The sequence below is a fragment of the Meles meles genome, chromosome 2 (genome assembly GCF_922984935.1).
Source record: "Meles meles chromosome 2, mMelMel3.1 paternal haplotype, whole genome shotgun sequence".
NCBI classification, from domain to species: domain Eukaryota; kingdom Metazoa; phylum Chordata; class Mammalia; order Carnivora; family Mustelidae; genus Meles; species Meles meles.
Window position 1 is genome coordinate 58,313,148 of NC_060067.1, and position 144,179 is coordinate 58,457,326.

The 144,179-nt window shown below is 40.7% G+C and overlaps 1 protein-coding gene across 2 annotated transcripts; it reads right to left on the reverse strand.

The window, feature by feature from the left end:
• Positions 1-15,593: 15,593 nt before the first annotated feature.
• Positions 15,594-91,234, reverse strand: C1QTNF7 (C1q and TNF related 7). 2 transcript variants are annotated; one of them, XM_045986962.1, is made up of 3 exons: positions 91,104-91,234; positions 24,710-24,955; positions 15,594-19,189 (listed from the first exon to the last, which is right to left on the reverse strand). In XM_045986962.1, the coding sequence occupies exons 2-3, from the start codon at positions 24,945-24,947 to the stop codon at positions 18,558-18,560; spliced, it is 870 nt and encodes a 289-aa protein (XP_045842918.1). In that variant the 5' UTR covers positions 24,948-24,955; positions 91,104-91,234; the 3' UTR covers positions 15,594-18,557. The 2 variants fall into 2 exon arrangements, with proteins under 2 accessions (XP_045842918.1, XP_045842910.1); XM_045986954.1 differs by lacking the exon at positions 91,104-91,234 and adding an exon at positions 43,804-43,865.
• Positions 91,235-144,179: the final 52,945 nt, after the last annotated feature.

A 144,179-nucleotide genomic window follows, 5' to 3' on the forward strand; every position in this document is an offset into this window, starting at 1 on the left:
GATTGTCTTAAATAAAAATGCAAAAATCTCATTCTTTAAGGTTAAGTGTTCCGAGCTGGTTAGAGTTTTTAATCAAGAACAAGTGTTGAATCATATCATAAGCTTTTATTCTTGTATCTTTTGAGATAATCAAATATGATTTTTCTTCTTTCATCTTTTAATGTGGTGAATTACATTAACAGGCTTTTGAATGCCAAATTTTCTTGCATTTCTGGGATATACTAAACTTGGTCAAGATAATTAAAAAATTAAGTCTTGGATTTAGTTACCAATATTTGGGTTGTTGTTTTGCCTTTGTGTTCACCAGTGAAATTGTACAGTTGTTTCTCCTTTCTTGTATTGTCCTTGTTTTATTTTAGTATAAAGGATATTTGAATCTCAAAAAAACAGACTAATCTCTCTGTCCTTCTGTCTTTCTCTCCCTCTGCCTTTCTGTGTTTGTCTTTGTATCTATTTTTCTCTGTCACACACACACACATGATTTGTTCTGTAAACTTGTCTATAAAACCATTTGGATCTGGAGAGTTTTTTATTGTATTAAAATACACATAACATAAGATTTGTTGCTTTAGTATTTTCCCAGTTTTATACTCGGACATATTTCACATATAAAGTTGCATTAGCTATAGGTGTGCAACATAATGATTTGGTATTTGTATATATTGCAAAGTGATTGCCACAGTAAGTCCAATTAACACCCACCACCTCACATAGTTACATTTTTTTCTTGCAATGAGAACTTTTAAGATCTACTTTCTTAGTAATTTTCAAGGGTACTTTAGCCCTTTTTAAGTGTATAATTCAGAGGCATTAGTTATATTCACAACATTGAGCAACTGTCACTACTATCTCTTTCCAAAACTTTTTCTCCACCCTAAAATAGAAACTCTGTACCCATTAAACAATAACTCTGTATTTCTCCCTCTGGTAATCTAATCCAGCCCCTGGCAACCTCTAATCTCTACTCTCTGTCTTTGTAAATTTGCCTATGGTAGTTATTTCATATAGATGGAATCCTACAACAACTGTCCTTTCGTGTTTGGCTTAAGTCACTTACCATAATGTTTTCAAGGTTTATCCATGTTGTAGCAGGTGTCAACACATCATTTCTTTTGGAAGCTGAATAATAATCCATTGTATAGGTATACAACATTTAACTTATGCATTTATCTGCTGATGGACACTTGGCTTGTTTCTACCATCCATTTAGTGTGCATAGTGTTGCACAGAACAGTCACATACAAGTGTCTTTCCGAGTCTGTTTTCAATTCATTCGAGTGGACCCTAATGAGTAGAATTGTTGAGTCATATGGTAATTCTTTGTTTACCTTTTTAAAGAACTGCCACTGTCTTCCACAGTGGCTGAGCTGTTTTATGGTCTATCAGTCATGTGCAATTTCTTCACATCCTTGCCAACACTTGTCATTTTCCACTTTTCTGATGACAGTCATTCTAGTAGGTATGAAGTGGTATCATACTGTGGTTTTAATTCACATTTCCTTATGAGTAGTGATGCTGAGCTCTGTAATTCATTGAGTTGATTGGTTAGTCAATATCCTCTTTGGAGAATAAAGGATTTGTGGACAGTAGGGGGTGATTGTAGCTCAATTTGTGACCCATGATTCTATTTCTTTGATGCGTATAAGCCCATTCAAGTTTCAAATTTCTTCTTCTTTCAGTTTTAGTATTGTACATTTTTAGGGGATTGTTCTTTTCTTTGTTTTTAAATTAATCAGCATGAGGATTTTCAAAATATTCTTTATTATTTTTAAGCTCTACCATATAGAGTAGTATATATAACTACATATAGTATATATAACGACATAAAAGATGTAGTTACATCTTTTTTTATAACTTCAAGTAATAAAATCTCATGCTCTATGTTGGTTATGCCTTTGTGGTTGTTTTAAAACAAAACCTCCAAGTTTTTTGATGTTTCTCTCATTGAGAATTGGAGTTTATTTTCCTTCCCTTTGTATCTGAGTAGACTTATAACCTCACTGACAATCAGATATTGTGCAAATGATGCTGACTTGCTGGCTGATATCTGGGGCTGAGTCACAAAAGATGCTGTGGTTTCTATGTTGTTTGCTAGAACTTTAATGCTCAGAGTCTTGAGTTGCTGTATAAGTTTGACTACTGTGAAGCCAGCACACCATGAGGGAGCCAGGCAACATGGAAAGGCCAGGTGCACACACTCTGTTTGGCATTTCTGGTCATTGAGTCATCCTGGCCAAGGTCCAGACATGTGTATTAGAAGCCTTTGGATATTTCCAGCCCCTAGATGTTGAGTCACCTCTAGGGGGGCTTTGACTTTTCTCAACTGAGGCATCAGATATTGTGGAGTAGAGATTAGTGAATAAACTGTGCTCTGTTCAGATTGCTGACTTTCAGAATCCATGTACATAATAAAATGATCTTTTTAAGTCACTGCATTTTGGGGTCATTTGTTACACAGCAATAGTAACTTAGCAGTCACATCTTTAGATGGATGAAGAAATGAGTGAATGAACAAATGAAATATTGTCATTATTTATTTACTTTTTTACATAGGACCCTGAAGCATATAAGTTTTACCTGTATACCTACGAAAAAATAGGCAAATATATACAATGCCTTAAAGGATATACCACCAAAGCATGGTGCATTGGAATCCTCTTTGGGAGATTAGAACATTAGAATAAACATGGAAAAATCATAGAACTGAGATGAGACTATCATGCTATATTCTTTTTGGAAGAAAGCTGCCATGGCCCATTATTTAGGTCAGTAAATAGTTAAAATATGGTTTTCACACCTGAATGGGTGAAACACAAGTTCAGTTTTAGACAAATGTGTCATTCACACTCAGGTCTTGGAATTTTATAATATTTTTGATCGTAGATGATAGTTTCTCCATGAAAGAAAAATATGTCACAAGGGAATACACATCACTAACATGAAGCTCACCCTGGAAGGTAAAGAATCACCTCTGAATCATAAATGATATAAAACCATGCTCTTCAACACTTGATCCATATTTTCCAATTGACTCAATTATATACATCTCCCCTGAAATACAACTTGAACTCCAGCAAATTTGAACGTCTTGTTTCTACAGTTAGTGGAGAGAAACCCTTATTGATTCAGATATATTGGTTTGTAGTCTATTTTTATTTTATAGATATTAAAGCATTTAATTTTCTTCCTCCAAGGCTATGATTTTCAACTTGTTTTGAATTGCAATGACTTTCTCCTCATTTCGTCTTTTCAAAATATTCTCTCTCCTAAGAGAGTTGTCTGAGCTATTGAGAATAAAATGCTATAAGATTCATTTTATTTAGAGTTTCATGTCATAACTTGAAATAATTGGATACGCTCTTACATATCAGAGAAAACTGCTGCTCTTAATACGAATTGTGAATTCTTCTAGTTTTTCTTGTCAAAAAGGTTATTTTCCCCCACTTTTTATATATCTTTTTTTTCTCTCTCTCTCCAGCTACTTCCCTTAAAAGTGTCTCACTGCTATGACCTGCTTCATCAGCTTAGGATATAAATATCATCACAAAGCTTCCGTTTTCTAATTAGTTGCTTGAAAATGTTCTTGCCTTTATCATCAGGACATGCAGTGTGTCCCCCTTGAAGTCTCAATTTCACTTAGAATTGTTCATAAATCTTGAAGGGCTTACTCCATTCAAGGGGCAGTCCTGCATCCAAATGCCAGTGGAGGGAGAACAGAGGAGGCTGGTTCATTACAGCAGTAAATGACCCCAAGAAGGCAGAACATTTTTGCTTTCAGATGCATTGATGTATCTGATGGTCCAAATATTCATACCAGATTTCTCACATTTAAGATTTCATGTTTGTACTTTTTAGTTTCTACCACTGCTTTTCAACCAGTGGTGATTTTGTCCTTACAGGAGACATTTGGCAAAGTTTGAGGACCCTTTTGGTTGTCACAATTTAGGGAACCTCTTAGTGGCAACTAGTGTGTAGAGGCCAGGGATGCCGCTTAGTATTCTTTCAATGTACAGGATGGCCCTCCACCCCTCACCACAAAAAAACTGGTCCCAAATGTCAATAGCACCCAGATTGAGAAATCCTGGTTTCTGCAGTATGGTTTACACCAGTGTAATTTGCCACTGTTCCCTGCATCTGGAGAGGTTTAAGACCTCAGTCACAAGCTATGCCTATGCCAGCAACTACACTCCTTCCTCCACTCCCCCCAGTCCCCTGAGTTTGTATATGAAATTTGGTCTCCAGTCCACAGTCTCCACACCCCTTTTCCTCATGTTGAGTTGCCCTCCAGGGCTGCAAGTATCTCTTCTGACTGGTCAACACAATTAGGACCATCCAAGTTCACCAGAGAGGTCTTAATATTGTTAAAATTCAGCAGGAAAGAGTCCAGCATCTAAATCCTTTTTGTCCCCAGGAGGTTCCTTGGCCACTTTGCAAATTTGTTCAGTGTTGTCAAGGACGCAAGGGGCATTTAGAAAGGACAGCAACCATCATGTCATAGAAAATCCTCTTGTATCCCCATTTCCTAAGGCAATAAGTGTCCTTTGTCTTAACATTTGTATAATCAAGATTCATTGCTCAGATGACCCTTCATCAAAACAAGATCTTATCCAAGGAGACCTTCTGGGCTCACTAGACAAGAGAAGTTGCTGACAATATCTCAATTAAAAATATGCTCTACTTCATTGGGCACCGATCCATCTATTTTTCTCATGTTCTGTGATGCCATAAATTGTAATGTATTTCCTTCAAATGCACCAAATGCTAATTATACTTGGGAAACATACATTGTTTGCTAGGCTCAATTTAAGAATAACCTTTTTACTGACTCCAGGTTAAGATTTTTTTTTTTTTTCTGTCTGCAGCCATAGCTGCCTGTACAGACATCTGTACTTTGTCCCTTGATACAGAATTCTTGAGAACCTGGTGGGGGAAGGATTTAGGTTCTTATATTGGTACAGATGATACACTGATATAACGAGTACCCAGGAACATCTATACTCACTTCCTCATTTCTGTCAAATTGGGAAGCTATGTTTCTAACATTCTCAAATGGACCAGGGTATAAATAGAATTTTCTTGGACTTGTCTCTGATTTCAATCACTGTTGATGCTTTGAGAAATTCATGGCAGATTCCAAATAACTGTCTAGCAAAAGATTTCTGGAGTAAGAGCCATCTGTAAATTGGTAGCTGCCTGTGTTCTCACTATTTAAGAGATGGAATTTGGATCACAGGGCAAAGGAACACTTGCCACTAAACACCATTCTGCTCTCTTGGGCTTGTACTCTGAGGTGCTTTGATGTACTTGAGGAATTTCCCAGTGCAGTAGGGAGAGATGGACACTGCCCTATGATGTCTAACAGGGCAGGACAGGGAAGCAATCCAAGAGGAGCCTGGCCAACCTCATGAGGGTGGCCAGTGGGCACCAATTGCCATCATATCTGGTTGCAAGCCTTTAGTAACTCTGTTATAATTCCCCTATCTTATGGAGAGTTTTTAAAAATGTCTTATTTGTTCCAACATAATCTTGTAGTGCTGTGGGGAATATGGAAAGGTTTTATATCCGTGCTTGGGACAGAAGGGTAGGGAGAAGAAGAATAATTTTAGGAGCCAGAATGTTGGTATCAGGAGAGATTGCTAAAATCCTCAAAAGGTAAGTAAATTTCAGGAACAATAACTGGGAGAGGGAGACATGAATTTTGTCACTTACTATGTGGAGATTATGACCCTTTTCTATGTACTGGGTTATTTTACCATAGGATCTTGAGGCTTACTCACATGTTCTTTGAGGTACCAATATATGCTAAAATCCTTCAGGACTGTCACCGAACTCCACTCCATCTCCACTAACACTGGAGAAAGATTTGCCATCACTAACAAGTCTTCCATATTTCTTTACCTTCCCAGAGCTTACTGCTAGCGTAGCGGTCGACACATTATTTTGTCTTTCCCACTGGGTTTTTACTACTCAGGGCAATTCCTGGGACATAGTAGACACTCAATATATGTTGAATGTTTGAAGAAACAAACCGACATATGAAAGAAAGTTTTCACTGTGTCATTCTTTGAGGACAAAACCTCATATAACTGAGGGTCTGAAAAATACAATCTTCTCTTGAATCAGCTGTGTGGACTCAAGAACCTGCTTCTGTGAAATTCAGGAAGACCATCATTTGGACTTAAGGGTCCTTGGGGTAAGTGGTTGGGATAGTAGCTTTTAATGGAAGACAGAACTGCTGGCCTCAAATTTTGGATCTGCCACTTGTCAACAGGATAAAAAGGCAAGTAGTTTTTGGTTTTAGTTGATTTACATTTTCAAGTTAAAATGTGTCTGTCCATCTGTCCATCCATCCATCTGACGTTCATTAACCTACTTGCCATGTGGCAGGCCTGGAGAGAAGAACCAGATATTCAAAGATTAGGAAAAAGTCCTTACCTTCTAGCTGTTTTTACCACCTCATAGAAGGGGTGTCTGGAACTACAGTGTTGCCACTGCCACTCTATTTGTCAAGGACAGCACCTGTGGGAGAGTAGCTTTGAAAGTTATGCTAGGCGGGGGAGGAGATGAAACACAATGAAAGACAGACCTTGGCTCCAGTCCCGTCTTAAGAACCACTGACACGTTCTTCATCTTTTACCAATCTCTAATTCCTCTTCTATAACATGAGGTGGGCAGAGAAAGATGATCTTCAAAGCCCCCTCCACGCTCTCACCTGGGTTTGTAAAATCTTAAGAACATTTGTTCTTGAGCAGAGTAGTTATCATTGTTGGCCACTAGAGGTCAGTACCTTAAAAAGCAAACTGGCCACATTCCATTCTGCCTTCAAAGTAAACCTTGGAGCGGAAGCAGTATTATTTTCTTACCTTGTTTTGGGAAGGAAGAAATATTCCCAAAGAAACAGTTTTCCTTTCGACATATCGAGCCTCTGTCTTGAGATCCTTAAACTCCTTTTGCTAAATTCTCACTGCAGAGTTTTCTAGCAATCTCAGTGTGAGAGATGGGATGAACAGAAGATACAGCACTGGTTATTGAAGCATTTGTGGTTTCTGTACAAACCTAAATGCATTGATATCTGTATGATAGGATGAAAGAGTGATTGGAAATGATTCTTCTGTAGAGCAGGCTCCTCAGCTTGGCCAGTGTCCAAAGGGAAATAGGTTTTCAGATCAGCTCTTCTCTTAGATGAAGGATGGGAAGGCATGATTGTTTTCCTCTCTCTGAGTTTCTGGAACCCTGAGAAATAGGAAATTCTATTCACTTACTGGCTTGAAATTGCCAATGACTTATCTGTATCTTTCAATGGCTCCTTCCCATGGAGCGGGGGAGGAGAGGTAGTTTCTCTGACAAGAGATGGCAAGAGTCTAGAATCCACTGACCTTTGCATCACTCTTGGGAGTAGGCTGTGTGCAAATGGCCAGTTGCCGCTGTGGCCCTTGTGGGGATTTATGAACTTGACTTGAGGTGAGGCAGACCTTGGTCCTTGCTGAGGCTGAAAGGGCAAGTTTCTCATCTGCAGGACAAATAGTCCCCAAGGTCTAGACCTAGAGACAACCATTGGGAAGTTTGTTTCATCCTCATTTCCAAATTGTATTCTATGATTTCTATCAGTAGGAAAACCAATATTTTGGTTCATTTGCATCTTCTGAGAGTATCTGTCAGTTGGTTCAGCACTGTCACAGAGGAGTGAGATTGAGCAGCAGCTCAAGTCCTATCAGTGTCCTCACAACACATATTACTGTTGTCTTGTTTGTGACATGGCTGTTGTGGGATTTAAGCAAGAGTAGGGCTCAGGAGGGCACCTGGGTTGCTCCGTGGGTTGAGCCGCTGCCTTTGGCTCAGGTCATGATCTCGGGGTCCTGGGATCGAGTCCTGCATCAGGTTCTCTGCTCAGTGGGAAGCCTGCTTCCCTCTCTCTCTCTCTGCCTGCCTCTCTGCCTACTTGTGATCTCTCTCTCTCTGTGTCAAATATTAAATAAAATCTTAAAAAAAAAAGAGTAGGGCTCAGGGTTGTCCTTGAGGACATAGGACTGGGGAAAGAAGACAAATACAGCCCTCTTCCATTCATCATCATTTTATACATCTGAAAGCAAACTGGCATGAGTATCAGAACAAATAATAGGAGTCATTAAAGTACAGTTGAGGAGCATGTAGGAGAAATATGATTCTACTACATGCCAGGCACTGTTTCCCTGTCCTTGATTGGCATTTATCTGCACTTTGAGAGTTGACAAAGTGTTATAGCAGGGGATGTAAGTACTTCTCTCATATTCCTCTCATATTCTCCCCATATTCCTTGGATCTTAACCAATTCAGGGTGTTCTTGTGGATTTCCGAGTGTCTTACCTGCATCTCTGTGCCTGAGGCCCTTTTCCAGAACCTTAGAAAGCCACTCTTCTGGAAGACCAGTGCATGCCCAAAGTGCTGGGGAGTAGCCCTCAACCAACAGCTCTTGGGAGTTGGTCTTTAAATGCTTCAGCTTCCTCCCTTTTGGAGTGAGCTCATTTTGGGGTGTGTGTTTCATCCCATTTCCCCTAACTTCCCTTGGGGACAAGTCTCAGGCAGCTACTGTAGCAGTTTCTTAGTAATACCTACATTTCTTTTCCCTGCTTCCTCATCTCCCTTCTGGTGTTGCCTGCACCTCTCAAATGAGCTACTTACATTCAGATTTTTACCTCAGGTTCTGTTTTTGGGGGAAACCAGCCAAAACAGTCACTTTTCACATACATGATCATATTTGGTCCTTGAAAATACCCTGTGAAGTTATGGACTAGACATCATAATAGCCATCACACTCTTTTGAAGAGAAAAAACCCACAACCCCCCAGTCCCTCAACATCCCCAGCTGATGAGCTTTGCCCAGGCAACCACATTTTATGCCAGGTATTTACAGTTCTAGCTGACAGAACCAATGGATGCTAACTGAACTAACAGCCAGTACCTAGACTGGCCACTTGGCCAACGGGGACCAGCTAAGACTGGAGACCCTCAATCTGGGGCAAGCAGGAGAGAATCAGGCTGATTGAACTATTGGAGATAAAACAAAAAAGAAGTCATGAACTAGGATGGTACTACAAGAGGCTAGGAGATGTTGGGATTGTGAGAAAGCAGCATTCATGAGGAGAGAATACACACACACACACACACACACACACACACACACACTCTCACACATATATATGTAAACGTATATGTATATATAAGTATATATATACTGAAGGCAGTGAGTCATATGAGAAGCCCATGATGTGCAGAAATAAGTGAAAAGATGAAGAGAAATGGAATCAAAGTCATTGCTGAAGGTGGGAGTCAGGACCTGCCATGTCTTCCACTGAGGTACTTAAGAACAGTTGGAGCCATCCAGCTCCCATATGGTCCGATTAAAGCAGGACTCCTGTGTCTATTACTCCTGCTCTGAATTTGAAAAAAGCTCTACTTCAAAAAAGGTAGTTGCCACGTTTCACGTTTAATCAAGGGTGTGAAACTTGGCATGATCTTGCTTTTCAGAGTTGAGTTGGAATTCCAAAGAATTCCAAACTTCTATTACAGCCAGAAAGGAAACCCAAGGCTCATTTGTTTAATTTTGGGAAGACAAGAAATTTCATCTCAAGGGTAGATTCTTGTCAGTGCATGATGAATGATGGAGATTTGGTTGAGCAAGGTTCTGAGGCTGTCTATGGGCACAGTGGGATGAAATGTAGTGATCAATTGACAATGTGTGCCATGAGCTCAGAGAAAGGCAGCCTCGTATTTTCTACCGCGGATCTAATGTGGAAATAGACTTACTAGATCTAAATGAGTTACACAAGTCTGGTTACTATAATTGCTGGGACTAGACCTTTTATCTTCTGACTTTCCACCTAACTTTTCTTATGTCTTTCTGATTCAGTTTAATTTAGTTCTTTGAAGCTCTTTTGGGAAACTAAGAATTCCTTCTCATAAGAAAAGCTGCCTCTTATTATATGAAAAACTATATGCACAGCCTTTCTGAAGGTCATTGGGTTCACATTATGTCTTTCACCTTGCAGGTGAATTCTAGGGGAGTAGAGTTGCCAGATTCAGCAAATAAAAATACAAGGCTCTCAGTGAAATACTTGGGACATCTTTACACTCAGTAATGATTTGTTGTACTACCTGAAATTCAAATTTGATTGGACATCCTGAATTTAATCAGAATTTTAAGCCCAAGAGAAGTCAAGTGCCTAGGACTATGTGTGTGTGTGTGTGTGTGTGTGTGTGTGTCTTGGTATATTGATGAATATATGTTCTGGAGCCTGACAATCTAACCTACCAACTATATAATTATTTTTTCCAATAGTCTGATCCACTGGACTGGTTCAGGCAGCTGCACTTTAATTTCAGTTGTGAATATAGTCAGACCTGGGTGTTTTCAGTAGAAGATCCTTACAACTCCCTTTCATTATTTCAGAGTAATTTCCAGAACAACAGAGATGTACTGCGGTGCCAAGGATGTTATCTGAAGCTGTGGTAGGGATAGATAATAAAGACTTCGCCTTTTCCTGCTGTTCATTTCAGCCAAGGCAGCATCTCATGGGCAATCTGGTAAAAGATAATGTGCAAATATTTAAGTAACCCTTTAGAGTTTATGATTTTTCTACTTCCAGTGCTTTCAGATAATTTCTTGGAATTCTGACTAGATTGGGCAAGGTTTTATTTCAGTAAATTCTGCCACCTTCATGATTGAAGCCATGGACGTGGTCTTCTTCGTATCGCTGCTCATAAATGTCTTTGCCATCCGACAGATGCATCGATTCGGAATGGCTTCATACTGTGGCTAATCCATTGGGTTTATGGCTCCGGACTAATAAAAACTCAATAAAATGATGTAAATTCAAGACTCATTTCCTTCCCTGTTCAAGTTAGGGTGGGATAATTAAAAAATATATATATAAACTAGGATTCTTCTGGTTTGTTCTTGCTTTAAAGAATCCTCTGGAATAGATATCCAGGTATGTCACCAGAAAACTCAAAGGATGATGTCGTTTCACACGTAACTTACAATTTTAGTTTTTTTTTTTTCTTTCTCTCTCTCTTTCTCTTCTGACTTTTCTCTGCAATCTTTGGGAGCATAATAGTGTACAACTATCCTGACTATCCAAGAGCTTATATAAAAACATTTTATATAAAATAAGTAAAATATGTTTATTATAAAAATGAAAATAAAGATCAAAAGGGTGGAAATTAAAAAGTCCACATGAATCACTTATTTTCATTCAGCTTTTTCTAGGCACATATGCAATCACACCTTAAAAGTGGAATAATTATGGAAGTACTTTTCAGTTATCCGCTTAGTTCTGTTTGTATTCTAAGAAGATCTTATGGTGTCAGTGCATTTCCATTCTCACAACTTTTTTATGACACTCCAGATATCCTGTTGGATGAATGTATCACAGTTCATTTAACCAATATTCTATCATCACTAGGCTATTTCTTAGTTTTCCATATTATAAACTTTTCTGCAAGGCTTTCTCTGTAATTAAATCTTTGCACACATTAGTAATTGCTCTTTGACATACGTTATCAGAAATTGGAGGCTTTGTGATTTTTGTATCTTAGAACACAAAAGAAATATTTTGGCCATAGCAAGAGGCAACTGGGATGAGGGCATAGTTTCTCTCTTCTTTTCATGTACTTTTGAGGATAGGGAACTCTGCAACTATGGGATCCTTTGAAAAGGAAAAAATATCTTTCTTGAAATAGTGACCAGCCAGGTGGTTGATGTCTGTCAAAAGAAAAGATCAGCTAGAAAATGGCTGTTGGCAAACAGGTGGACTGTGAGGACTGAGCAGACTCTGTCGCCAAGACTAGATTGTACAGAAATGGTTCTCAGCTGGGGACAGTTTTGCTCCTCAGGGAGCATCTGGTAGTGTCTGTAGATATCACTGACTGCCATGACCAGAGGGGATGCTATTGCACCTACTGGGCAGAGGCCAGGGATGATACTAGGCCTAGGTGCATAAGATCACCCATGGAACAAAGAAGGATCTGGTTCACGAGGTCAGTATTGTTGAGGCTGAGAAAACTTGTGGTAGAACAAAAAGAAAAGAATGTCATTGTATCCCTGGAAACCCTGGCGCAGCATTTAAACACTCCTCATTGAAAATTTTATGTGTGTTTTAAATATTTTTCTCCAAAGGACTCTTCAGTTACCCAACATATTTGGCTTGTCTTAGACTTGAGTACCAGCCACACTGAGGGACACAGGAAGCCTGTGCACAGTATAGTCCTGTTTGCTCCTGGCTTCTGTTAGGATTAATCTGGGCAGGAGTATGTCTGTGTGTGTGTATGTGTGCATGAGTGTGTGTGTCCTAACTATAGAGACTGTCTTGTGAGGAAGGCGGAGAGGAATTCAGGCTGCCTGATTTGTCTCAGCATGATGATAAACATGGTGATGTAGAAGATTGACTGAGTTCTTGACAGAACTAAACCAGACCCAAAGACTCGATGCCTGTCCCAGGGCTAGTCTTTGTTTTAAGGGAGACAGCTTTATCTCCCTAGAGTTTGCAGAGCTGCCTGGTCAAGCCACACTGCATGTTTCAATCATGCAGCAGCCAGTCCTGATTGTGATGGGCTTAGCTGAAATAGGAGGAAAATGATGTTTATAAGCATCAGAAGAAGAGGATGGAATAATTGGGCACTTTTCCCACAGTGCAATAATTCATCTGTGAAACACATGCAAAAATTGAGGCTAAAACCAACTTGGCACTGATCAATTCATCACGTTTTTTATTGAGCACATATTAAGGCTGGCTTTGTGTACAGCCCTTGAATATAAAGATGTATAGAATAGATAGCCAAATGTAGTAACATATGGGCAGTTCAGGAGCACCTAGGTGACTCAGTCATTTAAGTCTCTGATTTGATTTCAGCTCTGATCATGATCTCAGGGTTGTGGGATCGAGCCCCATGTCAGGCTCTGCACTCAGTGTGGAGTCTGCTTAAGATTCTCTCCCTTCCTATGTTTGTATCTTTAGGGTAAATACCCAGTAGTGCAATTGCTGGGTCATAGGGTAGTTCTATTTTCAACATTTTGAGGAACCTCCATGCTGTTTTCCAGAGTGGTTGCACCAGCTTGCATTCCCACCAACAGTGGAGGAGGGTTCCCCTTTGCATTCCCACCAACAGTGTAGGAGGGTTCCCCTTTCTCCACATCCTTGCCAGCATCTGTCATTTCCTAACATAGTGATCCGAAGGGGCACGTGTACCCAAATGTTTATAGCAGCAATGTCTACAATAGCCAAACTATGGAAAGAACCTAGATGTCCATCAACAGTTGAATGGATAAAGAAGATGTGGTATATATACACAATGGAATACTACGCAGCCATCAAAAGAAATGAAATCTTGCCATTTGTGACGACGTGGATGGAACTAGAGGTATCATGCTTAGTGAAATAAGTCAATCGGAGAAAGACAACTATCATATGATCTCCCTGATATGAGGACATGGAGAAGCAACATGGGGGGTTAGGGGGATAGGAGAAGAATAAATGAAACAAGATGGGATTGGGAGGGAGACAAACCATAAATGACTCTTAATCCCACAAAACAAACTGGGGGTTGCTGGGGGGAGGTGGGGTTGGGAGAGGGGGAGGGGGTTATGGACACTGGGGAGGGTATGTGCTATCGTGAGTGCTGTGAAGTGTGTAAACCTGGCGATTCACAGACCTGTACCCCTGGGGATAAAAATACATTATATGTTTATAAAAAAAAATTGGAAGGGGAGGCTAACCATAAGAGACTATGGACTCTGAAAAACAACCTGAGGGTTTTGAAGGGTTAGGGGTGGGAGGTTGGGTGGTGGGTAATAGGGAGGGCACGTTTTGCATGGAGCACTGGGTGTTGTGCAAAAACAATGAATACTGTTACGCTGAAAAAATAAATAAATTAAAAAAAAAAAAGATTCTCTCCCTTCCTCTCTGCCCTTCTCTTCACTTGTGCTGGTTCTCTGTCTTTGTCTCTCAAATAAATAAATAAATAAATAAATGAAATCTTGGGGAAGAAAACTTTATGGACAGTGCCATTATGTACAACCATGGAATGAGTATGTAATAAGAGACGAACCCAGCATGATGATTAAGAGTGGACTCTGGTGCTCTTTGTGACCCTGGGTCTTTGTGACCCTATTTAGGTAACATTTTTCTTATCTTTTCTGGCTCTCTGTTTCTTCATCTGTAAAACAGAGAGAATAATTGCTGTGAGGACCAAGTGAGCTAATCCACGTGAAGCATTTGAAATAGTGCCAAGTTTTCACTATGGCTATCATAATTCTATACTAGTTCCCAGATCATAAAGAAAATGTGTGAGGTCACCTATGATTCCTCTTGGGCACAGCGAAGAAGGAATTTTTAGAGAAAAGGAAGTAATTCCCTAGCTGAGTCTTAAAAGGTGAGCAAGGCAGGCAGACAAGATAGCAATAGCATGATGAACAAACAAAACAGTGTGTGCAAAGGCTTTGAGGCGCACAGGAACAAGGCATCCTAGAACTGTAGGTATCTTGCATTGGCTTGGATTATAGGGTTCTTGTGGTGGCTTTCGGCAATGTGACTATGAAAGTAAGCAAAGGCTGGATCCCAAAGGGCCTAATATGCCTTGCTAAAGGGTGTGAATATTAGGTAGGATGTCTTTTGCTAGTGGTTGAATACCCACCTCAAAAAGAGTTGGTAAAAATGGCATGAATAGTAACTGTAACTGAGAAGCCTGGCTATAGGCATGTCTAATGTTTGAATGGAGACTCTTTATCGCTGTCCTTACTCCTCCTGTGTGTGGCTCCATTTCAAATGGAATTATGCTCTGTGATGGTAGAATAGCTCATAAAGTCTCACAGGCTCAAGTCCAATGGGAAAGAATGAGATTCTCTCCTAGAGAAGTCCCAATAAAGTCTCAGTCTCTAATTGAGTCACCTGAACCAATTATATTGGTGAGTGGAATGCTATGCTCTGATTGCTCAGGTCAGTGATTTACATAGTATCAGAGTCAATTCCATTTAGAAGCTTAAAGACTTAGCATGTAAGGGAGAGTGGTCCTTCAGAAGGAAATTAGGTATGAATACCAGAAAAAGGATATGGAATGAATACCAGATAGCAAAGTCTCCAAAAATTCCTGACCCCTTTCATACTGCAGGGATTGGAGGGCCATTGTTGGCCTTTAAACTGTGGATTGACACGATCATAACTGTAATTGGAGAGAATGGATTGGAGGGTTGTGGCTGGAGGCAGAGGGTCAGGTCAGTTAGAAAGTTTTTACTCATCTGGGGAAGTAATGATGAGTGTATGAATGAAACCTTGACATTGGGGATGGAAAGATGTGATGACTCAGAACTGTATGTGTAAGAACTGGAAACAGTAAGGAATTTAGACTGAATAAAATTCAGTGGAAAAGGGAAGAACAACATCAACAATGTCCTTTAGCTTTGGCTTTGGTGACAGTTGGGGTATGGATGTTGTTTGTTGGAAGTTAAGGCTACAGAAGGTGAGAGAGAAGAAGGTATCAGACAACACGTTAGTCAATTTCTGAAATATTTTTATGTCCATGATCTATTTTCACAGACTGGAACAGAAGTATATTCAGAATTTATAGAACCTTCTTATCACTGCAAACAACATCATTCACAATGACGAATGACCTGGGAATGCCCTTTTGCATGCACAGGTACAAGGAAACACACATGTCCCGAAAGTGTGCTACACAGTGACACACATGTTTTGTGCTGTTCTCACTTTTTAAAAATTTGTTTTGCCCTTTCATTCTCACCTGATTCTGACTAATGCATTCTTTCTGTGTTTTATCTGTCTTTGCAAGTGACTCTAAATCCTTTCTGGAACAAGATGTTATATGGTTAATAAATCTTTCTTAATACATATTCATTACAAGTCAGCCCTCACAAAGAATGATTGGAATGAGACTTAGAATTCTTTTTTTTAAACCAAAATCAGTCTTCCATTATTTTTTTACACAAATACCCATAAATGTGGATAAATGCTATCTGTCATTTCTTTTTTAAGGAATAAAAGATACCTATGTTTGCTTAAGGAGTTTATCCTTTTATTACCAAAATAGTCTTTCCTTTCCCACTTTAGGTCTCTGGTCCCCATCACCAGCCCACCAGATATTTCAAAATAAAATTCATCTTTGGGCCTAGAACCAGCTGAAGAAGCAAGAGTTTAAAAAAGCTACTCAAAATAGGCTTTGCAATGAAAGAAACATTTAAAAGGTAAGTAAACAATGTCCACAAAATGAATGCATGAATGGATCGCGATCAGAAAGAAAAATTAAATTACACAATAGTTTTGTGAGTCATGATTTTCTACAATAAATCCTTCTTTTCCAGTTTCTCCAGCAAATCCCATGGTCTTCAAAGGGCCCATATTTTCATGTTCCTCATGTTCCTCAGAGCTTCTGCTGTTGGCTGTTTTTTACACTCTGTAGCCTGGCCTTCCAGGTCCAGCTATTATGTCATAGCAAGTGACTATTCCAAACCACCTTTGCTTTCTCTTCTTCTCCACTTTCATTGCTCTTGGCCTTCCAGACCTGTGTCCTGACTCTGGAGGAGAGCAACCAACGGGCAAAGCATGGCATGCAGGAGAAGATGTTGGGAAGTAGGTCTGCCGATGGGAGAAGCAGGCATTGCCCTTACACATCGCTGCTTGATCACTTCCAGTGTCATCTCTGATCACAGCAGCCCCCAGCTCTGGGACACACAGGGACTCCAAGGTTCCTCATAATTGAGGTCCACATTTGTCAGGTTGACATTTGAGGCTCTTCTGGGTCTGTGCTTTCACTTTCATGCTTTGTCCCCATTCTTACCTCTCTCCCTACCTTGGCCCTTCTATGTCCCAGCCACCTCAGAAAGTGCAAGGGGCGGAGGAGATTTCCCAAGCCCTCTTCTCTCACTCCCCAATTTGAGAGTAAACCTGTTCCCCTCAGCATTTCTTCCAGAGCATTTGTCTTTATGTCCAGTTTAGCACTTAGCATGTTTTAGCCTGCTCATTTCCAGAATTCTTGGTATTTTGTGTATGTGTGTATGTGTGTGCATGTCATTTCCTTTCTCATGTCCTTGGAAATTGGGTGGCAGGGGCTGGGCCGTATTCACCTTGGTGTTCCTCCACCATCATAGAATCCTGTGGTGACTCACACAGAGGAGGCATAAAAAAAAAACCTTATCAAATAAATGAGCCAAGAGAGAACACATGGAAGGAGGAGTAGAAGCCACCAAAAAGGAAGAGCGTAAGGGGGCGGCAGATGGGAGAGAATCCTGACTGGGATGGAATGGTGAAGAACTGTGCTGCAGTAGGGAACCAGACGCTCACGCCGAGAGACTGCGGGACTGTGGGAGCTGTGAGGCTTGGAAGGGACAGTTACTTGTACAGACGTCTGGCTTCTCTTCATCTTCCTCCCGTTCACCCCCATCAACACATGATAAATCAGTGAACATATACTTCACTTTACTTGAATTCAATACCTTGGAGATCTATGAGAAATAATGCTTCCTGACAATGTAGAGTAGTGCCCTCATTCTTGCACAAGCTAAGAGGAATAGTAATTGTCTTGGGAAACTGTCAGGCTAAAGGATTTAGGAGAATGCTCTCCAGGCTGATCTCAGTAACTTGTGTCTCTTCATTTACATTACTCCTCTTGGGTCCACTCTATCTCTCAGATTTTTACCCTTTTCCAATGGCAAATACCAGTGGTGTTTTGAGGGTGAGTTGGGGTGAATGCAGCTGCTGAATTCATGTTTTCTTTGTATTCCTCCCACCTCCCTAAACACACACAACTTAGAATGCTTAACGTTTTTCCATGTGTAAAAGTTTCTCTGGCTCCCTTCTCTAGGATAGAGCAGCTCCCATGTGCAGCCACTTTGAGTCAGTCTGTCAGGTGCTCATCTCACTGAATTGTGACAGTATGCTCATCACAACCAGCCTGTATGAAGGTAGAAATTTTGTTTTAACTCACTATTAAATCTGACCCACCACTACTGTGTCTGGGTTACACAGGCCTACTAAAGAGTTGTTGAGTGAATACATACACGAGCGTGAAGGAACAAATAACAAAACAAAGGAAGTTATTGCTTCACTTTAGCTTGCCAGATATTACTCAGTATCTCTTACCTTTAGTTTTTGACTTTTGAGAATCGTTAAAGACTTCGTCTCGGGTGTTATGATTCTCTTAAACAGCAAGCAAAAATGCAATTTTATGAAGATTGAATGAGACAGTATCATTGCCAGCTGATTTTATCACTCAGGGAGTTTAATAGAAAATTTGTTAACATTGTCTTTAATTTGTTTAAATATTTATGAACATTGCTTTCGAGAGGATTCTTATCTGGGGTTATTGTTTTATAGAATTCATTTTGGTGTGCTTTCAACCATTTGGTGGTTCATCTTGCTTTAATAGATGCTGCTAGAATTCTCTGTAAGTGCTTTGGAATCTGAGTGGGAGTCTCTTTGGATTTCATTTCTGCTTGCTCCACCTTCCAAGGCCCCAGATTAATTCAAAGTGTCTGCCATAAGGATCTTGGAACATTCAGGATATGAGTCCAATCACAGCTCATCATCTTCAGATATGGAATCTAGATAATCTGTGTCAACATATAGGAGAAATCCAGAGAACAAGCTGTCTGCCCAACCTGGGTCTGAGAAGAGGCCATTCTGGTCAGTGAAGAAGATCTCCAACCACACTTCATCTTCTGGCTGTAGATAGATGACCGTGGACCCAGAAGCGACATCATGGTTCCCTGTGTTGGCGTCGAATGTCTTTATCTTGTACTGCCCGTTGTGAACTAGCCCGATTGCCAGATGCTTATTTGCCAATGTGATATCATAAGAAAAGTAATAGATCCCTGGAAAGGCACAGATGAACTTCCCTGTGGCAGGGTTGTAGTGCTCTCCCTCATTGAAGAGGACCTTGTTAAATATAATTGGTAGCCTTTCTTCTGGGTAGCTGGTCGTGATGCCAACAGAAAAGGCAGATTTGAGCACAATGCTTCCGCATCTACAAACTCCAGGCAGCCCTGGGTCCCCTTGCTCTCCTCTGTCCCCCTTTGCTCCAGGAGGCCCAACTGGACCTACTTCTCCTTTTTCTCCCTCTGGTCCCATGGGTCCTTTCTTCCCAGTCTCTCCTTGGTCCCCTTTCTCTCCAACAAGGCCCAGTGGTCCAGTCTTACCTCTCAAACCTTTAAAAAGAGTTTACAGTTTAATTAATAGTTCCTCCATATATACAGTCACAAACCGCATGCCCCACAAAGTGCCAGGACACCCTAGATGTGTCTCTCCAATCAACTTTCAAGAGTACACTACTAAATACTAATGCATCTTTAAAAAAAATCACTGATGCATTAAAACGGAAGTAGAAAATTTTCATCAGAATTTCAGGTTAGTTTTCCTGAGTACATGAGAAATCATTTAAATGCCATTTTGATGATGAATCATCTGCAATGAAATCAGTCACATACAGTATTTGTCACTACAGGAAAATTCAGTGAGCATAATGATATTATTCCCCAGAGTGGGGTCATGGGGGCAGACAGAACCAGATGAATCCTTCAAGGCTATTTTGTCTTATGCCCCATTCCACTTCTATCGGTATTAATAATACAAGAATTAATGAAGATTAGATTAGCTCATATTTATTCAACATTTACTGTGTACCAGGGACAGCACTTTATTCACAGACATTGTCTTCTTTATGTCTTGCAAAAACTTTATGGATTAGGAAATTATTATTGCTTCCCTTGCAGGAGGGGAGACTGAGCCATAGAGAAGTTAGTTTGCTCAAGGGAACGGGCAGTAAGTGATGGAGCTGTGACCTGAACTCACGCCTGCCTGACTCTGGAGCTTGAGCATCCCCCCGAGGCAGGTGCTGGAGTATACATTGTAGAATGCACCAGCACGTAGTGAGGGCTCAATATGCTACAATAACCAAACAACAGTGCGGTTCACCCCGATGCTGTAGTCCTTTTTTGGAGGAGAAAACTGAATCCCAGAGAGGAGAAGAAACTTGCTTCTGTAGCAAGGTTAAGACTGGAATCCAAGTCCTAGTGTAATGATGCTTCCCCTTCGTCAAAGTGCCTCTTACCTTTGGGGCTGGAATCAAGAATCCTAAAGTCTGTTTGGCTTTGCAGCTAAATGGTTGTATCATTTTAGGCAAGTCCCTTAATTTCTCTGGGTCTCCTTATATATAGAAAAGACATAATATCTGTGAAAGGATTTCAACAAATTCAAAATCACCACAGTGAAATATTTTCTGTTGTCTAAATCTTTATACCTACAGATCAACCACAGGCTAAATGCAGAGAAATTATGATCATTGGTTGAAAGGGATAAGCAACATCTATTCAATTTTTAAACCATATATATAATATATGTAATGTATATTATATATTATTTATATATTATATAAAATATATGTTATACATATATAATATATGTATTATGTTATATAAAATATATATTTAATTATATATATAATAACAAAACATGAAATGTCATTTAATTTTTATGCTCAAATCCATTCCATAAATAATGCTTGTATAATTATATACCTTCAAAAATATCCAAATTATTGGTAAGTTATCATGGCTTTTGTAGTCAAAGAAAATATATTACTGGTATACTGTGTAGCTAACTACATACTCTTAACTATGTATTTGTTCTCAGGAACTTTTATTAAGCTAAATCTTTTTATCTTGATAGTGCTCTGGTATCATTTTATTGAATATTACATGTATATCAGTGCTTCAGCTTAATAATTTTTCAGTTATTTGGGAAATGTAGGAAAGAAATATTCTGGATAACGTAAATTTGGGGAAAATTAATGCTATACCCTTAAAACGTATAGTACTTTGTTTTAGTAATTTTGGAAAGAGGTTTTTTAACAATTTATGGTGCACAGAAGATTCTAACCATGAATGAAATCCTTTTTTGGTGACTGGGATCAGTGTTATTACTGATCATAGAACTGTCCTCAAGTTCTAGGTGGCTTTTGTTGTGAAGTTGAAATTCCACTGGTCCCAGCCAGAGTATTGTCTGTGTTTATTTCTTGAAATAGTCTGACCTTTTGCTTCTTTTTGGTAGAAATAAAATATGAATACTATCTTACTGTTGAGTTTATTTGTGAATCGAGGACCACAACTTCTAAATTGTTATTTTTATTTTCAATAGGAGCTTAACTTCTGCTCTCTCCCTGAGTAACCTTTGATATATTAATAATAAAACTTTTTGGCATCAACAACAATTTCAACTATTATGTACTCCAATCCTCCTGCTTCTGTGACTTTGGGCTAGTAACTTCTTGTCTGTGTTCCCAATGTTCCATTTGTAATATGAAGAATTGGATTTAAGTCCAATCTCAGTGTGTGGATTTTCTATGGTTATTGAATTAGATAATCAGGGATTAGCTATAATAAATTGAAGTAATTCTTCCTGTTTGCATGAAGGATTTGCACCGGTGCTAAGGACCAATTAATGAATAATGGAAAGAAGGGATACATCACTCTCCCTCTTCCTATTCAGGCATATGCTTGGGTAGAGAGGAGAATTAATGGCGTAGTGGTTAGTCTACGCTTAGGTACTGACACTTGGAGAAAGGAATTCTTAGTTCTCTAGGAAATGGGCTTACAAAGATTTCTTCTTCAGTACTATTTCTTTCTCCCATCCATCCATCCATCCATCCATCCATCCATCCATCCATCCATCCATTCATGGATTTACATGTGCATGTATACATACATCTAAACCATGTAATATTTTTTGACTATCCACTACATGCTAGGCACTATGCAAGGGGCTGAGTGGGACCTGGACATGAATGACACCTGTCCCACCCTCAAGTTAGCTGTTACTATGTATTATTCTGTGATCTGCAAATATGTTCATGAATATCTAAAGCCATTTAATAAAGTAGAATGATCTGTTTCATGAGCTGGTTCTAGTGTTATTTGAAGATATCTATAGGGATGTGCATTCAGATTAACTTGCAATATTAGGCTACAAGAGTAATTGCCATAGACCAATGAGGGAGGCAGATATTTTTAAAAGGACATTTCTAATTTGGTATAATAAGTTCTGTGCTTGTAATTTAAGGTAAAGAAGTTGGACAAAACTATGCTTGATTCTGCTTGCACTTGATTGGATGCATGTGATGGGGATGTTTACAACGACTATATGAATGAGAAGACATATGTGGTATCATTTGAGGGGACAGAAGAACCAAAGGCCACATTGTGTCCAGTTTCAGCTGCATTAAAAGCTTGTCCCCAAAGCCCCAGAGCTCCATCTCTATTGTTCGTAAATGGGGTGTGTTTTACTTCATTGAACACACAGACATTCCTAACTTTCTTGGCTGTTACATATCCTTATATGTGTATTTGTGTACATTGGATTTAAGCCATCTCAGGTTGGGGAAGTCATTTTATTTGTGAATCTAAATGTTTTCACTGTAACATTGTAATTGTTGATGGTAATGATTTCTAACAGGGTTATGGTAGATGTAAAGTACTAAATGTAAAATTCCTGACACAGTAAGTTCTTAATAAATGGATATGATAATGAAGATGAATATTGTAATTATATGTTTCTATACTGGCCTCCCACATCCCCATGTGTGTTCATCAAGGCAAGGACAATGTCTTATTCATGTTTGTGTTCTCATTGTCTATAACAGTAATAGGGGACAAATTTATACTGCCCACCAAGGGATGTTTGGCAATGTCTGGGGACATTTGTGTTGTCATAGGTGGTGAGGTTACCACCGGCATCTAGTGGGATGCTGCTAAGTGTCCTACAATGCTAGGAGAGCCATCCCACAGTACTCATTATTTGGCTCCAAATGTCATTATGGTGGAGGTTGAGAAACACTGGTCTAGAATAATACCAGATAGCAATATGTACACAAGAACCTTGCTGAAGCATAATGCATGGGTGGATAGATGACTATGGGGTGTAGCTGGTCTTGTATATTTAAAATTGTAGCAATTATGAACATTCAGTTTAATCTGAATGCATATCCATATGCCCATTTTTAAATGACATTAGAACTACCTCATGAAACCCATCACTCATTTCTGGTTTGTTATACAACTTTGGATATTCAGGAAATTAGCTATGACTCATGTTTGTGGAGCACTGTGTGATATGTAACAACAGCTAACATTTCCTAAGTGCGTACCACACGACAGCTTTTCTACGAAGTGTTTTATATGTATTACTGCACTTAATCATCACAATCATCCCTACTGCTTCCAGGTTACAAATGAGGGAACTGAGGCTCAAAGTAGCTATTTGCCCAAGGGTACTAAGTTAGTAATTGAAGGAGCCAAGATTTGAGCCTAAATCCAACTGACTCCATTGCCTGCTTGTATAAACACTACATTATTGCTTCCAGACATAGTAAACTAAAAGGGTCGGTCATGTATAACTCTGATCCTGGTGTTCTTACAGGATTTCAAGGCTATTCATGATCATGACACAATAAGTTGTATTCATAAGTGTTACCATAGATAAGATGTTGAACCTTTACCTAAAAGTTTTTTTTATCTAATATTGAACAATACTCATACACATTTGGTAGCAATTGGTTTTCCAAGTATTTTCTGCACCGCAAATACAGAAATGAGTTATTATCTGGTAACTTGCATATATATTATGTTATTGTTTCATGTAACATCAGTAAATCAGCTGCAATAACTAGATAGAGACCTGTTTCTTAGAATGGATTAACTTTTCTTTTCCTATCTTTCATACTAGACTTTACACTCAGAAACTTGTTTTCAAAGATTGATGCCAAATCACCTCCTCTTTGAGTTAACACAGCTTCTCTAGAATTTCAATTTGGTTTACTCTGAAGGATTGCAGAGTCTGGCAATCTTCCTGGGCTAACTTATTTGTGGGGGAAAAAGTAAAAATTACTGAAGTAGTAGAGGGCAATTGTGTTGCCATCAAGAGCTGTAAGAATCTACTTTTTTAGCTGTTACAGGATAGGTGGGGAAGAGATGAACCTGAAAGGGTGGGCTATACACTGCTATTGTCATTTCATCTCTGAAAAGTAAAATCTAGAAGTCCTTCATGTGACTTTGCTCTGGATATTAGCACAGAGCAGGATGGTACCTGTTCTTTTGGTTCCTGATTCCTGCTTCTGCTTCGTCTGTCCATTTCCCTTCCTTGTCCATCTGTCTGCTATCTATCCATGCCCTTGCACACCCAGGCATTGCCTGCTAGCTGTGATCGCCCTGTGGTCTCAGGCATCAGTGTTTGAATCCAGCTCTGCCGGTCACTAGCAGTGAACTTCCGTCTTCAGTAATTAATTTAACCATGCTATTGCTCTGTGTTCTCATCTGTAAAATGGGATAACTGAAAAAGTTGTCATTACAATAAAATAAGGTTGCAGGTAAAGAGTTTCAAGCAGTATCTAAAGCATAGCAAGGGCTCAATATTAATTACGATTAAAGAAGGTGAAGCAGAGAAGGGATTTCAGAAGCAATTCTCATTAGAAAAGGCAATAAAGAAAGGAAACAGTTTAAGGTGGCGTGCTCATTTATTTATTTATTTATTTTAAAAGATTTAGTAATCTATTTTAGAGAGAGAGAGAGCGCGAGCACCAGTCGGAGGAGGGGCAAAGAGAGAAGAGAGAAAAATCCCAAGCAGACTCCCCATGGAGCACAGACCTGGGGAGTTTAGGGAACTTCATTGTTCATTACCTGCAGCTCCCTTTTCACCTTTTTCTCCTTTCCTGCCGTCTCTACCATCTCGTCCTGGAAGGCCGATCCGACCATGGGGCCCTGGGGTACCATTTGCTCCAGGCGGTCCTGGAGGTCCAGGTAAGCCAGGGATGCTACAGATATATCTTGGGGAGTAGCTCTCTCCTTTGAACTGATTACCCCGAGACTGTCCACTGGCACAAATGGCAAAACTTGTAACATAGAGCAAGATAAACATCTTTGGCTCTGGAAAAGAAACACAGGGACATAAATGCACCCACTCAGGTGGAAGTTTTGGCATAAATGAACATGCAAATGGGCATCGGCAACTTCTCACTCCAGTGCTTACCTTTCCATGCATGTATAAAACCCAGTTTACTCTCATAATTCCCTTGGAAACTATTAACACATTACTTATAGAAAGTTCTCAGTGCCCCACAGAAGGGTCGGTGGAGATGAAGGATTGATTTAAACAATTTCAAAACAAAGCCACTTGTATTTTTTTTCCGGTGTGGTCAATGATGGATTTTGAAAAAGAATGCTTTCTTTTTGCAAAAATAATGCATTATTTTTAGAAAATTAGAAATGCCTATGAATAAGAACAAGATTAACGTTGTTCTCACCACTAGAGATGATTATAGTTAACATTTTGATACACACATCCTTCTGGTCTGTGTTGTGGAGAAAAGTGATATTATGCCATTCTTGTATTTTTTTCAACTTTTTTCACTTAACAGTATATCATGAGCATCTTCCTGTCTCAAAAATTATTCATAACATTAAAAAAGTTGCATTTTTCTCTACTCTCCTTTATGTACATGATTCTCTATTGTAGATATTTCCTTCCAGTTTTCTGCCAATATAAACCCTATGCTAGACATTGGTATATCTAGTCTTTGCATGCATCCATGATCATTTCTTTAGAATTTACAGGCTTTTTAAAGCAGGAGAAAAGAAGTGTAATTCTCAGGAAAACCATGTTTTTCACTTGATAATCATGTGTAAAACCAATTAGTGTTAATTGGAGTACTGTGCATGTCCTGCAATGGGGGTTCTCAAACTTTAATTTAAAATCTGCAGGATATAATGCCCTGGTGAACCATTAAGCCATTAACACAAGGCTCAATTAAAGAGCTGAGTGAAATTAAACCATGCATGCATGGTGCCACGTGCTTCTAGGGAAGCAGACAACAGGTCTCTTCAGCTATGATTTAATAGGACTTTGTTTTTCCCTCCACAAATAGGATCCGGAAGTGGGTTAGTATAACATGAAGTTTGTTAGTATAAAATTTGACATATAAGCTGAGGGGTGGGCAGTATAGCCTGGGACGTCTGATTTTCTAGGCTCAATGGTCCTCAAGATTAGTAGCTTCTTGGATGGACAATGCGTACACATGTTTTGGGGGGAGATGTAAATGAATAGTTTTTGGATAGTAGTATCCAATAGTTTTGGATAGTTTTGGGCCTGTGTTTTAATAAGAAATCTCAACAATGCTTGATGTATATGCCTGGCATATACTCGCTCAAAGGAAATAAGCTTAAAATGTGAAAAAAGCAATCGGAAGGAGTTTCCTTGTTTTTTGACAGCCACATCAGAAAATTAACCAGGCACATGGTACCAGTTTTATAATACCACTGGGGAAATTGCAACATCTTGGAATTAGACCTAGAAATTTGCCAGAGCATAGGAATGACAGACTGAGAAAAACACAGTGTGCACATGTGGTTCAAAATAAATCTGTTTCCTAGAAATCTTATTAGTGAAAAACTGAGGCAATTTACCCAAATATAGCCTCTGTATTCTTGACCAAATCTCCATGTTGCCAGTGTCTCTCCCCACGTGTCCCCCCCACCCCCAAATCCAGGAGAAAATTTTTGCTGTGTACTGTCTGCTGTAATATAACACAAACTCAGAAGTACTGATCCCATTGCTCAACTGGGATTAAGGCACTTTCTGAGAAGCCCAGAGGATCTCATAAAGATACAAGCCCTTTCAAGGGTGTTCCAGATGAAAGAAAATGAAAGAACATTCTATGCATACCCCTGCCATAGTTAAAACAAACTATAGTGATTAAATTGCTAGCTTTTTCTTGTAAAAAACTGATTAGAGGAGGTTTTGAGAAGGAATTTGAAAGAGAGGAATATGCTCATAGAAGTTACTCATAAAAAGGTGCTTAAAGAGACATGGAGGGCACCTGGGTGGCTCAGTGGGTTAAATCTTCTGCCTTTGGCTCAGGTCATGATCCCAGGGTCCTGGGATCGAGCCCTGAGTTGGGCTCTCTGCATCCCTTCCTCTCTCTCTACCCGCCTCTTTGCCTCCTTGTGATCTCTGTCTGTAAAATAAATAAATAAAATCTTAAAAAAAAAGAGACATGGAATGAGATGCCGTGGCTGAGGTCAGGATTTGGTTCTATGAGGGATTTGAAATTATGTGGAGAGAAGGCACTTTGGGCAGTGGCATCTCAGACACTGGTGGAGATGCTGAAAACACAAACATACCAATAGTTGGGTATTAGTTTATCAAGAAGCTTGTGGTAAGCTTCCAGGTTATGGTGGGTAGAAGAAGGAGAAATTTTAAAGATGTGCTTGGAAGGATAGAAGTAGTTCCAACAGCCAAGAAAAAACTGCTCTAAGAAGGTAAAAATTAACACAATCTAAACAGATGCATTCATTGAACAAATGGTTTGTCTTTCATTGACAAATGCATTAGGATATAATTAATTTTTTATTTTTTATTATTATGTTCAATTAGCTAGCATATAGTACATCATTAATTTTTGATATAGTGTTCAGTGATTCATTAGTTGCATGTAACACCCAGTGCTCATCACCACGCATGCCCTCATTAATACCCATCACCTGGTTACCCCTTTCCTCGACCCCCTCCCTTCTGTAACCTTCAGTTTGGTTCCTGAGTTCAGAGTCTCTCATGGGTTGTCTCCCTCTTTGATTTCTTCCCATTCAGTTGTCTGTGCTATAGTCTAAATGCTAGAAGCATCCCCAGTTAGAATATAATTTTTTAAAAAATTTATATAAAAAGAGGTGGGGCAGAGGGGCAGGGAAGATAATCTTAAACAGGCTTGATGCTCAGGGCAGGGCTCCATCTCATGACCCTGAGATCATGACCCAAGCTGAAATCAAGAGTCGGACACTTAACTGACTGAGCCACCCAGGCGCTGGCCGACACCCTCTGTCCTAGCCAGTTAGAATTTTTGAAAGGCACTCAAAATGATTATCCATTAACAATCCTCATTGGAATTGAGGAAAAACATGATGTGGTGCCTGATGCACGATGACAGCATGGTGGTAAGTGGCTGCTCAAGTCTTGGGACTCAATTTACTATGATAACAAAGGGGTGTAGTGTATAATGGAAAACTACAGTGGCATCATCTTGCACTAGTTCTTCATTTTACTTAGAAGTCAAAAACCTCATAGTACATGGTCTTCAAGGCTCTACTGGATCGGGCACCCACCTTCCTTACTTCTCTGACTTCATCTTCCTCTACTCTCCTTCCCACTCTCCAGCTCCAGTCACTATGAATTCCTTGGTGTTTCTCAGTGACACCAGGAATGTTCTGCCTTAGGGTGTTCATACTGTTTTTTCTGTCTAGAACTTTCTGCCCCAAGACATCTACATGTCTCACTCTCTCATCTCCCTTTCTTTTTTTTTTTTTTAATTTTTAAAAAGATTTTTATTTATTTGTTTGACAGAGAGAGAGATTACAAGTAGGCAGAGAGGCAGACAGAAAGAGAGGGGGAAGCAGGCTCCCCGTCGAGCAGAGAACCTGATGCAGGGCTCGATTCCAGGACCCCAAGACCATGACCTAAGCCGAAGGCAGGGGCTTAACCCACTGAGCCACCCAGGAACCCCTCTCATCCCCCTTTCTGAGTCTTCTCAAATACCACCCTCTCCCTGAAGCCAATTCTTTTTTTTTAATTTAATTTAATTTTTTCAGTGTTCCAAGATTCATTGTTTATGCACCACACCCAGTGCTCCATGCAATATGCACCACCAGGCTCACCCAACCCCCCGACTCCCCTCCCCTCCAAAACCCTCAGTTTGTTTCTCAGAGTCCACAGTCTCTCATGGTTCGTCTCCCCCTCTGATTTCTCACAATTCACATTTCCTTTCCTTTTCCTAATGTCCTCCGTATTATTCCTTATGCTCCACAAAGTAAGTGAAACCATATGATAATTGACTCTCTTTGCTTGACTTATTTCAGTCAGTATAATCTCTTCCAATCCCATCCATGTTGATACAAAAGTTGGGTATTCATCCTTTCTGATGGAGGCATTATATTCCATTGTAAATCTTACACAAATGTTAAATTGTATTTAACATTGCAATAGCCTTTCATACATCCTGACCCTCCCTCATTCTGCTCTACTGTTTTCTCTTCTCTTCTTTGTACTTACCACCTCTAACTCACTAGATTATTATTACCTTTATTATACTTTAAAAATATTGTTTATCACCAATCTGATAGAATGTAATCTCCATGACGGTCAGGGACTTTGTCTTAGTCATTGACTTCTACAACCATCTAGAATAGAGTTTGGCACAAAAAAACCTCAGGTTGTGGGCAAGGAAGGAGATATTTTGGGGGGCCAGGTGTGAGTTTTATGAAAAACAAAATGAAGCAGAGAGAATGGACTGTGAGAATATTACAAGGGAAAGAGAAAAGAGAGACTTAAAGAAATATTCTGGAGATCTGTGGGTCCCTTTCACCATATTGGAAAAATACAAACAAAAGACTTGAATTGTTTTAACTTTGCATAGTCTAGAGTATTTAGAAATACTTTAAATAATTACTTTTTTCGGTATAGACAGAACATGCGCATTTATAAAAAGTAAATCTTTTCTCCCTCCTCCCAGTCTTACAGACATGTACTTTCCCTCTCTAGAGGCAATCATTGTTGCTAGTTTGTTGTGTGTCCTTCTTCCCCATGTTGGCACCCTATATGCAACTTTTTGTATCTAGCCTTTTCAGGTAGCTAAGAGATTTTCATATATATATATATATACACACACACATATATATATATCTTAAATCTATAAATATATTTATAGATTTAATATGTATATTTAATATTGATATATTTTTGAATGTATTATATATTTAAAATATATAAATAAATATACTCTTTTTATATACTGTTTGCACACTGTTTATCTTTTATTTTTTAAAAGATTTTATTTATTTATTTACCAGAGAAAGAGAATGAGCAAGCACAAAGAGAACAGCAGGCAGAGAGAGAAGCAGGCTCCCTGCTGAACAAGGAGCCTGATGTGGGTCACAATCCCAGGACCCTGGGACCACGACTTGAGCCAAAGGCAGACGCTTAACTGACTAAGTCACCCAGGCATCCCTGTACATAGTTTATGACATTAACAACAAATAGCTTTACCCAGCTTGCCTTTTCATTTTCTTCAATGCATTTAAAAATATTTTATCACAAAAACATTCTTGGGGCACCTTGGGGGCCAGTCAGTTAAGCGTCTGCCTTTGTTTAGGTTATGATCCCAGGGTCTTGGGATTGAGCCCCAATGTGGTTCCCTCTCCCTCTCCCTCTGCCCTTCCCTGGCCAGCTCATCCTCTCTCTTGTGCTCTCTCTCTCTCTCAAATAAATAAATAAAATCTTAAAAAAGCCCCCAACATTCTTGAAGTTCAATTTATTATTTTGAAAAGGTCTTCCTCACTTCAAGATAATAATAAAAAGATTTCTCCCACTTTCAGTTCTTTTGTTGTTTCATTTGTTCACATTTAATATTTGACCCATTAGAATGTTTCTTTCTTTTTCTTTTTCAGTTGAAGGTTTATTTATTTATATTAGAGAGAGAGGGAGAGAAAGAGAGAGAGAAGTGGGGAAGGGGCAGAGGGAGAACGGGAGAGAATCTTAAAGAGACTCTGCACTGAGCTTGGAGCCCAACACAGGGTTCTGTCTCACCACCCTGAGATCATGACGGGAGCTGAAACCAAGAGTTGGGTGCTTAACTGACTGCCACACCAGTGCCTCTAGAATGTTTCTGGTAACAAGTGTGAGATAGGGATCCAACTGTATATTTTCAACACTTTATATTGAATAATCTATCCTTCACCCACTTCCCAACTGGTTTGCAGTGAACTTGGTTATTTTGGCTGGGGCTGAACTCTGCAGGTCATGGCTTTATAAACATTACAATATTTTCTACAGCTTTATTGAGATTTAATTTACACACCATAAATCTGACCAATTTGAAGTATACAACTCAATGTACGCTATAATCCAATTTTAGATCATTTTCAAAACTACAAAAAAAACTTCATACACATTTGCAGTCACACTTCTTATATAAAATATTTTGAAAGATTGCATTGAATATGCAAATTTATGTAGAATATGTGCTAAAATGTATTTTTTTTCAACATCACGCTCCTCTGGAGTGAGAAAATCAAAGCTCTGGAAATATTGTTAATCTTGAACAGATCTGTCCTGGGATGTTAATGTATCCTATTTTTCTGTAGGGATTACGGTAACAGGTTTTTAGTTTTTTAAACTTCTATTTACTTCATGGTAATTTAGATTTCACAGCCTTTATGTTAAGCATATTTTGAATCTGTAAAGCATGAATGTAGTATGTAGTGTTTTGTAAGATTTTTAGTGATAGAACTCTTTGTTCTTGCTAAACTAGCCATAAAAAATACTTGGAGAAATACTGAATAAATCACTGCAAAAACTGAAATTTTAAACAATGTGCCCACAGATGAGATTCTTTCTTTTTTAAAAAATAAATTAAACCCATATATATACAGTCAATTAATATTTGACAAGGAAGCCCAGAATACTTCTTTCATGGGGAAAAATAGTCTCTTCAATAAAATGATGTTGGGACAATGATATTTACGTACAAAAGAATGAAATTGGATCCCTAACTTACACCCCTCAAAAAATCAACTTGAAATGGATTAAAGACTTAAATATAAGACCTGAAACCATAAAACCTCTAGAAGAAAACAGGGGAAAATATCCTGGACATTGGTCTTGGCAACAGTATTTTTGGATATGACACCAAAACACAAGCAACAAAAGCAAAAACAAACAAGTGGGAGTACACCCAACTAAAAACTTCTGCATAGGAAAAGAAACATTCAACAAAATGAAAAAGCAATGTACAGAATGAGAGAAAAAAACTGCAAAGCATGTATCAAGTAGGAGGTTGATATTCAAAATATAAAAGGAACTCATACGACTCAACAGGTAAAAGCAAATAATCTGATTAAAAATGGACAAAGGATCTGAATAGACATTTTCCCAAAGAAAACATACAAATGGCCAACAGGTACATGAAGAGATACTCAATATCATTAGTCATCAGTGGAATAAAATCACAAAAGCTCAATGAGATATCACTTTACATCTGTCAAAATGGCTATCAGCAAAAAGAAGGGATAACAAGTTTTGCTGAGGATAGGGAGAAAAGGGAATCTTTGTGCACTGCTTGAGAGAATGTAAATTGATATAGCCATTATGAAAAACAATAAGGAGATTTCTTAAAAAATTAAAAATAAAACCACCACATGATCCAGGAACCCCACTTCTGCATATATATCCAAAGGAAATGAAAACAGGGTATCAAAAAGCCATCTGTACTCCCACATTCATTGCAGCATTATTCACAATAGCCATGACATGGAAGCAAACTAAATGTCCATTGACAAATGAATAAGGAAAATGTGGCATATATACAATAGAATATTATTCAGCCATAAAAAGAAGGAAACCCTGCCATTTGTGACATCATGGATGAAACTTGAAAGCATTATACTGTGCGAAATAAGTCCGAGAAAGACAAATACTCTATGATCTAACTTATATCTGTAATTCAAAACACTGAACTCACAGAAACAGAGAGTAGAATAGTGGTTGTCAGGGCCTGGAGGGTGGGGGAAATGGGGATATGTTGGTGAAATAATACAAACTTCCACCTATAAACTGAACAAGTTTTGGGGACCTAATGTGCAGCATGGTGTCTATAATTAACAATACTGTCTCCTTGTATACTCAAAAGAGAATAGATTTTATGGCATGTGATTATGACACACAATAAATGCTTTTACTGCACACAAAAAATGATAATTATGAGAGGTGATGGATGGTGCTAACTAATCTTCCTGTAATAATAATAATAAAAATAAATTAATAATAAAAATAATAAAATAATTCCTCAAAAATGTAATCCAGAATTACCATATGATCCAGCAGTTGCACTTCTAAAAGAAGTGAAGATGGGGACTCAGATATTTGTACATCCATGCTCATAGCAACAGTCTTCACAAGAGCCATCAACCGACGAATGGATGAACACAATATTCCATACAATGGAATATCATTCAACCATTAAAAGGAAGGGAATTTTGACCCATTTTACAACGTGGAGGAATCTGAGAACTTTATGCTAAGTGAAATAGACCAGGCACAAAAGGACGAATAGTGTATGATTTTTACCTATAGATGCATCTAGAATAGTCAAGATCATAGAGACAGAAAGTCAAAATGGTGGTTGCCAGGGACTGGGGAGTAGGGTGGGGGCTTCATGTTTAAGGAATACCAAGTTTTGGTTGGTGAGAATGAGAAAGTTTTGGAGATGCCTGGTGGTGCAGTGGTTGTAAAACTGTGAGTATACTTGCTGCCCCAGAACTAAATGCTTCAAAATGGTCAAGTGTATTTGTTGTCTGTTTCCCTACAATACAAAATACTAAGTGAAAAAAACAATATGAGTTGGGATTCAGGGAACCTACTAGTATTTTTATGACTATGCTGGGTATTCTAAAACACCGCTTACTTCATCCCTACACCACTTTTATGCAATAGGTGACATTATCTTCATTTTAAAAATAAGAAAATCGAGACTCCGAGGATTCACGTCCACACAGCCATACAATTGGCACAGGCAGGATTTGAACTGAGCTCTTTTTGTCTCCAAACACTCGAGTTTTCTCCCACGTTGTGTGAGGGAAACTGTAATATTACTTCATGATGAAGGGCTGGACTCAGTTATTAATTCGACTTGAGAATATATTCTGCCTGGAAATCATTAGGAAGAAGATAGGTAAGTAGGGGTGGCCAAAACATGACATATCCTTGGCCTGCAGAGGAAGAGATTTCACAACAGCAAGTTTTGTCTTTCTCTAGCTGCATTAGGAGTGGCTCTAGGCATGAGCAAGACAGGGTGGGGACCCGAGGTGTTCACATTCCAGCTGCTTCTGTTGTGTAGTTCCTCATCCTGTCTTTGGGGTTTCAGTTTCTCTCCTCAGAACTGCCTCTCCTGTTGGCCATGGAACACCTTCCCTTCTGTCGCTATGCAACGAGCAGCACCTCATATCTATGTTGTGTTATGGCTATCTATTTAAATTGTTTTTTCTCCACCAAAATATTAACTCTGTGCCACCAACATTTTTGGGACAACGACTGGTCTGCAGGGGAGGGTCAACAAAGGTTGAAAAAAGAAAATATTTATTCATCACTATTTCCTTAAAGAACAACTTATGATTTACAAAGCTTTGGCTGCTTTATGTAAAGTGCTATGATGGCACAACAGTAAAAAATGCTGACGTTTGACACACATTTTGTAGTCTACGGAGCAATGTTAAGTCCATATCCTCTTTCCAAAAGACTGTTTTGTGGTAGATTGGACAAGGAACAGATGTCTCAAGAAGTCAGATAACTTGTCTATGGCCACATAGCTAGCGTCAGACCAGAGATTGGAACCCAGGCCTTCAGTTTTATGGAATTTTCTAACAGCTGTCTGTTGAATAAACTCAGAAAGCTACCGTTATGAAACAGGCCCTTGCATCTACATTAGCCAAAGTTCTAAAAAAAGAGTAAACACCATACCTTGCTCTGGGTTGGTGGGTTGCTCCAGGATTCTAAATCCACAAGAGACTGCGGATCTTTCATGAGAGCTTCGGCGAAAAACTTGCTTTGGTACCAGACAGAAAAAGAGATCCAAGTTCTCAGAGGTTTCCAAATAGTTGTGCTAAAAATAATTCTTTCCTTTAGTCCCAAAGAGCTAGAGGCCCTGGAAGTCATTCATGGGGTGAGGCTCAATCAGGGGCCAGTCAAAATTACGGTTTTGTTTGAGATAAACCTTAAGCTCCTGCTTTCTTTGACTGGTACTTTTAGAGGTGCCTCCATCTCTCTGTGTCATGGTCTCTTTTTCAGATTTGTTTACTTAAGTTTTTCCCTCTTCATTTGTTTTCCACTGAGTGGAAGTTTCAGGAAAAAAGAAATTACTCACTGACTGGAAATTAGTTGTTAACTTAGAGAAAAGAGTCATTTCCTATTTGAGAATTTCCAAGGTAGAATCTTCAAATTCTAGAGATTGGGTGTTGTCTCATGGAACAAACAAGGAGAGGGTAAATATTCTTGGTAAATATGGCGGGAAAAGGACCCCTCATCCTATGTGCTGTGAAATGGAAGAGGGTTATGAACACTGCACTGATCTTTTCTTTGTTCTCTGCTGAATGGGTAAATGATTGGGTATTTTTAGAAGACTGATATGTCTTTGTTACTACAGAGAACTGATCATAACAACTCAAAAGGCAGAATGATTCTCCAAAGCCTGTGACTACTCATCTTCGATGCAATCAATTTCTTTGTTCCCTTGTGATACGTACTTCTCACATCTCCTTAGCAACAGCAATATATAATTCATGATGTCACTTATGGAAATTCGGTGACTGAAAAATCTTGCTTTTATCTTGCTTTCCCCACCATTCTTCCCAAATATTTGAGAATGCTAATTGGAAGAAGTATTTTCAAAGTTATCAAAGTGGGCACTGATGATAAATTTGGTAAAGAAGATGAATGGGCTCCCCATCCTGATAATCCTCATTTTACCCTAGCTATCCACCTTCCTGTCTGGAGGAAATGGTCTTTTGAATTTTTGGCTGTCCAAAATATGGGTGCTATCATAAGGTAGTAAAAACCATGCCTTGGGCCCTGAAGTGAGACAGATCTTTGCTAAATTAGAGTAGGGTTCTTTTTTTTCAAATAAGTAAATTTGACATGTAGCACTGTGTTAAGGTAATATGTACAGTGTGTTACTTGATATATTTATATATTGTAATATGATTGTTGTTGTCATCATATGACATAGTTTATAGTACAATAGTATTGTCTGTATTCACTATATTGTGCCTTAGATCTCGAGGGCTTATTTACTGCTCATTACAAGTTAGTACCCTTAAACACCTTCAGTTTTATCTCCCTCCTCCCCTGATACCACCATTTTATAGAGCATGATCTTAATCAGATGTCCCTGGGTTTGTCTTCTCATCCTCAAAATGAAATCGTATCTTTCATTATTTCTAAGTTCTCTCACAGTTCTAGTATTCCTCAACAAAGTGCTTGTGTTTGATGAGATGGAATTTGTAAAAATGTCACATCTACACATATGGGTAGAGATAGGAGACACCTTGAAGGAGATATTTATTGAGAGAAGTCACTCAAGTGACTCTTTTAGTGTTGTGCATATAAGTAGGTACTTGGTAGCAGCTGAATGAAGGTTTTTCCTCCCAGGGATTTTTGGCTGGCAAGGTGTTGAGATTATTTGCTTAAAGCACCCACGGTCTTCTAGAAGGAAGGAACCAAGGGTCCAATTCCTCTCCATGATGCAAATTTAAGGAAATCAGTCATGGATTATAGGGTTGGCCTGGTCTAAGGCCTGTCATCAAGAAAGAACACAGTAGATCACAGAATGGAACTGACCAGGAGGTAAGGCCTAAAGAATTTTGGGGTGGTGGCTTTGGTACAGTATATGAATGAGGCTGCAAGTTTGTCTGCTTTCAGTCATTCTGTCAGAGCAGATATCCTTTGGGGGAACAGTGGTTAAACACACAATGGTGAATTAAAAGGATTATTACATTGAAACTTAGTAAGAGGGTAATATTGTGGTCAGCAAGAGCATCCTCTACAAAAGCACCTACTGGAATGTGCATGGCTAGTGTTCAATGGTGTCACCATTTGGTGACAGCTCAATCAATGGGAAAGGTGGACAACCAAAAGTTTTGTTTTGTATGTTTTACCTGGGCTGGAATTAGGAATGACTCCTTTGAACCAAGCAAACCCCTAGAATTCTTAGGTTACTCATGGAAGGGAGGATTAAGGTCTTAAGTAGTCTACATGCTAATAAAAGCAAATGGGATCCTAACAATTCATTGAAAGAAAAGGACCATATTGAACTTAAATAGGCAAAGCAAGTCACTGGGGTAAAATGCTTCCATTAGAAGCATTTTAATAATACCAGTAGAACATCACACAACACCACTTTGTCATGTGTAAAACTTGACTCTCTGACTTCACGGAATCTCCCTACTCTCTATACTGAAGTGTTCTAAGAGGCTGAAGTAGAACACCAGTCCTTTTAAACTTAACGTCAGGTGTTTCAGGCTTTGGATGTGTTCTTTATTATTATAAAGTGATAACTTCTTAATGGGCTTTTCTCATTCACTCTTTGAAATAGCACAATCTCCATCAAAGAACTTAGCAATTGTTTCTTGACCTCCAAAAGAGAAAGATATGTTCCTATGTTACTGCCTTAACTTGGCAGAGTATTGATACAAATTGTGGATATTTATATTCACTTTCCTGTGTCATTCACAACTTCCTTAACTTCCCTTTAATGCTTGCTGATAAAGTATCTTGTGTTATTTAGGTACCACACTGTTTTTTTCTATTCTGCAATATTAGATTTTAAAAGTTATTTTTCATCTCAGATCTAACTCATAATCTGTATCTTCTCAGACATATTCTTTTCCACAAAGAGAACTAGCCTTTGAAATTGTCTCTTAGAGTATTCATAGCTCTGATGGGGCTAAAGCTTGTTAGTAACTATTTCACTCAGCTTTTTTGATGCTTTTTTAGAGACAATGGTGAAAGTGATGGATAAAAGAATATGCTGAAGGGAGTATTAGCTGAGAGTAAAAAATCAGATTCTGTTTTTACCTGACAGTCATGCCAAGGCCAAGGTCGTCCTCTGCCTTTCCAATGCAGAGAAGTTTTTCCTCTCAGCTTGTGCTTTGGTTTTCCTGTAGCCTTAACTCACTTTTCAACTAAAGGCAGTTCTAGTTAGACAATCCTATCAATGTCCACAGGGCATCTAACATGTGTTGTTCAGCTCTCAAAAAAAGCGTTCAGCCTCCTACACTGTTGATGGGAATGTAAGCTAGTGCAGCCACTCTGGAAAACAGTATGGAGGTTCCTCGAAAAGTTGAAAATAGAGCTACCCTATGACCCAGCCATTGCACTACTGGGTATTTACCCTAAAGATACAAATGTAGTGATCCAAAGGAGCATGCACACCCAAATGTTTATAGCAGCAATGTCCACAATAGCCAAACTATGGAAAGAGCCTAGATGTTCATCAACAGAAGAATGGATAAATAAGATGTGGTATAGATATACAACAGAATACTATGCAGTCATCAAAAAAAATGAAATCTTGCTATTTGCTATGATGTGGGTGGAACTAGAGGGTATTATGTTAAGTGAAATAAGTCAGAGAAAGACAATTATCATATGATCTCACTGATATAAAGAGTTTGAGAAACAAGACAGAGGATCATAGGGGAAGGGAGGGAAAAATGAAACAAGGTGAAACCAGAGAGGGAGACAAGCCATAAGAGACTCTTAATCTCAGGAAACAAACTGAGGGTTGCTAGAGGGGAGCGGGGTGGAAGGGATGGGGTAGCTGGGTTATGGACATTGGGGAAGGTATGTGCTATGGTGAGAAAATAAATAATTAAAAAATTTAAAAAAGGGTTCAGGTTCATTTTCAGTTTTGCTAAGTGGGTTTTTTGTTTTGTTTTGTTTTTTGATGTAAATACTCCCATGATAAGGGTGCATGTATTTTTTTGAATTAGCATTTTTGTTTTCTTTGGGTAGATGCCCAGTGGTGGAATTATGGGATCATATGGTATTTTTAATTTGGGGGGAAACCTCTGTAGTATTTTCCACAGTGGCTGCACAAATTTACATTCTCACCAACAGTACACAACAGTTCCTTTTTCTCTACATCTTTATCAACAGTTGTTTTTCCTATTTTTTTTAAATTTAAAAATTTTTTTATTTTAGACATTCTGTTAGGTGTAAGGTAATGTATCATTGTGGTTTTGATTTGTATTTCCTGGATGATGAGTGTTTAAAAACAAAACAAACACTTCCCATCATGGCCAATTTCAAGCCACCAACCTAACCTTGACAAAAATGCAAATTTGGGAAGATATGTGCAGAACTGCCATTTTTATAGGTTCTAGAATTATTAAAAAATGTTCTAACTTATATACAGTGAGCACTTATATGCTATGACATTACATAATTACTTCCCTTACTCTTCATTACAACCTCTTGAAATGAATAATTTTATCATTTTTCTTAGAGATAAAAACAGTGGATAGTCTGATCCACATTGGCCCACCCAGCCACTATACCATATACCTCCCCAGGGTGTTGTTAACTTTACAAGATTAGGTTTCTGCATCCAAAGAGCTTTCAGGCAGGTGGAATGCACACCTGAGTCCTCTTCCTCCCTGGAGCACTAGATTCTGTCTGGAATCTAATCTCTTTCTTGCCTCATTGCCTTACTTATTTCATCTCCTCTGGCTTGAAAATTCCTGCTAAATATGTCTTCCCCATGCCTCTTTCTTCATCTGCTCACATTTTTCATCCTTATCCATTGCTTTGTCTAGAAAATCTCCTTGATGCTTCAAAAAGTCTCCCTGATTCTCCCATCAGGTACAGCCTTGTCTTCCCTTGAGCCCTCATGGCACATTATTGGACCTTTCTTAAACATTTTAGCTCATGGACTCTCAATTAGGTCTATTGATTCAGCATATCAGCAAATTAGAGCAAAGCATTTGTATTTTTCAAACAGTCTATGAGTAATTCTGATGGACAGTCAGGCTTTGGGAATCTTTGTTTGATCTTCTCTTGTTCAAATGATGCCCCGTCTTTTAGTCCTTCTAAACCACAGGGTTCCAGTCATACAAATCTGGTCTTCTCCCTCCCTCCTCTTGTTCTTCTATTCATTACCTCATCACATATTTATTAAGCTGTTACTATACGCTAGCTACTGAATGCTTGGTCTTGGTGTTCAAGGGAGAGTAAACGTAGAGCCCTTTTAGAGGAAAAGCCTAGTGGAGAAGACAGACATTCATCAAATAATCACAGAACTGTGTTTCACAGGATGTGAATTTGGATTTCCATCATCTTGGAGTTTCAGCTGAGGACTCAAAGCAAGGAATAATGGGCAACCAATGCCCACACATTCCTTTAAGACTTGCTAAGAACAGCTGGATCTGACACTGAGCCGAGGTCCACTTTCCATCAACATAAGAGAAAACTAGAAGTTAAAAAGTAAGTAATGGTTGAATAGAGCCTCCAAAGTAAAAAGCTGTTAGCTGATAAGAGAGTGCTAATGAGCTCTCCCCTTCTTTCCTATGAGGGAAGTAAGGGAAGAGCGATAACCCCTCTCCAGCCAGGTAGCAAGGACTTTAAGAGATCACCGATAGTGGGCAAGGTGCCCACAAGAAAGAAGCTGTTTATTTTCCAGCTGGATGTTTAACTAAACTGTGAAGCTAAAAGTTTTGCAGCTTTCATGGGAGCAGAGAAATGCAATAAATAGGTTCTGGAGGAGCTTGACCCACCCTGGAGGTTGACATCTTATGGTATCATAGAAACTAGAGAATTCTAGCTCTATAAAGGCAAAAGGCTGTCAGAGAAGGGAGCCAGCATAGGGATAGCCATCTGAGAGACAAGGGTACCTGAAGTTCTTAAGAGACAGATGGTACCAAGAATGAAGGTGGGGTTGGGCCATCTAGATGAGGACTTGAGCCAGGTCAGAGTCTTCCTAGAACAAGGTAGCCAGTAAGAAGCTGTTGAGTACATCACTGAGTACAGAAGCTGAGGCTGGTGTAGGGCAGTGCAAACTACCAACCAAGGAGTGAATCACCCGTTCAGGGAACTGTGTAGTATGGAGGTCTCTCAGAAAGCTTCTAATGACCCTGGGAATATGTTCAACTAGAGAGAGCTGGCATTTGAAGACAGGGCACATCTGTGTGTGGCAGGAGAGAACCGTGCAAATAGCTACATTTGCAGTGCAAATAGCTACATAGCAACCGAGCAAATAGCTCATATTGAGCAAAAATAATTTGATCATGTTTTTATAATTCTTTTATGTTCTGATCTGACTCTAGACATGTTCAAAGTGGAAGGAGGGAGAAGAGTTGGAGGAAGAGTGAAAAACCATAGTAGATCCTGAGTTGAAGGCATAGAAAGAGAACAGGCTATGTTTTAGATGTGCAATGAAAGTTATTATTTAGATTTGTCTTTTTAATAAGTGAAAATAAGTCACAATTAAATAATGAAACTGGGTCATGTAACCAAAAATGACCAAAAAGTTAAGGAATTTGCCTGAGATGTCATGAAAGGACAGAGAAGAAAGATCCAAAAGAATTTGACTAGAAGAAGTGATGGGAAAAGAAGGAAGTTGTTTCTTACTTATATCAAGGACAGATAAGGCCATTCGAGAAATTCAATAAATTCTAGAGGGTGTTCTAAAGGAAAGGTGAAGGGTGTTTTGGGAGTGTTTAGCAGGGTGACACAGCTGAGAATATAGATCAGGAAGGGCTTGCCTAAAGATATGGTATCTGGCCTAAAATATGAAACAGAAGCTGGCATTAACCAATAAGAGGTTGTGAGAAAACACTTTCAGGCTGAGGGATTGCCATGTGCAAATGTCCTGAGGTAGAAGAGGATAATTTTGAGGAAGGCCATTGAGAAGGAGCAAAGGAGAGCCTGAGCCTGGAGGGAGGATGGCTCTCCTAGCCTTGGAAAGTTCTGGTCTTTTTCCTGGGGTGGTAGGAGCCCCTGAAGGACTGCAAACATGATTTTATGAGTCAAGCCATCAATTCTCCCTCAACCCCGATAGGTTATAACCAGGATAATATACCAGGAGGTGATGCTTGTTTGCCACTTTTCCAGCTTTTCAGTGTGGTTTCTGAACCCAGTCTGCTTTCATTGTAGGAAAGAAGAGAGTTCTTGTGAGAAAACTAGCTTGCATGTTCACTCACTCATTGAATGAAAAAATGTTATAGGCTCTTACTGTGTGCCAGGAAGTGTCCCAGGCCCTGGGGATCAGAGTTGAAAGAGGAAGAGAGGATCCTGATGTGCATGGACTCATATTCCAGCAAGGATTTCACACCATCAGGGAAGGAAGGACCCTCAGAGGACATCAGCCTGATTTTCCCACTTTACAGACCAGAAAACAGATGCAGTAAGAATAAGTGATTTGCCCAAAGGTCACAATTGCATGGGATGTTGGATTTAGTACTCAGGTCCTTATATAATTTCCAAGAGTCACTCCTTTCATAGCGTGGCCACTCATCAATCCCTCATTCCTAAGTTCACATGGAGAAGAAACTGCAGTATTTTTGATATATAGAAATATAATTGAGAATTAACAAATAGCATTATGCATGACCATAATACTCGATACTCATCCTTATGTCCAAAATATCACTTCTCATATTTTAAATCATAAGAAGTGTTTTAAAAATTGCAGAACATTTCAAACATACATGAATGTTATGCCTACTAATGCCCCAGGCATCCAGCAGCCAGCTGCAAGTTACCTAAGGGGAATATTGTTTCCTTGGTGCCCTATTCACTTAGGCTCCCTTCCCCCCTAACACTTGCATTTGGTAGCTTTTGAGACAAATTCCACACATCATATCATTTATTCTGTAGCTATTTCAGAAAATTTAGGAATTTTTATCATCTTGGATAAGAAATAACAGAGAGATTGACACCCTGTAGCTCCATCAGCCCTTGAGACTTCTTAACCAAAAACAAGAATATTTTAGATAAGTAAAAAATGTCTTAAAAGCACTTTACTCACAGGCTGCCATAGTGTGAACTAAAAGTTCTGAAATGTAATTTTATGGGGTTGTCAAGCTTTTTCATGGATATTTTCAGAGTGCAGTGGGAGTTCTCTGATGACCCATTACAGAAATTCCAAGAAGCCAGGCGAGTTCAGTAGGGAAGACCCCGCAGAGCTGGTCTTCCACGCCGCCACATGTCCAGGATGGGCCCTGCTAGTGCCAGGTGCTGCTGTGTTTGGCTTTCACTAACAAAACCTGTCAAACTGACCTGAGATTATTTAGAAAACACTGGAGAACCAGTGCTGTTTTCAAAGTGTCAGGTAATCCTGGAGTCTTGAAGGTGAAGGCTAAGGGGGTGATCTGAGTTGCCTTAGGAGCTGAAGAGTCCATTGGCACAGAATGGAGCTGGTCAGCCCCAGAGCAGGTGTCCACAAGGCTGGGCACTGCCCCTTCCATCCCCATTATGGTGCTGTTCATTGAGAGAGACGAGGGGAGTACTTGGGCAGTGACAACCGGGCTGATAGACCATGAGAGCAAAACCTCTATGTGTCTGCTTCACAACGCCTCTATGCCTCCAGGTTGTGCCAACTTTAATTTGTTCACTTGCCTGAGAAATATGGGGCATATGAGAGATGCTGTATCTTTGTGTGTGTGTGCACGTTCTTTTTATCAGACATTGAACGTTGTATCCATTGCAGGTGCATAGCATAGTGATTCAGTATATGTGTATATTGTAACATGGTCACACAGTCTAATTAATATCCAATACCATACATAGTTACAAATATTTTTTTTCTTGCGAGGAGAACTTTTAAGGTTTACTGCCTTGGCAAATTTTAAATGTACAGTGCAGTATTAACTATAGTCCCCATGCTGTACATGGCACCCCCAGGGCTTGCTTATTTTTTAACTGGAAGTTGTATGCATTGGCCCCATTCACCCATGTCATCCCCCCTCCCCAAACCCAACCTTTGAAACTACCAATCTACATTCTGTAGGATGTGTCTGGGGTTTGGTTTTGTTTTTAGTTTCCACATATAAGTGAGATCATACGACATTTGTCTTTCTCTGCCTGACTTATTTCACTTAGCATAACGCCTGTGCGTGGGTGGCAAATGGCAGGATTTTCTTCCCTTTTTATGGCTGAATAATATTCCATTGTATATACATACCATATTTTCTCTATCCATTCATCCATCCATGGACACTTAAGCTTGTTTCTGAGATGCCGCATCTTTGAATGATGAAAAATAAAAAAATAGTTACCATTTATCAAGTGCTTATTGTGTCAAGGCACTGTCCTAAGCACTTTATATGTATTTCTTGGTTATTCTTTACCATGAGCCCAGGAGGGAGCTTCCAGGACTTCCTCATGATGCACAAGGGGACTGAGATTAGGGGTAGATTGGCAGTGCTGGTGAGGGGCAAAGCAGACTCCAAAACCCAACTCCTCCCCAAACCAACAGCCTTCAGTCAGCCTTCTGGTTTATTCTACTATAAAGCTTTCACACCTCTCTGTCTGTCTTTGAGACTCTGCCAAAATGTATGCGATGATGGTTCACTCTCTTGCTATAGCAAATTCAGAATAAATAACATTTTCTTGTTCTCATCTGGTTTGTCTTCACTTATTTCCACAATATGGATGCCCACAATCCTTTGTTTCACTTCTCAGTTTGTCTGAAGTCCTAGAAGGGAAGAGAGGTACTAGTCATTGGGGCCCCAATAAATGTGGGGAGGCAACCCCTACTTTAGGGGGTTTTCAGTCTCTTTGGGGAATCTAGGGTTCTGTACATGAATAATACTTCATATAGACTCTGGTATGAGAATGCACCCCTTATAACATGCTCCTCTGAGGCAAGAACTCTGTCTCACTCACCTATGCTACCCACATGCAGCCAAGGGCCAGAATCTAGAAGTGCTTGCTAAATAGTGGTGGATTAATTATTTATTCTAGAATAAGAGCAAGAAAGTTAGTTTTCAATGCTGATCGGGTTCTGGAGGCAACCACTGACTAGTATGCTTCAACAGCCACATGAGTAGCTCCCCTACTTCCTTGTCTTTCCCCCAAACTCTTGCAACAGCCTCTGAGCTGCTCTCTGTGGTCTTGCCATCTTCTACTTCAAGTCTGAGCTCTCATGTGTTACTAAAGTGAACCCAAACAATGGGCACTTGATAAATGAATGTTTGCCATGTCAGTGAATAATATCACTTTCCTATTTAAATTCATTCCAATAGTTAAGTCCACTCTGTAATGTTTTTTGACCCAAAATATCCATTAGATAGAACTTTGCTACAGGACAAATGCAAGGGAAAATCACAGAAGGCACATATGGGAAGAGGTATTATTTGTTGGTATGTGGGGTGGCTTTTGTTGGAATGGTGAGATTCACCCTGCTCTTGGATTCTCAGAACACCTTGGAAACCAAAAACAACTGCTTTCCCTTCTAGATGGCTACAAAGGGCTACTCTTTCTCTAATGGTCTCTGGGAGGACCTGCCCTCCCAGGACATTAGTTACGGGGCCAGGGCAAGGGACCTATCTGAAGGGTTGCAGCTGGCAGCCCAGAGGAGGTCCTTTAAGGGGCTAATAATCAACATCATTTATGGGGACTCCTCATTTGAAGGCAACAAATAATAGCACCCATTTATTAAGCACCTACTACAGGCTAACCATAGTAAATCCTGACCACTGAGTGGAGTAGGTATTATTATCTGCTTATTACAGAAGTGGACAGTCAAGATACCAAATGAGAGAATTTGCAAAGGTCATAAAACTATTCAGTAATAGTTCTAGCATTCAAACTCAGATTTTTCTGACCCCCAGATCAAACCTTTAGTTTAATATGAGGACACTAATACTGCTTCTCTCCTATGATTGTTGTAAAGATTAATTGAAATAATCCACAGAAAATGAGTCCCACATGTGTAGAGCATAATAGGCACTTGGTAACTATGAGGTGAGTTAATATTGCTGGCATTATCTTTGCTGCTCTGACTATTGCAGCTTTGGCTCCTGTTTTCTGATGCGTTGTCTGTCCTGTGTTCTCTGTGCCCACCTGGTTTGCACCTGAAAACGACCCAGAGTCCTATGGTTGCAAGGAGGCCAGAGGTAATATGGCCATTTAGTGATGAAAAAAAATTTCAATGTTTTGAGAATGTCTGTGTGACATTATCTAGGCAGAAAAATGGTGATGCTGGTGATGATGATGATGATATTATTATTAATAACAATAATAATAATAGCTTACATTTATTGAAAACCCTTAAATTCACTTCTTTGTGGGCATTTCAGTTCTATTCCAAGTGTCTAGTGTTTCTAAATGTCTTGGATAACAGAAGACCCTTGTTCTCTGATTTGCTTCTTGCTGAAAACATTGGAGGCATTCTGGAAGGAGACCCATGAACGTGAGCCAGTCTCAGAGTTAAGAGTGACAATAGACCCAACAAAGGCAAAGATTTAGCAGCAGGTGGTACCACTTGCACACATATCCCCTGCCAGCCAAAACAACATTCTCACTGACTCCATCCCAGTGGGGAGAGAGCTGGAAATCCAACAGTGACTCATAGTGTGCTTGGGAAGAAAGCTGAGTATAGTGGTTTTGGCAAAAAAGGAAGAAAACAATGGAATGTTACCACAGTCTAAATTAGCAGGACTCTCCACATCTTCTCTCTTCCCACTGACATTTCTTTGTGGCAGCTGGCAGAATAAGACCACCGTCTTTGAAGGCCAAAGTCTTCGTTGCCCAGCCATGAGCCCTTGGGCAATTTGCATGAACTCTCTAAACCTTACTTTTCTCTTCCATAAATTAAAAATCTAGAACTGCTCAGACCAGGTATGATTGTTAAAATTAATGAAGTAATACTTCTCATTGACTGGCATTTGTGCTACTCAAGAAATGTTGGTTTATGTTGGTGGAAGGAGAAGCAATTCTAGGTCAGAGATATTCCTTTTTTTCGTTGTTGTTGGTTTTGTTTTGTTTTTTGTTTTTTCTTTTGTTTGTTTTAGCAGTATTTAAAATTTACCTTCTTGCTGGTACTAGGAAATGCTTGTCTTTGGTGCTTCTGGAGCTCCTTCTGGGCTCCAGATCAGTGTTTTTAGAATAATCTCATCAATGTGGTTTGAGTAACTCTCTGAAGGAATAACTTCGAAGCAATTTATTGGGACTTGAAGGATGATATCAGGTATCTGGTAAAATAGGTGTGAGGTGGGGTAGAGTAGGCTGTCTAGAAAGAGCTAACAGCTTGAGGAAAAGCATGGCACTGAAAGAGGATAAGATACCTTGAAAAAATAGGACAAAGCTGTTGAGGAGCAGAATAGTGTGAGAAGCATGATGAGAAATACAGGTAGAGGCTGAGGCAGAGGCTGATCACAGGAGTGGAAAGGCCATTGTGGATCCTGGACTTTATGTGAACAGCAATACGAAGCAAGGGGAGAGACAGGACCATACATACAGTTTAAAAAGATCTCTTGGACTGCCATGTCAAGAAGGATTGGAGGAAGGCAAGAATAAAGGACATGACAGATAACACCCTTGGGCAAAGACAGATAAGAAAACCAACCAAACACTGGTCATGTTTCTAATGGAACAAGTGACAGGTTTAGCTTTTTCATTTTTTTGTTTGACTGTGTGTGTGTGTGTGTGTGTGTGTGTGATTTCCTTCTAATATGTTTTCTTATTCACAGTTTACAAAGTTTTCATCAAAATACATGTATTCTTTTTTTAACCTCAAAATTTATTGTCTATGCTCTATATGCTCAGTATCATTGCCATACAGAATTATTAATATTTTATTTTAAATATATGCTCATTAAAGAAAAACTGCGCAGAAGAGGAAAAGGTGAAAAAATAAAAGTAACACAAATTATAGTTCTATCTCTCAGATAACCACTGTTACCATTCTGGTTTATTTTTTTCTGTTATTTTTTGTTCTGTATTTGTGTGCATGCATAGATAATCTGTTCAAAGATTTGTGATATTATCTATCACTGTTACTACTCTTTCTTTCTTTCTTTATTCCTTAGTAAAATATATCTGACACACAACATTGCGTAAATTTGAGGAGCAAAACATGTTGATTTGATACATACATGTATTGTAATATGATAGCCATTGTAGTACAATGTCATAGTAAGCTTTTTTAGAATCCATATATAAATGATATCATATGGTATTTGTCTTTCTCAGTTTGACATATCTCCCTTACCATAATGACTTTAAGGACCATCCATATTGTCTCAAATAGTAGTATTTCCTTCTGTCTCATGGATGAATAATACTAAATTGTATATACCACATCTTTATCCATCCAGTGGGTAATGGGCATATATTTGGTTTCCATATCTTGGCTACTGTGAATAATGTTGCAATAAACATGGGAGTACAGATATCTCTTTTATCTCCTGTTTTCTTTTCCTTTGGATATGTACCCAGAACTGGGGTTCCTGTATCATCTGCTTGCTTTTTCTTTAACTTAATATTATATAATAAGCATCTCTCTTCTGTTATACTTTGGAAAGGTTAATGGCCAAATAATATTCATCAAGTAGTTATACTATAATTTATTTAATCTTCTTCCCCCCTCCACAATGATTGGACAATTAAGCTATTTCCATTTTTTTCTATTATAAATAAGATTACATTGAAAACTTTTATGCATAAGCCTTTATCCCTATTTAGGATTATTTCCTTAGGATAGATTCCCAGAAATGGAATTACTGGGTCAAAAGATTTGGATGTTTTATGTCTCTCTTGATACACGCTGCCAAACTGCTTTCTAAAAGGTTGTGTGAATTTACACTGCCCTGTTCCTGTACGAAAACAAAATCCAGAGGAAAGTAAGCTCCCCAATAGTCAGGCCCCCTTAGTCCCTGGAACACAGAGCCACAGAATCTTCAATTTGGAATTAATGCTAAAAGTTGGCAAAGCCAACCTCTGCTGATGCTCGATCATGGCAACATGCTTTGTGGAGAGGACACTGAAGCTTGTTCCACAGTGGTATTAACAATAGTACCATCTCTGGATTGGGTATCCCCAAATTTTCTATATAGCCCCAGCCACGGGTTAAGCCCTGGTCATCTGAATTTCACAGAACTTAAGCCACGCTGGGTGCATAGTGGGTGCTCAGCTGACCCTGCCAGATGGGATACAGGTGATGAAACACACTGTCTGGGTTGAAGTAATCTCATTATCTCCCTGGATTGACAGCTCTGGCAAGACACCAGAGTTTTCCTCTGGTGTTGTCAGGTCTCAAGTGTATCAGAAGCTCTCAGTTCCCAGAAGATTCCTCTTCTATGGAGTCTTTGAAGTATGAGCCTTTCCTAAAAATCTTCCCAGGGGCCCTTGCTCAAAAATCAGTCATGTGGCCAAGGAGGTAGAATCTATTCCTATGTCTTCTGCACCCAAGGTGCCAGCCCTCCTGGCCCACCATACAGGACTCCACAATGACTTTGCCCTACCAGTGGTCTTTGCCTTGCTCATTGCTGGGCTTCTTTTGCTTTTCTATTGCCCTTCAGGCTGTCTAGAACCTACCACTCTTCCAGATCACCTGAAAGCTGGCTCTGCTAACCCCAGACCATTCATTCACGTCACTGAAATTTATTCCACTCCCTGCCAGCTACTGGCCTTTCGCTGAGGCATAGAGTTAGACAAGCCCTTTCTAGTTCTTATATACATCTCATTTTTGTGGAACTCTCTGATATTGCATGCATTTTTCTCTTTCAACCTGCGAGATCTTTCTCTCTGTTTCTTCATATGGTTCAAGCCCACACTTGTTAAAAAAAAAATCTTCATTAACATTCAGCTATGTGCCCAGGCATTGGTCAACACTGTTGAGCAGACTCAAAGAGGCCTCTGAATCTTCAGTGGGTTAGGGGGCTGAGCAGCTCTCAGGAGCTTCACTGAGTGCCATCCCGGGTTCCGCACTGTGCTGAAGGCTTCACACACATCCTCTCACTTCATCTTCTTACAACCAGAGAATGTAGTTACTATTATTACTATTTTCAACTTACACATGGAAAAACTGAGGCAGAAGAAGTATCTATCTTGCCTGACACCATGCAGGCTTGGACTCTTAACCACTATATTTTACTACCTCTTTTCTGCAAGTAATTATACACCAAGCAAAGCAAGTGCTACAAAGGAAAAAAAGGGAGTTGGTGACAGAGGTTAAAAAGGGGGAACTATTTTATTTCTGAGATCATGGAAGACCACTCTAAGAAAGGGACATTTAAGGAGATTCATGAAGATGGCTAAGCTAAAGGCAAAGACAGGAGAGGAGTCCCTCAGGAAAGAAGAGCCTGAAGGTCTACGGCAGGACAGGGCTTTGGGAATTCTAGCAAATGAAAGAATAGTGGGTTGGGACTGACATGGCAAGATGACCTTTAGCAGAGGCAGTCAGAGAAATAGACGAAGTCAAATCACTTCAGGGCTTGAAGGGTTTAGATTGGATCTTAAGAGTAATGGGAGGGCACCTGGGTGGTTCAGCCGGTTGAGGTTGAACATCCTACTCTTGATTTTGGCTCAGGTCATGATTCCAGGGTTGTGAGATTAAACCCTATATTAGCTCTGCACTCAGAAGAGAGTCTGCTTGCCCTCTCTCTCCCCCACTTTTGTTTTCTCTCTCAAATAATAAATAAAAACTAAAAAAAAAAAAAAAAAGAGTAATGGGAGCCACCAAGCAGGGGAAACCATCATCTTTGTTATTCTTAAAATGATGCTCTGGCTACTGTGTGGACAGTGGATTGGAGAGTGCTGGGGAAGGGAGATGAGTGATCAGTTGGGAGGCCGATGCAGCCAGTAGGGGAAGAGATGGTCATGGTGGGCACTGTGGTGGCAGGAGATATAGAGAAATGGAGAGATTTTAAACATGTTTTTGTTTAAGTCTTGATGGATTAGACAGAATGTCCTATGGGAATCTCTCTGACCTCATCAAACCCAGCACCCTCTCTCTGCCCCATAGCACCTTAGCCCATGATCACACTGGTGATGGTCGTCACTTTGTCTTGTCTGCTTTCTCCCTGCACTGGATGCTATCTACTGTTTATTGTTTTGTGTACTATTGCAATCCTACCACTAGAATAGTGCCTGCCACTTGGCAGGTGCTTGATCAATGACTTAAAAATGTGTGAAATTTGTCACTTACTGTGTGCCGGTCCCTGCACAAAGTCACTGTGCATTGTCTTGTGTGCTGCACTCAGCAACCCCAACTGAGGTGGTTAATAGTTCATGCTTATTTTACAGAAGAGGAAACAAAGACATAAAGGGCCAATCACCTTTGTTACAGTTACGTAACTATGAAGAGTTAGAACAATGTTTTGAACCCGGGTTTGTTGGTGGCAAAGACCATGTGCCAGAACACCCAGCTACCTTCCTGTCTGCACCATCCACCAGGCTTGCATATGAGGGAAGCAGAACTCTTGCCTGGATCACCACCAAATAAGAAATCCTGGCACAATATGGTAGGCAGCAAGTGGATGTGCATGGAACTCTATCCAGCTTAGACAGTGCATGCATACAATGGAGTATCGTTCAGCTCTGAAGAAGGAAGGAAGTACTGATACATGTCACAACATGGAAGAACCTTGAAGACATTATTCTGAGTGAAGGAAGCCAGACACAAATGGTCACATATTGTACGTGTCCATTTGTATGAAATATCCAGAATAGGTAAATCTATAGAGATGGAAAGTAGGGTGGTCATTGCCAAGGGTTGGAGGTGGGAGTGAGAAATGAGAGGTGACTGCTTAATGGTTATGGGGGCTTTCTTTTGGCATGAAGAAAATGTTTTGGAGCTTGATAGAGGTGGTGGTGGTACATTGTAATACACTAAATGTCACGGAATTGTTTACTTGAGGATGGTAAATTTTATATCATGTAAGTTTTACTTCCATAAACAGTAATGCATGGAAATGAAATGCACTAGCTCCAGCCTAGTGGTTAACTGAGGAGCAAGGAAAGGATCAAAATGGAGTCTCAGCTTAAGTGGTGATTTTAAATTTTTTTTAGTAGAGAAATAAACTTTAAAGAAAATTTCTTTATGAAACATCTGAAAAAAAAAAAAACCAAACTAGCATTATTTGAGTTATTGCTGGAAATTCTTCCATATAGCGAAGGGGAGCTAAGGCAAAACAGAGTGCCAGAGCTGAATGTGAAGGTAGAGTTGGACAAATTTCAGCCAAATTCTCTATTCACTAAACCCTCTGACTTAAATGTAAAAGAAGGGACTCCAAGGTCATGCAACTCAGACACTGTGTGTGTGTGTGTGTGACCACAATTCCCATCTTTGAATGAATGTAATGTCAATGTGAGTTCTAACTAACTGCAAATATCAGCTTCCCATTAACTGGTCTTTCTTCCCTCTTCAAATGGAGAAGTAGTTGTCTGAGAAGCCAGTGTACCTCAGGGAAGCCCAGGTCTTCCCAACTGAGGCTCAATCAAATGTCGTGGAAAGAGCTGGAGCCTCAACAGAGTAACTGCCCAGGTTTTCAGGGAAGTGGAGTTCAGGTACCAACACTTACTGAGAGGACGTTGCCTGGGCTGCAGCACTGTGCACATATGTCAGTACGCCTAACTTCCACACTTACCTTTTGTGTGGGTTGTGTTTGCTTCCTTGTAGTAGCAGAGGAAATGGAGGCTCAGGTGTGGAACATACCCAAGGTCACAGAGAGAGAAAGACAGAATTGGGAGTCCAACCCAATATGTCTGCTAGATCCTGTGTTTGCTGCAGTGCCCCCAGCATGAGAACAGAGCCTGCACAAAGAGGTGTCTGGATAGGCACTTGTTAAATAAATAAATAAATGGTAGAAAAACAAAATAGTTTTAACGGCCAAGTAGTTTGGTAAAGATTCACAGAATTCAAACCACCTAGGTGGTAGGCATGTCCATAATTGTGCAAATACAAAATGGTACAACTGCTAAGGAACGCAAAATGTATATTGAAAAATATATATGAAGATTTGAAAATTGTGCAATTCTTTGCCTCAGAATTTCTATTTTTATGATTTAATTTGAAGAAAATTTTAAAGAATGTAGACAATGCTATATGTACAATGATGTTGATCACAGCTTAACATACTCTTTTCTGGTTATTACAAATTATTTCTTTTACAGTTGTAGATTGGTTAAGTCAATGACACATCAACAAAAGGACTACTTTGCAGCCACTAGAATCTACATTCTATAAGAACAGTTAATGACAGAGGTAAATGTTTTTTATATATTTATTAAGGGGAAAATAGACTGTCAAATAGTGTCTCTAGTCTCTAGAATGTCTCTGGAACATTCATTTTGGCTTTAAGAAATAATAAATGTATCACAAAGATGAGAAGCCTTAATATCAAAATAATGTGGCTCTATTGCTGTGTGGACGTGTTATGGATGATTTATATTTTCGACTTTCATTTCCATTCTGGTTTCCAAATTTCCATGCGGGGCCATAAGCATATTCCTTTTGGTTTTAAAAAGTCAATAAATGCTACATTAAAACAAAACAAACTCACTCTACCCTCCCAATAGATAGTATCATGTGTAGATAGAAAGAAGGTCCTTTTTTCTCAAAGAAATAAAACATTGATAATATAAGAGATTATTTGTGGATATAAATCTCAGTGTATTTTCTCTTCCTCCCTCTTTTCTTTCCTTCTTTCTTTTCCTTTCTTCCTTCCCTTCCCTCCCTTCCTTTTTCTCTCTTTCTTTCTTTCTTTCTTTCTTTCTTTCTTTCTTTCTTTCTTTCTTTCTTTCTTTCTCCCTTCCTTTCTTCACTTCTTCAATATACAATTTTAGCTCCTTCTCTTCCTGGCGCCAAATTTAAACATTTAGTTAAAGTCTCAAATTCTCTTCTTCTACACTTTCTCATTGAGGAATTTGAGAGCAAAGAGTCTTGGATTTTAGACATCTGGGAATGGCCAAGATTTTGGATCAGTTTTGTGAAAAGATGTATTTGTTCAGTTGAGCAAGTGTGAAGCAAATGCTTTCAGCGTGTCTATTAATCTTAGTGGTCTGAGTGATGTAAGGGTACGTTCACTCATGTTTTATGATGTTTGGTTTCATAAAAATATGTTTGGTTTCAAGGCATTGGCCCCTGTTCTCTGTTGACTGGGAACAAATTTGGAGTATGGAAGGCATCTTGAATTTTTTCCCAAACCTAGTTTGTTTTTTAATCATCAACTGGAACTCTGTGATGGTTATGACTAACACATTCGTGAGTTCATGAAAACATTTACTTTAGCAGAAAAAAACCCAATAGAACAGCACTAGAACCAGAATGCCGTATACCATATTTTGCCAAAAGTCTCCTGCTTGTTGGTTTTAAGGATAGATTCAGATGGCTGTTATCAAGCTGAGAAGACATGGGGCCAGCTCCATTTAGGTCATGGATTGTAAAAGGTAAAAGAGGAAAAACAAAAGGATTTTCTAGGTGAGTTGAGGAAATGGGCCTGATTTATTAGTAGCTAGGTCACAGGCAGCATTCTCTTCACAAAACACCAGAGTTAAAGTTAATAATGTTCCCAATGGTGTCCTCAAGAGCCATGTTAGAACTTTTTATCTTTAATCAATCTTTGGAACTTTGAGATGGCATAGGGGAATGCTTATATTATAAGGTTCAGTGAAAAAGTCCCAATACAGAAGTGTGCACGTAGGATTTTGCAAGGAGAAAAATAAAAATAAAGAAAAAGCACTCTATGTTAAAAAAAGAGAAAAATATAATAAAATCTTTCTTGTTTTTTCACAATCATAGAACTGTTTGTTGCTGTCTACCTTTCTGAAATTTGTAATAATCATGCACTATTTTTATAATAAAAGATTCATTCATTCAACATGCTGTACCAATCACCAAGGTTAAAAGACTCAAAAATGACGTAGCCACTTATCTGCCACGAAGAAGATTACAGCACTCTTAGGGAAGGAGACAGAGAGATAAGAAGTGACCAGTTGCCACAAGGGAGGGATATGTGAGGTCACAGGGTGAATCAAAAAAGCAATGGTATTATATTTTCATGCAGAGTCAAAATATAGCAGCAATGTCTACAATAGCCAAACTATGGAAAGAACCTAGATGTCCATCAACAGATGAATGGATAAAAAAGATGTGGTATATATACACAATGGAATACTATGCAGCCATCAAAAGAAATGAAATGTTGCCACTTGCGACAACGTGGATGGAACTAGAGCGTATCATGCTTAGTGAAATAAGTCAATCGGAGAAAGACAACTATCATATGATCTCCCTGATATGAGGACATGGAGAAGCAACATGGGGGGTTAGGGGGGTAGGAGAAGAATAAATGAAACAAGATGGGATTGGGAGGGAGACAAACCATAAATGACTTTTAATCTCACAAAACAAACTGGGGGTTGCTGGGGGGAGGTGGGTTTGGGAGAAGGGGAGGGGGTTATGGACATTGGGGAGGGTATGTGCTATCATGAGTGCTGTGAAGTGTGTAAACCTGGCGATTCACAGACCTGTACCCCTGGGGATAAAAATACATTATATGTTTATTAAAAAAAATTTGGAAGGGGAGGCGAACCATAAGAGACTATGGACTCTGAAAAACAACCTGAGGGTTTTGAAGGGTCAGGGATGGGAGGTTGGGGGAACAGGTGGTGGGTAATAGGGAGGGCACGTTTTGCATGGAGCACTGGGTGTTGTGCAAAAACAATGAATACTGTTACGCTGAAAAAATAAATAAAATGGAAAAAAAATTAAAAAAAAACCAAAATTTAAAAATAATCAAGTGTGTATGACCATAATGAGAGTGTCCCGTGTGCACGAAAGAATATCATCTCCTCGAGTCCAGGTTGTCCTGTCTAGTTATGTGTGTTTCAGAGGGTGGGATCCTTACACTGAAAGGATCCATTTTGTAGGGGCTGAGGGAGATGCACACAGGTTTTGGGGTTAGGGGTTTGTAACGTGTCAGTTTGAGAAATGTCATGGGTTAGTTTCTTTGAATCCTTGTCTCCACCTACAGAGTAACTTCACTGATGCATCTCTTGAACTCTCCATATTCGTATGCAGTCACCTTGCTCCCTTGGATCGTGTGTTTCAGATGGGTAATCTTCCTCTTTAATTTCAGCCACTGAAGCATATCCCTCTTAGCAGGAAGTAGAGTGATAAAGAGCTCAACAAATTAGTTAGAAATCACTTTCCAGAAAGAGAACACAGGCTCTGGATTGGGTCTCATGGGGTTTTCTGAAGAGATACTGCATTAACTTGGATGTAGAGTTGTTTGTTTTGGCTGTTGAAAAGACTTTTTGGGGTGTTTGTTACTTTTAAACATCTCAGCCATGTTGTATGTGGTGGAGTTTGTTTACATTGGTTATCTCTCAGTCAAAGAAGTGTTATTTATTTGTTACACAAACAGATATTTAGTGTCCACTATGTGCGCGGCCTGTTCTCAGAGTTGGGATGATAGTGGTCAGCAAGGGACAAGATCCTTACCTTCAGGGAGAGATAGGTAACAAACATGTAGACAAACAAGTGGATAGGGAAATTGGTGATAAATGTTGTGCAGGGCGTGGTTGTGGAGGGGCTGTGTGCACACTGCTGGTGTGGTTCATTTTGATCACTTTTGTTAGCTGTTGCCTGGGCAGGATGGTCTACACCTGTGCTTTGGCGTCAGAGACACCTGGGTCCTAATCACAGGCCTGGTGCCCACCAGCGTTGCTAACTGTGTGACCGCAGGAGAGTTATATAACTCATCTGAGCGTCTCTCCTGTTTTGCAGACAAGGATGCTCCCTTTTAGGGTTGTTGTGATCACGAAATGGGTTAAGTGAGGGATGTGGACCATGTTAGCTGCTCAGAAGCAGAGGAGTGGCCATACCTTCTTTGAATGCTATCTCTATCTCTGTGCTGGTTCTGTCGGGATTGCTGGAACTCTAAGTCTGACAGCTTTTCTTTCTTGTGTCATCTCCAAGAAATAGCTCAGCAGGTACAATTGTGCCCATCCGTGTTGTCTTTCAGCTTTATTTACTTCCCAGGTATGGTAAACTGAGTACAGGCCACCCAGAGATGTCCATGTCCTAACTCTTAACACCTGTTACTGTGTAAACTTGCTTGACAAAGGGCCTTTGCAGACGTGATGAAGTTACAAGTCTTGAGAGAGGGAAATTATCCTGGGTTATCCAGGTCAGGCTCCTGATAAAAAAATCAAGGGTCCTTACTAGAGGGAGGCAAGAGGGTTGGTGTTGGAGAGGTAAAATAATGTGATGATGGAAGCAGAGGGAAACAGAATCAGAGAAGAGGTGCTATTTGATGGTTCTGAAGGTGGAGGAATGGCCATAAGGCAAGGAATGTAGGCAGCCTCTAGAAAATAAAAATTGTCTTCCCTAAAGCCACCAAGAGGAACGCAGTCCTATGAACCTGTTTTAGACTTCTCACTTCCCAAGCTGTAGATTAAGAGCCATGGTGATTTAAGCTACCAAGTTGTTGGTAATTTGTAGCAATAGGAAACAAATACAGGTGAAACCAGGGGACCCTGTCTGAGCCCCAGGCAACATGAGAGTAGGGGTTGATCAACATAATGACTTATAAAGCTAGCATGCCTGTGCTTGAAGCCCAGCTCCACCACCTACTAACTGTGATCCTGAGAAAATTCCAGTCTCTGGCCTCAGTGTGCCTTCCATAAAATGGGATGAAAGCTAACCTACATTTAGGATATATGTTAGAACATCGGCATGTGGCAAATGCTCGGGAAAGATAAGTTGTTATTAATATCACAAGTTCTTACTGAATTGAATTACTGTCTTTCTGGAATAATCGAAAAGGAATAAATTGTTGGCATCAAGGTGCTGGGAGAAGCTCACCAGAGAGTTGCTGAATAGTGTGGAAGGATTGTTTTAGTCAGTGTACATGCTCATTTCCAGGGAGGGCTTTTCTCAGAAGGAAGAAGGGCAGTTTCTTTCCCTCCCTGCTCACACGAGGACAATGGGACGTGAGCTGGGTGACCGACACTGATGCTTCTCAAAGATCTGGGTTGTCTCCTGCTTGTAATTCAAAATTAATGTTGAAGATGTAACAGCCAAATAAAATGTTGCCCTGTGAACTTTTTGCAGTCCTGTTTGTCTCTGGTAGATCACAGGCTGCTTATTTCTGCTATGCAAAAAGTTATTCCCCTGATAATTTAGAAAACCAAAGAAAGAGCGCATTCACATGAAACTGTTATTTTTCTAAGTTTATCTAGTAATTTCATATTTGAGAAAGAGGAGACTTGCCATTTCTGTGACCTTAGCCTAAGGAAATAGTTTTTTAATTCAGTGGAACTATCTACATACAAAAATGTTCATTGCAGCATTATTAAAAACAGCAAAAAAAATTGGAATACATGGGAATGGTAGATGATAGGGGGTCGTTAAAGGTACTGTGGTATAGTACTCGGTGGAATATTATGCAGCTCATTCAAAGTATGGTCATAATGACTTTGCTATAATAGGGAGAATATTTGCAATATATTGACAGAAAAATTGAGACAAAACAGTGTTTAGGGTGACTATATAATGCTTATGATGATTATAACTCACAAGTTAACAGCCTTGCAGAAAATATAACAAAATACCAATATCCATTGTGTTCACATCATGGAGTTGTGAATTTTTTTCTCCTCTCTATTTTCCAAATATTTTGTAATATAGTTATTTGCATATTTCAGTAAAAATTAGTTAAAAAAACATAGAATAAGCCAAAACTTCACAATAGTGTGGAAGAAGTCCAAGAAAATTATAAATGCACAGATTTACAAGTTAAGTGGAAATGCGTACAGAGTTCTGATTTCCTAGATTGGTGCTGATTTCAGGAACCCCAGGGTGAGAAATCTTGGCCGTTAGTACCTAGAAGGGCATGTGGAGACCATTCTAACACATAAGCTTTCTTCCTTTAAGACAGCTGATTTGGTTTCACAAAACAAAAAAGTTTTGCCCTCCAAAAATGATTCAGTTCTGATTGTGTCAGTCACCTCCATTCCAACTCAGGGGCTCTGGAGGAAAAAAAAAATCTTTTCTTTACAGAGGGCCTGCTATGTGTCAGGCTCTGTGCTGAGTCCTAAAGTTCATTGTCTCCTCACAGGTCTGTTAGTTTGGTCCTGTTATATGGATTTGACAGACCACATGCTCAGAAAAGTGAATGCTAAGTTGGTTGGGGCAGAGGCAGGTACAGAGCTGAGGCTTTTGGACTCCGCAGCTCATTGCTGCAGCTAGGACTCTAACTTACAAGGCTGCCCTGAGACCCTCCTGCTGATTCTGTATAATTTTCTGTTTGTCAGGGACCCAATAGTGTCTCCCTAGATTCATTGCTCCCTACCATGGCAGTACATGCGGAGTTAAGTCCAGTTCATTTTTATTTATTTATTTTTTGAAGATTTTATTTATTTTAGAGAGAGAGAGAGCGAGAGAGAGAGTGAGAGCGAGAGCACAGAAGGAAAAGCAGACTCCCTGCTGAGCTAGGAGTTTGGCATGGAGCTTGATCCCAGGACCCCGAGATCAGACCTGAGCTGAAGATAGATGCTTAACCAGCTGAACCACCCAGGCACCCCCAAGTGTACTTTAGTTTTAATAGGCAGTACATGGCAGTGTGTTTGAAAAATTCACTGTAACAAAAGTATATACAATGAAAATAATTCTTTCCAGATCCATCTCTCATTCCTCAGTTTGTTTTCCCTGAGAGAAAACCACTATAAATATGGAGAGCTTTTGTAAATACAGGTCTCAGGGACCCATTCTCAAGTTGTAATGATTTAGAATCTTTGAAGTTTACCCAGGAACCTGGACTTTTAAGAAGCCCCCAGCTAATGTGGATGCAGGGTCTGGGGCTGAGGACAATTGCTCCAGTGATATTGTTATAACCAATTCCATAAAAAATAGCAAATCCACCCTGTATACGTCAACAACATTTCAGTTCATACAGCCTCTCAGGAATATAGGTGTTTGATAAAAGGGGTTCAACTTCCCTTGGTTTTATACACATTGCTTTTTCAAGTTTTGGAGGCAGGCACATCCAAGGTCAAGATGCTGGCCAGTTCAGTTCCTGGTGACAACCCTCTTTGTGGCTCACAGATGAACATGTCTTGTCAAAACCGCACACGGTGTAGGGAGAGAGCCCCAGTCCCTCTTCCTCTTCTTATAATGACACTAATCCCACCATGAGGGCCCCATGCTTATGACCTCATTTAAACCTAATTACCTCCTAAAGTCCCCCTATAAATACCATCCCATTGTGGGTAAAGGCTTAACCAGATGAATTTTGGTGGGAACCAACATTCAGTCCATAACCCTGGGCTTCTAGTCCACTCTGCCATGTCCAGCTGAGAGCTCTTTTCAAGCTACTTTGATTATCAGGATTTAGTTTCTTCATCCATAAGGAAAGCAGACTGAATCAGCTCAAGAGGATCCAAAGTGCTCCCCGGGGGAAACTAGAACGCTCTTTGGGGCTGAGATAGAGGGAGGTGTTGAAGAATGTGTAGGGAGGTTTCAATCTCAGCCCTTCTCTCACCCCCAACTCATCATTCAACAAAAGCTGCTCCATCCTCTATCATCTATCTAATATCCATCACCTGTAATCTTTTAAAGAATAAACTCCAGACTGCTCAGATTTTGCCAGCCTTTCCACTAATATTCTTTGTCATTTCCAAGACCCAACCCAGGATATCATGTTGCATTTAATGTCTGATTTGATTTTACCTCTGATTAAGATTTTCCTCAAACTAATGGTTCCAGAATAGCAATGGAAAGAATGCTTGATATCCACTGGACTAACTGCTGGTTAGTTGTCTTCCACTTCTATGTTTGAGGCTGACATTATATATGTGCTGCCAAAGCAAGCACAGAGGCTGACATTATAAATGAAGATTAGCTGTGACGTTCGGAAACAAAGTCTTTGGAGTCAGGCCCAGTTGGTCTAACTTTTGCTCTCTGGAGGATATTGGACAATTCAGTGAGCCTCCCTAGACTTTAGGATTCTCATCTGTAAGATGGGAGAATATTACCTAATTTACATGTTTTGAAGATAAAGTGAATTTGGAACAAGGTACATCTATAAGAGGCATTCTGTCTATGGTGGCTGATCTCCAGGTTCATACGGTGTCACCGGCCTTCAAGTCAAAAGACACCTAGGCCTCCTCATGGCTATACCATTGGGGCTGCCATCCAGGTACTTGTCCCCCATGTCCTCCTGAACCTCAAACATTTTCATGTGTCTGCTATCTCACTCCAAGAAAAAACCCTCTGATATCTAATGTTTTGATCATACTGTCGAGAAGGGATTTAAAACATGATTCTTAATTCAGTTGTTCCAACGTGGAGAAAGATTACATAATTAATACATGTTAATCATAGAATAATTAGGTTATATGGATAAACAAAAGGAAGAAAATAGAAATCAGCTGTAATCATCAGACCACCCAGAAATAACCTTGTTATCATTTTAGGATCTACATCTGGAAAGATACATCTTTTCTTTCTCTCTTCTGTTTTAAATTGCACTATTCTATGCATTAGTTTTTTTTGGAATTCTATTGTCATTTACTCTATATTCACTCCTATTCCCATATAATAAAGTATAATTCGGAATGTAGTTTTTAAACTATACTATATGGATGTATTAAAATTGTCTTAACTCTCTATTGTTGGATGGTTTGGTGGTTTCAATTTTTGCTATTGCCAATAACATTGCAATATGCATCCCTCTAGCAAAATCTTCGTGCACCATTCTCCAGTTTGGAAATTGGAAGCTGGCAGTTGTCATACTGTGCCTTCACTCTTTTCCTCTTACATTCTTGGGGGGACTGTGTGCTCCTTTGAGGGCAGCAAGCACAGGTTGCTGTCTTCATCTTCATGTGACTGTCTGTGCATTTCTACTCTTGGGACCCATTCCCTGGAACTTGCTTCCCCATTGTTTATTCTGCTTGGATATTTGACATTTGGATTCTTAACTCTGGTCCATATCCTCATTCAACAGATATCTGTTGAGAACTTTTGATGTGCAAAACAGGGACCAGGAGCTGGGGAAATAGGGCAAATAAGACAAAAAGTGGTCTTGCCCCCGAGGAGGGGCCCTGCAAAGTGGTAGGTGGGCAGGGAGTAAGGGAGTACATACGAGGATGATTTCAAATAACGATAAACGATGGGAGTACTAGGAAGCAGGTAGGAAGATGAGGAGTCTCAGAGAGGGGCTCAGAGGAGTTTTCTCTGGGGAAGCCACCTTTGGGCAGAGATCTGGGAGGTGCAAAGATATGGCTTGCCGCTGGGACGGGGAGAGTGGACCCTTGCAGAGGAGTAGCCACTGCAAGGACGTTGCAGCAAGAACCCTCGAGCTGTTCACAGGGCAGCAGGAGAGACCCAGAACAAGGGCACAGGAGATGGGCCCCAAGGGGCTGGACAGGGGCTAGACCACACTGGGTCTCAGCCTGTGGGGAGGAGTTCAAATTTTATTTGAAGTTCAGTTTTCTTGAAGGCAGTGGGAGAAAAACAGGATCTGGTTTTCATTTTTAAAAGATCGTTCTGCTCACATTTTATCCTAAACCCAAATTATCCAGATGAGAAATGCTCAGCAGGGAGAGGGATAGGGGTTTTCTGAGTTGTAGTTTCCTGAGCCTTCCAGATTTCTTTTTGTGGCAGATACTGTTATTAAAATCGATATCCAGGCGTTGTGGGATCACTGTGTTGTAACAACTGCAACTAATATAAGATTACATGTCAGCCTTACTTCACTAATCATAATTTAAAAATCGATACCCATTACACCCCTGTGTTTGCTACCAGAATTCTGATTTTGTCGGGTGCCAACATATGCCTCCTTCTGGGCCTCCTTTGCAGTGGAAGTGGCCTTGGGAAGCATGTGACACCATTCCGCCCAGTCAGGTATAAGAAAACTTTGGAGAATTCTGGAAGGGACACGATTGGTGCAGCCCACCTCCTCCTCTGCCTTTAACTAGAACAGAGGTGATATCTCAAGCACAGAGCCATTCAATGACATGCTTGAGGACAAAGATAACATGTTAAGGACGGCAGGGTGGGAAGAGAGAAGCAGCTTGGGTCTCTGATGGCTTGAATGAGCAGCTGAACCATTAACACCAGCAACTCCCTTGACTTCTTGTTATGGGATGAAATAAAACCCTTATTTAGTTAGAGCTGCTGTTCCTGAGGTATTCTGTCAACTGTAGCCAACGCCTTCCTAACGGATACATTTATCACCTTGGAAAAGTGGAACTGACTCCAGTAGTAATTCCACAGCATGTTAATAAAAATCATTAAAATTCTGAATAACTTAGTGTGTATTAAAATTGAAATGATTGCTGAACCTAATTTGGGAAGCCTGTGTGTTGTGGTTTATGATTACCTTAATGTGCATTAGGGTTTACGATCTCAATGCTACGGATGTGTTATTAAATTGCTGCAGGATATAAAAACACTTTCTACAGTGCTGTGCAGATGTCCTTTACCTGAGAAGGGAACCATGCCAAAGGCTTTGGTGAAAAGATGATTGGGCTTTCTTGGTCTCTCAGATTGTTCGGTTCTCACTGAGGATCACACAGTGATCCAGGTCCAGCCAGGCTGGCCCTAACTCTGTCGTTTTAAAGTCCCAGGTGCCTAGCTGAGGTCAGAGAACACACTATTTAAGTGATGCTGGTCAGTGACTCCTGCAGATGCCTTTGAGTATGAGGCATTCCCTCTCCTATGGTGAAATTATTGAGGGCTGGTGGTCTTCCAGTCATAGTCCTTTGAAAATATAATTAAAAAAAATGTAATTTCAAAGCAACTTGAGAACCACCTACTCTGTTCTAGGCATATTATGAATGACTTTAAACAAACAATTTATAATCCTCATTTACCCTTCATCAGGATTTGCAGACCAGGCATGATTTTCCTGATGAAAATCAAGACCCAGAAAAGTTAAGTCATTTCCCCCAATTCATACAGCTCAGTAAGTAGACAAAAAGAGAACATGTCCTTGGATATTTACCTGGATCTAAAACCTGTGATCTTTCGGGATCCTTGGGCCCCATCTAGAGGGATGCTTGCAGCTTCCGTGAACCACACAGAGGTGTAAGCACAGAGGTTCGCTTTTCACCATTCGGAAAATACTTAGAGTGGATGGAATACCCCCAAATGACACGTTACCCCAAAACCTGCAAATGTGATCTTACTTGGCAAAAATGGTTTTTGTAGATATAATTAGGTTAAGTATTTTGAGGGGAGGAGATTTTCCTGGATTAGGGTGGAGACAAAATGGGAGTGATGTGTCTGTCAGCCAAGGAGCCCAGAGGTGGGGCAGCCACGGGAAACTAGGACAGCAGCATGAAATGGATTCTACCTCAGAGTCTCCAGGAGGAACCCAATCAAGCCAAAACCTTGATTTTGGGCTTCTGGCCTCCAGAACTGTGAGAGAATGAATTTTTGTTGTCCTAAGCACCAGGTTTGTGGGTATTTGTCATGGCAGCTCTAGAAAATGCACACGTCACTAGGGTAAGAGGGTGGGACAGGAGGAGACCAACACTCAGTGTCTGAAAGGAGAGACATAGGCTGCATGTGTTGCTTAGGACAGTAAGAAGGAGCTACAAAATCTAAGAATTTCAGAAAAAAGCAAAGAAAAAAGAGCAAAACAGGAACTTCTCCCTCTCAGAAGCCATTTTGCCAACATTGATGAATATCATCCTGAATTTCTCTCTAAGCATATATTTAGACAGAAGCTTTGGTAGATACAGCTTTATAAAAATAGGTTCATACGATGCCTGCTATTTTTATAAACACGATTAAACCCAAGACTACTTATATTTACCAGAAGAAAAATAAAGTAGAATCAAACTTTCTTTTGAAAGTTTGAGCTGCACATATGTATTTGTTCATAATAAGAGATATTAACTCCTAAAAGATATTTCTCAGGTGAAGAGACAATTATGAAAAAAAATATTAAGAGTTTGGCATGATTTCACTTTTTAAAAACTGGATGTTTCAACTCTACATGATAGGTATTTACTTTCTGCTGTGAACGGGAGATTTTATGCATTTTCTTTTCCTTTCCAGTCTCAGCCTCCCGATTTTTGTTAGTTACAGTATTACTTTTAGATTTTCTGGAATTATAACATTTAAATTATGTTCTGTCAACTCATTCCCACTGTTGCTCAGCTTTGGTTCTGTGTTTAAATGAATCTGGGGCTTATGCTTGTCCTTCTATGGTGTTGGGTGCTTCATTTTGATTCATGCCTTAGAATGCTGGATTTCACCATTAAGTATTTTTCAGAAAGCGCTTTGCTGCTGTAGACCTTGAATTCTTGCATATTTAAGAACATTGGTTTCTTGTAATAGTGGTAACATTTGGGTGAGTAGAAAACTCTTGGGCTCCCTTTTGCATGTTGAGCTTTGGTAGTGGCTCCCTTTTTCATGTTGAGCTTTGGTAGTGGTGGTTGGAAGAATCATGAGATTCTCGTTCTCTAACAATTCTTTGAATTTCAGTATCTTCACAGTACATGTCCTGATGCTTCTAATTTTGCTGACTTTTCCTGGGATACATTGCGTCCTTTAAATCTTGAGATACTTAGGTGGATGGGCTAAATGGGTGATGGGTATTAAGGAGGACACTTGTTGTGATGAGCACCAGGTTTTGTAAGTGATGAACCACTAAATTCTACTCCTGAAACCAATATTACACTGTATGTTAACTGACCAGAATTTGAATAAAAATTTGAAAAAAAATGAAAAAAAAAAAAAACCCTTAGAGGTTTTCTTTACCTCAAAAAACTTTTTTTGAATTTCTTTAAGTTTTTTTCCCTGTTCCCTTGTGTTTTCTGTTCAAAATACCAGTTTGAGGACGTCAGGCTGCCTCTTTCTTCAATTTGAATTGTCTTGTTTACAATCATTTTGATCCCACTGTTCCTTTCTTTTTCATTTCCTGTGATTTCTTAAGCGTGGCCTGCGTTTTCCATGGTATTTATCTATATTCGTTTTCTTCTAAGTTGACTTTCATCTCTCTAATTGCTTTATTTTTAGTTTCATTTTTTTCCTGAGCACTGCCAGTTCACTTTGCAACCAGTTTTCTTCTTATTTCTTTTTGGAGCACTTCTATTCCCTCTCTGAACTTTTTTTTCCTCCGAAAAACTATGCTGTCAATGACTTAATACTGCAGAGAACTAATGTCTTTGTTCTCTGGAATAGATCATTTAAGCTGTATTTTTTAAAAATCTGTCTTCAGCATTTACTTTTTCTCCTTGTTTTTCCCCCTCTTACAATACTTATACTGGGGTCCTTGCCACCTGGCTTCTTTCTGGGTATTACTCAAATATGAATAGGTGCATTCAACTGTTGATCAACACTACTGCAGCGGGGACATGGGGAGGGGTGTGGTTATCCATATTAGTTTGTGGTCTCTGCCCTTCTATTCAACCTGCCCTGGTGAAATGTCTCTCAGACTTTGGTCTCCAGGGGGTCAGTGATAATTAGGAAACACGTAAAGTTGTGACTCCAGAGTTGTCCCTCCCAGTCCAGTTCATCCTTTTTCATACCAAGTTGTAGTCCTTAAATTCTTGCATGTTTAAGAACATCGGTTTCTTGTTGTAGTGGTACCATATGGCTGAGTAGAAAATTCTTGTGCCCCCTCTTTGTCCCTTAGAACTTGGTTGCTGTTTTCATGTTGAGTGTTGGTAGTGGTGGTTGAGAGGAATCATGAGATTCTTGTTCTCTACATGACACAGACAGGACACGTTCCTTTGAACTTCAGTATCTTCACAGTACCAGCCCTGTGGATCTCCCAACTGGAGACTCCCAACCAGAGACTCCTAAACAACAAACATAATGCATCTTCCTGACTCCCCCTTATTTATGTGCCTCTCCCTTCCCCCTGGTTATCAGCAGTGTGGAGGTAGATTTTTGTAAGGATATTCTGACTTATCCTATGTGAGGTACACAAGACAGATGCCCAGCAGTATTTCCGGTCCTAGCCTATTTTGAGACATGCCGTTCATTCTCCCCTCAAAGCTAGGCATGGTCAGATGAATTGCTTGCACAGCAAAATGTAAGTAGAAGTAACATGAACCTCCTACCCTCTTTCTTCCCTTTCCATGTTGAACTATGAAGTCTCATGCCATGATAGTGGTCTAGGAAGATGGTAAAGTTGGCTAGGTCTCTGAGCACCCACGCTTTGACCCCATGTTGAGCACGTGGCAATAACCATATTGTAGCATCAATAGTATGTAGCAATAAAAACAATAGAGAATACAGAAGTCTTTGCTGTTTTAAGCTATTGGAATTTGGGATTTGTTTTTTCTCCCGTATAGTCTTTGACCAACACAGGGCAAGAAAAGCCAACAATTTCTGTATCAAATATTAGGGAGCCTGGACATTGAGGTGATGAGAAGGGCTGGCTGGAAGTTATGCCATCAGAGCAAATTGCTCGCCACCCATTCAGGACACTGGCTAGCTTCATTGGCTTCCTTGTACATTGGAGGGAAAATTTTGTAGACTCTGCAAAGTTAAGGCCTCTTGTTGAAGAGGTTTCAGATTTCTTGGGTTCACCAGGAAATGAAGCAATGGACCTAAACTTTTTTGTTGTTTTTTTTTCTCTTTACTTCCTTTCCTACATCTTTTTTTGCCTAAAGGAATTGCTGTTGACAGCCTCAATTACTACCTCTGGACAAACTCAGTTGATTTCTGATCTGTTACAGTGACCATGTATCCCCCTTAAAGAGCCAAGGGAGCTGCTGCCTTCAGGTCTTTTGGCGACTTATAGTCTGTAATGGTTTCTCTTTTTCTTTTCTTTAATCAAGTTATTTGTTCTCTCTGTAATTAAAAAATGTGCATACAATCCTAGATGTTTCCTAAAAATAAAACCTTCCGTTTTTGAATTACCACCACGCCAAGAGACAACTGAAGATGTGTTAGGTCCGGTCTGGTCTGTAGTTTGCGTATTAGCTCCATAGTGACATCTCTTCCTCAGAACCAGACCATCCAGGCTTACATACTTGCCTGGCCATTCTTTAATGGCATGGCCTCAGAGAAGTTCCATAAATTTTCTGATCTTATTTTCTTATCTGTAAAAATGCTATAATAGCAGTGGACTTTTTAATCCCACAAGAATACTGGGAAAAGCTGATGAGCTAATATGTGGGAAAGCCCCTGGAGCAGTGCCTGGCCCCAAGGGGACACTCAGTACATATTACTTGAAAGCACTTTGCCAATTTTGCAAGTGGCCCATCAGTGCATTTATTCATGTACTTAACACATGTATAATTACGTACCATTGTGCAAGACATAAATAAGGAGATAATGGTGAAATTAAGGGAACAATGGAAATCAGATGTTGTGCATATTCTGAGATTACAAGAGCTAGCATCTGAGTGCTTACTATGTTCTCAGGCACTGGGATACATCTGTATGTAGGCTACCTCAATCTGTAGACTCAGCTCTACATATATCACGTCGCTACCCCTACTCTGGAGATAAGAAAACCGAGGCACAGAGGTATGAAGGAATTGGCCCAGGTGACCAAACAGCAGAGTTGGAGTGGACAATGAGGGCAGCATGATCTCAGCTGCACTTGTTTGACTGATTATCATCATCATCATCTCCATCACTGTAGAGATACCCCACTGGCACTGGAAGTAGACAGCTTCCTCAGGATGGAGTCATGGAAGGCCTTAGGAGAAAAGGGTGACTAAGCTCAGCCCTGAGGTTTGAGTAGAGGGTGCCCCCTTGGAGACCTGAGCCTGGGCCTCTATGGAGAGACCAGTACTGGATGGTAAGCACAGATCCAATATGACTGGCTTTGCTGTTAGATTTTGGGAGAGAGATTAGAGCTGGAGTTCATTGGAACTCTGGGTAAGCCCAGGTGTTTTTAAAATCTTCAACTGGGTGTGGAAGAATTAAATAGCTATCCTCTCTAGGGTCTATAAGCTCTTTTCTTACATGGGGTCATACCTCATTCCCATTTACATTACTGCAACCAAATATAGTATCTAACCCATGACTAGCCCTCAGGAAATTGTTGGCTGAGTGAGTGAATCAATGAATGAATAACTAGATTAATGACAGTAGTCAAAGTGGAGAAAAGAGCAATCAAGACCAGATTTGTTGAAGAGCTCATGTGTTGGTTGAGGTTGTGCTGTGCTTGGGAGTGGGAGGTGGGGGTGGTATGACTACCCCACATAGTGGCACCTTCCAAAGTGGTTTGGATGATTTGGGGATTCTTGGAAATAGAACTTGGGAGTTACCAGCATCAAGTAGAGGATTTCCCTGGCTGTGGGTGAGGCTGCCTTGTTGAGCTATTAGGTGTCCTATGACTAATTTAGCATCTAGAGTGAAGCTGATTCCAAAGAATGTTGTTTGTTTTCATTTCTCAGAAAGCATGTTTCTAAGAGAAGCCTTAAAGGTTCTTGGAAGCGTTCACAGCCTAGAAGGTGTTGGGATCTTGTGCTGCAGACTGTGAGCCCCTTGAAAATAAGAGCCAGGACAAACTACTGTCTTTAAGTCCAGTGTGATTCAGAGAGTGAGCTTAACTGGTGTCTTTTGTCCCTTTCATGATACTCAGTGGCCAGAAGCAGACTGTTGTCTAAGGATGGATGGTCACAAAGGGACTTTTGGAGAAAGAGATGTCTGAGTTCAGCCCAGGACTTTGGTTAGGGGGTTCTCAATCAGTTGGAGGCATCCTGAGCAAGGGCCCAGATTGTTGCAGAGCTGGGGTCCCGGTAACTACAAATAGTTCAGTATGGAAGCACAGGGTCTGTGAGGGCTCTCCATGGATCAGAAACTGATGTTGCCCTGCTCTGTGGCCTTCTGCCTACCCCAGAGCCCACCTGTATCTGCAGGGGAAAGTTCCCATTCACAATGACAGCTGTCTCCTGAGTTTCCTGTGGCCCTGTGCCTCCCTGCCTGGGGGATTTCTCTGGAGCTATAGGAGCCTGTAGGTTGCCAGGTAGTTCTGAAGATGGGGAGACCCAGGGGTGATCCTTAACCTGTGAGAGACATGGGTTGGTGGACAAATACCTCAGCCTCCCTATCTTTGATGAGACCACCCTGAAGTGTAAAACACATGACTCCCCAGGGTCCCCAGAGAGATAGAGCCTCGACTGCCCACAGTGTTGATCGATTCGATCGATTCGATAACACTCCTCCTTTTTTGCTTTACCATCTCTTTGCTTTATGCATACTTCCTGCTTTGTGCACAAAACCAGTCTACTCCCAAGTCTTTCTCTCAAGGTCCACTTTCGGGGAAACTGAAGTATGATCGCCTGTGTCATGCACATGGTTGGTGCTTAATAAATACTGATCAATTCTGCCCTGGATCAGGATGAACACCAGAAGCTTGCAGAAACGTTAATGGGCACAGGTGCTGATTCACTTGACTTCCTGATGGGACCTCTCCTGCTCTGTGACAGGCTATTTATGGTCCTCTGGACCAGTCCCTGTCTGCTCCCTGGCCCTCCCATTTGGAGGCGCCGCTCCCCTCCCATCCACAGCCAGCCCCTCTCTGGTCTTTAGTCAAACCTCACTGAGGCTGGCTCAGGCTACCTTGGTGGGGATCTGGACCATAAGGTCCAGGATGCAGGACAAGTGGCTGAGTCTTCACATCTGGGCACCCTCCAGCTGCATTTCTTGGCAATTCCTCTGCCTAGCCAGGCTTGGAATGACATCTGCCCTCGAATCATCGTGAAAGTCTCAGTGATGCTAAATTTCTTGCTTGGCAGCTCTGCTTGGAAGTCACACCCTGACCAGGGGACATTGTTGCTGATAGCTGCCATTGCTTCTTCCTCCCCCCACTCACCTGAATCAATCTCTTTAAAGATCAACATCTACCCTGGTTTAAGCCCAAATTTGTGAGGAATGGCGCTTTGAATCTGGAATCATATGAACTGAGGATTAAACCCCACTTCTGTCATTTACTGGCTGGCTGACTTTGGACAAGACACTGAGCCTCTCTGAGCCTTGGTTTTCTCATCTATATAAAGGTGATAGTAATACCTGTTTCAAAGCGTTGTTAGAAGTAATATACTGAGAGTGCTCTGTATTTGCTTAGCACATAGAAGGTTCTATGAATTTATGCTGTTTTTTCTATGTCATGTAATTAATTATTCTCCCTGCTCTGGATTCCTGGGTCTTGGCCCTGCCTCCCTGTTCATATTCCCCCTCAGTCCACAGCTGGTTATGCCTCCTGGCAACAGAGAATGTCTGAGTTATGACCCAGGACACTGGTCTCTTTTAAGTGGGTCATTGCTGTAACTGTGTTTTCTTAGATTCTGAATTTTTTGACATTAATTCATAACAGAGCCAATTAAATTCACCAGTTATCTTATATTTTGTATTCTTGATGCTCTGGCAGTTATGACCTCCTCACTGTCAGGGGAGAAACTGCTCTTCCTAGGGCTAGCCAATTTTTGGAGATGGCAAAGGCTCACCTGGGAGCATAATTTTTTTTTTTTTGAAGATTTTGTTAATTTATTTGAGAAAGGGAGAGAGATAGTGAGAAAGAGCATGAGCTGCAGGGAGGGGTAAAAGGAGAGGGAGAAACAGCCTTCACTCTGAGCAGGGCTGGATCCCAGGACCCTGGGAACATGAACTGAGCTGAAGGCAGACACTTAACCACTAAATCTAACACACTGAGCCACCCAGGCACCCCGGGGAACATGACTTTTATAGGCAAAGTCTAATCCAGAGTCCAGACCGACTCTGCTCCTTCAACAAATCCTTTATCAAACTCTTCAAGTCTGTATTCCTCCTGCCCTAAATCACCTCAGGGCCAGCTACCTGACAACTGGGGACAGTCCCTATGTCCCAAAGACTGCTGGAATTATTCAAACGAGCCAATCTTGTGTACCCTGACCTGCCTCATCTTTCTTGTAAAACACAACGATTTTGTACCTTAGAGTTTTCTCCCTCTCCCTCTGTCTTATAACCAAAGCAGGAGCTTCCCCACGTGGCCCTGAGTGTCACGGTATGCCCCTCCTGTCAAGAAATGTAAGTCATAAAGATCTTTCAAGGCTCAGCCTCTTCGTGTTATCAGCCAGTCACTTCCCTAAGTTAAAATCCCACAGGTCCCTTTTGAGATCATTTTGCTCAAATCCTTTTGGGAAACAAATGAAGTGCTCAAATTCTTATCAGTGATTTGAATCCCCTTGGGTACAGATTTCTTCCTAAGACACTTTTAGTTCCTTGGGTAAGAAAGTGCCAGAACCACATCTTATGGTTCATGACCTGTAAGTTTCCTCATGATCTCATCTGTAAAACCTGAAATGTGAAGAGTAGATGCCAATTCTGTTTGGATCCACACATAGTTTGTAGTTTTGAAAATTATAAAACAAATATATTTCTTGCAAAAAAATTAATATGATATGGAAGGATATACAGTTAAATGCGAGAGTTCCTCTCCATAAATCTCCTTTGAATCCTGACCCTCAAAGTCTCCTACTAACCATGTTGTATGCACATCCTTCCACACCTTTTTTACTCTGCACAGACATGTACACATATCGAGACACATTTCTTTAAAAAATGAGATCCAAACAGATCTCTTTTCCACAACATGTTTCTTCACTCAACGATCTCTGGTGAAGGTCCGTCTCCGCCCAGAGTTCTGTGGTATGAGCAGACTATGACTTATGTAGGCCTCCTTCTCTTGATGTATATTTGGGCTGTCTTTCATGTGGTGTCAGTTCAACCGCCATTTCTGGAGAGCTCCCTGTTCAGCTACAGTGTCTGGCGAGGCCCTCCACATCTGTCCTTGGGTTTCCCTCTGACCTCAGCTCCTGTTATTACCTCTTGTCTCCCTCTGCCTCAGCCACACTGTCTTATCACACTCTTCCTCAAATATTCCAAACATGTTCTGATGCCAGGGCCTTTGCTGGGGACTTTCTCTCTGCCTGGAATACTTATATTTTAGGCTCTCAGAGGCTCGTGCCCTTACCTGCTTCAGGGTTCTGCTCAAACATCACACATCTGAGCCCCTCCTGCCCCCAGTATGAAATAGAACTCCCCCTGGTTTGGCCCTGTGCCCCATCCCTGCTCTATTTTTTCCCTGAGTGCTGTGCCATCCTCTGAGGTAAGGAGGGGTTACCGTTTCATTGTTTGGAAGGTCCAGGTGTGTGCCAAGTTTCTGTCTTGTTCACTCTGTTCCCCTTATTTAGGACAGACCCTGGCACATGGCTTTTAGCAAGTACGTGTTCACTGAAAACAGCCTTGCTTGTTGCTGGTGCTCTCACACCATCTAGTTGTCACAAACACCCTATGGAATAGGTAGGTTTGCCTCATTTTAAATGTTGAGGAAATGGGTTCAGAGAGGTGGCCCCTCGTGTCCCAGGTCACACAGCAGGGAAGTTACGTCGAGTGGTTTTCAGACCTGGAATCCCAGGCACCCTGCTACGTGTTCAGGGTCAGGATCTTTAGGTGTCAGGACTGGGAGTTTGCTTCTTCGCTCCCAGGGGATTCTGAGAAAGGCCAGGGCTGGGAATCCTGTGTGTTTTAGCTTGCCTGGAAGGTCTGCTCCCGGCCTCTCTCACAGCTCTAGCAGCCCAGGGACCATGGATTCTGATCCCAGGGCAGGGTCCCGCAGAATGTGTGTGTGAGGGATGAGTGTTGGAGGTTCCTGGTCTTCAGTTAGGGAACTGAGGCTTCCAGACAAGCTCGCCATCTGTTTTTGGGCTTTTATTGCAATTGCTATGATTACTTCCTTGTTGGGGTGGGCGGGGTTGGGGTGGGGGGCACCCCCCAGGTTTTGGCAGGCAGCTACTTTCCTGGTTATTCTCACTCCTACCTTTTCATTTTATTCGAATCCCTCTAGAAAAACCTGTTGGTGCTCTTTTTATATGGTAAGTACTGCTGTTTACTGTTAGATGCTGGCGTAAGGAAATAGGTTCAGGGAGAGCCAAGCAGGACTCCCAGGATTTCCTGGCTCTAAATCCTCCTTCCTTATACCCTCCTTATACCCTCTGCCTTCTAGCAGTGCTCCACACTGCACTCCGGAGGAGGGCTGCAAGGGGGCGTTCCTGGAGAGACTATGGAGGGATGGAAGGATGTGGATGTCCCGCAGGCTATGCAGGGTAGCAGGGAGGGCCAAGATCCCAAGGCTGGGGCTGCTTTTCCTGACAGATGCCAGCGTGGTGCTAAAGGAGCAGAGGGCTCCGGGTGAGGCCCAGTTCACAAATGGCTTTGCCACTCTCTCCTACATGTCCTTGGGTCTGCGACAGTGGCTGTATCCACTTTGGGACGGTGATGAGAAGTGAATGAGGGATGTCAGGTGAGCGCTTCTACATAGAAACCCATGATCAACCATGAGGTGAATGGCTGTGTTATCTGGGCTTCCTGGGAGGAAGATGGAGTTGAGTTTCTTGATGTCTGGAGGAACAGAGAGTTTGGGAATTTCCAGAGAAGAGCCATTAAATTTAGCTTGGTGTCTCTGGCACATTCCTCAAATTTTCACTTCCTTTTGCACTGGCCAAAATTTTCTCTACAAAACCATTTAAATTAGTATCATTCAATCCAAGGTTAAAGGAATAGTCTAGAATCTCTGGTTAACTGTTGTTAACGTAAATCTAGGTTCAGGATCTGGATACTCATGAATGCTTTGCTGTCCCTCCTTCCTTCCCTCTCCTTCTCTCCCTCCCTGCCTGCTTGTATTTACAAAGTCCTTGCTGCAACAGAAAGAGCATGACATTCAGTCAGTCAGACCTGGGTTAACATCTTATCTTATCTACTTAATTCTTTCATGTGTTAGTGTTTTAATGTAGAAAAATGAGGTTAAAAATATCTATCAATGGGTTTTGAGGAACGACAATAATAGTTAATATCCATAGAACTATATGTCTACACTTTACCTATATTAACACATTTAATCCTCGCAATTATCCTATGAAGCTGGTACTTGTATTGTGATGTTTTACAAATGACAAAGCACATGGTGAGAAGTTAAAATAACTTTCCCAAAGTCACGCAATTAGTAGGGAACAAATCTATAACTCTCACTACTATTTTTATTTTAAAAGATTTTTTTTTTTTATTTGAGGGAAGGTGGGGGTACAGAGAAAAAGGGAGAAGCAGACTCCACACTGAATATGGAGCCTGCAGTGGGTCTTGATCCCAGGACGCTGAGATTATGACCTGAACTGAAACCAAGGGTCTGATGTTCAACCAACTAAACCAACCAGGAACCCCTCACTACATTATTTTAATTCATCCTTGTACATGGAATTCTGAACACAAACTTATTAAGACTAACTATGTTACCTATGTTAACTATGCTAACAAACCAGAACAAATCTCTTACCTGTGAGTAACTTCACCCAATAGTGGTACTTCTTCCTCCTTGTTCTCTGTCTTCCTGCTTCTCCTTTCCAGCACAAACCCAGCCTCACCCTGTTGGGTAAGCTATCATCTTATCTTCTAAAGTATATAATGTTTATTGTTTATGAGATATATTAGCATATATCTCATTTGACTTTTAAGAATGGTTGCAGTTGTGAGACAGAGTTAAGTGTTTTTATTAGCTGCCCTTAGAGAGCAGGAAACAGCCTCGTGGTTAGGGCAGGAAGCCTGATGGAATTCTCAGTTCTCTTCTGGCTTGCACAGGTTTCTGGATCTTGAGTTGCAATGTTCCCGTAGAAGGCCTTGACTCTTGTTGTTTAGCAAACATCCATTCCCTCTGCTGGAATAGCTCCTTGATTTTCCCTTGGAAACCTTTTCTTCTCTCCTCCTTTCAGAACTTGTGGTTCCGGTGAGGTCTGCCCATGCTCCAGCCTCTCCAGAGTTTTATATTACTCTGGTCACAATTATTCATTCAAGAGAGAGCTAGTGACTGAAATGAGTTCAGAGAAACTCAGTGGTGGGACTTTTCTGCTGGGATTGCTGAGCTACAAAGATGTAGTCCTGTAGCTGTTGGTGACCCTACCTGCCATTGTAAAGAGAGACCTGACCAGCAGTGAAGTTAACTCAAGGAAAAGCAGAATCAAAAGATGTGGAAAGACAGAGTTCAGGCCATATCCTTAGAGTACTGGATTCAATAGAATCTGAAGCCAGAAGATCTGAGATTTTAGTTCTCTGTATTAAGAAATCCCCTCCTCATTTCTTACTTTGAAGCATCTTGAGTTGGTTGTTCTGTCACTTTTGGTTGAAAGAATGCTAACTGATGGATCCCTGTTCTTCCCCAAAGAGACTGTTCTTGACAAGGGGTGAGGGAGACTGTGTCTAATTATTTTTTTTTGCCTTTTTCACTGGAATGCTGGGCACTGATTAGGTGCCTATAAAGATTTGTCAACTCATTAATTGTGAATTCAGTAGAAGATGAGATAGTTATTAAGAATTTTGAACTATTACTTAAAAATCCTTGCATACTGGACAGATACTCCCTTTCTTGAGATATCCAGGGAAATTTGGAATAACTTTTCTTTGGGGTTCTTTCCAACTTGCTTGATTTCCCACTGAGACCAACTGTAGTTCACATGGATTTGCAGTGGAGAAAGTCATATTTTATTTTTAGTATTGTTTACTCAAATTCTTTACTAAGAATTTTTACCACTTAATCATGAAGATCTGATCTTTCTGAGCTGCAAGGTGGGCCATCTTATCCCTCTCCCTTCATGGACTCCTGCTCATTCACAAAAGGAGCCCCAGCCATGGATTTCTAGATTTTAGGGTATATACTGATGTCATGGTCAGTTTTATTGGCTAGACTTCAGTCCCCAGATTTTCATCAAACATTCATCTGGGTTTTGGTATGAAGGAATTTTTCAGAGGTGATTAAAGTCTATAACCAGTTGACTTTAAGTAAGGGAGGCTTTTCTAGGTAATCTGGTGGGCATGATTTAGTCAGTTAAAAGGTCTTAAGAGCTGAGGCTTCCCGAAAAAAGAAGAAATCCCACTTAAGTTCTGCAGCGTCTCCTCATGCCTGGAAGTCCTAGTGTGTCCTTCCTGGAGGTTTCCCTACAGATTCTGGAATCTCCAGACAATCTTGACAACTGCAGAGTCCAATTGCTTACCATATGTTGATTAACATATACTATCTTCTACTGGTTCTGGTTCTCTGGTTGAACACTGACATAGACAAATGACAAATTCTCCCTGACATGGTAGGCAAAATGGATGTACAGGGTTACGTAAGAGTAGAGGTAAGACCATACTCTTCAGCGTTCCAAAGGGGCCCTGTCACATTACAAGACTAAGAACCCTGGTCTTCTGGGTAAAACCCCAGGTCTTCATAATGATGTGCAGTTCTCCATAACCTGTTCCTGCTGACCATCTTGGCCTCCTTTCTTGCTTTCTACTTCTCATTTTTTTATATTCCAGGATTATCAATGAACCTGGACCCCACAAGATAGTTCATGAAAACCTCTACAGGAAACAAAGAAAACATCCTAGAGCTTTCTGGGTGCTCCAGACAAGGCTCCTCACTCCCCCATCTTCAAGTATCCATAAACCTGTCATGTTTGTAACGACCCAAACTTGGTCCTCCCTCCCACTTACAGACTCACCTTTACTCTCTACCTTGAGATATTAGGGGAGTCTTATCAAGTCCTTTATCCCAGTTCCATACTTCCAGGTCATTGCTCATCTTGTGGACTCTCATCACTATAATCCCTTTCCTGACCCATCTCCTCCCCCTTCCTTTCCTAGCGCCTCTTAGAATCCAAGGTTACTCATCAGCCAAGGTCCTTCCTTGTATCTTCACCTTCCATTCTGAATGTCTTTGCGTCTTCTTATTCTGACTACAGCTTGGCGCCTGCTCTTTGAGGACACCTCTGTTCCTGTAGCACACTTATGTGGTGGCTGTTTTCTACCCCTCAGTCTTCATTCCATTGGGCCCAGATGTACAATAGGAATTTGGTGCTTCTTCTTGTCATTTCCAGACTGTTCATCCCTTTGCCTTCTTCAGTCCCTTCAGGATCAAGTCTCACTCGTGTCGTCTATCCATCCATTGACCCACTGCTCCTCCTGGTTAATATCATCTACTAATTCACTCCACTCCCTTCATATCTTGAAGATTTCAGCTCCTGGCCTCTGTCTGTCACTCTTTCTGACATCACTGCCCTAATTCTAGGTGACTCAGTATCTCCTCAGAAAATCTGTCATATACCCTGCCCCACAGCCCCTTGAAATTTCTTTCTTTCAATGGTCTTGTCTCCAACTCAGCCTCAGCCTCTTACTTACATGAGTATACCTATATTACCTATAACTACAATATCTTCACAAACTCAGTTTCATGTTTCCTGCTGTCCTATCACTGCTTCTTTTCTGGCATTCTATCCAGTATCCCAAATCCAACAACTATTTGATTTTATTTGGACACTATCATTTTCATTCTATCCTTTATTCAAGTCCTCACCTGCTTCCTTACCGTGTTTAGATTCTATGGTAATTACTCTCTGGAAGTCCTCATGACTCCTTGGCCTCTCTTTTGCTTTACTGAACCTTATTTAACGAAACCACCACTTTGGCTAGATGCAGTAGAGAAAGCACACAACCAGTTTCACCACCCTCCATCTTCAAAAGTGATTGTTTCCCTCAAAAGGGTCTTTGATTAATGTTGCCTATCAATTATACTATATTTTCTTATTTCATTAGCCATCTTACTCTCTTTAAAACTATTTTAGGGGCACCTGGGTGGCTCAGTGGGTTAAAGCCTCTGCCTTCAGCTCAGGTCACGATCCCAAGGTCCTGGGATCGAGCCCTGCATTGGTCTCTCTGCTCAGTGGGGAGTCTGCTCACCCACCTCTCTCTCTGCCTGCCTCTCTGCCTCTCTGCCTACTTGTTATCTTTGTCTGTCAAATAAATAAATAAAATCTTTTAAAAAATTAAAAAAAACTATTTTATACCTTGTCTTCTATTTTTAAATTTCCAATACCTATTCCCCTGTGGTTATGCTCAATGAATGACCTTATTTCTCATTTTATTCAGAACCTAGAAGTAACCAGAAAGCATACAAGCTTCCACCACCACGTTGATACTCCCTTTTGTGTGATATCATGTGGGTATGCTCTGCCACTCTCTTGTTAGAGTGAACTGTTTGTGCCTGTATCCCAGGCCAACATAACACCTGTGCACTGGATCCTGTTCCCTCTTCCTGCTCCCCTCTCACCTTCTCAATGACATCACTCCAGCAAGCCTCCTCTCAGTCCTGCATGCCCAGCCTGCTCTCTAAATGTCATCTCTTGGGAGGCCTGGGTGGCTCAGATGGTTAAGTGTCTGCCTTCAGCTCAAGTCAATGATCTCAGTGTCCTGGGATCAAGTCCTGTGTTGGTTTCCATCCTCAGTGGGGAGTCTGCTTTTCTCTTCCTCACTCTCTCTCTCAAATAAATAAATAAAATCTTTTAAAAAGTGTCATTTCTTTCTGCCATGTTTTTCCTCATGTAATTGGTACAGTTTTATCCAATGCTCAGACCAAATACCTTGGAGTTGTCCCTGATGCCCCTCATTCCCATAAACTGTACCTTAGCCACAACTCTTTGTGGCTCTCCTTAAGCATTGTCTCAAGCATCTCACCCTTCATCACCATCTCCATTGCTGCTACCCTTACTCCTTTTCATATTAGCTCTTGTCTGAGTTATTGCAACTATGTCCACCTGGTCTTCTTGTTCCTGCCCTTGGAGAAGGCACTTGGTTAGAAGAGCACTTGTGTTCAATCCTCTGATGAGATCCCTTCTTACTCAGACTACAATGTAAAGTCTTAGAATAAGCCATAGTCCTTTGATGGCCTGCCCCACCCACCCCACCATGTGAACTCATAATCTACCTATCTCTCCTTTGCTCACTTGGCACCAGTCATACTGTCTCTGTGCTGCTCCTCAATATCTGGGGGATATCATGCTGACTCCTCAAGGGTGTTCCTGCCTCAGGGTATTTGGATACGCAGTACTTCCTGCCCAGAAAACTTTCCCTCAGATGTATGTCCATATCTATACCTATGCCTATGTAATCAATAACTATATGTAAATGTATATGTGTAGGTAACGTGTATCTACATGTGTTCTTGCATGTGTACATGTACACATATATGTATATCTGTACCTACATCTACGTCTGTATCTATACTTATACCTATGACTACACTATCTATATTGGTCTTCATCTTGCTGTACCACAACTTCATCTTTATACCCAAATTTCACTTTCCCTGTGAGGTCTCTGTGATCACCATTCCATACTCCCTTCTTTGTCTTTTTTTTTTTTTTTTTTTTTTTTGCTCATTACATGTATTATCATATAACATAGTATGTTTTTGATTTATTTTGGTATCGTCTATCTTCTTCCATGAAATGGCAGCTCCATGGAGGTAGGTATTTTTATTTGTGCTTTTGGTTGTAGAACAGCATCTGGTGTATAGTAGGGACATGTATTTGTTGATGAAGTAATTAAATAAAATCTACCAATGATAATAAACAGTATTTGATTGGGATCCATGATTTCTCACATCTAAGTCTTCAATTAGCTAGTTTCTGTATTAGTCTGTTCCCCCCCCCCCCAAAAAGCTAACCTTAAAGAGTCCCATGCACAAGAGACAAGCCCAGCAAAGGAGCATCTTGTTACAACTAGAGCTTTGGTCACAAATGGCCAGGTAGGACCCCATTATCCTGGTAAGCTGGACTGGGATGCAAACATCCTTCCCACATTCTGGGATATCACACTGACTGCCAGGAAAGGCAGGTCCAGGGAAAACAAAGGCAACAGACAATTTTTCCTTTGGCTTTCAGGTCTAGTTTTGAACAAAGCAGTCTGGTATTTGAGCTTTCTGACTGGCGAAATAAAATGCCACAAATAGAAATGTCCTTAATCAAATTAATTACATTTTATTACTGTGCTCTGATGGGGTTAGTCTGCCCTCAAGCAGAGCAATGCAATGTAAGACGTTTTATGCATGTCCACTTTATTTTGGTCTGTGAATTCTTTACCAACTGAGAGTGCTATTGTTGTTAAAATAATAATAAGTTTGGCAAGCCTGTTGAGAACTTGAAGCAGGGATGATATCATTCACCCAATAGTCCATTTCTCAAAAGCAGTCTTAGACTTGTCTTAGAACTTAAGTCAGAACATGTCAGTCACTCTCATGCTCAAAACGCTGCAATAGCTTCCTGCATCCCTTGAGATAAAGCTCAAGGCCCTTGAAAGGCCTTAGATGGGCCTGATTTCCACTACCTTCTGACCTCACATCCTGCTTCATGTACTTCATTCCAGGCACCTGGCATCCTCCTATTTCTGGGATGAACCAAGGGCTATCAGTCATGCCTTCCCTCAACTTGTTACTCCTCAGACCAGAATGCTCTTCGCCCAGAAGCTGGCATGACTTATTCCTCTTTACCTTCCAGTCTGGCTCAAGTTGACTTCCCTGACTCACCTTTCTGATGCAGCATACCTGCTTCTCTTTTACCTACTTCCCTCTTCATTGTCCTCATCACCTCATGACAGGTACATCTTTTGTTGTCTTTGTTTGCCTATCTACTTCTCAACTTCTGGAGGAGGAAGTTGTCTGTTTTGATATCATCTCTATCCCGAGTGCCTAGAATGGTGCGAGGCACTTTGTGACTACATAGTCCTGGCTCCTTATGATTAACTATACTGATCTTGAGGGTGACCAGAGTTCCTAAAAAACAAGTCAAAGAGACTAGTACTTTCTTACAAGAGAGGAGAGAAAGAGAGAGAGGGAGATTGAGAAAACCAGTGTTAAAGTAATCTCAAATTCATAACCCTTATTCATATAAGAGAAGTCTCCTCTTGGGAACCTTCAAACCTGGCTGAACCCGGACCTGGTACATCCACATCCATCCTCCTCCCCGTCATGTTGTGGGAGAAGGGTGGTAAGGCAAGCAGAAGGAGAACCTCTTCTCTCCTCAGAGGCCATTACCTGCTGTGGTCTGTCAGCCAGCTGCCCTCCAGTTTGAGCATGAAACCTCCCCAAACTCACCCTTATGATTTCAAATAATCAAAAGAAGACAGTCTAAATCTGAAACATTTGGAAGTTAAGAACCTGATTTGGCCCAAGAAAGCTGATGCTTATTAAAATCTTCAAAGGGCAAACATGGAAACGATCCATGTTTTAGATTATCTTCTTCTCATTTGTCATGTCTGGAACCATTTTTAGAGCACTGAAATCAAAAGCTCCAAGAGTTCAGTTTTCTTCCTCCACACACCTCTTTGCTGGCAAAGTTCCAGAACATTCTCCAGGCTTGTGGGTCACAGGAAGAGAATATGTGTGGTCAGAGGGCTTTTCTGACAGTCTGCACTTGAGCCAAGTTATTTTCAAAAACTGAGATGAATGTAGAGAGGTCGTTATAGTTCAGAGTTTAAAATAAAAGTTTCAGGAAGGTTCACATGTTTCACTTAAAATGCAAAATATGTGGCTGGTGTCATGGTGGCTATTTTTATATAATGTCTTTTGGAGATAAACATTTGTATAGATTGCAAGCTATCAAGGGGAAAAGAAGTAAATATTTTTTCTAATGCTTTCTCTATGATGAGAACTGGGCTATGTATTTGCAGTACACATTTAATCAGCTAACTGTCCTTATCTTAAGCAATGACCCCACTTATAACCTCCCAGAGAAAAACAGAGAGCGTGATCAGGATCCCTTCAATTTTTATATCATCCCTAATTTATCCACATTACCATCTATTGCTTGCTTCCTTCCAGTCTCAATTGACACTAGAGAGACGCAGGAACCATGTTTGTTTAAAACCAAGCCCAGCCTTGGGGGTTTGTTTTGAGGTAGCTCTCGCCTCTCTTAGATTATCTGGCTCAGATACCCTCTCTCATTCTCTAGTAGCTTCATCTTCTAGCATTGGCTGATTGCTCTCAGTCTGTATCAGTGTTGAAGTCTTTTCCATCCTGAAATAACCTTGACTTGGCTCCCTTAACTATCTCTAACTATCCTACTTCTCTGTTCTTCTAAGGAAAGTAGATTGGATGGGTGAAAGGCAATGTGCAGACCAAGAAAGGGTGAAGAAAGAAAATCAACTTTTTCTAAGGGTGCTTTAGAAGACATTACCTGAAGGCATTCAGTTGGGCCTGGCCATTCTGTCCTTGGGAGTAGATGGAAATAACTATTTCCAAACTCTACTAATTTGAAGGAACAACAGTTTAGATAGCTTGTCCAGATTTCATTGGTTTCTAGAGTGTTCTAGCTAAGGCCAACTAGAAGTTGGATATTGACCATTAAGGAGAGGTATGGGGATGTGTATGCACAGATATCTGAATGGGGAGGGGGATATACATGGACCGTAGATGGTATAAAGGGTTTCTATTTCCTGCCCAGTGACTGGTTTTAAGTCTTTATGGAGAGAGTTTTTAATGTCAGATGTTGAAAGAAATGTTTCCAGGGAAATTTTTTAGGAAGATATTTCCAGTAAAGATTTTAATCTCTGGGTACAAGCACAACTACTTTAGAGCCAGGTGACTCACCATGGGAAAGTGACTTTCTCTCCATCTCTGCCCAGAACTTAGCAACACTCTGGCTACATGAAGATGATCAACTTTGGGAAAACAAGAGATTGCATCCATCATTTGAATGTTACCATTCTCAAGTTGGACCCCATTAAGGTCTGTGATTTTCACAGAGGACTATGATTATTTGGACCATGATTTACATGGTGACTGTTGTACAGGAATTCATGAGCCCATGTTAGCAGAGCATAGAAACACTTGGGGGCAAGGATCTTGGTGAGACAAGACAGCATGACATTGGATTTTGAGGTGTCCTCATCAGTATGCCTACATTGGTGAGGCCAGAGGACTGAAATGTAATCTCAAGGAGGGCAGAGATTTTTGTCTGTTTGGATCACTTCTGATCCAATAAATAAGTATGTATTCAATGAATGCGAAATGCATTTGGCTTCATTCTAGTCAGGAAAAGAGGTGGTCAATCTGCAGAGACCTGGATATTTAGTCAGAACAGCTAGAAATCAAGGTAGAAACCAGGAAGAATTGGCTACATTCACACTGAGGTATGGAAGAGAGAGTGACAGAAGAGCAATGGCCTCTTGTCAAGAAAGATGAAAATAAGGTGAGAAATCAGAGGGGAACCAGTTAAGGTTATGCAATTCATTATGCACTATGATATGGTACAAATTGTACTACAATGGACAGAAAATGCTGAAACACACTGAGTATATCATGTGTTATTTTGAATGGCACATCTAGTACATTATCTCAATGGTCTTCATATCAACCAAGTGGGATGGGAGGGGCAGGAATGTTCGCTAATTTTCCCAGGTAAGAATGGGGAGAATAAAGTTAAATGGCTTTCTAAAGATGACTTTAAAATGTTCACTCATATGTGAACAAGAGAAAATGACTTTGAGCTGTGTTCTATCATTTTTTTTCCCACCTGACCATAGTGCAGACGTGAGATTTTGGCTGATGGGTGGATTTTGAGTTGGCAAAGCTGTGAACTCTTTTCGGTTTGTTTCATTTCCCCTTTTTAATTTTGCAGTGGTGACTATAAGGTGATAAGCACTAAATATATAACTTCTACTGGAAAGGTTGGAATGACATGGGGAGATAATTACAATGGAAAGAAAACAGTTTAAGACCTGGCTTTGGGGATTAGGATGAGGATAATGTATTGAAACAGCTGAGAGTTTCTGTGCAGCCTTTACTTCACATCTCAACAACACAGAACAAATTGCACAAATTCTAGGAATCATGTCCCTTGGTAACAAACATGGGTCACTTTTAAAAATGTCACCAAATGGCTTTGTTGACTGTTTTGTAACAAGTCAAAAGCAGATGGCACTTTGAAGTGTATGAAGCAGTTTGGAAAACAAAATCACTTGGACATTTTTGTCTGGTTTGCTAAGATAATGTGATGAAGCCCAAAATGAAAGAATCTTGGCGTGCACTGATAGAGCAAGGGCACACACCGTTTAGTGGATTTGTTCTCCTTTCTTGCAATCAAAGAGCTGATTTTTCAACTTTAGCTCATGAAGTTCACACACTTACTGGATAAAAGGTACCAAGCAAGAGAGAACTATCATTTCTTGAGTGCCTACTATGTGCCAGACTCTTTATATGGTATATTATTTATAAGTTTACATATCTTATTTAATTCTAAAGTAATTTTATGGGTTGCTATCATTACCCCTATTTTTTTAAAAAAAGATTTGTTTATTTTGAGAGAGAGACAGTGAGAGAGAGAGAGAGAGAAAAAAAGAGAGCAGGGAGAGGGGCAGAGAGAAAGACTCTCAAGCAGACTCTGTACTGTGCAGGAAGCCCAATGCAGGGCTTGACCTCACAACTCTGAGAGCATGACTTTAGCTGAAATCAAGAGTTGGACAATCAACAGATTGAGCCATACAGGAGACCCAATTATCCCTATTTTATGTTATTATATTTTAAAGATTTTATTAATTTATTAGAGAGAGAGAATGAGCAAGAGAGAGAGAGAGAGAATGAAGGAGCAGTGGGTGGGACAGAGGGAGCTGCAGACTCCCTACTGATTAGGGAGCCTGACTGGGGCTCCATCCAGGGACTCCAATCCAGGGATTCTGGGATCATGACCTGAGCAGAAGACAGATGCTTAAAGACTGAGCCACCCAGGCATCCCCCACCTCATTACCCCTCTTTTCAATACAAATAAATGAAGGCCTACAGACATCCCATACCTAATTAGGTATGAATTGGAATTCAGACCTTGATCTGACACCAGATTCATTTCTTCTCCCTACTCTGTGGTACTTTGGGTAGAATCTTGTCCCTCCCTGCCCCTTACCAGTTGTTTTAAAAATATTTTCATGCTTAAAGTATCAAAATAGATGCATCTAGCAAATGTTTATATAATATTTATTTATGTATCAAATTCCAAATTAATTGCTTTCAGAAATAGGAATTTGTGGAATATTTTGACAAGTACTATAGATTTGACTCTCTCAAAACCCACCCCAATCTACTCCCACCCCTTGTCTTTTTCTATATTAAAGACAGAATATACAAACTTCCAGATCTCCTTGTAGCAAGAGGTGCCCAGGTACATGGAAAGTCCTGGTAGAGGACTTTGTTTTCAAAATAAAAAGGCAAAGTTTGGCAAGAAGGTTTTTGCCTTCCTGTCTGGAATATCAACTCAAAACCTGGAGGGGCAGCAGCTGACTTGCCACCATGAGGACGAAAGCCATGTGTTAACCAACAGGAGCAAAGCAGGAAGACAGAAGGAGCCTGGTTTCCTGGTGACATCTTTGAAATAACTATATCATCTTTGGATCATCTACCTCTAGGATTCTTGTTGTGTGAGAAGAATAAACCCCTTACATGTGAAAGGAACTAGATTTTTCTGATGCTCACAAGTGTTAACTGATACACATGGTAGGCAGAATTTTGGAAGACATTACTATTTTCTAACTATGTTCCATTCTTTCATGCCAGTTTGGTTCCAATTTGTAGTTCTGAAACATTGGAAGTACAGCCATCAACTTAGATAATAGATTCACCCAAATGGTGTTCCTTTGGTTGGGCACAAATGGGTTCCAGAGTTGGGTCCGCTCCCTGTTTGTGGGGAAATAGCTAGCAGAGCCTGTGATCCGAGTGAATGTGGTATTACCAGAAAGTCTGGACATCACTCCCTCCAGCCAAAGAACTTGGCATGGAGTCTGGGAAGGAGAGCAGGATGACCAGATTTGCCATGTTACCACCATTTTGTCTTGCATGGATGTAGACTTGGTCTTTGGTTGGAAAAATTAGAAAGGGCCTTAAGAAATCATTTTGGCTCTTTTTACCTTGCAGAAGAACCACACTGAAGTCATACCAGACATATATGATAACCAATCTGGGTTTAATAGACCTCCAAAGAAGACAATTCCTCAACCTCTTCCCTCAGGAGGCCATTTCAACATTTAAAAACTTGCAATACATTCTTTCTTTACTTAAATAGAATGTGTATTGCATGTGTATAGGAGGCTTGGTGAAAAAACCCTTTATCTTTCTCCAGCAGAGTAGTAGAGTGGGTTGTGCAACAGGGAAGTCCTGGATTCAGGTTGTCCTGCCACTTCCTAGTTAGTGCTGAACTTCCTTGTTACTTAACTGCACCACGCTTCAGCTCCTCATCTGTAGAACAAGCAAATAATAGCCACACAAGTGTCATGATGAGGACCTCATATATTTAAAATGCCATGAGTAGTATCTGTCATAAAATTGCGTGAAAAACAGTAGTACCCTTCCCCTTCTCTTCCCTCAGGACAGCAGTTCACCATCATTCTCTGGGTGAAGTTGATTTGGAGTCCCAAGGAGCATCACTGAATTACCCCGCAATCCTCTCTACTACTGGTTAATTAACTTCAATGTCCTAATCTCATCCTCTTTGCTCTTATTTTTCAGTCATTGCGTTATAACTTGGGGCCTTGTTTTCAAAGTAATTTCTAGAAATGCATATGCAATTTGGAAAGACCACATTTTTATAAATTAAACCGAAAAATACCAGTAATTTATTGGAAAATCGAAAACATTGACCTGTGCATTTTGTCTTGCCGTGTACACAGAATTTTCATTCTAAGTTGTGAATCCATAATTGGGGTTTACATGATGGTGATAAAGGCATAATGGAGTAATGAGATAGTCATCTGGATTTTTACAGCCAAGAATATTCTGGCCACAGATAGTGGGCTGATTGAAAGACAAAGACTCCTCTGGTACAAGTTATCTGCACTGTGACCTTCGCTGTGGAGAGACACTGTCTCAGACCCAAGTGAGGTTTGTTGCACCATTTTAAGAAAGGACACATTACAGACCATGGATTGTTTTTCAAAGCTGTACACATGACTCTTGGCTAATAGAGAGTTGGATCGGCTGAATTCTGGCAGCTTCGCATGTTGGCTGCACTAACATATGTACAATTTCAGACTCAAGCCACACATGAAGTCATTGTGAAGCTGCACAATTCATCCCTAAATATGTATGTGGTGGTTCTTCTCCTCTCCAACAATGTAATCCCTTGGAATTGTGATGATTTGAACTTTTTAAGAAGAATCATTAATTAATCTTCATGCACTTAGGACCTACTGATTTATCTTTGGTGAGGAAGAACATTTTGAAAAAAGCCCAGAAGATGCAATGAAAGAAATAACTGCAGTAGTTTGGTTCAGAAATTTTTCTGTCCTTATTTTCATACAATTTCTCCTGGCATTTGATGCTGAGGTGAGGAAAGAAAATGACAGAACAGATTTTCAGGTCTCAAAAAAGCCCCATGGATTTATTGCTGGTCACTCTACCCCGTTACCGTTTTGTATTTTCTCTCCAGTGCTTCCCAGTCTCAGTGGTTACATCCTGATTTATGCATCTACTGTCACCCTCTCTGGAGGTATGAAGGAAGAGACTTGGGCTAGTTCATAGCTATATCTAGAATAATGCATGGCATATAGTAGGTGCTCAGTTAATAGTTGTGGATTGAATGGACCAGAGCTAAGGAGAAAAGTAACCCCTGTTGATTGGGCAGCCATTGTGCTAGGCACCATGTTGGGTTGTTTATGTCTGTTACATGCATTTGAGAGGTAAGTAATGTACTTGGAGTCTTGCGGTTAGAAAGTGATTGAACCAGAACTAAAAACTGTGGCTATTTCCCTTCAACTCCTGACATTTGCCACCACTGGAAATTATTTCCAGCATTCAGTGGTTCCTGTTCCACCACGCCCTCTATGACCTCTTTCCGAGGCAGCTGAAGTTCCCAGCACATGTTTTGAGGACACATTTGGCTTGCCTCTATCTGTGCTGTAGTAGTCTGCAGAGAAAGCAATCTCATTATGTTTTATTCAGCACAGTAAATGCTCCGAGTTGCCAGTTTCTCTCTGTAAAGTTTATTTAGTAAATTTCTCATATTACACATATAGTTCACTTTATTCTAATATGGTGATGAATTCTACTGAGCAGTACTGATTTATAATAAAAAGCCAACAAAAGGATGGATATCTACCCCTCTGCTGGTGCAGTCAAGAGGCTGATGACACAAAATTCGGACGGTCACAGAGCTTGGAAGGAGACACGTGTGGAAAGAGGAAGAAAGCACGGGGTTATAAATAAGACAGTAAACAACTCTGAACTGAGGTTGATTCTGACCTCAGTGTAATCCAAAAATCTGAATGACAAAAATGCCCCATCTCTTTTATTTAACAGAACTTTTTACCTTCTTCAGGTGGGTATAGCAATCTTCATTCTTTCCCAAATTACAGAACAGGCTGAGGAAAGTGACTGCTAAAGTTTGATGCACATTCTATCCTCTGGAGAATTACTGGTAAAGGGGCCTCGGCACCTGCTTTAATTAATGAGGCACCGGGCCAGGCACAGCTGGGGGCCTCACTGATGCCAAGCTGGTCATCCTCCACTAGCTCACTCTCCCCTGCAGGGAGGCAGTATGGGCCTGACCGTCGCTCACCCACCCCATCCCTCCCCCATCAAGAGCGTGGGGTCTTGAAGAGACCACAGCCTGGGAAATCCAAAGCCTGCACTTAGCTCCCAGCCCTGTTGATTTCTAAGTGTGTGAGCTAGGGCAAATCGGTTCAAGTCTTGAGCTTGTTTCCCTGTCTGAAATCTTCATGGGCAATAGTCAGTTACTTTCATCCAGAAGGCACTGTGAGGGTTGGATAAGGATGCACAGGAAAGGATCTAACAGCACGAGGGAAGCTGGTTAAAAACTGCCCTTTCTCCAGTCTGATGCAGCCAGATCATTTACTCCCAAATCCTAGACCTGACAACCATCACCTTTGTGGCCACGGGCAAGTTACTTAGCTAAACTCAACCTCAGTTTCTCCTGTAAGAGAGACAAAAAAATACTTTGCTTTCCTTAACTCTGAACCTTCACATGAGTTCCCATGGTTTTTACCTTTATTTCATAGTAAGGAAACCAAGGTACAGGGGCATTAAGTGACCAACACGTGGGCCACTCTGGGATGTGTCCTCACGTGCTGCTCCCAAGACCACACGAGACAGGGTAAGCAGAGGGCCAAGTGCATGGTCAATACTCAGTAAATATTTCCCAATGTTTAGATAATTTCCTTTCACATTCCAAGCATGTATTTTACGATCCATTGCACCGCACATGTCCAACAGCCAGTGCTCAGAATTATTTAATTATTGCCATGAAAACAAAAGCTGCCTTGGGCTGTACAGACTACAGACATGTTAATTCTAGGAGGGGAGCATCATCTCATCTCCTGTTTTTATTGCTTTCAGCACATTAGCTATATAACATATATTACGTAAAGGTGAGAGGTTAGAGATCTCAGACTAAAAGTTGCTCCAGGCAGGGGGCCAGAGGGTGTCTACATAGGAAATAGGCTGTTATAAATTCCTAGTAGCTAAAATATCTTTCCACGTGGAGCTGCCTGACCCTGTGACATGCCTTCTGCTTGTGCTGGCCCAGAGGCACGGAGGAGGTAAGTACCTAACATATTGGGAACAAGACCAGTCTTGTTATCATAGGACATCAAACCATGAACCAAAATTGTTTAAAGGGAAGAAAGGAAGTCAGATATCAACCAGAGTTAAACGCAGTTGTTTTTGTGCTCAGGGGAACTTTCCCGGGAGTAGAAGAACCAAGATGAGGGTGTGAGCCTTTATTATTCAAACCGGAATCAAGACATATTGCGAGATGCATAGTCTGATGGTGGGGAAGAGTCTGAGATCTCGGGACACCAGTTCCCTGCAACCCTAGCGTTTTTTATGAGGAACCCTTGGAAAAGGACTTTCAAGTTCCTGGAGAAGCTGTAGGGTCTCAGGGAACAAAGGTTGATCAAAACAGAGCTATTTCTTTTATATTAGTTATATACTTGCAATTACTTTTTCAGTCCTTAATCACAATCTGGTGTAAAAGATCTTTAAAAGCAATATACTCCAGTACGATGCGTTATGTATGAAGTTACGTAATCCCACCACGCAATTACTATTAATACAAACCCACATTTTTATCAACACAGCCTCGATGTTTACGCTCATGCATTGCGGTGAATGCATTCTCCTCCCCACAGCAGTGTAAAATGTCAAGCCCATTTGTTTAATAAAATTAACAGTAAATAAATCAGCACCCCCGACCAAAACTAAATCGAGCACAAGATTTACACCACTTTAGGAAAAGCTTCACTGGACAGTATAAACGTTAATGTTTCCCTTTTTCCTCAACTAAAATCCTGCGGTACATCAAAATGAAGAGAACATCTTAAATTTGAATTGTGTAGGCACAGACCCGACGACCAGTCTGTGTTTCAGGGTGAAGCCCCCACAAGTGTCCATGTCAGTGGCACACTCCCCTTAACTGTGGATCTATAGTCATTAAGGAACAGAGCTGCCAAGTCAAGGGCTCTTTTCAAAACTAACCCTTCCCAAGCAAAGCCGATTCTGACGACTGACTTTCGCTTTCTCTCCTCTGTTCAGCAGAAGTATCCCCCAGAGGAGATGGTGCATTGAGTAAGCCCCAGTTAGTAAACACCCCCAAACCTCACAGATGAACAGAGAGAGAACAGCTCAACACCGAAGTGAGCCAAAAGACTCATCTGTGGGAGAAAAAAAGCCTGAAGAAGTTCACTTCGATCGGGAGAGAGGGCTGTTTACTTACGTGTTGCTCGCAAGACCTTCCAACAGCTGGAGTCTTTGAATTCTACTGTGCACAGATGTGGAGCTTTCACTCGAAATCCCCTTCCCTTTGGCAGCAAGGAGCACTCATAACTCTGTGGGGCTTCAGATTGATAAGTAATTTCCTGATTGGTTTCAAAAGCGTTCTCCCAGGCTTCGAGCAGTGGCGGGGAGAGAGGGAGAAGCACGCAGGGCCCATGACGTGCAATGACGCTGTGGCCTGCAGACCTCCTGTGTGATTGAGCTCAAAAAAAGTATCCGTCGACCTCACCAGCAAGAATAAATATCCTCTTCTATCTGTTGGCTGAGTCCCTGAATCATATTTGGGAAACAGCACAAAGAGTCTGGACAATATGTGTTCCAACACTTGTGATTGTTTTTTTACCAGCCACCTTAGAGAACATTCTCAGAGACCATGCAGTCCAACCCCTTCAGTTTAGAGTGGAAGGAAAGAAAGCCCGGGGTTTACAAGGTTTGACCAGGATGGCATGGGAAGTGAGTGGAAGGACTGGAAACCAAGAGCCTCCTGGCTGTCATGCCAGGGCTCATTCCCCTATAGAGAGGTGGAGGTGGACACAAAGGTTTGGCATCTGACTCTTGATCTTTAGAATGAACATCGTGGACAAGGTCCTTCATATTTCTGAGCCTCAGTTTCTCACAGGTGCAAAGTGGGAATCAAAACAGCAGTTATCCTCATGTGGCCTCACAGTATCGGGATCGCTATGGGACAGTCTTGTCAAGGGGGAAGTCGTTATAGCACGTGTGGGCTTTTGTCAGTAGGTCCCCATCTACGTGGTTCTCTTCTTCCTTCAGTTCTCATAGTCCATTCAATGTTATTTTGTGTTCTGGAAGAAGCCATCCTGTGACTTTTGGGGGGAGGAGCAAGTTGGTCAGGGAATAAGATAGGACATAGAGAAAATTTTGACCTTGGAAAACCAAGTCAAGATCAGATGCAAAAATATAGAGCATGTCTTGACATTTGTCACAGAAAGGACACTGGGTCTGGAATCAGAAAATGGAAGCTTGGTTACCACCTCTAATGCTTGCCAGCCAAGGGAACTCCAGTGAAGCATTCCAAACCACAGTTTCCTCCCTGGGGACATAATCCCTGTCCTGCTGTGCTTGCCTTATTTTGCTCTGGTGAGATCAATGGAGTCTTTATGGAGATAGTGCTTATCAACCTTTGCAGGTTTTGAAATTGTGAAGTAGTATTTTCCAGCATCCAGCATAGCATTTCACACATAAAGCACTGTTGATGGTATGGTGCCACCACCTCTTCCCATTTTGTCATTGGCCTGCACCCCTGGGTGCCAGGGATCCTGAGTTCTTGCACTTTTTTTTCTTCTCCCTTTAAAGAGCATATTTTGCTTTTCTTCCCTTATCATGCTGTCTCTTGGTGCTTGGATCCACTTTTTGGCCACTACTGGTCTTCTTTCTTAGAGTTTAAGTGTCCCATCTCTCATGCAACAATAAGAATGAAAACAAGGAGAAAGTGGTTTTGCTCAACCACACAGAAAATCATCCATAGTGTTTTGACCCATGTGAGACTGTGCATCTCAGAAGTAGTCACAGCCAGACAGCGGATGGATCGAGATCAACTTCATTTATGAAAATATTCAAGCCCCCCCTCCCCCTGTCCTATTCATTTATTCTATTCCCTTCCTTTGCCTTTTCATAAATTCATTCTTTGAATGTCCTTGCAGTTAAGATTTGCACTCCATCATCTGTAAGAGCAGTTTTCTAACTGGGCCTTACTGGAGCCGGCTTGGGCCACCATAACAAACTATCACAGGCAGGTAGTTTAAGCAATAGAAATTATTTTTCTCAGTTCTGGAGGTTGAAAGTCTGAAAATGGGGTGCCAGCATGGTTGGGTTCTGGTGAGAGCCTTTACCCTGACTTGTGGATGGCTGTCCCTCACCATGTCCCACATGATGGAGGGAGAGAGAGGGGAGAGGGACATAATCTTTTTTAAAAGACATTCCCAGCTAAAGAAGCCACATGTGCAAGGACATGGAAAGACAGGTCTTGTATATAGAGAACTACAAAGAACACACTTTTATTGGTGGGTTGCAAGGAAATGTGATAACATAAGTGAAATTTCTAGATAAGTATAATGTGTTTTATTATTATCTGTTTCTCAGCTTTGTTTGGTAGGCCAATGAAAGAGTTCGTGTGAAATTGTTTTATAAGCTGGAAAAATCTTATAAAATTTTGCTTATTATAAATTCTTTTGGATGAAGATGGCTTGGCAGAGAGACCAAGAAACTATGCTGGGAAATGAAATTATTTATGAATTTTTTATATTTACAAACTGAAAAATTTGACCAATTTCCTTCTTCTAATCCCCTTTTCAAAGACTGGATGATAAATGTATGGCATTTATTAAATATCAGTGAGCTGGGATATAAGTTTTTCACTCAGCATTATCCCTGGACCTTTTTACTTTCCCTTCTAGGTCAGGGACCAGAAGCTTGAATCTAGATTTTCCCCAAACCTTTGCAGTCAGTTTCTCTGGTTAGAATCAGCCAATGAAAGCACACATAAGCATGTAAAAGGCAGAAGTGAATGAGGTGACATCCCTTAGTGGCGGTTGCAGTCCGAGTGAGGACAGTCAACTGATGCAAGGTTTACAGGAGCTTCTGGGTGAGATCCTGGAATCACATACTCTAGTGTGTTTTCCTAGCAATCCTGCACTTCTGGATGTTCAGAAAAACAGAATGGTCTTTTCTTCAATTGTTGGTTCCATAGCTTCCTTTTCTTAACTTAGAAAGAATTATAGAGTCATAGAAGTTTGAAAAAAAAAGTTGCATGAAAACCAAATAAAACAAAAACTAGCTTCTCTCAATAGTGACATCTTTTATCACTGTAATATATCAAAACTAGAAGCTGGCGTCAGTACAGGAGTATTAACTAGATCGTAGAACGTATTCAGGTTTCACTAGTTTTGCATGGATTCATTTGTGTGTTGTATAAGTCAATGCAATTTGATCCTATGTATAGATTGCCTACAGTTCTTTCAATGGTTGTTTCAGGCTTTGATTTTTCATCTTCAATCCCTACCTAGGGTGATTTTTAGTTTCCTAACTGAATCCTCATTGATATAAATGATAATTTCCTCATGTCATTTCATACTTGAAAGCTTACATTCAGGTTTTGATTCTTTTTTTTTTTTTAAGATTTTATTTATTTACTTGACAGAGAGAGAGAGAGATCACAAGTCAGCCGAGCAGCAGGCAGAGAGAGAGGAAGGGAAGCCGGCTCCCTGCTGAGCAGAGAGCCCTATGTGGGGCTCCATCCCAGGACCCTGAGATCATGACCTGAGCTGAAGGCAGAGGCTTAACCCACTGAACCACCCAGGTGCCCCCAGGTTTTGATTCTTGCATTTCATTGTGTTCATTCATTTATTCAGTTGGAATATTGCTCACTGATATTTTTTTCTGTATGCTTTTTTTTTTTTTTTTTACCCATTGTCTTTGTCCAGGGCATTGTCACATTACCTACAAATTATTGTAACATATTTTCAGCTATTTCTTGGGCTTTTAGTTGCTACATTCTCAAAGTAATCTTTGTCATAGTGTATCAAAAAGGCAAAACTATTTTAATCATCCCTAAATACTGGTAAAATGATTTACATATAGTAAGATAGGAAGCAAAAAATAAGAGGTACAAGGATTGGATTAAAAGAAAAAAATTTATCATTATTGGCAGATAATACAATTGTACACCTAAACAATGCATGCAAATTTTAAAAGGCTATTAGAAAGAATATACTTGTCATATGGTGTCAGATAGAAAATAAATACCCTAAAAATAGCCTATATACTAAAAATAACAGGAGAACAGAATGGTAAAAAAAAATTATCTAAAATTCTCATTGTTGGCTTTTCTTTAGAAGAAGGACATCCCAGCCTCTCCCTAACTCTGGGCTCTGTTTTCTCATTTGGGCTCTTAATCAGCTCAGCTTGTGTGGAGAGACTCATAAAATCTTGGTAAAACATTGTTTTCCCCCTCTTGATTATTATCTTTGACTCACTAGCCACAAGTGATTAAAGTCTAGGGGGAAGCCAGTTTAGAAACAAAGATGATGATGCGTCCTTTGTCCCTTCCTAGCTAAGACACAATTCCTCCCAAAGTGCAAGCTACAGGACTATGTAAGTCTTCTCTCTCTTTACTAATGGACTAAGAAGAGAATCTTAGCGACTATTCACCAATTCTTTCAATTAATTAATCCTCACAACCATATAGATTGCAAACTGAAATCACTTATCCCAAATCTTAAGGTTACCAAAAGATAGAACAAACCTGAGGACCAGGTGGTAAGTATCCTATCCTTTACTCAACCTCCATGGTGTACTGCTTTTCTTGCGAGTGATAATTTTCTTCCCACAAAGGTTATTCACAAGCCCTAACGAGCCACATTGGCTGCATCAGCTTAGTCTATCTTATTAAAAAAGTAAATTTGCAGGAAAATGTTAGGTAAATAAATGACACAGGTGGTACTACGTAATGACAGAAATTGTGAAAGTGACGTGAATACTCATATTTAGAAAACCCAAATTTCGAAGAAGTCCTGAGTCGATGAGCCTAACTTGTGGGTGGAAACTTGCTCTCAGGGAGCATTTATTTGGATTTGTCTCTAAAGTGCAATTAGTTCTTTAGAACTTCAGTGCTTCTTCAATCAGGGCAACAAAATTCACATCATTCTCTGAAGTACAATTCCAAAGACAGTTTTCCCCACTGATAGCTCTCTTTGAAGATGATGAGTTGCTTTCTCTCTATTTTTGTTTTAAGGTTTTGATTGAGAACACTCAAAACATGTCTGGCTTCAAAGCATAGTTTGTAACCAAGAAGGATTTCCTGGTTTACATTGCTTAATTAATGATAATATTGATTCAAAAGAAGAAAGAGTTTCCAAATCCCAGCAATTTCCAGTAGTAGTAGATGTAAACCCCCATGTAAACACTTAAACCAAAATGGCCCTTGGAAGAACTCAATCTCAAGTCTTTACAATCTCCATTTTCCTCATTTCAAAATCATCACCATCTTTTCTGTCTTCTCCCATCCTAGCGGTTTCATTCTTCGCTCTCAGTATCTCGAGCATGCTGTCTCTGCAAACTCCTGGTAATCACGCGAATACTTCTTGCTTTAATCAGCAATGAAGTTTCCATTTACTTGGTGCGTTGTCCAGGATAAATGAATTTACTGTGGCCTGTTTGTTTCAGTCAAACAACACATAACAGCTCCTTTGAAGATTTCAAACAAAATCTAAGTCATATGCAGTTTGAAAGGTAAATATGTCACCAGAAAAGATAGTAAAAGAGAAAGAGAAAAATAAGAGAGGGAAAGACGAAAGATCAGTCAGAAGGCAAGAAGGAAGGAAAGAAAGGGATGAAAGGAAAAAAGGGAGAAAGACACAATGAAAGAAAAACCAAGAAAGCAGAGTGGGAAGAAGAGCAAAGTTACAGATCCTGTAACTCTAAATCAAGCAGGCATGATCTTTGCATTTTCCCCATAGGACCAACTCCAGTTTGAGATGTACTATACCACATCATTCTTCTACAGATGCAGCAACTAATAAACTGACCTAATAAGGCTTTAAATGCAGTTAACAAATTTATACTTACAAGTGTCGTGTTTGGGTAGGGTGACCAGCTGTCTTGGTTTGCCTGGGACTGAGGGGGTTCCCCAGATGCGGGACTTACAGTTTTAGAATTGGATAGTCCGGACAAAACAAGATGGTTTGTCTGGAACCGAGTTTTCCAGGGCATGATATTTACAGTGTTAAACCAGAAGAGTCCTGGGCAAATGGAGAAAAGTTGGTCACTGTATCTTTAGGTGAAATCTTATCTTTGGGTAAATATTACCTCCTATATCCTTTGAAAATTGTGTAGGAAACACTTTAGCTAATTTTAGTGCCTTTTCTGAGTGCCAGGATCTGTGTTAAGTATTGCACACAATGTAATGGATATCTTTTTTTTTTTTCCTGCTTACCTAGCACTCCGATATTCTTTGGTTAACACATTCCCTATCTTATGTGGTTTTAACTGTGCCAACTTGTACAATGCCCTTCACTCTTGCCACCTTCTTCGAAGTGGGAAAGTCAACCAGGCTGGGCCAAGTAGAGTAAGCCGTCTGACACATCTGGAAACAGTGACTGGTAAGGGTGAGCATGTAACCCAAGAAAGGCATCCCTTGGGAGAGAGAGGTTCCTTTTGCTTCTACTAAAGACCATCATTGGTCATGCTGTCCACCATGTATGACAAAATCAAAAAAGCATCATCTGAACCCCTGGATTTTGCCATGCATGAAGCTAACACCTTTCCTAAACTAACCACATACATGAGCTAATGGATTCCTTTTTTTCTAAGCTATCTCTAGCAGTGTGCTGTCACATGCAACAAAGGAGTTATGACTAGTAGACATTTACGGACTTGGCTTTCTATGCTGAACTTAGTTCTGTAAGACAGGTATAGGTTGAATCACATGAAATTGGTAATATGCGGCTTCTTTTGACAGCAAATATGGCAATTTCACTTGTTTTAACTTAAGCATTATTTTTCCCATTTCACAGATGAGGAAAAAACTCAGTGGTGATAAATAGTGTGCCTAATGTTGCACATTTATTAGACAAGAGACCTGGGAATCAGTTCCAGGTCTGTTTAATTCCAAAGTATACAAATGCATTCCCGGTCGTTCATTCTTCCTGAAAAAAAAAAAAGAAATCTCTTGAGAACTATCCTTCACTATTTGACAAATGCCTTGAAAAGATACTAGGTTGTGACTCACACCCTACATATGAACTTACATATCTATGGTGCCAAACACCTGCTTGTGGCTTCCAAAATTCCTGTTTTGTTGGCTGTTTCATGAAAAGAAGTCCAATAAACGAGAGTGTCAAGTAAGATGGAAAACCCCATCATACCCTGGCGTGTACTTATACTTTGGTAGGGATGAAGTTCCAGGCGATCATATGTCAGATTTCCAAATTTACTCCAGCTTTGGTTTTACTGACAATCAAGAGATGCGATTTTTGCCTCACAAAAGAGAAATTCTTTACCCATTCTATTCTCCCAACAGAGAGATGGTTTAATTACTTCCCATTATCCAAACCAAACACATTTATAGTGCAGCTGTGTCAGTGAGATAAGCACTGAGGGTATTTTCTGAATCTTTGGCATCCCATGTGCTTGCTCACTGATGCTGCAGAATGATGCTTGCCCAGAAAACATTTCTTTTCCACGTTGGTGATCTATATATGCTCTAAAAATCTCAGTGTGATTTCGGGAAGTTTGTGTGTCATTTTTTCTTTTTTAGTATTTATTATATGTGAGATTATTATAATTCAAGATTGTCCTTTAATTGTAATGAATGCTAGAAAAACAATGTGGCTTATTACAGTGTGGATACTGTTCTATAGTAAATGCCTTTGGCATTATCTATGGGACATTTATTTTCTGTGAATTCCCTCCCCCCACTGCAGGCTGTAGTAATCAGCTTTTATAGCTATAATACCACAGCATAACAAATGAGTCCCAGATCTCAGTGGCTTGTAATGACAACAAACATTTATTATTTTTTTTCTTACTCAGGGAAGGTTATGAAACTTGCCTGAGATCATGCAGCTGGTCAATGATGATGGGAAGATTCATTCATTCAACAGATATCACTGAGTCCCTACTAAGTGCCATGCATCATGAAGAGGCCGATAAGCCACCAAACTAAAGACTATTTATGTCCTAACTGATGAAATTGCAAGTGGAAACAGTATCATTATAGCTCTGGAGAGTCAATCAAAAAGAGAGAACATATCAAGCCAGAAAGATCTGACATAACCTAATAGTGTCAGCAGTGCTATGTTTGCCAAAGATGGGGGGATATGGATGCACAGGCCAGAACAGTAGCCACAGTTCGATCATAACATGATTAATTAGACAATGCAAATATAAAGACATTCCAAGTTAAAGCTGGCATTGCATTTCTAATTTCAACTGAGAGAGAGGACAAAGAGAAGGGAAACATTTGAAACCATTTTTGAATGTCTACTCTGTGCCAGGCATTGTCACATGAGAAAAATACACATAGCGATCTTCTGAGAACAGTGCCTCTCATTTCACACTTTATATTTCTTTGGATATCATTTCTCATATGTCTAATGTAAGGATAGTGTTATTTCTTTCTTAGCTTTGTTTTAGTTTGTGCCTAACACACTGTGGGCTCTCAGTGAATGGTAGCTCTTTTGCAAGACTCTGTCAGTTGCTTCCCAATGTTCATCTTGCCCTTCTTTTGTACTAACAGAAACCCTATTTTTGGGGGAGGCAAGGTGACCATGTCATGCCCCCTTTCTAGGCTCCCTGTGGCAAGGGAAGCCATGTGACTGACCAACTGGGACGAGGACATATAAGCAAGAGGAAGTTGCTTCCTGAAGCTTCCTGAAGGTGAAAGACTGTTGGTGTCACCTGTTCAGATCTTATTCTTTGTATTTCGCCATTTGCCAAGAATAAATTCATAGCATTAATGTAGAGCACACATCTTGTGATGATGATAAAGACAGCCACATTCCAGGATGCAAGAGCAGAAGGGAACCCGGGTCTCTGATGACATTGAAGCCATCATACTAACCTTTGACTGCGTATCTCCAAACTAACTTTGCTGTAGATGAGAAACATAAACCTTTATCTGGCCAGGCCGCTGAAGTTGGATTTCTGTTACATGGGCTCAAGTACATTCCCTAACTGACACAGCTCTACTCCACATTCCCATCCTATTCTCAGTCTGAAATACTTTCAGATTTGTGTATAATGCTTCATTGTTGCAAAAGATTTGGCTTCTTCCTGAACAAACTTTCTGGAATAGTTCATTTTTTTTTCTTTTAGATGAGGCATTATTTGGCTGCAATGTAACACAATTCTGCCTGAAAGAAATCACCAATTAAACATGTCTTTTTTTCCTTAAACCAGCCATCTAGCACACAATCATTATAGCCTACAGAAACAGCTCCAGGCTTGCGGTGAGACGGCTGAGCTTCAGCTTGCCAACCACAGCAACATCAGAGAAAATAGAAAAATCAAAAGCTTAAGAAAAAAGAAAAAAAAAAAGGACATCCAGTGGAAGAGATGCCGCAAAGAATTAATGAGGTTTCTTTCAGGTTTTTGGTCTTGAATCCTATTACTCTAGCAGGGGAATTTGGTAGGAAAAAAGCATGGAATGGCAACACAGAGAATCCAAATTGAAACCCTTACTGAGTCACAGACCAGCTGCATCATTTGGGGCAAGTCTTTTCATTTGTTGAGGCTTTAATTTCCCAGCATATGGAATTACCACAATAGCAGCCGTAACAGCAACAGTAATAATAATACCTGCCTATGGAGTTGAGACGAAGAGGAAGGGAAGTGATGTATGTGAATGGAATTTGTAACCATCAGAATATCACACAAGCTTTCTTTAAAAAAAAAAAGATTTATTTATTTGATAGAGATCACAAGCAGGCAGAGAGGCAGGCAGAGAGAGAGGAAGGGAAGCAGGCTTCCTGCTGAGCCGAGAGGCAGAGAGCCCGACATGGGGCTCAATCCCAGTACCCCAGGATCATGACCTGAGCCGAAGGCAGAGGCATTAACCCACTGAGCCACCCAGGCGCCGCTCACACAAGCTTTTATTGCCGTAGAGAGGTGAAAAGACACACCCAGTGTGAAATAGTGCCAAGTTGTTCAAGTTGCCCTCTGGTTTGGACACATGATCTAGAAGTGTAAGGCTGAGATGCTGAAGGATATACAGACTGTACATTCTCGCTTGAAGGTTAGCAGCGGAGGTCTTTATGGGTATGATTATATGTTTCTTGCATACATTGATACCAGTCATTAATGGTGAAGGAGAAATGAGGGAAGAAAACTAGTATTTTTGAGCATTGTTATGATTCTTTGGTGTTTTATATATATAAAATCTCCTTTAGTTAATTGGAGATAAGTTCCCTCCACAAGTCCTCTGAGGACAGAGCTCTTACATTTTCATGAGTGGTGTTGCCCTGGATGCAAAATGGGAGGGATGGTGTGGCCCAGGCATTGAGATCAGGAACGTGGATTCAGGTAGTGGCTATGTGGTCTGGGGCCAGGATTAGGGGAAGGGTCTTGCATCTGAATTTAATTTGTTAGTCACTCACAGAAGAAAGGATGAGAGTCTTCTCAATGCAAGTTTCAGGAGACTTACACCAGCTTATCAAGATGGAAAAGAGAAGAATCTTTTAGCCACTGAGGACCTCACTCAGCTCCTCAGACACATACCTTGTAGGTGACAATGAATGCATTTTGCTGTGTGGCTGACACTCTGCTAAACACTTCCAATTATTAAGCCACTCACCACCCCAACCCCTGCTGCCAGTAACCCCACAAGGTAGGTACTATGAATATCCACATTTCACAGATGAGAAAAGTGATGAATACAGAGGTTAAGTGACTCGCTTAAAGTCATCAGTTGAATTGGATTTGAGACAGCCTGTCCCCAGGGCCCCACGTTCACGATGATGCTGTTTTGCCCAAGGAGGGGAGAAATAAAGCAGAACATATGTCAAACAGCTGGGCTATAAATCTTGAGGACTCAACTCCTTAAGAAACTCAAAAGAGTTTCTCTATTTTTTTCATGGAAGAAAGTTTGACCAACTGCTCAGAGATCCCTCAGTTTTTTAGTGAATTAAAATGTAACCACCCACTCATGTATAGCTGTGTCTCTCCTCATTCTAATGTGAAATTTAGGGATTTGGGGAGACATCTGGAATTTATTTATGCCATTTGGATTTTGAAACTCAGTATTAAATTCTTATAATGAAAGAGACAAAGAAGTCAAAGTAGACCATATTAGTAAAATCTGACTACAGGGCCCATGTTTGTAAACTGGGCTTTAATGTCTAGCTAAGATACTACTCCAAATACCCACGATCATCCTTCTCAAAATGGAAAAACACACTTAAGGAATCATCCTGACTTTCTGTCTATAGGCAATGGAAAGAACTCTACTTCAGGGTTTTTTTCTCCCCCCCAGACAATGTCATAAACAGTCTAAGTGTTTGCCTAACCTGAACTTAAATATGGCAGAAAGATGATTCGACGGATATCACCTTGACTGTTTCAATTTTTCATCTGGATCATGGGGAGACAGCATGGGCTCCAGAAACAGGTAGCCTAGACTGGATTTGCTGTTCGTTAGTGGCATAATTTTGGATAATCTCCCCAAATCTTTTGAAACCTAGAGGACATCTCAAACAGAAGGCATAAGATGGAAAAGAGGATACAAATATGGGGCATTTTAGAATGTGCTTGTGTGTGTAGCTTTTTAGGGAAACAACCCTAAGAGGTGAGATCATAAAAGGTCTCATGTCCTAAGCCAGAGTGTTTGGACTCTTTCCTGAAAGCAATGGAAACTACCAGAATTGTTTTAATCTTTTTAAACACTAAATAGAATTATTTTTCTTTATTATGAATGTAGTAGATTATTATAGAAAAAATAGATAAAAAAGAAGGAAAACACTTAAATTAAACCTTCAAGGGCTTGTGTTAAACTCTCGGGAATATCTTTCTTTAATTAATTTTTTTTTAAAAGATTTTATTTATTTATTTGACAGGTAGAGATCACAAGTAGGCAGAGAGGCAGGCAGAGAGAGAGGTGGAAGCAGGCTTCCTGCTGAGCAGAGAGCCTGATGCGGGGCTTAATCCCAGGATCCTGGGATCATGACCTGAGCTGAAGGCAGAGGCTTTAACCTATTGAGCCACCCAGGTGCACCTCTTTCTTTAATTCTTAGGAATGTTTTTCTGTACCTCTGGGAGTGCAGATGGATGTTTTAATAAAAATGTAATCAGACTGTCCCACTCTTCTATAATCTTCTATTACAATTCTATAAATAGCTATGTAAGTCAATTTAGGTTTGTTTACATTGTTATTTTAATGGATACGTAGTCTTTAATGGCTGTACTAAGGTACCATGCTTTCCTTAATGCTGTTCTATTCTTGGGATGTTTAGATTACTTCCACAAATTGGAATTGTAAAGAACCCTGTAATGAACATCCTCATAACAAAATCTCAGCATCTCCTTAGAATACATTTTAAGATGTAGAAGGATATGCTTATTTTAAAGAATGTCATATATATTGCCAAATTACTCCCCAGTTAAGTTGTTTAAGTTAACTGTGCTATCAGCAGAGTTTGAGGCTACTAATTTTATTCTAGGGCCTAAGTGGGTGATGGCAATTAATTTCTGAGAGATTAGAGCATGTTCCAAGAAAATGACAAAGATGGTGAAAGTAAGGAAATGTTAAATTGGGAAATAGCTGTCTCGGAAGAGGGACCTGGTAGTGTCTTCAAATATTTGAAAGACCATTATGTGGAAGGAGGGCTGGCCTTGTTCTGTATAGTTCCCAACAACAGAACTAGGATCAGTTCATAAAGTTCCAGAAAAAGAGTCTGATTCAACAGGAAGACGATTTTCTATTATTGAATGCTAAAATACGCAAGTGGCTGATGTCGTATCTGGGAAAGCTGTCTCAGGGATAATTTCATTTGGGGTCTATGTCCTTTGGAGAAAAAGATAACCCATTTTTTTTTTTGACAACCATTGTCTCCTCTGGTCTTGTTAATACTTGCAGGTCTTAGATGTGCACTGAGTTGATATGAATTGACCAGAGCTCTGCTAGGCTGACTTTACCTGTAAATGTTAGGTCTCATATGTAAGTGTGTGAATGGATTTTGGAAACAGTCTCAGATTCTGTATTTGTGAATTTGCATACTTGCTGGAATTTATTGGTGAATGCATATCAATACTCATGGCACTTCCATGGCCATTTGCAGATATGCACAGAGCAGTAAAAATTTGGGTCCCCTGATGTGCATGTTCCCAGCTGGGATCAAACCAGGTGACACATGATCTTCCTCTTTCAGTTTCTCATACTATAAACAAGTATCCTTTTAGCAAGTCTGTTTAGGGTCATATTTTGGGCACTTTAATTTTTTTTTTTTTTTTTTTTTTGTGGGGTGGGGTGGTGATTTTGCTGTTCAAATGACCCCCAAACATAACAGGTGTTTTTAGTGCTCTTAAGCCCAAGAGGGCTGTGAGGTGCCTTTTGGAGAAATTATGTAAGATAAACTTTATTCAGGCATGAGTTACAGTGCTGTTGGCCATGAGTTCTATGTTAATGAATCGACAATACACATCAAATAAAGTGTCTTTAAACAGAAACACATGTAGAACAAGGTTATATATTGATGCAGTGGTGGAAATGCTGTGACCAGAAGCTGGCAGGATCCTAACCCTGTGTTTTCCCCAGGAGCAGAGGTTCAGGATTTGCTAAATCAGTCTTTAGAATTACTCTACATAGACCAGGAGTACCTGTTTTGCAAGAATTGAGTCTATGTGCTTTAGGAGACCGATGGATTATTTTTGCCCATAGACCACCCCCTGCAATTCTGGTCACCTGCCCTAGTCCTAAAGCCCTCACTATCCAGAGGATGGCTTCCTGAGGCTCCTGTAGGCCTTTCCCATGGGCCAGACCATGGTTATTGCAGCTGCCAGGCCCCTGATGCCAAACCCAAGCACATCAGGGGTCCCTTGGCTGCAAAGACCAGCCCGAGGCTAACCACATCACTCTGTCCTCTGAGGTGTGTCATTTAAATGTCATGTGTCTTCTAAGAATCAGAGATAGGCCCGTGTCTTTCTCATATGTTGTCCCTCTTGACGCAGAGCAGTTTTGAGTGCCGTGAAAACCATTCTGGAGGGTAAGGAGCAGGCATAAGAGACAAAGCTTAACTGAGCCTTAGTAATAACTGTCATTACTTACTGGACAGTATGGGGGACTGGACAATAGATGGTGGGCTTTGGTAAAAGCTGTTGTGCCAGCCTCCCACCCGCCAGAACTCTCGGCAGACCAGCAACTAAAGAGTTAATGCTGGTGCAGTCTGTCACCTGCTGGGGAGCCCTCTGCACTTAGTCTCAGTTCATCTCCACCACTCCCCTCTGCATGGGCCTTCTTATCCACACTTCTTCAATGAAAAAAGTAAGCTTCAGAGAAGGTGTGGAATTTGTTTAAACCCACACGATTGATTAACAGGTGGCCCATATGGGGTTGAGCATGGGTGTGCAAGCTGGCAGTCCTTGTTTGCAAACTGGCAGCCAAGTTTGATCCAATATTTTGTTTGGGGCTTAACTGATAATCTGAACTAGCTGCTATTATTTAAAAACCAGAAAATAAATTGAGACGGTTTTGGTGGCCAGTGCCCTCCTAGGATGGAGTGGTAGGGTCTAGCTTCCATGGTCTTCACTGGGGCCCACAGCCTTCATTTTCATCTCCTGCCTGGCCCTGCAGGTATTGAATTATGGCCCTGCTTACTGCTGTGTGGGCTCCTTCCTTCCATTATGAGACTGTCCGCCTATATTCTTTCATCTGATCCTCTTGTTTTTATTACCATTCTGCAGCTGAATGAATTTGCCCAGCGTCATCTGGCTAAGCAAACTGAGATTCGATCTGAGATTTCCAGACCCTTTTCCCACACAGTCTTAAATTTTTACGACCTGTAAACAGCAGGGAACTATTACCTGCCCCTAAGCAAGGTCTTACCAGAATATTCCTAATGCCTTGATCTCTAAAATTTGCTCTAATAAAAGCAAGAATCCAGTGGTGATGTGCTTGCATTCATGAACAGGGGTGGAGTGAGGCAGCAGTATCTCTCTGGGAAATTGTTCTCTAAGTATTAACAAAGTTCAAGTGAGCCCTTCACATTCTGACATTTCTGCTTTGAGGCCCTGATTTAAATTTGTGTCCTACAGCATTGGGAAATTCTTTAGGAGACAAGCACATTTTCCCCCCAGTGACTTTCCCCTTATCTTGTCTTCATGCTTCCTAAGGTCAACATGAGTGTATGGAGCTCCTTCTTCAGAAGATGTTCTAGCCAGAAGAGTTCCTGGAATTCCCGCACTGTCAGGATGACATTTCCACATCAAAGGCCATGAAATTTAGTCTATTCAACATGAGCCCATTGGGTGGAACATGAATAGCCTAAAGATGCCTGCTCCATCCAGAACAGGACACAGCAGAGCCCAGATGGCCTGCGGAGCCTCCGCACAGCCATAGCCTTCAGACTGTCATGGAATCCTGAGGAAAGTTCTCCATCCAGCCTCCCGACTTTCAGTCCTTCTTTCACACAGTGGCCAGATTAATCCTTCTGAAATTCTGTATCTCATTTGTCTCCGCCACTCAAAAGCCTCTGATGGGTTCCTCAGTTCCTTGAGGCTAAAGTCAACATTACCTCTCCTGTTTTGAGTCTTCACAGTTTGAACTCTTATCCAAACCTTATCTAACTTTTATCTCATGACTTCCAGAACTCTGATCAAACAGGGCTGCTTGGCTTTCACCAGGGACTACATATGTGAGTCTTTTCTGTTTTCCACTGGACATGTGGGTCCTCTCCTTCCTTCAAGACCTTGTCCAACCTCCTCTCCTTTGAAGTTTGGGACTTCTGAGCCTCATTTTCCCCAGCTGGCAGGTGGGTTTTGATGAGGATTAAGTGCACACAATCAGCCTTCCAGAAAACAGCTGTGGAGGAGGAGGGGGTAGTGGTGCTTTGTCACAGAGATCCACAAATACTGGGATGTACCTTGAGTGAAGCTTTGAACACAGAAAAGATCAGCTTCAGATTTCCAAGGATTAGAATTGCCTCAAAATGTCTTTTTTTGGGTTATGCACTATCATTTGAAATTTCATCTATATGTTCTAAATCACGATGATAAAATAGTTAATATATCTATTTACCTCATAGAATTCTTTTTAAACAGGAAACAACGTGTGTTGGAGAGGATGTGGAGAAAGGGGAACTCTCTTACACTGTTGGTGGGAATGCAAGTTAGTGCAGCCACTTTGGAGAACAGTGTGGAGATTCCTGAAGAAATTAAGAATAGAGCTTCCCTATGACCCTGCAATTGCACTGCTGGGTATTTACCCCAAGGATACAGATGTAGTGAAAAGAAGGGCCATCTGTACCCCAATGTTTATTGCAGCAATGGCTGCGGTCGCCAAACTGTGGAAAGAACCAAGATGCCCTTCAACGGATGAATGGATAAGGAAGATGTGGTACATATACACAATGGAGTATTATGCCTCCATCAGAGAGGATGAATACCCAACTTTTGTAGCAACATGGACGGGACTGGAAGAAATTATGCTGAGCGAAATAAGTCAAACAGAGAGAGTCAATTATCATATGGTCTCACTTATTTGTGGAGCATAACAAATAATGTGGAGGACATGGGGAGATGGAGAGGAGAGGGAGTTGAGGGAAACTGGAAGGGGAGATGAACCATGAGAGACTATGGACTCTGAAAAACAACCAGAGGGTTTTGAAGGGGCGGGTGGGGTGGGAGGTTGAGGAACAAGGTGGTGGGTAATAGGGAGGGCACGTACTGCATGGAGCACTGGGTGTGATGCCAAAACAATGAACACTGTTACGCTGTAAATAAACAAATTAAAAAAAAAATTAAAAAAAAAGAATTCTTTTTAAAAAAGATATATATATTTCACTATATATATATATATATATATATATATATATATATATATATATATGCCTGGGTGGCTCAGTTGGTTAAGTATCTGACTTTGGCTCATGTCATGATCTTGGGGTCGGTCCTGGGATCGAGCTTGTCCCCTTTGTCCCTTCCCCTGCTCCTACTCATGCTCTTTCTCTCTCTCTTAAATAAATAAATAAGTAAATCTTTTTTTTCCCCTGATTTATGTCTTTTAATTTTTGTTTTCTTTTCAGCGTAACAGTATTCATTGTTTTTGCACCACACCCAGTGCTCCATGCAATACGTGCCCTCCCCAACACCCACCACCTGGCTCGCCCAGTCTCCCACCCTCTGCCCCTTTAAAATCCTCAGGTTGTTTTTCAGTGTCCATAGTCTCTCATGGTTCACCTACCCTTCCAATTTCCCTCAACTCCCTTCTCCTCTCCATCTCCCCATGTCCTCCATGTTATTTGTTATGCTCCACAAATAAGTGAAACCGTATGATAATTGACTCTCTCTGCTTGACTTATTTCACTCAGCATAATCTCTTCCAGTCCCATCCATGTTGCTACAAAAGTTGGGTATTCATCCTCTCTGATGGAGGCATAATACTCCATTGTGTATATGTACCACATCTTCCTTATCCATTCATCCGTTGAAGGGCATCTTGGTTCTTTCCACAGTTTGGCGACCGTAGCCATTGCTGCAATAAACATTGGGGTACAGATGGCCCTTCTTTTCACTACATCTGTATCCTTGGGGTAAATACCCAGTAGTGCAATTGCAGGGTCATAGGGAAGCTCTATTTTTAATTTCTTGGGGAATCTCCACACTGTTCTCCAAAGTGGCTGCACCAGCTTGCATTCCCAACAATGTAAGAGGGTTCCCCTTTCTCCACATCCTCTCCAACACACATTGTTTCCTGTCTTGCTAATTTTGGCCATTCTAACTGGTGTAAAGTGGTATCTCAATGTGGTTTTAATTTGAATCTCCCTAATGACTAGTGATGATGAACATTTTTTCATGTGTCTGTTAGCCATTTGTATATCTTCATTGAAGAAGTGTCTGTTCATATCTTCTGCCCATTTTTTGATATGATTATCAGTTTTGTGTGTGTTGAGTTTGAGAAGTTCTTTATAGATCCTGGATATCCACCTTTTGTCTGTACTGTCATTTGCAAATATCTTCTCCCATTCCGTGGGTTGCCTCTTTGTTTTGTTGACTGTTTCCTTTGCTGTGCAGAAGCTTTTGATCTTGATGAAGTCCCAAAAGTTCATTTTTGCTTTTGTTTCAATAAATAAGTAAATCTTAATAAAACAGATGTATCATATATTTATCTCTATATCTATTTATCTATATATATCTGTGACTGGGAAGACAGATTGAGACAAGTCTTGTCTAACAGCAAGGACATCAGGCACATGTCAGACACACAGTAAGCACTCAGCAAATGCCCACATTTCCTTTATTCTGATGACTTTTATAATCAGTTAAGGATATCATAGACAGGAATTTTGTCTGAGTCACTACAAAATCCCCGGATGGATTTGGTCTGCGACTTAAGCTCTATTTGAGGTTTTTGTGTTTTATGGGTATATCTCATGGCTTCTTTCAAAGTTTCTTAGACTAACTTTTGAAGAAAATCTGAAAATAAGAGCCAAAAGGAAAATGTTCAGCCAGTTCTCCCTTTTATGGGCATGTTGGCAGTTTGTCTGTCCAAACTAAATAGTCTCTGTTATGATCTTACCCGTTTTGATTTGCAGAGAATCTAAAACTTGTCCTGGAATGAACTTGCTGGCCAGTTTCTTTTAAAATATGATATTAAATTTTTTTTAAAAGGCAACATGAAATGTCATTGGCTCTTTCATGTGGACATTGCATCAGCAATTCTAGGTTTTCTGATTGGAAGGGAAAACAATGTTTTGGTCGGTCCCTTATTTGAATGTAAGGAGTAATACCTACAGATGGCAGCCCAACTAGAAATCATCTCTTTAACACAGATTATGCTACTATTTGGAGCTAATATTGTATTTTTAATCAGATTTCATTCTCCTCTAAGCTAATATTCCAGAAATCAAAGCAGCCCTCTTGTTATATACCTGGATGTACAGAAGGAAAGTATTGCTTGCAAATAGACACAAATCAGTTTTCAGAGGTAATCAGGGGATGTGGAGATTCAGTTTCAGCAAGTGAAGGTGGCCAAATGAGCTGGCATGTGTCAGATGATTTGGCATGCAGAGGTCAGCCAGGACTACATGTCCACAGAAGAAGGAAGGAATGGGTAAATGGTGGAGAGGAACAGAGTTGAGTGTGGCTGTTTCTCTCTGAACCCTACCGCACCTGAGCTCAGGATGTTGCATTTTCAGATCAGTGTCCATTGTCAGATCCCAGTTCTGCCTGCTCCTGCACTACTAAGTACCCGTGTCAATGATGCCAAAGACCTTGTGCCCACCCCCTCTTGCTCAAGCTCTCTGCAACCCAAAGCAGGAGCTGCAGCCTCTGATACATTTTCCACTCTCTGATTAATTTCATTCAGAGGCTCTGGTGTTGGGACATGACCTTCCAGGTCATAGTTTTAGTCATTTTGTGGGTTTCAATGGGAGTATGCAGCAGTCCAAGGATTGAATTTGTGTTTTATCTGGTGGTACAATGGCGGGGTGAAAAGACCAGTGGGCTTTGGTGGCATACGGGCCCAGGTTTGAATCCTGGTTTGCCACTTACTGACTCTGGGCAAACCACCCAACCTCTCTGAATCTCACTTCCTCACCTAATCTGTGAAATGGGAGGCAGTCACTCTACAGGATTTTGTGAGGTTTGCCAGAGGTAATCAAGTGACGTATTTGACACATAACAGGAAATGTAACAAGTGACAATTAAAATGAAACAAGGGATGAGGTATAAAATAGGCCATTTGGTCAAGACTCTGTGATGAACCAGAAATGGTCCACATGAAATTTACCAGATCCATGCAAACACTTTTTTCACTATGTTCCAAAATTTAAAATTGCAAGCATACAAGATATGGTAGATTCTTCTCTAGCTCATGTCCCTCATATTCTTCTTCTTTTTTTTTTAAGATTTTATTTATTTATTTGACAGAAAGAGATCACAAGTAGGCAGAGAGGCAGGCAGAGAGAGAGGAGGAAGCAGGCTCCTTGCTGAGCAGAGAGCCCGATGCGGGCCTCGATCCCAGGACCCTGAGATCATGACCTGAGCCGAAGGCAGAGGCTTAAACCACTGAGCCACCCAGCTGCCCATGTCCCTCATATTCTAAAAAGAAATTATTTTGCTTTTGCTAACTCCTCAAGCTCTGTTCCTCATCCTTCCCTTCACAGTTCCACCATATTTGTTGAAGGTTGGAGCCTTGAGGGGGGAGCAGATTCTTAGCCTCTTGCTCCTTTCACAGCCTGCTTTCTGTTTCCACAGTTCTCCTGAAACGTCTCTCACCAACATGCTCATGCTGTGTCTATAGCCAACAAGCTTGTCAACTCTGCAGCTTCCCAGCCCAGTGGCCACCACTTTCTTTCAAACAGCAGATCTCAGTCTTGTCCGCATATTAGAATCATGGGCGGGGCGGGGGGGGGGCTTTAAAAATGATTGATGCCTGGATACCACCCCCTAGAGGCTCTTATGTGAGGTTCTGGTATGCAGCCTGGGCACTGGAATTTTTAAAAGCTCCTTTGTTGATGATTAAGGTGTAGTTAAGGTTGAGAACCACAGCTAAGACCCCACCCTCTCCTTCATTTGTATAATATTGCAAAGCTTTGTTTCCCCCACTTGCTAAACACTTCTGATTCTCTTTCAGGGTCTCACTCAAGTCCTGTTTAGAATGCAGTTTTGTGAGTAAGGCAATTTATAGTTGGGGTTGTCGCTATAGTGCTGCTAAAGGAAATCCGTAATTCTTGGTGAATCAGAAAGCTTACTGAATATAGGTTCAGAGTACAGCTGGATGGCTATGAGGAAGAGATAAGGGAGGGAGGAAAGGGAAGAAGGATGGAAGGAAGGATGAGAGGAAGGAAGGGAGGGAGGGAGGAAGGAAGGAAAATCTTGTACTTTATGATCCAAACAACTAAATAACCCTGTATATCTAATGCTTTCTTTTCTACTGCATCTCAACAGAAGTACCAGGAATATTAATATTAGCTATGATTTATTGAGCATCATATTATATCCTCACAGCAACTTTGGTGAGAAGGATACTATTTTCTTCATTTTTTTCCAGCAAGGAGATGGACATGAGGACCCAGAACACAAGCTTAGAAAACAATAAAGCTGCTATTTTAACTGAAGTCAAATCCTCTATGGACTAAGAATCGTAAGTAATTGATGCCAAAGCTTGGAGAATTGCGTCAGAAGTCCTTCCTGAGGGAAATATTCAAATACCTGAAATCGGTCTTGTACCTCCCACCCCCTTTCCCTTCTTCAGGGTAGGACCCTGCCATCCTTCTATGTGTGCTTTGGTCTTAAAACTTGTCTTCCCATCACCCAAGCCACCCCTATTCAGCTTGACAATGGCTCTGTTGACAAGTGGTGTCCACAGTGTAACAGAGCAGTGACTCTCAGGCACTGGCCACTTGTGGAGCACATCTGGGAGAGTGGCCAGGCCAACAGCAACACAGAAAGTTTGCAATGGTGGTTTGTCTTCTCTGCTCAGCAGACAACGTGGGAAATGAAGGACTAGGTTTTCGTTGGGAGGGAGCGGCCTGAGGTGGAGACAGGATTTCTCTGTGGGCCTCAGAGAGCTGGTAATGGTGAGAGGAAAAGGAAAGAGCGCAGGATTGGGTAAGATGAGGAAAATGAGTGTCTACTGAGGAAAGTGGTAAGGATTCAGCAAAACTTTTCTTTCTACACCGCTCCACCCTGCCATGTTCCTCTTCCCCACTCCTCCCTCCCTGCTTGCTGTGATCCTTTTCTCCCCTAACCAGCCAACTGTCCCTTGAACCTGTATTCAGTAAGCTTTGTGATTAACCACGGATTGCAGATTCCTTCTAGCAACACCATGGCAACAACCTCAACTACCAATTGCCTTAATTATAAGATTTGCATGCTTTATCACACAAAACAACATTTAAATAGGATGTGAGTGAGATTTTAACACAACATAGTGGTGCATCGCCAGGACTGAAAAGTGAGTTGAGATCTGGGGAAAGACACTTGTTTCAGGGTGGGGCGGGGTCAGAGCAGCAGAAAGGGAAGTCATCCCCCACTTGTGGCTCTGTACCTAGAGCATGCCAGAGAATGCACGAGTCACTTGAAGTCTGAAAGTCTGAAAAGATTGGGCTTGGCTGCCAGGAAGTGAAATTTCATGCTCACTCATGGTAACTAGATTTGTCCTTGTGGTTCACACATTTTGTTCCTTCATTTCATGGCTTTGATTTTTGATTTCTACTTAAAATGCTTCATTTTGTTCTTCTCTTTGAACTTGCCTCAAAGCCTGTGTGGGAGGGGCACACTGACATTTCTGGGGTTTCTGTTTTGTACCAGGTGCGGTGGTAGGCACTCCAGTTATGGAGGGCATACACGCACACACATATGGAATCTAGGCCTGATGGGGAGGCAGGGAGAAGACGGTGAGGAGAAAATGGGGAACAGATGGGATTTTGGAGAAGGGGGTGGCTGGAAGGGAAGAGACTGGTAGAAAAAGCAGAGGAAGAGAGAAATAGGTGTAGAATGTGGGAGTGGGGAGGAAAGGGAGAAAGGAGAGACTGTGTAGAAGAATGAAGTAGTGAAATGGGGAAGCAGCTGGCTGAGTGAAGTGGACAGGTGAGAGTAGGACAAGTGGTATGAACTGGAAGATGAAGAAAATGACAGAAGAGGTGGAATCTCCATGGAAGGGGGCAGGGTGACTCCATGGAAAGTGTTGGGAGTGTTATGGACTTAATGGTGTCCTCCTCCCCCATTCAAATATTGAAGCCCTAATGCTCAATGTGACTGTATTTGGAGATAAGACCTTTAAGGAGGTAATTAAGGTAAACAAGGTTATGGGGGTGGGTCCCTAATCTAATAGGACTGGTGTCCTCATATGAGGAAGAGACATCAGATCTCTCTCTCTCTCTCTGCCATGTGAGGACCCAGTGAGAAAGCGGCTGTCTGTAAGCCAGGAAGAGGGTTTTCATTAAAAACAAACCCTGCTGGTACCTTGCTCTTGCAGTTCTAATCTCCAGAATTATGAGAAGATAGATTTCTGCTGTTTAAGTCCCCAGCCTGTGGCATTATTCGTTTATGGCAGTTTGAGAGCACTAATACAAAGGGTATGGAGATTGGAGGTTACTGCAGGAGGCCAGGAGAAAGCATTCACCCCAACCTGCCCATGTCTGGGGGGTGGGTAGTGACATGTGCTTTACATTTCCTCCTCCCATTCAAACAACACAAGGATACTAGCTCTGTTGGCCAGGGGATTATATGCTCACGTCCATATATGTCATTGCTAACTGATGATGAGGCTTTGGGTCTCATTTGTAAAAAGTGATAAACAGGACCAACCTTATTGGGGTTGCTGAAAGAATTAAAGAAGGCTTTATCACATGCGTACCTTCTAGCTGTTAGTGTTGAGTGCATGTACATACTAAGTTTTTTGAAGAGCAAAGGCTCTTAAGATTTCCTACACAATAAGAAAGTGGAAACTTTGTTTTTGTCTCTAGCTTATATTGGGTTGAGTCACATGAAATTGCCATTTCTAAGAGTCAAAAGCACAGTAAGTGTTTTTTAAAAGGAACATTTCACATACAAATCCAGATATATGGATTTACTTGAAATATCTGAAAATCTAGCACCGTGAGTTCACACTTCCCTAGGAACTTGGCCCACTAGAGTGGGGGATGCCTGCCTCCTTCAGGGGGAGCATGCTGCCCTAGGTCCCCAGGTCTCTGTCTCCCACTTTCCACTCATGCATACCTCATTAATCCAAGAGCTTTAGGGTGATAGCCCTTGACTTCATGTATTGTTTAGAGCTCTGCTAATGTGTTGCTGATAATGCTAAGAAATGGGTACACTTTCTTCAGCAGGAAAAAGTATTAGAACAACAGTGTAGAACCATGTGAGCAAATGGTGAGCACAGATCATTGCAAAACAAACATCCAAGGCCTTGGCTGATCAAACAAGCCCCTGGGAGAGCCAGTCTGCATTTTGTCACTCTGCTTTGACAGCATCATGGAAACACTTTCCTCTTGGCTGAAATCCTTCCCTTTGACATGTTTCATTCACATGCAAGCCCATTTACTGAGCATCCGGTGTGTATTCCTTTCTCTTGCTTGTGCTTTTGTTTTAATCCCCTATTAGAAGTCCATGTGTCCAGTGAGAAGCAATTCCATAGAAAACAAGGAGGCCGAGGGAAATGTTAGCTGGCTGGCCAAAAATATCAGGCTCCTCACAATAACAAAAATCTGTATCACCTTCTAGGTTGCATACTTTTTCTCACATAGTATCTCATTGGCTATTTCCAGTGAGTCCAGTGGAATAGGAATATATTATTCCCATTCTCAATGATGAACAAACAGTGGCTTAGAGTTCATATAACTTGCACAGTCAGGAAGGGTTAGGGCTGAAAATGGCACACAGAGGCAGCATAGTTAGCTATGAAGAAAAGCAACACTGCACCATGGGTCAAAATAGGCCTTGCTAACAACTAAGTTTAAAAAATAATCCTAGTGTTTTAGTTGGTCTTTTTTCAAAAAAATATTTTATTTATTTATTTATTTGCTAGAGAGAGAGAGAGAGAGAGAGGGAGAGAGAAAGAATGAGCACACAAGCAGGAGAAGCAGCAGGCAAAGGGAGAAGCAGACTCCCTGCTGAGCCTGGAACCAGACTCAGGACTCTATCCCAGGACAATGACCCAAGCCGAAGGCAGACACCCAACTGACTGAGCCACCCAGGCATCCCTTAGCTGGCTTCTTTATGAGATGGGCTTACTAGCAAAGCTGATGCTAATTTAGCATTGAGGAAAATAGAGTATTTAAATCAGAGAGAGTTAACTGGTCTCCCTGCAGTCCGGGCTATAGACAGTATGTAGAGTAGTAGCTAGAGAAGCTCTAGAAAGTATCTGATTCTCCCTTAGAACTCACTAATTTCATTCTATATTCTTTCCTGCTACTCCTAGAGTACTAATACTTACTCCTTTCTCAATGCAGGACTCCAAGTAGCCACTCTCCATCCTAGAAAGTTGATATGGGGTTAGCACTAGATGTGAAACTTGTCTGGAATTTGGTGCTCAGGTATGGATATCTGTTTCAAGAGGGGCATAAGTATTGTCAGTGAACCCCATGGTGTCCAGGGACAAGTCCTCCTTGTAAGTGTGAGGAGCCCCAGGGAAGTGTGGGAAGCTTCATCTTCAAGTGGACTATTCCTTGCTACTGCTAAAAGCAACATAAGGCCTAATGGAGAAACATTAAAAAGGGCCATATTCTGGGTATAATTAATAACTTCCTGCTCACCAGTCATGTTTTAATGGAAGGTGCTACCTTATTAAGTATTATATTTTTGTTACTGATGACATTGAAACTATAGGTGAAATCTGTAAGTGGGGATCAAATCTGAAACTCTGTTCAGGGTACCTGGGGGCTCAGTTGGTTGAGCATCTGCCTTCAGATCAAGTCATGATCTCAGAGTCCTGGTTTCAAGCCCTGCATTAGCAGGAAGTCTGCTTCATCCTCTCCTTCTGCTCCCACTACCCCCTTCTCATGCTCTCTCTCAAATAAATAAATAAGATCTTTAAAAAATATCTAAAAGTCTGTTTGGATACCATTCCCTCTTAGCCTCAGGGACAAACAGGGGGATGGTTAACAATTTCTGAGATATTTTAAGGGTCTGGCACATAAAACTGTCATCAAGTTTTTGTTAAGTTTCTAGATTATATTGGAATCATATAAAATTGGTATTTTTGGTGGGTTATAAAATGGTTGAAAATCAGCAGTTTTATATGATTCATTATAATTCATACAAAGGCAAGAGAATGGACTCGATTCTTTAGACCTATGACACATAAAGAAAAGGGGAACTTGAGAAACTGTGGAGTTCACTGTGCATAGGTATTGGGTTATGATGGGTTGAATCATGTCCCCCTGAAATTCCATGTTGAGGTACCTCAGAATATGACCATATATGGAGGTAAGGCCGTTAAAGCTGTGATAAAGTTACAATGAGGCCCAGAACATGGACCCTAATCCAATCTGACTGGTACCTTCATAAGAAGAGGACATTTGGACACACGAAGAGTTATTAAGGCTTCTCTGAATAGAGGAAAGTCCATATGGGGACATAGCAAGAAGGCAGCCATCTGTAAGCTAAGCAGAGAAGCTTCAGAAGAAAACAAACCTACTGATACCTTAACCTTGGACTTACAGCCTCCAGAACTGTGAGAAGATAAATTTCTGTTGTTGAAGCCTCTAGTCTGTGATACTTGGTATACCTGGGTATATGCAAACACAGGGAACAAGAGGGAAGAATGCGGACAATGAATGTGGTCCAAAGACAGATTTTTAAAGGCCCTCCAAGACCATTCCAAGGAATATTGGCTTTATTGTGAAGGACAAGAGGGGATGATAATGATCTGGGAAATTGATAGAAATCTACCCATGATAAAAGGGTTGATAATAACAAAACAGAAAGGCAACCCACGGAATGGGAGAAGATATTCGCAAATGACACTACAGACAAAGGGCTGATACCCAAGATCTATAAAGAACTCCTCAAACTCAACACTCAAAAAACAGATAATCACATCAAAAAATGGGCAGAAGACATGAACAGACACTTCTCCAAAGGCGACATACAAATGGCTAATAGATACATGAAAAAATGTTCATCATCATTAGCCATCAAGGAGATTCAAATCAAAACCACATTGAGATACCACCTTACACACGTTAGAATGATCAAAATTAACAAGATAGTAAACAGCAAGTGTTGGAGAGGGTGTGGAGAAAGGGGAAACCTCTTATACTTGTTGTGGGAATGCAAGTTGCAAAGTGCAGCCACTTTGGAAAACAGTGTGGGGATTCCTTAAGAAATTAAAATAAAATTAAAATTATTAAATAAATTTAAAATAAATTAAAATTAAAATTAAAAACAGCTTCCCTATGCCCCTACCATTGCACTACTGGGAATTTACCCCCAAAGATACAGATGTAGTGAAAAAAGGGCCATCTGTACCCCAATGTTCATAGCAATGGTCACAATTGCCAAACTGTGGAAAAAGCCAATATGCCCTTCAACAGATGAATGGATAAAGAAGATATGGTCCATATATACAATGGAATATTATGCCTCCATCAGAAAGGATGAGTACCCAGCTTTTGTGTCAACATGAACAGGAGTGGAGGAGATTATGCTGAATGAAATAAGTCAAGCAGAGAGAGTCAATTATCATATGGTTTCACTTACTTGTGGAGCATAAGGAATAACATGGAGGACATTAGGAGAAGGAAAGGAAAAGTGAATTGGGGGAAATCAGAGGGGGAGACAAACCATGAGAGACTGTGGACTCTGAGAAACAAACTGAGGATTTTGAGGGGGGGCAGGGTGTTAGGTGAGCCTGGTGGTGGGTATTAAGGAGGGCACATATTGCATGGAGCACTATGGATGTGGTGTATAAACAATGAATCTTATAACAGTGAAAAAATAAAATTAAATTAAAAAAGAAGGGTTGATAATAGCGATAAATTCAAAGAATCCCTTGACAAAGATTCCATTGATGTCAAATGAGATTTCACAGGGAAGTGGGAAAAAATTACTTTGTAAAAAGTCTTTTCTAAAAAAAATGAATCATGATGCAAGAAAGACATTGGAAAAAATTATTTATCAACTTAAGGGCATGAGCTCCTTGGGGGATGTTGACAATTGGCAAGGCTACCAACTAATGCCTTACTGATGGTTCTCAAATATGTTACAGTATATCTGGCAAGATGTGTTTTAAGGGAACTACATATGCTGTAGTTTTCTGTTATTGGCAGATGAAAAGACTGTAAAATTGCAAATATTTTATGTTATTTTATAATTAGCCTTTCCTTAACTAGGGATAACTCCTTCCCCTTGAAGTAGAGATGGACATATATGAGTTTAAGCCCTTTCTAGCTCCATGATCTTGGGCAAGTCAACTTATCCTGCTCTTGTCTTTCAATCAAGAGTACACCTGCCTCTATGCTGCCTGCAGATGAATGATGACATGGGGTAGTAAACCATTCTGTGAGATTATTACTGTATCAAGCAGAGTCACACTATGTTCATGGTAAAAAACAAAACAAAACAAAACAAAAAAAAAACCCAAAATCCTTTGTTTAAACCAATTTTAGTCAGAAAAGGCAACCATCAAGAGCAGACCTGTAGACTGCTAAACTGAAAATAGGAATCCTTTCTGGGACTCCATATGGCAGAATGGACAGGGTGTGGACTTTGGAGACGGGCATAACTTGAGTTTAAATACCTGTCCTACCTCATCATGCTTGTGGGATCGTAGGGAAGCTGCTCACCTCTCCTCATCTGAAAGATGGGTATATGGAGACAGCGTTTGTGAAGTATTGGCATGTGGTAGGTGTTTGATAAAAAGGCTCTGTTAGGCTGATCATAATAATACCTCCTCTGGTGACAAACTTTGGAGGATCCATTTCATTAATTATTGGGGCACATCTTTCATGAATGATTGTTGAATCATTGGGGGAATGACAACATTTTTTGTGTTCTCCACCCCCAGCTTATTCCAAGAACGTTGCCTTGTCCTTTTTGTGTCCTTGTTTCAAGGTTGTGCAGAGCAGGAAACAAAAATTCCTTGAAAGTTACACTTCCTGATTTATTTTCTGAAGGCTCAAATCCAAGTATATATGCTGAGAGAGGTGGAGTGGGAGCCTTTGAAATGAGACTCCCCCTGCTGACCTGGAGACAGAGTGTCAGAGATGGGTACGTCTGTGAGAAGTGGAAACAATGACTCTGTGTGGCCCGGAATTGCTCAGACTCCAGGTTCCCGGCCTGGAAAGTGATTCCCAGTTCCCATGCAGGGTTCGAAAGCAGAATCCACAGACATCTAAGAGACAGGCAATTTATAAGAGTGGGTGTAACTGGCATGAAGACCTCCCTGGTATTGGAGGTCATTGGGGAGAGGAGCCAGGTAATAACTGAAACCTGAATTCCTGCTGGCACGGAACCTTGGAATCAGATTCAAGTTGAAGGAAAGACAATAAGAAAATGTGACACTTCTTGGAAACCTGTATTTGTAAATTGAGTCAGACCTGCCATAGTGGTAAAACATCAAAGAATCTAAAGATGCATGAATTCCTACTCTCTGGAAGCTGACCCTCTTTTTGGGAGCTGGAGGAGGTCATAAGCCACCTACATGAGTTACTACCATTTGGAACACTACAAGGTCCTAATGTATGAATTACAGTTAGGGTGACTCCGTCACAAGAGGTAGGCAGCTAAATTCTGCAAAAAGCACACAGCCAGGATGATGGGTAAATGTTTCTCCTGAAGGGATATATTAAAGTATACCCTCCCCCAATCACTGCGTGCCAATACCACTCCTATGTAATTGCGATAAAATTTTGCAAACCCTCAAATTCTTTTGGAAATATGCCTGCTTGATGTGGAGATATGGTCTGGAAACGTGACTGAATAGGGAGCTATATAGTTAATGATTTCCATAGCAGTGCGTGGTCATTTATCTTCATGGAGTTTGAGGTGTCAGAAGGCCCTTGGATGTCAACTAGTTCCTCCTATCCCTTTCATCCCCCACCCTCTCCCATTTTATAGGGTTGAATTTGGATTTAGTGAGGCCTCAAGGTTATTCTGACAGACCACTGTGATGGTCAGGGCCTTGGGGTAGAAGGTTTAGGGGGCTGGGCCCAACGAGCATCTCCACTCTTCAAATGCTGTGTGAACACCTGGTGCTGTTATCTCTTGTCAGGACAAACATCTGCTTCTTAACTGGAGATTTAGTCTCTGTCCCTTCTGGACACTGATTAATCATCTTAAATCACCATTCTCATAAACTTTCTTGTTTACAAACTTACAAGATTATTCCATTAAAAAATAATCTAAACTTTGTGGTTTGGCATTCAAGGCTTTCTATGATCTGATTCCAACCAAGTCTGGTTCTTTTCTTTTCTTTCATTTTTTTTCTTTCTTCCTTTTTTTTTTTTTTTTAAATCAACCAAGTGTTTTGAGCTCATTTCCCTCAGCTGTATATGCATGTACTTTGTTCTGCTGCGGGAGCTTTGTGGCTACTCTGCACGCTGTCCTCTTTCATGCTTTTACTAATGTTCTTGCTGCCTGGAATGAATACCCCTCCCACCAATCCTTATCTATTTTTCAAGGCTAAATTACATATTCCCTCCTCTCAGGAGCCTTCCCTGGGTGAGGGATATAGAGCATTAGATGGGCTTGGGTTTGAGAGTGTACTCTGCCCCTTACTTCCTAGAATACCTCAGGCAGGTTATTGAATTTCTCCAGGGCTCAGTTTTCTAATCTGTGAGATGGGCAAGTCAACACCGACTGTGTAGCCTTATGAAGTATAGATGGATTAGTCATACTGTGAAGGGCTTGGCATAGTTCCTTGTACATAGTAAACATCAAAGAATGTTATATATTACTCTGATTACTCCAGAGAACTGCAAGCTCCTTTTCTGTGAATTCTCATTCACTTTGAGGTCTCTTATATTCTTTCTTATAAATCTAGTTTTGCCTTTTAGGTACTGAATCTCATGTGTTGTTTCCCCTCTGGGATTGATAACTCCTTAAACGTGGGATCATGTTTTAGTTAGCTTGTGTCCTATACATTGCCCTCTATGCAGCAGGCCCTCAAAACACAGGCAAAGGCTGACCTTTTGGGTGTGAAATTTTGGTGTGACAACAATTTGCTTTGTTGTCACTTTTCCCTGTAAAAGTTGACAATAGTTTTTTCTTTTTTAAGTCAATTTTCTTAGGTATGAAAACCCCAGTTGTGGGGCTTTTTTTCCCTTGAAACATGGAAGACAACGTGTGAAGAGGGTGGTAGAGATTGATAAATTTCAACTAATTCTTGGGAAATGCAAGTGAGGAAGGCCATGTGGCCTCAACTAACTGGGCCAACTCAGCCTCGCGGTTGTCCAGCATGCATTCTCTATTCCATGGTTTGTGTGATACTCCTAGAAGGGGTGGGGATGGTTTTACATTCTGATAAGTTTGGAAAACAGATGCTAATGACCTGCTCACGGAGAGACAGAGGATATAGTAAGAAACTAAAATCTGTGAGAAGTCCTACAGTAAAAAAAAAGCTACAAAGTGTAGCTAACATTCATTGAGCTCTTTCATGGCAGGTGCTTTGACAGTAGACCCTTTACATGAATTCTTTAATTTAATCCTCAAATGCTTTATCCCCTTTAAGAATAGATATAATTATTATCCTCACTTAACAGATGAAGAAAAACTTGAATGGTCCAAGTCTCACAACAGTTAAGAGTTGGACCTGGGATTGGAATCAGATATTTATAACCCCAGAACCTGAGTTCTGGTCCACTGTGGTACACAGCTTTTCACATTCCCCAATTTGCCTGACCAGGGAATGCTTTCGGTTAGCCTCTTACTAATAACCCATGAAAGTCCTATTCCTTGAGATGCACTTTGGGCAACAGAGCCTTGCCTTCCCATGCTCCTTGGTTCATGGCAGCAGCCATGACCTTTCCATCTCTGCACCTTTGCTCACTGACCTCTGCCTGCATGCTCCTAATCACGTTGACTCTCTCATGATATTTTGCTCTTCTTCCAAGGTCCAGTTCAAATGCAACTCTACAAGGAGCTTTTTTGGATATCAGCAGGTTGATGTGCAAAGCCCCTCTGTGTTCTCCTTTGTTGCTAACATTTGGTCTCTCTGTCAAGGGCCATTTCCTAAGAGCCTTGGTAAAGTTTCCGGCACAGAGTGGATGCTCAGTTAGAGTTTGGTGAAATACAATCTTCCTAGCTGCTCAAGGGGGTCACTTCCCTAGCCTGAGGCTCGTCAGGTCATGGGTCATGGACTTGCCAGTGTGACTCTAACTGGCAACCTGGGCTGAGGCTGGCTCCAACCCTTGTCAGGTTCGGACAATCTCTCTCCCTAACGCCCTGGCAGTTCATTAGTTAACATTGCCCTCCCTCTGCGCCTTGCAGATGTGGCCTCTCCCCAGCCTCTATGAAGTGAGGAGCACGATTAGATCACATCAGGCCTCTCATCAGTGTTCTTTTGGGGACAAACCTGACTTGTCCTTTCCAGGGTGTTGTCCAGGTTTCATTACAAAGCCCCCCAGTGGCTGTGCCTCAGATGAGTCAGCTGGCTTGGGGCTTCATTAGCAACTCTAATTGCCTTTTTGTTTTTGTCCTCTTTGGGGCCTTCTCAGGCCCAGAGGTGGGGCCTGGTGGGCCTGGCTTCCAGAAATGCCGCTAGCCTCCACAAGAGCCCGTGATGGGAAGTCCGCGCCCCGCTCCCCAGCAGCCACGTCATGCCACACTGCGCATTTCTGGACCGCACCCTTCCCCAGGGTGTACTCAGGCGCCATGCAACCGCTGGCCACCCCAGCTCCCCAGCTGCCTGTGATGAAGTCATGGGGTGGGGTCCTGGAGACCCCCCTCCAAATAGGGTGGGGGCTTCCCCAGCTGGCCTGGGAATGGTGGAGAGGAGAGACGGTAATAATCTTGTCCGTCCAATCCACTGCTCCCTCTCTTGAGCTTGCATGGCCAGTGTGGAGAGAAGTGGAGGGAGGAAGAGAGAGCAGAGAAGGCAAGGGGAGGAGGAGGACGGCGGAGTGGTAATCGTGGATCCCTCACTTCCTCCACTAACAACTGGGGATGGAGAAAGGAACTAGCAGTTTCTCTCACCCACCTTGCAATGAGCTAATTGAGCTAACTTCTCTCTTCTCTGTTAACGTCTTCCTTCTGATCTTAATCTCTTTTTTTTTCCCCACCGAGACCACAAAATGTAGGAGAAGCCACCATAATCCATCTTATATAACTAGAATTTGATACAGAGCAAACAATATCCCAGAGACAGAGCAGCAGCTGTTCTGGCAAGGCAGGTAGAGCCCTTCCCAATCCAAGCATGCTTCCCCAGGCAGGGTCTCCCATCTCACCCAGGCCCAATGGGCATTTTGCTCTTGCTTCTGCACAGTGGGCTTTGCAGACTGAGGTTGCCTAGATGTCCCAGACCACTCAAGCTTGGTTAAACCCGTGCGACTTTGTCGCCTCTGCCTGTGAGCATATATGTGTGTGCAGAGGAATGAATGCTCTGTTAAAATCACAGCCTGCCAGAAGAATTTACTGATAGATCTCTGTGGATGGCTAGTTATTTGCACCTGGAATTCTGCCTCGGAAAGATGGGAAATCTGATAACAGGGACTTTCCCAGGGAAATAAGAACAACACACCACACATTTATGTACCCCTCCACCTAAAACCACAGCATACTTCCCATATGACCAATGCCCTAGAAAATCAAGGAATATTTGAGCTTTTCTGCTCCCTACCTGTATCAGAGGCACAACCAAGAGGGCAGAGACACCCTACTCAGACTCTAGCATGGTCAGTCAACTGCAACTGGAATGAAAAACTTGGGGTTGAACTTTTTTCTCCGAGGACATCATATCCATAATATCCTCACCGTGTTGTTACAAAGGAAAAGCCAAATGATTTATTTAACTTTAAAAAAACGTATTCTGCAAAACAAGTTTGTAAGAACTTGTAACCACATAGTTACAAGTAACCACACTTAAGAGAATTTTTCGGAGTGGTGTTAAAATCTTCCATGGCAAAGATTTCTAAGTTAATACAAAGATCATAGCTCCGGAAGTTGAGTTTCATATATCGGGATAAGAAAACATAGATACTCTGACCCGGGCAATAAATGAGCCCGTCACCACATTAGTGAATGTGAGACGCATCGGTTTGGAGATTCTGAGGAATCTCCTACACACATTTTCTAAGAGAAATCCCATTTTTCAAAGAGTCAAAGCTTTCATAGAGGTTTGCATCAAGCGGAATAGAAAGCAGGAGAAGGCATGACTTCTAAGGATTTCCAACCTTTGATTCATAATTTGTTGACATATTTTTACAAGTTCCCCATTTCTTTACAAGCAGCTCTGTTAAGTTCTCCCAGTAAATATTTTTGACGAAGTTCAAACAGGAGGGAAAAAGAGAAAAAGTGCAATGAAAAGAGTGGCTTACCTTTTCTGGGTATTGCTGATGTCAAACTTTCCCCCCAGACATGAGGCTTTCTTGCTTTGGTTGTCCCATGAATTTAGAAACCATTAAAAATTTTAAAGCAGAAATATGTGCGTCTTATTCGAAGCTGCTTTGAAACAATACAAAAAATAACTCGATGAAAAATAAAGTGCTCTTCTGAGCATTAGAATGTGTTTGAAGCTTGGAGCTCATGCTGTTGCACGAAGTTTTGCAACTGTCTCTCAGTTTAAACAACCTCCCGCTCCTCCCCACCACTTGCCAACGTCTATAATTTAAAGCAACTGCAATCCTTCCCATAATACTCACATTTCAAAGAGCTTAATATATACGCTCGTTAAGAAAGAGTAGGAGCCAGTGACGTTCTTCTGCAAACCCCGGACTGAGGCAAATGGGAAGCAAAGGTTTCAGGTATCTGAGCAATTCTATTTCTCTCTTTTATCCGTAGCTCTTCTCACTGTGTGACTTCAGTTGCTTCTTTGCCTTTTCAAGTGATGCCTTGAGAACAAATGGCATCACTTCATTGGGAAGAAAAAAAAAAAAGGAAAAGAAAGGGGGAAAAAAAGCACACAGAAAAGTTTCTTTCTCAACTTACAGAACAGTGATACTAGTGAAATTGTGTTTAAACATCACTTTTGCTAACACAATTATTTCCATGCAATTCTTCCCTAATTCATCTGTTTGAAAATGTAAAATTAGTATACACTTTAGTTTCATAAAAGGGGAAAATACCTAAACTGATATCATGTAAATTGGACTTATTTTAACCTGCATTCTGTATGTGAATCATAATCTGTAGGAGGAATACTCACTTTGCAGTGCGTGTCCATGTAGCTGGCTAAGTCTCTGACATAGAGACTTAAGCAATGATTTTACTCATTCAACCATGCTTCTCCACCTGCCATTAAACACCACACACACACACACACACACATACACACACACACACAATTTATGAATTCAAATTACAGTCAACTTAAATGGTGATTTTAAAAATATTTATAGTAGATCTTAAAGTGGGTCTTCCTCAGTACCTGATAGATAATAAGTACTCAGTAAATACCTGCTCAGATCATCCAACAGTTTCGACAATTTGAGTTTGCATTGAGGATATGTTCCCATTGGGGAAGGCTAATATTTCAAAGCTTGTACAGAGAGCAAACAGGACAACGTATACTTTTGCCAGATTTACTGAATTGTTATGGTATAATAAAACTTCCTAAGTTAATATAGAAAAGATTAGTTAAAAAAGATAAAGAATTTGGTGGAGAATAGAGATGTCAACACGGGCATGATCTACTTATGCAAACAATTATAGGACCAAAACCTCATTCATTATATTAAAACTATAGATTATTTTCTGCTGTGTTTTTTGAGTCACCTAAAGTAACTATTATGCTATGGACAGGGGACAATACCTCTAACTGAAATAGTGCAAAGAGGGAAGGGGTCTAAAATTGAAGGGAAGCAGTTGGATTCAGATTTTCTTGTTATGAAAGCAGAGAAAAAGTTAGTGTCTATTTGCTCTGGCTTCTACTGAGGAGACATCTACAGGCACTAGTATATGTAGAGTCCCAGACCAGCATCCATGATTTTCCAGTTATGTGACCTTGAATTCCTTTGTTTAAGCATTTGCTTCCTTAATTGTGAAAGATTACATACAAATATGTTAAACAACCTATTTGTACATATACACAGAATATTGCATTTATTCAACAAAAGTTTATTAAACACCTCACTTAATGTTATTTAGCAGGGCCTGTTGTGTTTCACTGTGATATACCACAACAGTTAACATTTCTTCCCCTGACCAGTACCAAAATTAGTAAAGGATGTGGGGTGCCGCTCTGACAAAAATCCACACTCAGTGCCATTGACCAAGTAGTTAGGAGCTGAGTGGCAAGGAGATGGATACCAGAGGCTGGAAAGATGATGTGCCATATTTATCCCCAGCACCACATTTGCTGAAATGTGGTGACATCTATGATAACTTGCAAAGCCATCTGTGCCACATCACCCTGTGGCTCCAGGACTGGAGGCTGGGTGTGGGGTGGCGGGGTACATGGCAGGGAAACATCCATTGTATGTGCTGGCTGCTGTTGACTGCATTTTGTAAGGTGTTTCAAGAAGAAGATGAGCCTGGGAAATAAATGGTTAAATTATAAACAGATATAAAAGGGAATAGAGAGATGGTACTTAAATTTGATGGCTTTTAGGAACCTACCAGTCTTTTGAAGGTCTTACATTGCTAAAGTTACTATAAGCCTGTACTAGAAATATCTGTGAAGACTGAAAACAACCTCTTCCATCAGCAGGTGAACTGTGGGCTGCATGGAGGGCTGGGTCCCCAACACATGCTTCAGAGTTAGCAAGGGGAGACTCTTAGAAGGAAGAACTGATGGCCATAAAGATGGACAATGAAGTTCTCCCCAGAGAACAGGGCCAGGCCCATATCCAGAATGCTTTCCATGAAATTTTTGTTGTATTTGTATCATCACTGTAACTCATTTGTTTTGTGTGTGTGTGTGTGAGAGAGAGAGAGAGTGAGAGAGAGAGAGAGAGAAAGGGAGAGCATGAGAGAGGGAAGAAACTTGTCTTTTGGAGTGACAGAGATCACTTTCCTCTTATTTTTGTTTTTGTTTTTTTTTTAAAGATTTTTTTTTCCATTTTATTTATTTTTTCAACGTAACAGTATTCATTCTTTTTGCACAACACCCAGTGCTCCATGCAAAACGTGCCCTCCCCATTACCCACCACCTGTTCCCCCAACCTCCCACCCCTGACCCTTCAAAACCCTCAGGTTGTTTTTCAGAGTCCATAGTCTCTTATGGTTCGTCTCCCCTTCCAAATTTTTTTTTAAATAAACATATAATGTATTTTTATCCCCAGGGGTACAGGTCTGTGAATCGCCAGGTTTACACACTTCACAGCACTCACGATAGCACTTACCTCCCCAATGTCCATAGCCCCCTCCCCCTCTCCCAATCCCACCTCCCCCCAGCAACCCCCAGTTTGTTTTTTGAGATTAAGAGTCATTTATGGTTTGTCTCCCTCCCAATCCCATCTTGTTTCATTTATTCTTCTCCTATCTCTGTCAAATAAATAAATAAAAATTTTTAAAGATTTTATTTATTTATTTGACAGAGAGAGATCATAAGTAGGCAGAGAGGCAGGCAGAGAGAGTGAGAGGGAAGCAGGCTCCCTGCCGAGCAGAGAACCCGATGTGGGACTCGATCCCAGGACCCTGAGATCATGACCTGAGCCGAAGGCAGCGGCTTAAACCACTGAGCCGCCCAGGTGCCCCCACTTTCCTCTTATTTACAGATCACTGGATCAAGAGATGGGACATCCAGACTTATGACAAGAGCTTCACATAACTCACAAGTTTGCACTTTGATCTCAATGCAGTGACCAGATGGAATTTGAGGTTGTTTCCTTTGAAGAGGGGTGTATTCTGTGTTTGTGTTCTTTTCCTTATACATAACAAAAGAGAGAAGCAAATGAATATTTGGGGACCAGAAGAGTAAATTATGACGGGTGTGTTTAGGATTTCAGGTGGTCTACAGATTCCTCACTATTTCCCCGCCTTCCTCCCTGTTTGTTGGCCACGTGACTGATTTCAACCAATGGGAGGTGAGTAGGAGTAACATAGGGTTAATTAACGAGAGTTAATTAAACATCTCACTATGTTACTTAGCAGGACTTACTGTGAGTCACAGGTGCAGCAGCTGGTGTACCTACTCCACACTTTTTCCTCTTTCCTCTATCCTCATGGCAGGAAGCAAAAGAGGAGCTGGAGCTCCATAGTAGAAAGCACCCTAAACCCTGAGCATCCCTTCGAAGATGCTGCATAGCAGAACTGTCTGACCGCATCAGACATTACTGAATTATATACGAAGCTATGCTATGTTCTGCCACTGAGTTTGGGGGTTTGTGGGAGTTGGCTAGGGTCAACAACTCTAAAACATTAGAGAGTTACCTTGAAAGATTTATAGAAGATTAAAAGAGATGATACATGCAAAGAATGCAGAAGAGGGCCTGATACAATAAAAAGTACTGAACAAATGATGGATATTTTTATATTAAAAATAAATCACCACTTTCTTGCTCTTACAAAACCAATCTAGCTAAATGTCTACTGTGAACACTATAAATTTAAAGTTTATAAATGGCGCACTATTGGACTAAGTAAATTGGAAACCATGGAAAGATTAGTGTGACAGAAATAGATACTGAAAACAAAATTTATTCCCCATCTTTAAAAATATTTACATTTATTAAGAAAATTGTCCAATGAGTTGCAGTCAGCTTTCACAAGCAACCTTCAAAGCAGGGGATAAAGGAAGTTAAAAACTCCCAAGTTACAAGTTAAATACACTCGTTAGCATTTGACTAGTGCAAACTCCACTTACCCAAACATTTATTTTACTGTGTGTACAGAACAAGGCTGTCATCCTGACATTGACTGTTCCAGGCTGCTCCTCAGTTGAAATGTGCTAAACAGCATATTAGTGCTAATCGAGAGCTAATATTTCCAAAAGCTGCCCTCTACTCCGGCCATGTGTGCTGGCTTTGAACTGCTCTACATGGGGACACAGGAGGCCCTATTTCATACATTTTTGTTTCTCACGCAAGTATTTTGGGCTCTCCCTACTAAAAATAATACTTCATTCTGCAAACTCTTTTAAAAGGGTCAGGCCCGGGGCGCCTGGGTGGCTCAGTGGGTTAAGCCGCTGCCTTCGGCTCAGGTCATGATTTCAGGGTCCTGGGATCGAGTCCCACATCGGGCTCTCTGCTCGGCGGAGAGCCTGCTTCCCTTCCTCTCTCTCTGCCTGCTTCTCTTGTGATTTCTCTCTGTCAAATAAGTAAATAAAATCTAAAAAAAAAAAAGGGTCAGGCCCTTTTATCTTCTACCATTTTAAAGCAGTGGTGATAAAAATGAGGAACATTTGTTGAGCATCAGTTATGTGCTAGGCACTGTTTCATGTGTTCTGTAAGTGTATGAACTCATATAATTCTTTCAATGATCCTGTGAGGTAGATACTAATATTATCTTCAATTTATAGATGGGGAGCCTAAATAAAGTACAGAGAGCTTAAGTGACTATTCAAGGTCATGTAGCCAGTAAGTAGCAAAGCTTAGATTTTTAAAAAAATTTTATTTGAGAGAAAGAGAGCAAGACTGTGAGAAGGGGGAGGGGCAGAAAGAGAGGGGGAGAGTATCTCAAGCAGACCCCATGCTGAGCATGGACCCCCCCCAAAGAAGGGGTTCCATCCCAGGATCCTGAAATCATGACCTGAGCCAAAACCATGAGCCTGACACTTAACTGACTGAGGCACCTAGGCGCCCCACAAAGCCGGGATTTGAATGTGGGTTGTCTGGTTCTAGTACCTGAACTCTTCAATGCTGTTAAAACACAATCTCTATGCCAAATGAAAAGATTATGCTTACACTGTATATTTTCCTTAGCATCTATTACATTAGAGATGAATACAGACTACTTCTGAAAGACACGCTGAACTCTTAGAGGCAGCAGGTTGTTATTCTTGGAAAACATGCAATTCCTTATCTGAATGTCATTATAAAGTTTGAACATTTTTCATATATTAAGGTTTGTGCTCTTACGGTTGACTTTATTTCTTCTCCTTTCCATGCATGCAGCAGCCAAGTTTCCAATTATATCCTAAAACCCAGGTGGCTTCATCTGGATTTTATAATAAAGCCTTTGCTGAGTTCTATCAAACATGTGAAGACATCGAGGAAGAGGCCAAAGGAAACATGAATCTTGTTGGAAAATTTCATCTGCCTCTTGGAAGATGTTACTGATATTTTGAGATTGGAGAGTAAATGAAATATTCTTTATTGAGAATGGTAGGAAATAATCCGGTCCTAACTATGAGGTGAAGACACTCAGGGGATGTTGACATGCTCCAGAGGATCAGATGGTACACAGGTGCCTACTGTGTGCTTGTCCCTATTAGCTCTGAGAGATGGAGATGGGGAAGAGCCATTTCTTTGAGTCTCTCAGGCACTCACATTCATGGTTTCCAGTCTTGGTGAGAAAATCTGAAAACCTGTTTTAACTTTCTTGGTGATATAAGGTAGCAGATTAACTTATTGCAAATAGTCAAAACTGGAAAAGGAGACTATCTCTAAATCATAGAAGTGCAGATTTGGAAGATTTGAGAGGTTCTAATTCACTATCTCTTTGTTCATGAGCCTCCTGTATAGCTTTGGCAGAACGCCAGTCCACTTCTGTTTGACAGCTCCCAGGGAGAAAGACCATAACTTCACCAGGTTATTCTCTGAGTAACAGTAAATATTCCTGGCCCATTTTCTACTCATACAAGCTGTTACAATTTCCAAAGGCAACACTCGACCTCTTCCCTCCCCACAGGTCCATCTTCCTTATCCCAAGTTTGATGATTCTGGCTCTTTCAACTGTTCTTCATGCAACATGATTTCAGTTAGTTTGCCATCTTGGTTGGTTGCCCTTCAGTGAACCAATATCCAATTAATTGCTAAATGGCTCATGAGCACTGTAGTAGGCTTAACAAGAAATCAACAGTCTGAATTATAGTCTGAACTCTACTACTGGCCTTGAAAACTCATTTTCCCACTCTTTGTCTCTGTATGTTTATGTTTGTCCCTTCTATGTTACAGCACTTTAAAGTGCCTCACTTGGACTTTGACTCTCTATGCTCTGCAGGATCTTTCTTTCATGAGTTGGTCACCCAGTATTTGGAACCTATAGAACTAAGATGACCTTTCCCAAAGCACCCCTTTTCTCATGCCTGCTGGCTTTCACTTCCTGGGGATAATAATTTCCTTCAGGTTTAATATCTTGAAGACAAAATTATTAGCCCTCAAACTCACTCTTCCTGAGTTGCCTAATTCTGTCATTAATACCACAATCCTCTCAGGTTCTCAGGATCTTAAATATTGCTCTTACTCCCTTTTCTACTTCCCCAAAACATTCTACCATAAAATCCTGATTGTCCTTTTTTAATTATGTCTCTAAAATCTGGTATCTTGACATATTTGTATTATTATGATTTATTTATTCCAATGTTTCCCTGGAGTGTTGTCTGTGGAATCATATTCTGGAATGTTCCATGGGAAGGGACAGGATAGTAAAATAAGTTTGGATGATACTAGTTATATATAGGAATCTTTTCACCTACCATAACAAAATGTCATAAACTGGGCATTTCAAATAGTAGAAATGTATTTTCTCATGTTTCTGGAGGCTGGAGCTCTGAGATCAGAGTGTCAGCAGGTGTCAGTTCTGGTGAAAGCACTCTTTCTGTATTGTAGAGGGCACCTTCTCACTGTGTTCCCACATGGCAGGGAGAGAGAGTTCTGGTGTGTCTCCCCACCTTTTTTTTTTTTTTTTAAACAGGACACTAATCTCATTATAAGGGCACTACCCTTGTGACATCTAAAAGTAAATATCTCCCAAAGGCCCCATCTCCAAATGCTATCACATCAAGTGTTAGGATTTCAACATACGAATTTTGGAGAAACACAATTCAGTCCATAGTACTCTGCCCCTGGTCCCACAAAATTCACGTTTTTCTTGTATTCAGAATGCATTTATTCTGTCTCAATAGTCCCAAAAGTCTTGACTTGTTCTAGTATTAACTCTAAGATCCAAATTCTCATTTAAATATCAGCTAAGTCCATCAAGAGATGAATGGATAAAGAAGATGTGGTATATATACACAATGGAATACTATACAGCCATCAAAAAATGAACTCTTGCGATTTGCAATGATGTGGAGGGAACTAGAGGGTATTATGCTCAGTGAAATAAGTCAATCAGAGAAAGACAATTATCATACGATCTCACTGATATGAGGAATTTGAGAAACAAGACAGACGATCATAGGGAAGGGAGGGAAAAATGAAATAAGATGAAACCAGAGAGGGAGACAAACCATAAGAGACTCTTAATCTCGGGAAACAAACTGAGAGTTGCTGGAGGGGAGAAGGGTGGACGGGATTGGGTGGCTAGGTGATGGACAATGGGGAGGGTATGTGCTATGGTGAGTGCTGTGAATTGTGTAAGACTGATGATTCACAGAGCTGTATACCTGAAACAAATAATACATTATATATCAATAAAAAATAAATATCAGCTAAGTCAGATATGGGTGAAACTTTAGGTAGAATCCATCCTGAGGAAGACTTCTCTCCAGCTGTGAATGTGTGAAACCAGTTGAGTGTGTGCTTCCAAAAGAGGCATAGGGTAGACATTCTCATTCTAAAAGGGAGAAATAGGAAAGAAGAAGGGATAATAGGCATCAAGCGAGCCCAAAACTTAGCAAGGCAATTTGTATTATATCTTAAGTTGTGTGAATAATCCTCTTTGGTTTGATGCTCTGCCCTCCAGCCTGCCTGGGGTGATAACATCACCCCCACAGTTTAGCAGAGTGCCCACACCCATGAGGCTATACTGAGTGGTGGTCTCACTCTTCGAAACTGAGCTGGAGGCAGTCTTGCTCCTGGGTTTGTGCATTCTGGGTCTGTAGTGAGAGTCATAGCCCTGATGATTTCTGAATTGCTTTGTGGGTTCCTCCTTCCCTTTTCTGGAAATATAGTACATGTTTATAGGCAAAGAGCAATATGGTTCCATCCTATAAAATTCAAAAAAATTGACAGCCTTTCTTCATTCTTTCCCATCTTTTTTTCCTCCTTTGCTTCAAAGTGGCAATGTCTCTGCTGATAAAGTCTCATCTATATTCCTGGCTTCTGTTGAGACATCTGATTAAGTTTGTGAGCTCTACCTTTGATCTCTTTATCAAATTGTTGTTCAGCTACACCCTTAGTGTGTTCTTCAGAACAAGATTTCTCATTTTTACAATATGGATCAGCTGATAATTTTCTAAATCCTCAAGTTCTGGTTCCTTTTTTGCTTAACAATTCTTTCTTCAATTAATCCATGTCTTTTGGCATTTCACTGTAAGAAGTCAGAAGAAAACAAGCCAAACATCCAGTTTCATTGCTCACACTTTCTACCTCCCACAAAACACTAGAATACAGTTCAACCAGATTTTCTGCTGATTCTAAGATTTTAAACAAGGATTACTTTCCTTCAGTTCCCAATTACATTGTTCCTCATATGTCTGAGACCTTGTAGGATTGCCATTAATGTCCATATTTCTCATATACCCCCAAACTCTTCTGGTCTGTATCTATGACTCAATGCCTAAGTTGCTTCCATATGTTCAAGTATTTGCTACAGCAGCACTCTGCTTCTCAGTACCAAAAGATGTTCTAGTCTGCTCGGGCTGCCATAACAAAATACTGTAAACTGGTGCCTTAAACAACAAACACTTATTTTCTTACAGTTCTGGAGGCTGGAAGTCTGAAATCAGGGTGCCAGTGTGGTCAGGTTTTAATGAGGGTTCTCTTCCTGGTATTTTAGATGGTTGCCTTCTCATGGTTCTCACATGGGGTCAGAAGTGAGAGTGTCTCTTCCTTTTCTTATAGGGGCACAAAGCTTGTCATGAGGCCCTCACCTTCATGACCTCATCTAAACCAACTTATTTTTCAAAGCCCCCATCTTCAGATACCATCACATTGTAAGATAGGGCTTCAAAGGATGAATTCTGGACTAACACAATTCAGTCCAGAGCAATCTCATTTAGGATATATGATTTACCTATTTCTAGGTTAAAATCAACAACTTCATGACTTAAAATAGCAACCATTAAACCACGTTGAGATACCACTTTACACCAGTTAGAATGGCCAAAATTAGCAAGACAGCAAACAACAAGTGTTGGAGAGGATGTGGAGAAAGGGGGAACTCTCTTACACTGTTGTGGGAATACAACAGTTTGGAAAACAGTTTGGAGATTCCTTAAGAAATTAAAAATGGAGCTACCCTATGGCCTTGCAATTGCACTACTGGGTATTTACCCCAAAGATACAGATGTAGTGAAAATAAGTGCCACCCATACCCCAATGTTCATAGCAGCAATGGTCACAGCTGCCAGACTGTGTAAAGGACCAAGATACCCTTCAATGGACTAATGGATAAAGAAGATATGGTCCATATATACTATGGAGTATTATGCCTCCATCAGAAAGGATGAATACCCAACTTTTGTATCAACATGGATGGGACTGGAAGAGATTATGCTGAGTGAAATAAGCAGAGAAAGTCAATTATTATATGGTTTCACTTACTTGTGGAACACAAAGGAATAAAATGGAGGACATTGAGGTATGGAGAGGAGACATGAGATGGGGGAAATCGGAGGGGGAGACAAGCCATGAGAGACTGTGGACTCTGAGAAACAAACTGAGGGTTTTGGAGGGGAGGGAGGTGGGAGGTTGGGTGAGCCTGGTGGTGGGTATTATGGAGGGCACATATTGCATGGAGCACTGGATGTGGTGCATAAACAATGAATTTTGGAACACTAAAAAGAAATAAAATAAAATAAAATGGGACCGCCCCGCCCCCAGCAACCATTTATTATTCTTCATGAATCTATGTGTTGACTGAGAAGTTCCACTGATCTTGATGGTCCTTCGCTAAGCATTTCTTCTAGTCTTGGTGGGTGTTTTTGGTTTGTTGGCTGTTGGCTGATTTAAGATGGGTTTGGCTAGGGCAATTGACTCAGCTTCATGTATCTTATTCTCTAGAAGGATAGTATGGATATGTATCCAGGCAATTGTAAGAGTCCAAGAGAATAAGCGAAAATATGCAAATATTTTTTCAAGTTTGTGCTTGTATCAAGTTTGCTATTGACCCATTGGCCAAAGCAAGTCTCATGCTTGAGCCTGGAGTCAGTGTGAGAGAGTCTATGAAAGACACAGACACAAGATGATGTGAAAAAACTGCACTACGTGTGCAATCAATCTCACACTAAGGAGTAAAATATTCCATGTTTTCCAAAAAAACACTTGATTCTAAGAATTCTTAAACATTATGATACAAATATCGGGCAGAGTAAATTCAAGAAGAGGCTGTTCTAAGTTCCCAACACTTGTGGGGAGAGGAAGAACATGTTTATGTCCCTGCTCACATTTCATCTTCAGCCCACAGGAAAGAGAGAGGCGATACTACTGCCTTCCCTTTCCACAGTCTTCTTTTCCTTGTTTAGCTTCCCTCTAATGAAGATGGTGTTATAACATGCTGGGTCCAAGGTTGAAATTTGTTGGCCACAGTTCACTAGTGGATGGAGACACAGCCTTGACACCTTAGGGCTTTTCTGGCTGGGCTCTTTCCTGATACTGTGGTAGACCAGGGAATAATTTGTGTCCTCAGTGCTGGGCAGAGACAGTTCTCTTGTTTACCCCTACATTTCCTGTGCTCAGGTGACATGTGTAATTTTCAGTATCTTGTTTTTGTATAGTACTAGGCAAGTCATTACCCCGCAAGGTGGGTCCACCACTGTTTCAATCTGTTTTAGGCTTTTGATCCACATAGTCGATTTAAGTGGGTTCAGTGTTAGTGTAGATGTGGGAATGGGAGATGTGGAGTAGCAAAGCTCACTTTGAATTGAAATTACAAACCTCACCCTTTGATGCCAAACATCAAAAAAGGTGAGAATGTCTATCATATGGTTTCACTTATTTGTGGAACATAAGGAATAACATGGAGGACATTAGGAGAAGGAAAGGAAAAGTCAATTGGGGGAATTTGGAGGGGAAGATGAAGGATGAGAGACTGGACTCTGAGAAACAAACTGATGGAAGGGAGGGGAGTTGGGGGAGTAGGTGAGCCTGGTGGTGGGTATTAAGGAGGGCACATATTGTATGAAGCACTGGGTGTGGTGCATAAACAATGAATCTTGGAACACTGGAAAAATAAAATTAAATTTAAAAAATCACCTTTTCTTCTTCCTGACCAGCAGGTGGTATAAATGGGCACTTGCAAAGCTAGTAAGTATTACTTTATTCCCCACTTGGCTGATAATTCTTATATGCATAGTTCTCTTGGCACAGCAAAGCCCTGCCTACAAAGACATTCAAAGCTTCCAAGCTATAATCATTTATCTCACTTACAGGGTATTTATTGCTTTCTGCTTTATGTTACAGTTCTCTATGTGAGTGCCCACCCTTTCCATATTAAAGTACAAGTTTCTCCAAAGTTGAGATTATGTCTTAACCTTCTTTATAATTTTCTATTATCCATGGTGCCTCATACGATATCTTGTACTTATGTACATGCAAAAAATTTGCCAAATGAAGCCCCATAAGGGTAAAACCACGTGAAAGTTTATGTTGTGAAAATGTGTTCAGAGTTATGTAGCAAACGTAAGATATGCATGCATACTTCTATCCATTTTTAACCTGTCATGAAGTGCTACCAGATACAATGCTTGAGACTGGACATTATCATATTGTGAACCATATTGTGAACAGGAAAAAGACAGACTATGTAGAATTGAAATCATTACATTTTGATTGTAGTTTACTACCAGAATGAAAGAGGAAAATGGGAAATGAATCAAGAAAGCATTTTTTTCTTGGATTTGGTTTCAGGGATGGACAGAATCTCTGGCTCAACTTTTATTTTGTCTTCATGGATAAACTTGTACCTGAGTGTGCACTATAATCTTTTCAATTCACAAAAGGTCAAAATAAAATGTTAGAAGATAAATCTTCACATTTATTTTGGAATTGGCCAAAATTTGAAATAATATATTTTCATTTATAACGGTTGTTCTTTAATTTACAGTGCACTTTTAGGATGTAAGTTTTGTTCTTCAAACCAAAACACTAGACTAAAACAACAACAACAACAACAACTAATAGTTTAATAAGATGATGCACATAGTTGTGTATACTTTTGAATGTTTTCAAAGCTTATAATAATTGTAGCATGAATAATGGGACCTCACCAGGTAAATTCTGCTCTTGGTACCTGACTCGCAAACACAACTATAACCTCAAATATATTGGTGAGAAATACAGATGTACTGGAGGTTTTGTGAGTAGTTAGAGAAGACTGCATCATACACCCAACAGCAAAGCTGAATCCAAATTACAGGACCTATATGCAGTGTCCCCCTCTCCCAAATTCATATGTTGAAATTCTAATCCCAGTATGACAATATTTGGAGATGGGGCTTTTAGGAAGTAGTCAGGTTTAGATGTCAGGAAGGTAGGACCCACATGATGGGTCAAGTACCCTCATAAGAAGAGGCACCAGGGAGCTTGCTTCTCTCTCTCTTTCCACTATGTGAGGACCCAGAGAGAAGGTGGTCACCTGCAAGCTGGGAAGGGAAGCTTCATTGGGGAACCAAGTTGACCAACACCAGTCTCGGACTTCTTAGTCTCCAGAACTGCGAAAAATAAATTCCTATAAATAAAGCCATCCAATCTGTGGTATTTTGTTATGGCAGCCTGAGAAAATTAATGCAAGGGTGCTATTGTTAGTTACACTAGGACACTGGGTATAATTCAGGGCTGTACTATACACCCTAGAATATATGGTAACTCTACTCATTAGCCTTTTCTCTTATACCTGTATCCAGGTCTTCTCTCTTTCTATTTGAAAAAGTGTCTTAAGAAAAGTGTCACCAGGGAAGTGGGAAGTAAGAACATAGTGAGGTAATGCTACATACCCCCTACTGTGGCTAAAATGTAAAAGACCAAGGGGCACTTGGGTGGTTCAGTCGGTTGAGTGTTTAAATCTTGATTTATGTTCAGGTCATGATCTCAGGGTTGTGGGACTGAACCCTGTGTAGAACCTGCTTAAGTTTCTCTCTCTCCCTCTCTCTCTGCCCCTCCTTGCCCCTTGCTTGCCTGCTGTCTTTCTCTCACTCTCTAAAAAAATAAAAATAAATAAGTAAATAGAAGACCAACAGTGCCAAGAGTGGAAAAATGTGTGGAACAACTGGAACTCTTGTATGATGCTGGTGGCAAGTAGAACAGTACAAACACTCTTGAGAACTGGTTGACACATTCATGTAGAGTTAACTGCCCTTATCATGAAATCCAGCAATTTTATTTGTAGGCAATTTGCCCAAGAGAAATCAAAGAATATCTGCAAGAAGTGAATACAAAACTATTCTTAGCAGCGTAGTTCATAATAGTCCCAAGCTGGAAACAAAATATCCATCTGTGATTGGAACAACAATTCAAAGTATATCCATGTGATAGAACACTACTCAGCAGTACAACTAGAAGCAACCCAAATGATATCAGTTTTGAGGAACAAAGAAACCAATTGTGGTAAATTCATACAGTGGAATACTACTCAGAAAAAAAAAAATGAAGGGTGGCAACATGGATGAGTCTCAAAAACATTGCTGAATCAAAGAAACCAGATGGAAAAGAGAATATATCATTAGCCTGGATCTTGATGTGGATGATATGGAGATGGAGAGCTATGATGTCTCACGGAACACTGTCCTGGGAGGTGGGATACTGTCTTGGGAGGTATGAATCCATTTATAAGAAATTCGAGAGCAGGCAAACCAATCTATAGGGACAAAGCAGATCAGTGGTTGCCTAGATCTGGGGTGGGAGTGGGGACTGAAAGCAAAGGGGCTTCACAGAAGGACTCCAGAAAAAACTGGGGGAGTGTTGAGAACATTTTAGATCTTAACTGTGGCTGTGGTTACAAAGGTACACAATAGTCACAAATCCTTGAACCTTCTTCCTAAAATGGTTGCATTATATATATTTTATATGTGAATTATACCTAAATAAAGTTGATAAAAAGAAAAAGCATTGAAAATATTTCTTGCAATTATCTTGAGAATTCTGACTCTTCCTTTTAGTTTGCATATCCTGTTCAGAAATGCGAATGCTGCAGTAGTAAGGCAAACATTATGACTATTGATGTTCAAATACTCCTTGTGTTATCTTCAGTTCATTGTGCCAGAGATATATTTCTGATAAACATTAGCAAATCTTGAAAAGTATTATGATTTGATACTTGTTTTGAATTATTACCTATTAGTTGGCCTTATTTTTATATATGTATTTTCATTTGTTTAAAATCTAGGCATAATGTTCTAAATTAAAAATTCTAAATCTTCTGTCACCTCTAGCCACTCTATCCTTCAGACTATTTTCCAGACCCATCTCTACACTCTTTTCATTAAGCCTTCAACAGTCCTGGATATAAATGCCACAGAATAATAGAAGTCCAGCTTGGCAGTAACTGGGCACCAACTTATGTGAAGATCGGTCATTAAATTATCCCAACTATAAGCAGCCAACACAATTCAAGGGATGGAGATGGAGCATCTGGTGGCCAGCTGTTCATAATCTTAAAAAAAAAAAAAAAAGAACAGACCTTAAAAGCCTTCCAGATGAAACAAAGTATGCAGGTGGCATCATTTAACTTGATGACACGACTCATCATGCTTCAGAAACTGGGTCCCCAAGAGTTTTCCATTTGAGTTGTTAAAATGTCAAAGGAGAAAGTGGCTGATGGGCACTGAAGGATCTGGTTGAGTGTTTTCAGCAGGACTTGAGTCACATAGTTGGAAGAGATCTACATCCTTACTGAACCCAGCTGGCTGCCAGGCCTGAGGTGGGACTGTATAGAAAGTTGTCAATGACAGAGTTCCTCTAGGCCACCTTTTCTTGACCCACTCCATTGCCACCAGCTTTTCTGGCCTTTGCTCAATGACTTGGATCCAGCTCTCCATCCTGCCCTAGGGCCACCAAGGCTGAAATGGTTTCTCATAAATGGTTTCCAGGTATTTGGCTTTTCCTTTCATTAGCTCCCTTTACACCTCACTGCTGTCTCCAGGACTGCATCCTTGAAAAGGAGGATTATAGAGTTATTTTACCACTGAGATTTAAAAGCAAACAAACAAACAAACAAAAAAACTCCAAAACTATCCAAGGTTTTTCAAGAACTGAGGCTCAAAGCTAGTGTGTGTATTCCCAATGATTGCTGCTGATGTCAGGTTGAGAACCCATGCTCTGGATCTCAAACTTCCATCCAAGGCAAATGTTCTCTACCTTACACAGAGATCCAGAAGAATATCTTGTATCACCCCAGGGCTGCAGTTTGAAGGATTTCAAAGGAAAGGGCCCTGATCCAAAAATATCTCCTCAAAAATGCTATTTGGAGTTTTTCTCTTTGAATTGACTCCCATAAATTGCAAGTCCCTCTGGAAGGATTTCCTGAGTCTCCTATACCAGGTTAGATCTCCTCTCTATCACTTTGAGCCATTAGCTGCCAGAGTACCCCATATGCTAACTGTTGACATCCCACTCCAGTGAAGAACAGGATCATGGTCCTATTCACAAATGGACAACTCTGTCACACAGTACCAAGTCACTCACAAAATACTGAAGTAATTCATTGTTCTTTCAGTTGCTTGTGCTTCAGCAAAAATGAGCTTAACACCAAAGTTACTTTTCTAATAATCTATGAAAACTAGTTTTTCTAAGTGTGTGTGGGTATTATTTGGATGAGGAGAGAGGGAGGAAACATGCTTGACTTTTTAAGCATGAGTTCAGGTTCCAGGTCATGGGTGGGTTGTGGGAGGAAGGGGCTGGAGGTTGAATCAATATTCAATGGCCAATGATTTGATTAATTATGCCTATGTAATGAAGCCTCCATAAAACTCAAAAGCATGGAGTTTGCAGGGCTTCCTACTTGATGAACGTAAGTGTGCTCACTTGGAGAAGACATAGAAGCTCTGTGCCACTTCTCACATAATTTGCCTGTGCATCTCTTCCATCTGGCTCTTTCTGAATTATATCCTTTCATAATAAACTGATAACCTAGTTAGTAAAATATTTCTCTGAGTTCTGTGAGCTGCTGTAGTAAATTAATGGAACCCAAGGCACAGGAAGTCATGGGAGCCTCTGATCTACAGCTTGTCAGTCAGAAGCACAGGGACAACCTGGGCTTGTGATTGGTGTCTGGGGGGTGGGCAGTCCTGTGAGGCTGAGCCCTTAACCAGTGGGATCTGACACTATCTGCAGGTAAGTGTATCATAATTCAGTTGAATTTGTGGGACAGCTGGTCAGTGTTCATTGAGATTTGGAGAGTTGCTTCGTGGTGTTGGAAAACACAGGTATCATACACCTTAATCCCTGGAAACTATGCAGGTGATGAGATACTACTCTGGTGATTGTGTTTTATGATATGACAGCACAGTTGACTTGAAGAAAGATAGATTATCTAGGTGTGTCTCCTAGGAGATTATCTCTAGGAGATTATCTGGGTGAATATCTCGATTATCTAGCTATTATCTAGATAATATCTCGATTATCTAGCTATTATCTAGATAATACCTATTATCTAGATAATCGAGATTTTATCTGGGTGAGCCCTTAAAAGCAGAGCATTTCCTCTGGTTTACTGGCCTCAATACAGGATGTTAGAGAGATTCCAAGGTGAGGAGGATTCAATATGCTGTCACTGCTTTGAATTTTGTGGAGGCCACATGAGAAGTAATGTGAATGCAGGTGGCTTCTAGAAGCAGAGTGGGCCCTGGGTCATAGCCAGCAGGAAAGTGAGGAATCAGTCCTACTACTGCTGCAAGAAAATGGATTCTGCCAACAGTCTGAATGAGCTTGAAGCAGGTTCTTTCTTGGGATCCTCAGGTAAGTGTGGCATGGCCAATACCTTGATTTGGGGCTTATTAGACTCTGAATATAAAATCCAGCTGACCCCCCCTACCCCACCCCACCCCAACTTCTGACCTACAAAACTGTGAGCTGTTAAATGGGTGTTGTTTTCAGTCACTAATAACATGCATGCGTGTGTGTGTTTGCATATGTGTGTATATTCTTTGGTTCTGTTTTTTTAGAATACCATGACAGGTACACAGGGGTTAAGAGAAATAATGGCACATTGGAGATGTTAATAAATGTTTGTTATTATTTCTAATTTGTGTCTCCCCACATTGCAATAAAATCGATGGAGTAATGTGTGGCAGGAAGGGTTCACTGAGGATTCCCATATTTCATCTCCTTTATTTGGTCACATCTGTTGGTGATGTGCTTAATTCTTTTTCCTATTCCAAGGGCGGGTGCTGGTAGAGACTCAGCAGGTTTCAATAATTACAGACTATGGAGATGATTATCATTGACATAAGCAGCCAAATTGGGGATCCAGTTATAATCATTCTGTGAAGGGAACCTGAAAGCAATTGCTAGGAGTGGATGGGCAGGAAGGAAGTACTTCTCCTGAAATCATACCAGGACTGTAATGATGATGGTGTTAGTATTTCCATCTTGAAGTCAGGTCTCTGATTACCCACATCTGTCTTCCAATGGGCTTGTCTACAGCTTTTGCAAGCCGAAGAAACCAAGAGTTGGTTGGCAGTTCTGGATATGGATGGAAGAGTCGCCTCGTATAGGAGGAAACTGGAAGCGCATGGATTGAAAAATAGCAATTTTGTGTGTTTGTATACATTTTGCAGCATGAGAAGAGATTTTGCTTCTATCACCTCATCTAACTTCTCCAAGTAGAGTACTGCTCCTCCTGTTCAGATACGAAGGCAGGGAGATGCTAAGACTTGAGGTATCTCTGTGTAAGCTTTCTCGGCAAGCCAAATGCAGAGCCCGGGTCTGTCTGGTTTTGAGAACTGTTCCTCTTCCTCTGCAATATCCATCTTGCTATGCTATCAGTACATTCCAGCAGGTTGCAAAAATCACTGGCATCCAGTGATAATAGAAACTCTTCTTTGATCTTCCCTCCTGTGGTGAGTGGAGAAACCTAATGATTAGAGAGAAACTCTTGGCACATGCTGTCTTTCAATATCGGAACCTTGTAATGTGACTCAGGGCAGGAAGGAGGGGGTGGAATTGGCAGGGAGGATGGGACCGGCAAATGCACAATAAGGCTAAGGTTATTAGTGCTCAAGAAATGAGGTCAGTTATGTTAGGAGCAAGATTATGAATTTTTAATGTAGACCAGACAAGAATTTTCAGAATGAAATTGATTCTCTTGGTGGTGGGGTACTTTTAATTTTATATATCCCAGAGAGGCTCAAACTCAAACACTTTCAGGGGGCCAGGGAAGTAGGACAAGTGAGTGAGCAGGCTGTGTACAGGATAGTGGAGAGTCCAAGCTTCTTTGGTGAACTAGGGAGTCTGGTCAAACAAGACATCTGTAGCTGAGTTCTTTTTTTTTTTTTTTAAAGATTTTATTTATTTATTTGACAGATAGAGACCACAAGTAGGCAGAGGCAGGCAGAGAGAGAGGAGGAAGCAGGCTCCCTGCTGAGCAGAGAGCCCAATGTGGGGCTTGATCCCAGGACCCAGAGTTCATGACCGAGCCAAAGGCAGAGGCTTTAACCCACTGAGCCACCCAGGTGCCCCGTGTAGTTGAGTTCTTGAGGATACTAGTTTCCTATCCCTATTTCTAGGGCCAAATAGTCACATCCTCCCCAATCATAAAGCAAGAGATCATG

What these genes read in the sequence shown, in the direction of transcription:
- C1QTNF7 (XM_045986962.1), bottom strand. Translation starts at nt 24,947, where the DNA reads ATGTTTATCTTGCTCTATGTTACAAGTTTTGCCATTTGTGCCAGTGGA. An exon ending in AGGTGAAAAGGGAGCTGCAG is followed by an intron (nt 19,190 to 24,709) that starts GTAATGAACAAT and finishes CTCTTTTTAAAG; the next exon opens with GTTTGAGAGGTAAGACTGGA.